The sequence below is a fragment of the Canis lupus genome, chromosome 1, assembly GCF_048164855.1.
Source record: "Canis lupus baileyi chromosome 1, mCanLup2.hap1, whole genome shotgun sequence".
NCBI classification, from domain to species: domain Eukaryota; kingdom Metazoa; phylum Chordata; class Mammalia; order Carnivora; family Canidae; genus Canis; species Canis lupus.
Window position 1 is genome coordinate 79,947,951 of NC_132838.1, and position 121,896 is coordinate 80,069,846.

Sequence of the window (121,896 nt, forward strand, 5' to 3'; positions counted from 1 at the left end):
GGCAACCATTCATCTTGTGAAATATTGTAAACCTGTCAAAACTTTCAGTTAGCCATTTATTCTGTGTGCATAATCTGCAATATTGATTCCTTTGTGTTACTTTAGCCTCAGCTTTTGAAAAATAATTGTGAAGAAAATGATTTTGTTTATTTCCAAATAAATAGTCAAGCATATGCATGTACTTCAAAAATAATGAACATATGTGTTTAAATTAAAACGGAATGTGGGGGGGGCGGTCCATGAAAATACATGCAGCCATTGTAAGGTCTATCTCATTACATTTGCCAAACTGTGAAGTCTGGGCGAGCTTCCCATTTCTGTGCCCGCTGGAAATCCTGCAAGAAGCTGATTCGAGAGACAATGCCAAGTCATCCAAAAATGGAGGGATGAGATTAGGTTCTGTGTAACACAAATAGCGTGATCCTATCAATATGATCTAGCTGCAATCCCTTTGTTTGTATGTCTAGCATATGATTAATACTGTATTTCAAATCTGAAGCAGGAGGGAGATAACAGTAATACACAAATAAAGAAGCCATTACAAAGGGGAGTCAGGAATCCAAGGTTTGTTAATTAATCATCTGGACAAACAGGACGTTGTCTCCTCACATTTGAGCCAGTGTTACCATCCAGATTTATATTTTCAAGCAATCATCTGCTGATGAGGCAGGGATAGACCCAGAAGATCCAGAAGTTATCCTCTCTGATGTTTTTAAAAGCATGGCTCCTGTCTTAATTTAGAAGAATGAGAAGGAAGAGACTGTCCTAAGTACACTACAGTTAGAAGAAATACAAATAAAAGCATTTACAGTCATCTCTACTTTTCACAAAGAGACTGCAAGTACTATGGAAGTACATTTGTCTGTGTTTCATTTCTGACTTGCTGATCTGCAATGGGCTCTGGTTAGCACCACACTGTTCTGCCTTCCTTTGTCACCAACAGTGGTCACGAATTTGTTGCTCCAGGAGTCTGCTGTAGCCCATGCAATCAGCCCGCCTTGGCAGAAAGCAACAACCATTTCATTCTGCTCATGGATTTTGTGGGTCAACAATGTGGATTGGGCACAGTCAGATAATTCCTCTACTCCGTGATGTCTGGGGTCTCATCTGGTAAGATGAGTGGCTTCGAGTGACTGGAACAGCTGGATCCGGAATCATCTAGAGGCATCTTCACTTGCACATCTGGTGCCTGACATGGAATGACGCAAAAGCTGGGCTCAGATGGGGCCGTCAACTAAACTGCCTACTTGTGCCTGTCTCAGAGGCATGGCCTTCTTCATAGTGTGGAAGCACCACAGTGGTCACTTTGTACCTGGTGGCCAGGGCACCAAGAGTGATGATTTCTGCAAATAAAGCCTTTCCTGATCTAGACTAGGAAATCATATGGCATCATTTCTTCTGTACTGTCTGGGCTGAAGCATCCCTGGCTTACCCAGGTTCAAAAAGAGGAGACCCAGACACCACCTCTTGATGCTGTCAAAGAATGTGCAGCCATGTTTAAAATTGCCACATCTTAAATGTAGATAAAGCAAGAGAAGAAACTAATATTGATTAATTGCCTATTATGTACTACACACTACTAGGAATTTTATTTACAACGGGTCTACGAAGAAACTATTATCATCTCCAGTTGATAAGTGTGGCATCAACAGCTCAGGAGTTAGCAGGCTTACCCAAAACACACAGCATTGTACAAAAACCCTGGTCCATTTGATGCCAAAGCCGGGTACTTTCTCACTACTCATCACGTCTGTGAGTACTTGTTATGTACTATAGACAAGGCTACGTCTACTTGTTTTTTTTAATAAAAATTCTTTTCCAAATGAAGGTGTCCTCTTTTGTTTTTTGTTTTTTGTTTTTACTAATGTGTTTGGAAAGTGTAGTGTTTTAGCCATCAAGCTTTCATTCATATGACAACCAAAAAACTCATCAAACATCAAAAACTAAATACTTTCAATGTATTTAAGGTATTTATAAATAAAAGATTATTCACTTCCTATTACTTCTGTAATGAATTACCACCAATTTAGCCACTTAAAACAACACAGATTTATCATCTTATGGTTTGGGAGGTCCGAGTCCATAATGGATCTCACAGGGCTAACATCAAGGTGTCAGCAGCCTGAATTCCCTCTAGAATCCCCAGGGAGTGGGGGTCATCTGTGTCCTGGCTTTTTCCAGGTCCTATGGGCCACACCCATTCCTTGGCTGGAGGCCTCTCCCTGCATCTTCAAAGCAGTGATCTCATCACTTCAACCCTGCTTCTGCCATCACACTTCCTTCTCTGACTCCCAAGCCACCTGCCTCCCTCTTTCACTTGCCAGTCCTCTTGTAAGTACACTGGGTCCAGGTGGATAATCCAGAATATTCTCCCCATCTCAAGACTCTTAATCACACGCGCAATGTCCCTTTTGCCATGTAAGGTAACATATTCACAGATTCTGGGGGTTAGACTATGGGCATCTTGGGGAAGGGGCATCATTGTGCCCACCACAAAGTCTATCAACAATGACAGCCTGAGTGCACGCGTCTATCTGTGCGCTCCAGTTAAACAGCCGCTATAGTCTGTCATCCACTCCCATGACTGTGTTATGTTTACCAATTATCGGGCCGTTAATTACAACATTTCCTCTCTTACATCCAAATTAACTATCTCATCAAGCTCACTAAAGACACGCATTCAGCGGTCCCAGAGGCTGCAGACAGGCTCGCCCAGCTGCACCCTTCGAGCCCCACCGAGGGGAAGGGTGCACGGTGCTCCCCCAAGGGCGGCTGGCATTCCCTCGCAAATCCCTTAACAGACAGGCACACCTGTGTGTCCCAACATACTCACCCATGCCTGGAGCTCACCCCACATATCCGCAGGGGTACCCTAACACCTCCCTCCGTGGTGTGCAACATGTCTGATCATGCCCAAGAGGGGGAGAGGAGATGTGAGATTTCAAGCGGAATGTCATGTCTCAACATGACAGGTGAGTGTGTACCCTTTTTCGACACCCCCCACCTCTTAGCCCCCTCCCCCAGCTCCAATAAGAAGAAAGCTGCTCAGTAGAAAGGCCTAAGGTTGAATCTTAAAGCCCCGATTTTCATGCAGACGTTCTCATTTGTTCAAGCTTCGCATTTAACCACAGGCCATGACTGGAATTTATTAACTTCGCTAAAACTGATGCTACGAGGTCTTCAGCCATTGTGTGGTGGCTGTTTGCTTAATTATCCATATCTAAAGAGTGGCTTTGGCTGATTTGTGATTCTTTCAGCTTTCTAGGTCTATGTAGCCCTCCGTTCAGCAACAGCACACAGGTCATTGAGTACCTACTGAAAAGTGTCCTCCAGAATAACCTGAAGGACTCACCAGTGGGAACCTGGTGCATCATCCTACACTCAAGGGGATGTGTGGCTGCTGGTGCGAAACCAAAAATCCTCTCTGGGTGGGCAGAGAAGGGCTCGGAAACACCAGCAAATGCCAGAGAGAAGCTGGGTAATTTTATTCCAATTATACTCTTCATGCCATGATGTCACAGCATAAATTTGTACTTTTGCATGCAGCTCATGCTGGTGTGATGACAGCTCTTAAAATATTGAGTGATTGTGGGCCCGTCAGCATAAAATTATTCTAACATGGTGCCTTTATTAGTGCTTCAATAAATGCCATTCTTCTTGTGTTCTGAGGTGGCATTTGCAAATGAGCTAATTTCTCTGCAGTAAAATAATTGTGTTGCATTTATTTTGCAGGGGTGAAAAAAAACAGTGCTATTACATAAAGGGGGCTTTTTTTCCCATCAAAACCACATACGCTGTGGTTAGTCAAGTTTAAAAAAGAATGCATTAACTAAATGACTAGGTAATTATTTAAATGAACATGCTGCTTTAAAAAGCTGTAGATGGGATAAACACCTGTAAAAAAAAATCCCTTGTTATTACAAAAAGATGTGGCAAATTAGTCACAGGAGTATCCATGCTCCCAATCCAGGGGGAGAAGGTGTTTGCTGATTGGTGACAAGCATTTGAGGGGTTCAGTATGGGTTTCTTATCTTCATGCCGCACTGGATTTACTCTGCAGAAACAGTTGGATGGGACCGGGAGAGAATAGGTAAGGTTCACATTTCACCTTTCACATTTCACTGTCAGCATCCTCCAGCCTGGAACCCTGGCCTCTTGATGTCTCAGTGCGAGGACCCTTCCGTGTGTCACTCAAGGGCGCTGCCCATGAGAACCACGCAGGCAGCTGCACATTCAGGGAGTCGGCTGTGAATCCTGCAGAAACTCCAGAACTGAGCAGACTGAGCCTCCAGATGAAGAAATTAACCCCTTGCCCAAATTTCTGATGCCACCTGCCTCTTGCAAAATACAAAGAAGGGAGGGAAGGACATAAAAATAAGAGAGGAGAGGAGGTAAATGAGTAAGTGCAAGGACACGAGAGAGGATTAGTAAGAAAAAAGAGAAAACTGGAGAAAAGAAGTACAGAAAAATCATCCTGAGAAAATTCTCTCAGAGAAACTGCCAGTTCTGAGAAATAAGAAGTAGTGTTCAAAGATTTTATTTATTTATTCATGAAAGACACAGAGAGAGAGGCAGAGACACAGGCAGAGGGAGAAGCAGGCTCCATGCAGGGAGCCCTATGTGGGACTCGATCCTGGGTCTCCAGGATCACAACCTGAGCCAAAGGCAAATGCTCAACCCGTGAGCCACCTAGGTGCCCCTAGGAAGTTATGTTTTAAGATAAGCTAAGCAAATCCCACTGTAATGATAAACCGTGAAGTTTATTCAGGCCACTACTTCAGAAGTGAAATAATGAGGTTCCTTACTTCCACACTGCCGTGAAGACCTGAATTCTTACCTCCCATGGACAGTGTTCCTCCTTCATGGCCTGTGAACTAGACAAAAGTAAAAGGGTGTTTAGCTTTAAGAAGAATTTAATTTGTTCAAAGGAAAGCAAGACATCATAAAAATGTTTTAAATGGGAAGTAACTAGGGTTTATCTGCCATGCAGCAGGCACCACTTTGGCGATCTGTATTTATCCATTTACGCACTCAATTCCACCCTCCACAGGAGCTCTAGGTACTGCTGCTGAGAGCTGTGGAGCCGTGGAGAACATTTCCTTACAACTTGAATGTGGAACATTCAAAGGAAGAGCACAGGTTCAGACCAAAATGTCAGCTTTCCAACTGGATTGAGAAGTAGGGCTCCCGCGGGAGTCTTCAGCAGGTTTCCTAAAACTTTACCCTGAGTCATACCTGGCCACCAGCAGAAAAACCACAGGGGCAGATGGCATAGAGGCAGATGTGGAGAGAAAAGGTCTTGAGCCTGACTCACCCAGTTCCATCACCCAATTTGTCAACAGGCTCTTTCATCCCTGGGAAGGCAGGAGGGAGGGCCAGGGAGAAGTCCAATGTGTTCATTCCATCATCCGACAATTTCTCCTGTCTGGGAAGTAGAGTGGAAATCATACCCCTTTTATAGAAGCATGACAAGTGAAGAAGATGTTGTCCTATAACAAAGTCCCCTGTTGCAAATGGGAAAACTGAGATCCACAAAAACTAATCGCACCCAAGCTTATGTAGGCAGTTAATAGAGTTGAAATGTAATCTCTGATCCGTTTTCAGCACTGACTATGCTATTATCCACTGCACTGTGTTATGTTTTTAAAAGCAGAATAATATTTATAGGGAAGTAGGAATGAGAAGTCATGCCTCTTAATGAATGAGAAAAAAAAATTTATTTACTTTTCAACATCTATGTTTCAGGCAGTCATAGGCTTACCAAAGTATAGACACAGAGTCTGAAGTCTGTTACAAGTGAGTTCTGTTCTTAAGAGACAAAAAGCTGCTTATATCATCACTTTTAGCAGAACTTAACTTTTGTGAGGACTAGTGCCTTCAAACTGGGGTTGATTTTGTGTACCCAGCCCCAGGGGACATTTAGCAATGTCTAGAGACAGACTCCCTCACAGCAGGGAATAATTATCTGGTCAAAACTATCAATAGTGCCATAGTGGGGAAACCCCGATAAAGAGAAAGTAGGTAGACAACTCCAAAGTAGTATTTAAAGGAAGGTCTTTAAGTCAATCTTTTCCAGTGAATGCCAAAAACCCAACTAGAGAATTTTGGGGTTGCACTCCTTTATCTTCAAATAGCTTTACTTAAAATAAGAGTCTCCCTGCAAATAAATGGAAGCAGATATTGCTTTAAAAAAATAAAGATTATTTATTTGAGAGAGAGAGAGCATGAGAGAGTGAGGGGCAGAGGCAGAGAGAAGCAGACTCCCCATTGAGCAGGAAGCCCGAAGCAGGCTGCATCCCAGGACCCTGCGATCATGACCTGAGCCAAAGGCAGACACCCAACCCACTGAGCCACCCAGACACCTCCCAGATATTACTTTGAATATGAGAGCTAGCTGAGAAAAAATGAGGTACTGAAGATGTAAAAAAAAAAAAAAAGAAAAAAAAGAGGAAGGAAAGGGCTGTTGCTGGCCTTTGGAAAAACAAAACAGACTCTGGTTTCCAGAGGACCTGGAAGAACAAGGGAAAGAGATGGGGGAAAGTTGCCTACTTTATTATTTTTGTCCAGGGCCGATCTTAGGTCCAACAACAAAAACAACCCCAACCCACCTCGAAAAAATCTGTCCAGAGATTTCCAAAGGACTAATCTGCATTTGTCCAAGAGTTACAAAGCTGTGTACAATGCTCTGAGATCTGGCTGATCTGACTTTGAAGCTTGGCAATGCCATTTTCTTTACTGTTTGGCCCTGGGAACGTCACAAACTCCCTGGGCTCTAGTTTTCTCATCTTCATAGTTTTGAACTGAAGCAGATTAGTGTATGGATTTAAGGAGATACACTGAGAGGGACGCCAGGGTGGCTCAGTGGTTGAGTGTCTTCCTTCAGTTCAGGGCATGATTCCCGGGGTCCTGGGATTATGTCCAACATCAGGCTCCCTGCGGGGAGCCTGCTTCTCCCTCTGCCTGTGTCTCTGCCTTTCTCTGTTTCTCGTGAATAAATAAATTAAATCTTAAAAAGAAAAAGAGGAGAGACACTGAGACCCCAGCCCAAGTAGAGGCTCAGCAACTGGGAGAGCTTCTATTGCTCTGACAAGACAAATTCTAGGCCAACTAAGATCCCTGCTACATTTAATTTTAAATGGCCTTAAATCCTCTATGACATCAGAGGTAGAAATCAGTAAATAGGTGAAATGGATCTTTCCATGGCAAGTGTCAGATGTCAAAACACAAAAACATCACGTGGCATCACATCAGTGGTGCTTTCCTCAAAGGTCCTTGGGACCAAGAGTAGCACTACAAATAGCCTCAATAAAAAAGATCATGTGACTTTCACAGCTGAAACTCTACTTAATGGTCTCTAAATTAAGTTGCTAAAATGGAGGGGAGAAGTTCTCAAAATAAAGGGCAATTTTAACAGGACCTAGAGACTGATGTGCCTGAATCTGTGTCTAGGGCACACGTTAGTGCTGAGAGCACGGACGTCCCTAATTGTCTGATCTACATGACACTTCTCAAGGGGGACTGTGATGCCAGGAGGGTTGAGATGAAGCTTACCTTACACTCCAAGTGTAGCACACTTTACTGAACAGGCTCAAATTAAGTCATTTTCCTTTTTCCTTGTGTTTCATCTTACTTTCTTATAAGAAGAAGAGAAAAAACCCCAGGAAGATGTTGTAAGGATTAAGGCTCCTTGTGAGTGACAGAAATGTTCGAGGTCTTCTTGGGTATGCTCTCTAACATATCTCACTCTAGGCACGAGGCCATAGGCAAGCTTCTGTACCTCCTAGCCCTCATTGTTTCCTTTTGTAAAATAAAGGCATTGACACAAAGAACTCCAAGGCCTTGTGATCCAGGAACCTGAAACATCCCTTGGGAGCTTGTTAGCAGTGACTCTCATCCCACCCAGACTGAAAGAATCAGGATCTTTACCAAGTTACCAGAACAAACCATATGCACTTTCAGGTTTGAGAAGCATTGTACGAAGGCCCATTCCAGCTTCATAATGGTATGAACCCATGAGTTGGTAAGGAAAACTAGCAAATGGGAGGCAAGACGTTGGCCCTTGTAGAAAAGTTAAAACATATTTCATTGCTCTCTTGGCTCTCACCCTAGGATTTCCTTCATGCCTTGTGTCTGATATGCACAACTATTGAGGATCCAATAGTTGCTGAGTCAGCTGGGGCAAGCAAGTAAAGAAACATATTTAAGTTTTTCCTTTTACTCTTCTGTGCTCAAAGCTGTGTACGTATGGTGGCAAAATATTCTGCTGTGACTTTAATTTGTACATACTGGGAAAGGCATCATAGTGTAACACTGACCAGCGCTGGCCAAGAAGCCCAACAGACCATCTGAATTCAGTTCTGCAACTAACAAGGTGTGATTTGGAGTCCTTACGATATCTCAGTCTCCTCATCTGAAAAAAAATAATGGGAATAAAAAGAACCCATTTAATTAAACAATTATATATGCCAATATTTGCAAAATCCTCTGAACAGAGCCCGGCCCATGGTAAGCACTACATAAACCCTTGGCTAAATAAAATCCACCAATATATAAATGTTTCCATTTATATGTTATAGTTATAACATAAATGTTATAAATAAATGTTTATTTATTGTTAATGCTTCCATTTCCCTATTTTGCTTTCAACCATAGGGAAACCAGGCTTAGCCAACGCTCTCTTGTAGTAGCATCTTTGATCAAGCACAAGGCTTTTATAATTAGCATCCAGGCAATACACTTATTGTAATTTTGCTGCTAATTTTTCTTTTCAGATATTACATATATTATAGACATGAATCTATGATCTATATAAATAATACAAAGAGTTTGCTCTAATATATGCTATATACACCCTATTTAATAAGCACAACAGCCTTCTGAGACAGCTGGGCTCAGCTTCTCCATGTTGCTGATCAGAAAACTAAAGTGTAAGTGACCTACCTAAGGTCAGGGAGCTGCATGGAATGTGAGGACTTGAAATCAGGCAGTCTAGCTTCAAAATCTGTGTTCTTAAATACTACACTGTGGCATCCTATACACTAACCACTGAAGGCCCTGATACACCACCTCTGTCACAGGGGCTTCATCATTTCTAGTTTTATTTAGTGTTTATATCAGTAGTTGTTGTCTTAAATTCATCTTAAACACAGCATCCCTTCAGAGACTGCTTCTCTACTTTTCTGTGTAAAGCCAACCGAAACAACTTGTGCAGTTAGTTAATCACTTCCTAAATGCTTAGTAATAACAATGACATAACATATTACCAAACCCCAATGACATCACAGAAAAGAAACCGACCAACCCTGAAAACATCTTTTCCCTCCGAAGTTCCCCTGGATGTGACTGTTGCATTTAGGCTACATTTTTTTTTTTTACAAGCTGTTTATACAAAATATTTGAAAATCCACTTGGATAAATTATCCCGAAAGCCAGTAAATGACCCTTTTATGCCTCTTTGCAAAGACCGGAGCCAGTAGCCAATCTTTACAATCCAAGGGAGAAAAGGAAAGGCAACAAAATGACGCTGCAGTGGCACACAGGGCCTCTAAAGTTATAATAGAGATGTTTCCGATCTTGTTATGCATACTCTGGCATAGGCAAACGGCTTAGAAACAGACAAGGGAGCCTTCAGGCTTCTTGCAAACACAGGTGGGGGGAGCCTCCACCCGCGAAGGCGGCCACCGGGAACCCGGGGAGAAGGGAGGCCGCGGGCGCTCAGGGCGCATGCGCGGCGGGGGCCAAGGTGCATCCCTAACGCGGCTGCAGCTGCGCCGAGAGCCTGCGGCCTAGGGGGCCCGCGCACCGCCCCGGCCTGCAGGCCCCTGGCCTCGGCCCTCTGAACGCGCACGGTATTTAGGGCCTGAACCCCCACTTGGCCTAACCTTCAGGGGGAGGCCGCAGAGCTCAGCTCAAATGCAGCCTGGAGACAAACTTCGCCTGTTGAGGTCCCAGCCCCGCCGCTGGCCATGTGCGTGACGCTGACGAGCTCCTTACCCCCCTTCCAGCCTCCGTTTCCCTATTGGTGGAAGAAGGAACATAGTAGTTTTCCAGATCCTGAGGTTACTGCGAGGATCATTCCAGCTAATGTGTGTAAAGTGCTAAGGGAAGTGCCTGGGGTGTGGTAAGCGCTGGGTAAATGTGAACTATTTCTGCCTAATTAGGTTGTACATTCCTCCCTTGTACTTCTCTCTATCCTACGCACAGTCAAAGCAGAGCAATTTGCATAAAGTAGGTGCTCGGAAAGTGTTAGAAAGGCACGTTGGCGCATTTTTTTTTTTTCAGGCCTTGCTCTCAGGCTCGAGATTTGCAAATCACCGTCGGAGATCCAAGGGCCAGCTGTGTTGCAATCAGCTGGGAAACTTTAAAAATATAGATTTCAACCTACTCCCCTGGAGATTCTAACACTGAATGTCTAAGAGGAGACCCAGGAATAGTCCGAAAATAAAACCAAAGAACAGTCAAGCAAACTCCCCATGTACCTACACTGTGCGCCCAGCTGCCCCTCTCAGCAGTCTTCTCCCTTCTGCTTTTATGTAAGGAGATGCTGACCGGAAGCCTAAGTCGGAGGAGTGAAGGCTCGGAGGGTGGAAAAGAAAAAGAAGGCTGGGTAGTAGATGGTAGGAAAATCAGAGAGGAAGACGAGGAGCAAGAAAGAGAAATCTACATCCCGTCAGTGAAGCCAAAAGGACCCTCCAACTGAAGCCCTTGCCATGCAGGGACCCTGCAGTGACACTCACCCTGGTTAAGACTGACCTTGACCCCGGTGACCACACTTGGTAAAGAGTAGGGTAAAGAGATACCATTAAATCTAACAGAGTGTGGTTTTGCCAGACAAGAGCAGGGGCTCTGCCCCAGAAAAAAAAAAAAATCCTGATTGCATGCCAAACACAAAATAGAAATTCTGGGCAAAGTTCCCAAGTATAACTGGCTCCAGCTCTGGCTCTGGCTTCTACTCTATCCCCATTCCCCCCAGGCTGAAGGATCTTTGAAGTGGCAAAATGAAACCAAATACTGTCCTTTACCCTTCATCTGGGCATAAAAATTTCAAACAATGCTTCGTGCCCATGTCTGGGAGAGCCCTTCTCATTTCCCAATCCCTGACAAGCCTAACTATTCCTTTGCGAAAGGAAACAACTAAGAAAAAAAGTACAAGACATAAAAAAGATATAAGAGTTTAAAAGAAAGGGATCACCATGAGAATTCAGAGCAAATGTCTTCGTATAAAATAATAAATTGACTACAAGGAACAAAGAAGGGCTTTAGAACATCTATATCATGTGTTTACAATAGAAGTCACCAGCATCTGTTTCTATCAAACCATATCAGACACGGAGGTAAAAAGCACAAATAAAAAACCTAATGAAATTAATAGAGGCTGCCTTACCAGTTAGTTATTTAAGGAATTCTAATTTGTAAGGTAGTAGACCAACTAGAAATTCCCCCCAACACAGGGAAAGCAGATAGTTTTAAATGGTTACAGAAAGCTGAGGACATGGAAGACAAACGTATGGGGATTTGATAAAGTTGTAAAGGGAATCTAAGAAGAGTAAAATAGACATCACCAAAGCAATAATTAAAGGAATAAGAGAAACTCTTTTTACCTGAAAATTTGATTTTGAAGATTGAAGTATTTTGCAAAAAAAAGAAGAAGAAGAAGAAGAAGAAGAAGAAAGAAAATATAATGAAAAGAAACTAACACCTAGACATATATCAACTTTTTCCTTTTAAAAGATCCCTCTGCTAACTAAACATATTGTGGTAATCATTTCACAATTTAAGTCAAGCCATTATGCCACACACCTTAAACAGTGATGTATGTCAATTACATCTCAATAAAACTAAGGGAAAAAAGAAAACTATAGAGTGCTTACCAGAATGTGAGATGTTAGGCATTAAAAGCTGCCTATGTATGATAAAAACAAAATTAAATAAAAATAAGTAAATAAAATCTCCCTCAAACATTCTGACAGGTGTGTGCACAGATACATAGGAACAGCTACAACACACAAACTCTCATACACAAAGAACAAAAATCAGACAGACATTTGCTTTCTTTGTAATACTAAGTGAAACAACTATCACAAAGACAACCATATTTTGAAAAATAGTGACTTCAAGTTTTTGATCAAATCTAAAGGAAACCAAAGGAAAGATCATAAATATCCAAGAAATCAGACCATGATACCACTATGTATCGTTAATGAAAGAATTACTTAAAAACATAGTCTAGCTGCCAATAGATGAATTAAAATAAGCCTATTTGACTCATAATTTCAGTACACTAAATCTAGTAATAGTTCCAGATATTTTGAGTTTTCCTGAGCACCAAATTCCCATGAACCCTGACCTCATTTCAATACCCTCAAATATCTATGTCCTAAGAATAATGACAAAAATATATTAATTAAAGTAAGTGCTTAGTGGGGCACCTGGGTGGCTTAATTGGTTAAGCATCTGACTCTTATTAAGATTTAGGCTTGAGTCATGATCTCTGGGTTGTGAGATCAAGCCCCACGCTGACTTAAGATTTTCTCTCTTCCTCTCGACCCCCCTCTAAAAAATAAAAAATAAGTGCTTACTATATGTAAGACGTCTTATATTCATTATCCCAAATCTTTTCAATTACCCTGCAATAGACTCTATTTTCTACTCTTCAGAGATTTAAAAAAAATAAATAAACCTTAGGGAGATTACATGACTTTTCAAATACATCATTAATAAGTGACAGGGTTAGTGTTCAATTACAAACACTTATTTCCAAAACTCAAGCACTTTCTATTGTCCTATTTTACCTCCCCAGGAACCACAAGTCTATCATTTGAGAGTGGGGATTCCTGGGTTTGGCTTTGGTTAGAGGAAAGAAATGCAAGTGACTGGGTGCCACTCCTCAGGACACATTCCCCTCCCGGTATTGATGCATGACAATATGCATGGAGCATTGCCAGACAAGGAAATGTGCCTGAGCACCAGTGATTAGATTTGAGGGGGGCGTTTTGTGATGCGGGCATGACTGTGTGGTTAAACTCTTTAAGTCATCTGAAACCCAGTCACCCAAAATCTCCACCCTAAGTCACATGGTTGGTCTTTCTGGTATGGCTAGTCCCACCTGAAAACTAGCAGGTGTAGTCCTCTCCATCTTAAGATCCAGTGTGGCCAGTTCTGGCCTAAGCAAAGATACTCTGTTAGGTATGGCATAGAGTACATCCTGGAAACAGTTACATGACCCGAAACATGTCCTTACTGAGTTTGGTTTTCTGATACAGCTGAAAGTATCCCAACTTCTCATTGTCTTGTATTTTACTTTGTGCAATTATTCTCTAATTATTCTAATAACATTAAAGACAAATTAACATGATTACAACAAGACACACTTTATTCTATTTGAAAATATTCTAGGGGCACCTGGGTGGCTCAGTCAGTTGAGCATCTGACTCTTGGTCTCAGTTCAGATCTTAATCTCAGGGTCATGAGTTCAAGTCTCGCATTGGACTCCATACTGGCTGTGAAGGCTACTTAAAAAAAAAATTCCATGCTTTACATTTTTTCTGCAGTATGGGGTATACTACTCAGAATCCCTCATGTACTTCCAAGGCACAGAAAGAATAGAGACCAAGAATAATTAGACTGTTAATACAAAGCAATACAGGAAGTGGCCTACTTTTTGTTCATTTGGGAAATAAGATTGAGGCTCAGAGCAGGAAGTACCCAAGGTCACATGGCTATTGATTCACAAAACTTGAACTAGAACTGAATTCTATTGATGTGACCTCTCAGTAATGTCCCACTCTGTGTATATAACTTTCCTGTCATAATTTAATGTGTGTATAACTTGTTTCAGACCTTTGATAACTGCGCTGATTAAGAATGTGGATTCTGCAAGGCTTCACCATGCATGAATCCTGGTTTCACTACTGAAACCAGTTATGCATACTGGAGATGGTCACTTAACCTATGTCAATGTCCACATTTGTAAAATAATAATATGTATCTCACAGGGATGCAAGAGAGTTAAGTGAGTTTATATAAACAGAGAACCTAAAACAGTGCTAGTCATGTGTGAATGGGCTATGTTGTCACTATTGTTAATCTTAATCCAAGGGCTATGTTCAATAAAAATAAATATATATAATTGCAAACACTGTAAGGAAACTTTGTTACCTATCTCCCTCAGGAGTTACTTCTCATCTCAGGAGAGAAATCTTGAAGTCTTCCACTTTCCAGAACCCCCAGGCATGTTGCAGGAGTCCTAAGAGCCATATTCTCCCTTCCACATACATCTTTGGTTTTTTTAAGATTTTATTTATTTATTCATGAGAGACACAGAAATAGGCAGAGACACAGGCAGAGAATGAAGCAGGCTACATGCAGGGAGCCCAATGTGGGGCTTGATCCCAGGACCCCAGGATCACGCCCTGAGCCGAAGGCAGACGTGCTTAAAGGCTAAGCCACCCAGGTGTCCCTTGCACACACATCTTTAAAAAGGGGGGGGAGGGGAGACCAAAATATAAAATGATAAGAATAGGGAATGTGTACAGGGAAGTGATCAATAGAGTACCTGGTTCATTGTGGATCCTCACTAAATTAGTATCCCCTCGACTCCATCAAGATTTTCCTGCATGATGTTTGTCATGTATTCCAGAAAACTTTCCCTCTATTCATTTACGTCTTTTTTTTAAAAATTGAAGTGATTGAGTTTTCAAAGAGCATGATATCAGTCTTTTTTTTTTTTTTTAAGATTTTATTTACTTATTCATGAGAGACACAGATGCAGAGACACAGACAGAGGAAGAAGCAGGCTCTCTGCAGGGAGCCAGATGTGGGACTCAATCCCAGGACCCTGGGATCATGGCCTGACCTAAAGGCAGATGCTCAACCACCGACCTACTCAGGCGTCACTCTATTCATTTACTTCTTATTAAGCCTGAAGCTAAGTAAGCCATAAGCCAACCTCAGTCATGTGAAAATTGGGAATACATATGTTCTGGTAACGACAAGCCAGGGCTGTTCTCCATCAAAGCATCCTTCATTTTGGTTAAGACAATAGGTCACAGGAAACGGGAATTTGCAGAAAACCCTGCCTGGCCAACAGATAAAGCCATTGTTGGCAGTAAACATTTTGCATGAATTAGTGTATTTTTCCTACACTAGTGCTTTATCTCTAACGCTTCTTCCTTAGTGTCCTTGGAGTGGGACGAAGAAGTTGCAAGAACACAAAGAGTCATAAATAGATTGAAAAACTCCAGTGTGTATACAAGCAGCTCCTGAGTAAGAGAGCGGGCAAGAGAGAAGGACTGAGGGGAGAGGACAGTGCATACAAAACTTAAACTGGCAAAGGAAACATCAGGCATTTTTATTATCTTAATAAAACTAGAACTTCCTCAGATCCTTGGGGAAGGGCTACTCTTGCTCTTCAGTCTCATTTAAGGCAGCATGAAATAATTTCTCAAATGGTCCCTGAGTCCTGTCTGGGCCACGCCGCTGCTCTCCAGATGCCCGACTCTAGCTCTCATCTTCCTTCTGGAGTCTTCTTGATTCACTTATTCTCTTCTTATTGCTCTTTGAGTCTTGTCCCCAGGGAACTCTGCTCCAGAACAGCAGGGCTTTCTTGCTCATCATCTCAGAACCTTGTTATGTATCAGCAGGCAGGCTTCACCTCTGGTGAGCTGACCTGATGGAGTGAGAAAATAAAAATGTGCTCCATGCACTTCACCCCTCTCTTCATGGGAGATCAGTAACATCTACTAAGTATGCTTCCTGCATTTAAAATGGTTTTCTAGGGATGCCTGGGTAACCCAGTGATTGAGCATCTGCCTTTGGCTCAGGGCATGATCCTGGGGTCCTGGGATCAAGTCCTGCATCGGGCTCCCCACAGAGAACCTGCCTTTCCCTCTGCCTATGTCTCTGCCTCTGTCTGTGTGTCTATCATGAATAAATAAATTTTTTTAAAAAATGAAAATAAAACAAAATGTTTTTCTAACTAGTCCTTCCAATCAGTTTTCCCATGGAGAAAGGGCACCAGTATTGGAGATAGAGTCCTAAGCTCTATTACAAATCCAACACCAGCCCTCTCCTTTTGGGAAAGCCACAGACACTCAGACTCTCCATTTGTAAAATGGTGATAATTACACCTATATCTCAGGATAACTGTGAGAATTAAATGAGATAATGTTTGTAGTGTAATTTTGGAAATGTGTTGGCATTATATATATATAAGCAATATATATGTATATAAAACAAAAACATTTTAGTCAACACAAAGGTCAGTTTTCCTGCCACTGGGAGCATCTTCTTAGACTGGCAACTCCTTCTGAGTAAACAACATCGTCCCCACCAACTGGTTGTAGCAGGGATGGTCTCTTGGCTCCAACTGGGCAAATCATATGGCAAATCATATTCCATCTCCCAGGAACTGAGAAACAGAGCACAGAAGCCAATTCATTTAGTTGTAGGAAGCTAAGCTGAAAGACCATAACAGTATGGGAACCGAGGTCACTATGGTGGATAGACAGATGAGTGAGCGGAAAAGGCAGCAGGTAGAAAGAGAGACCAAAACAAACAAAAAGAGAAACAGAAATGAGTGTTATATGTAAAGAGAGGAGGGAGAAATCATGGAGTCCATCTCTGTGACCTGAACTATAAAGAATATACATTAGGCTTCTTTAAGAGTTTCCAGTGTAATCAAACAAATCCCATAGAAAAATCCCACTGAAACAAAGTTTGAATCACACACACAGGGAGAAAGATTGAGCAGGAGATTCAACCACAGCCATATAAACATAGATGCAACCTCTAGCCCTCTAGCTTCCATCCTGGGGCAGACTGGTACCACGATAGATAAACAGATCAGTGTTGCCGGAGGAGCCCCGAGAGAAGAAATCAAATTGGGTGAAGGAAAGTGGGCTATTTTGGGACTGCACCCAAAAAAGCAAAAAAAAAAAGGAACCTCAGTAAAGACCCACAGGCATTGCAATCTAAATGCATCACACATATTCCTCTCCTTGCAATCATCACTCTCCAAAGAGATGCCTTGGGCTCAAAGCCTCAGCCTCTCATACAGAGGCAGACAAGTCTCAAAAGCTTTAGGGGGAAATACATCAATCAAGGCATTCTTTGGTAAATGTGAAGAACGTTAAGATGTTGGCGAGGCTGGTGGCCTGTTATTACCATCAGTAGTAATATATGCTTCTACAGAAGTGCTCAGATGAGGGGAATTTTATAAAAACAGCACCGTGTTATTATATATTATAATGAGGAAGGAAGTGTGTGGGGGGAGCAATTTTTAGAAAGTAGGATAACAAAGAGATTAAATATTTTCCAATGGGATGCCAGAAAGAACCAAATTGATCAGAAATTGGTGAAAGAGGGATGGCAATCAAATAAGGGTCCCATGGGTTCCTGGCTCTGCCATTTTCTAGCTGGTGACGGTGAGCAAACTACATTATTACTCTGTGCCTCGTTTTCCTCATGGGTAAAATAAGGATAATAATGATGAAATATTTACCTCCTAGGATTGTTTCAGCAATTAGATGATAATTGTGTAGCACCTGGCACCTAGCACACCCTCAGTACGTTCAGCTGTGATTGTTGGCTTTAGCTAGACTTTCACTGAAAATGGCAATGAGAGTAGCATTTGCATACAAGTGGTTTTTTTGGGAGGTGATCTTAGTAAGGACTGGTAGGGGGTTGCAGAAGTTTGATAGAAAAGGTAAGAAAGCCAAAACAGGGAGCCTTAATGAGCAGTTATCATGGTGGGCAACTGCGATTCAATTTTAACAACAGGCCAAGTGCCTCTCTGTCATGGTGCTTCAGGCAATGGGAAGGAGAGACATGTGAGGGCACTGGAGCCATCTTGTTCATCCCAGAACCGTCACTACAATGGGGCACAGACCAACCTGCCTTTGATAGACTCTAGCCAGCATTTTTGTTAAAAGAACTGAAATATCTAAAACCATAGCTTTGAGGTTTGAAATTATGAGGAATAAAAATTCCAAGCAACCTAGTTGTTTCCATGAAGCATGTACATCTAGTGGGAAGGAAATCACTGAATTCCCAGAGGGAAATGAATATCCTTTAACTTTCTAAACACATTCAAGCAAGGGCTTAGTGAATGAAACCTGAGGTTCCCCATGGCTTTTACCCAAGCTTGGAGGACCATGAGGCCACTCTAATATTTAATAACCCATATTTCACCGGACCTTCATCTTCCCTTTCAAAGCTTCATTCTATCTTTTCATCCTATTATTTCTGGATGAGAATTCTCACATTTGTTTCTGAATCTGTCAGTTGACAACTCAAACCTACTACAGAGCACCTCCCTTCTGACAAGGTGGCTCTTTCCAACTGTAAAAGCATTGATGTCTCTTCTAACGTAACTGTCTCCAGATGTTCCCAAATGTCTTTTCTCCAGTCTCCATACAGTACTGCATTCTCTGCACACTCTATGCTACAAAACCCTGTTGTGTGCTGGTAACTCTGCAGTGAACACCCTTCTCTCTGCTCTGTCACTATCCACTGCCTAATGCTAAAACAGAAAAGCCTGGGTCCTTAGGTGTCACAGAGTCTCCCTTTCTAAGCAGCTTCTTCAGCTTTCTACCACAGTTTATCCACAGGACTCAGGCACAAGCCAGCCAGGAACATAGACCCCTAAAGGGCCCACTGTAGGCTGTAGGACCCCACATGACTCATTTCCTCACTTACTCCCCAATAGCTCTCCTACTCTTCTCTCATTCATCTCCAGCCACATTGGCCTCCTGGATGTTTCTAGAAAACACAGGAAGCTCCTTCCAGCATTAGTAACTTTGTACTCGCTTTTCCCTCCACCTGTAATGTTCTTCCCTAACATTCTCCAAAGTTGACTCCTTTATGTCATCAGATTCCCTTAAATGTCATCCTTACCATTGGTGCTAAAATGTCTGCTGTCTGCTCTGGGTGGAATCACTATACTCACTGAAAGCTAAGCTTCTGCTTAGCTTCTGTAATGCTTCTGCTTTAGGTTTCCCCATGGAAAGGAATTTGAGTAAGATTTAGAAGATAGAGATCATCATTCTTGCAAGTCTGGGCAAGTCAGCCTCACTGCACAGCCCAAGAAGTCTAGCTTCAAGAGCGGTCTTGTGCTACTTCTTGAGCTTTGCTTTGATCTGTGGCTTTTCCAAATGGGCCAGTGACTGCTTCTGACTCCCAGTCTGAGGCTTTCCACACCTTCACTCTCCAGTTCCTCCCACATTCACTTGACTCCTTATTCCTGCAGCACTTAAATTGCCTCTGTTTTCCCACGAGGAAACCAAGCTGATCCACCACCACTCTGAAGTAGCCCTCAGTCCTTTGCTATGTCACCTCTGCCCTTAATTCTCTCCCCAGCACATCTCATTGATATTTTTGACTTGTTCATCTATTTGTTTGCTCTCTGGCTCCATTGCTGTTGGACCCCTATGCCAAAAAGCACAAATGGCACTATGGCTGTTTTATTCACCGCTGTATCTTCAGTACATGGCTTATAAGAAATTTGTTACTACAGCATAATCTAACCTGTCCTGACTGCAAAGAAAGTCCTACCTTTGAATAAGTTTTAATAGGTTCTTAGGATGCCCGGGTGGCTCAGCGGTTGAGTGTCTGCCTTTGGCTCAGGGCGTGATCTCAGATTCCCGGGTTCGAGTCCCACATCAGATTCCTACATGAAGCCTGCTTCTCCCTCGGCCTATGTCTCTGCCTCTCTCTCTCTCTCTCTCTCTCTCTCTCTCTCTCTGTCTCTCATGAATAAATAAATAAAATCTTTTTTAAAAAGTTTTAATAGCTTCATAATTATAAAACTGGTAAGACAGAAGTACAGGAATAAGAAGGATATCATTACCTGAGAATCCCAACAAATATATTCATACATAGAGTAGAAACCAGTATGATTTTCACTTCCTTTGCAAAGGGAGGACAAGTGGAACAATTGAGCACCCACTATAGCCACGCCAGGAACTGAGCTAGGCACTTTTACATAAATTATCTCTTTTACCTGCTTATCAAATAGTTTCTGCAGCACATGTACTGAGATTAAGGCAGGATTTGATAAGCTGCTCAGCAAACTCAGACTAGATGTGTCTCTGTCTTAAATGTCAAGATCTTAACTTGTCCCTGATCCTGTTCTCTCTAGCCAAAATACAATAGCAGGCTCCTGGAAGGATAAATGGACTATTTAAGACTTCCCAATGGAAGCAGAAGGTCATAGTTTGCTCAAAGAGCAGCTCAGAGTCTAACATTTAAGGTAAGAATTTGTACCTACGCTGATGGCTCACCTTAACACCATGAAAATTTTTGGTTGGACATCCACCAAAGTAGGAGTGAAATTAAAACACTACAGTGATCACGTACATGTGTTAAGTGATAACAGTCCACCTCATTTGTCAATGGTGTCCTTCTGATGAGCCCCACGCCATATTTCAATCACTGACTTCAAATGAACTATGGGTAAGACTGCAGGGTTCACCCCCTGTGGTTTTCTGCTCCTTCCCAGGCATATCGAAACTTTCCAGGCCTCATGAAGATAAATGCAGTCACATGATTAATAGCAAATGATTTGTGCCACTTTTGGTCAAGACACTGAAGAGGAGGTGTGAGTGCTCTATGCAATCTCTCTCTCCCTCTCACAAAGATGCTGGAAACCATGTTTGTGTGTGCGTGTGTGTGTGTGTGTGTGTGTTTAAGATTTTATTTATTTATTTAAGCATGAGCAGGGGGAGGAAAGAAAAATAGGGACAAGCAGACTTGCCACTGTGTGGGGAACCCAACTCCAAGCTCAATCCCAGGACCCTAAGATCATGACCCCAGCTAAAGTCAGACGCTTAACCAACTGAGCCACTCAGGTGCCCTGGAAACCATGTTTTTGAGGTGACAGCAACACAAGATGGTGGGCTTCTCGAGCCTGGATCTGAGTAACTGTTTGGAGCAAAGCCTTCTACTGTAGACCCATGTAGGAAACTCATGTGGAAAATTAAATCCCTTCTGTTAAGCTACTAAGATGTGGGGACTGATTTGTTACTACAGCATAACCTAACCTCTCCTGACTGCTAACAACTCCAAAATGCACTTCTCTTATAACAATTTCTACTGAGAAGTGAGTAACAGTGAGATTCCATGTAATGATTTGGAAGGACATTACACTTTTTTGTCAGGTATTCAAAAGTATTTTGTACAGATTGTCTCTTTTATGCATATAGCATTCTGTGATAAAAACTAGAATGATCATTTCCATGTGAAAACTAAGGCAAAAAGAAGTAAATTGATTATCCATGGATAACCACAATTCATTGGAAAGAGCTAAAAAGAAAAATCCATATGGACTTATTCCCAGCTTCAGGCCTTTTTCATTCACAAAACAATCTCTTGGGCTTTTCTGGGCTAGCATCCATTTCTTGCCTCTTATAAAGCCCCTTACCAGAATGCCACAGTGCTAAAAGAATGGGGAAAAAAAGTATAATAGCTTTTTGGATATAAAACCTGAAGTAATTGTATTGTATGGCATGTCTGTGGCCTTAATGTAAATTTTTTTCTTTTGATTCCTTCCCATTCTGCTAATAGCATGCCCTCCAGAGTAATCAAGTTACCCAGCCAACTAAGCTCTTGCATTACTAAAAAGTATTACCCGAGAACAGCATGCAACCACTAAAGCTTTTTCCCCCATCCTGTGAAAAATGTAACACTGGCTAAAAAGGAAAGCCATTCTTGGAACCAGTTTGGAGTTTTGTTGGGTTTTTTCCTTCCTCTCAGCTCATACTAACAATTTAAAGGCTGAATAAGAGTCAAGGATTATATTCAATTCATTGTCAACAGTAACTATTTGACTTATTACCTTTCAGAATGTACTTAACAGCATATTCAGATATAGGAATAGTATAGGTATAGATGGATTTAAAATTTTCAATAGGAAGGCCTTTTAAAAATCAAATCAAATGGAATTTTTTAAAGTTTGAATAAAAGTAAATAAAGAGTAATAGGTGGGTTAAAGGAAATAAACTTATTTTTAATAATTATCCTATTCCACCCATGAGTTTTTTTGATTCTTGTTATATGGAATCAATTTATCCAAATAATAATAAAGATGACTGGCATTTTAAGAAGTCATTACTACCTCCTCTTAGTATTTGTTCACAATCCAAATCAGGAAGCAACACAGGCAGGAGAACTCCCAGTGAAGAGAAGACTCTGTGAAATCTGAGATAGAATTGGTTTACCTGGTCTATGTTGTGTACATAGTCTATGTGGACCTCAGGAAAATAGCCCATTTGATGCCATTGCTTCATTTTCTGTAATTAATGTGGACTCTCTCACCTCACAGAGGATTTCTGTTCCCTTCTGTATGTCTCATTTCTGTATCTTCCCATCTTCTGACTTAGGCTTCATCTTCTATTCCTTGACTGATGCTTAGCTTTTGAACTTGATTGTGTCAGGCAGTTTTTATTTATTTGTTTTGTTTGCTTTCTTGTTTTGTTTGTTTACTCTCAGATACATTTCTTTTGTGTCCTCTGCTCTGCTGTATTTTCAAATTTCCTTGACAACTGGCTTTTACCTCTGTCCAGCAGGGTAGGCTCCAGTGGGAGATTAAAGGTGGGAGAAGCCAGGTAGTGTTTCTCTCTCTTCCCCTCACCTCTCCTTCCTTCTCTTCCCCTCCTCTCTCTTCTCTCTTTCCCTCTCCTCCCCTCCCTTCCCTTCTCATCATCTTCCCTCACCTCTCCTCCTATCATCCCCCGCCCCCCCCCAACCTCTTCTGTCTCTCTACCCTGCCACTCTGGACAGAATCTCTGGAAGGGTTGCATCTCTTTTGTGAGTTATAGATACCACTAAGAAGTTGTAGTCTCTACAATCTTTGTGTTATTTTCTAAAATTTTTATTGTTTCAACTTCCCTAGTTAGACTTAATCATTAATTCTAGGATTATTTTGCTTTTGCTTTTGTTTTTTTTGTCTACAATATGGTCTACAGTAGGAGTAATACTCTTTTTCTAAATATGTATATCTGAATGAGTCAGCACCATTTATTGAAAAGATTATTCTTTCTCCCACAGATCTCCAGTTTAATCTTTATTATAGATCAAGTGACCTTATAAGGGTGAGTCACTTTTGGACTCTATTGTTTCATTGATTAGGCTATCTTCATATCAATATCGTACTATCTTAATTATAACAACTTTATGATAAATCTTGGTATCTAGTATTGTAGCCCTGCAACTTTGTTCCTCTTCCTCAAAATCATCTTAGCTAATTTTACCCCTTTATATTTTCATATACATTTTAGAATCAACATGGCACTTTCCAGGAGAGATAAATAAGAGAGAGAGCAAGAGAGAGAGATGACTGTTAATAAATAAACCAACCAACTTGGAATAGTATTGTATCTATAAATCCATAGGGGAAGGGCTAATGTCTTTTTAATATTAAACCTCCAAACATGTGACCGTGGTTTTGGCCCATATTTTGGCTTCTTTCACAACTTTCAATAGATTGGAATAGGGTTATTTAATTTTCAGTGTAGAGGATCCTCACAATTCCTTTGTATTTATGATCAAGTATTTGATGTTATTTGATGCTACTGTAGATAACATGTTTTTAAAGTTTAATTTTCTAATTGTTTTGCTAATATAGAGAAAAATTGATATTTGTTTATTGACATTTATTAAGTGTTTCACTAAGTTCACTTTTTAACTCTTTGTAAATTGTTTTGGATTTTCTATATTTACATGTCACCATTTAATAATGAAATTTTATTTCATCATTTTCAACCCTTATATATTTTATTTATTTTTCTTGCCTATTTTCAGGAGCTAGGATGCTGTGTCATTCCTGATATAAGAGGGAAAGCCTTCAGCATCTCATCATAAGTATGAGGCTGGCTATAGGTATTTTGTAGAATACCCATCTTAGTGTATTTGTGCTGCTATACCAAAATACCAAAGACTGGGTATCTTATAAAGATTTCAAAATACGAACTTGGGGGAGGCATACAAACATTCAATATGTAGCAATACTCTTCATCAGGCTGATAATGTTTTTCTTTATTATCGGTTTGCTAGTTGCTATTAAGTATTTCTATCATGAACCATTTTTTTATTTTTTCACATGCTTTTCCCACTATATTGAGATAACTATATAATTTTCTTCTTTATTTGGTTAATTTTTTATTTCAATTATTTTCAAATATTAAATTCACCTTTTGTTTTCTAAACAATTTGGTTGTTATATATTAGCTTTTCCATACATCACTGGACTTGCTATTTAAATATTTTTGTTTAGGGATTTTGCACCTATGTTTAAGACATTGACTTATAATTTTTATGTTTTGTTGTCTTTGTCCAATTAGTTATCAGTATTACATGTTGGATACAAAAAGTATAGGGAGTTGTTTCCTCTTTTATAACTTCTGGAAAAGTTTGCCTAAATATTGTTTATTTGTTTCTTCCTTAAATATTTGGAAGAATTTAGAAATGATGCCATCTAGGCCTAGAGAATTATTTGTGAAAACTGTTTATCTGTGGATTCAGTTTCCTTCATTGATATAAAACTTTTCAAATATTCTATCTTTTCTTGAATTTGCTTTGGTAAACTGTAGTTTTCTACAAATATATCTATTTAAACTGAATTTTTACATATATTGGGATAGACTTGTTTATAATACGCTGATGTGAGTTTTAATGACTGTATGATCTGTAATAATGTCCTCTCTTTATTCCTCATATCAGTAATTTGTATTTCTCTCTTTTTTATTTATCAGTTTTGCCATAGGATTATGAATTTTTAAAAATCTTTTGAAGAGTCAAATGTTATTTTGTTGATATGTTCTATATACATATGTATTTTATTTCATTAATTTTCTCTCTTTTTAAAATTTTCTCCTTTTTACTATCTTTGGTCTTAATTTGCTGTTTGTATTCTAACACCTTTATATGCTCAGATCATTGACTTTCCAGCCTCTCTTCTTATCCAATGTACACAATGAAAACTCTAATTTCCCTTACAATCATGGCTTTAGCTGTATCCTTCATGTTTCAATATGTGAATGCTCTTATTAACAGTCAGGTTGTGTTTTTTTTTTTAAGATTTTATTTATTTATTCATGAGAGACACAGAGAGGAGAGACAGAGAGAGAGAGAGAGAGAGAGAGAGAGAAGCAGACTCTATGCAGGGAGCCTGACGTGGGACTCTATCCCAGGTTTCCAAGATCATGCCCTGGACTGAAGGCAGCACTAAACCGCTGAGCCACCTGGGCTGCCCAACAGTCACTTTTAAATATTTTCTAATTTCCATTATGATAACTTTTGGTTCATTTCAAAAGAAAACTGCTTCATTTCCAAATACTTGAGGACTTTCAAGATACCTTTTTATTAGAGAGAACACACTTCTAATTTCAGTCATTTGTTATTGAGACTTACTTTCTACCCCATATGGCTTTCTGTAGTCAATTTTGGGTAATGTTCCATTTGCACCTGAAAAGAGGTATATCCTGAAGTGTAGTGTTCTATGTTTGCTAATTGGGCCAAATTAGACAATTATGCTATTCATATTGTCTCTATTTTTATTGAATTTTTGTGTTCATATTGTGTTAGTTAAATTTTTTAAGATTTTATTTATTCATGAAAGACACAGAGAGAGAGAGGCAGAGACATAGGCAGAGGGAGAAGTAGGGTCCCTGCAAGAAACCCCATGCTGGACTCTGGACTCGATCCCAGAATCCCAGGATCACACCCTTAACCAAAGGCAGATGCTCAACCACTGAGTCACCCAGGTGTCTCTAAGTTAAAATCTTTTAACATGATAGTGGACTTGTTTTCACTCTAGTTTTGTCAATTTTGCTTCCTACATTTTCAGGTGTTGTTCTTTGATGCATACCAAATTGGAATTATTATAGCTTTCTGACGGACTTTTTTACCACTATATCTTCCTCTTTTTTTCCTAATGATACTTATTCTTTGAAGGACACTTTACCTGTTACTAAATGTGCTAGTACTAGTAGTACAGCCCACCAGGTCCTTTTGGTCAGTGTTTGCCCAGTGCGCTTCCTCTATATTTTCTCCTTTCTGTGTCATATATTACAATCATATAAAACATATTTTGATTTGTTTTTGACCCAATCTGACTGACAGTATTTTAACTGGTGTATTTGCTCCGTATCTGTTAAAGGTAATTATTGAACTATTTCTGCTTAAATTTCTCTTGCTTCTTATTTGTCCAAACTATTCTTCATTTTGTCTTCTCCTTGCTTTTTTTTTTTTTTTTTTGGATTTATCAAGTAGCTTTTATTATTCAATTTTTCCCCTTTGTTAGCTTTTAGTTATGCCTCCTTTTATTATTCTTTTAATGATTACCCTAATTTTCTCTCCTGCTTTATCTAATCTCCTGTTAAATCAATCTATTGAGTTCTTAATTTCAGTTCATAAATTTTGCAGTTATAGAATTCCCTCTGTGTTATTTTTTATAGGTTGTAATTCTCTGGTGAAATTCTCCTCCATTCACCTCTTTCTAAAGTTATTAATGTCAGTACCTGGATTACCTAAAGGTCTATATCTTTGATATTTTTCCTCTTGGTTTTTAGTAAGTAGTCCTCTTGGCATATCAGGTAATTTTTTTTTTTTTTGAATCTCAGATGTAATGTATTTTTTAAATGCAGAAGTTTTAAATGCTGTTTTCTTTCCATAGAGATAATTTACTATTTTTCAGACAAGCAGCTGGATGAGAGGCTGATCATCTTTACCCAATCAGAGATTGAGATGATTTGGGATTTGGTGTCAGTTTTTGGAAGATCTAGTCTATTTTCAGTTTATCTTTATTCCCAGGGCTTACCCCTCAGGAGACTCAATTTAAAGCCTGGAGCATTTTTCAGAGTTCCTCATTTTGAAGAGCAATGAATTCCAATTCTTGTCTTCTGAGTACCATGAAACTGTCAAAAGCTCTGTGCCTCTTCTTCCTGAGTTTATGGTTTATTCATCCCTCCAGATAGAATTCATGTTTGTTTGTTTTCTAGATGGACCTGGCAGTACTAACAACCTGGAATTTCTCTTACTGATGAGCTTTTCCAGTTAAAGTGGTGATTGTGCCTTTGTTTTTTTAACTTCTCTGAGAAGACTATATTTTTCTCACCAAAGACAAAACAGGCTAGTCTCCTTATGAAAGACATATACTTTTCCAAGGTACCAAATGAAGGTGTTGACTTCAGCCATATGTGGAAGGTGCTGACCTGCCATCCCATTCTCCTTGGGTTACAGGTGTTATCTCCTATTCCCCACATGTGGAACTTCAGAACATAGGGCCTAGCTTATAGAGTTCAGCAGATGTCATCAAGGCAAATACCAGCTTCAGTTCTCTCCTATTTCTTCTTTTCCTTCTCACTGACCTCGAACTTTGATTATTTCAGAATCTATAACCCTAGCTCAGCCATACATCTTTTAAAAAAGAAAGGAAAAGAAGAAAGAAAGAAGAAAGAAAGAAAGAAAGAAAGAAAGAAAGAAAGAAAGAAAGAGAAAGAAAGAAGAAAGAAAGAAAGAAAGAAAGAAAGAAAGAAAGAAAGAAAGAAAGAAAGAAAGAAGAAAGAGAAAAAGGTGGAGGCTGATTAAGCATCTGACTCTTGGTTTGGGCCCAGGTCGTGATCTCAGGGTTGTGAGATCAAGCCCTACATCAGGCTCGGCATTCAGTGCGGAGTCTGCTGGAGATTTTCTCTCCCTTTCCCTCTGTCCCTCCCATTTGTGCTTTTTCTCTCTCTGAAACCAATAAGTAAATCTTTAAAAAAGAAAATAAAAAAGATATTTTAAAGCATTGGATCTAGCATTTTTTGCATTGTTTATTGTGGAACAGACTAATACACATCAATTATGGATATACAGTTACAGGAAAGGAAAGAGAAGGAGAGGAGAGAGAAAGATTAATAAGCATTTATGTTGCTTTGTATCTTTATATATGTTTTATAAATTTGGGAGAGAAAGTTCATGAGACTTTTGCAAAGTAACTGTAATATAGAAAAAAAAGTCTTGAAAATATTTATATAATCCATTAACTTCTCTAGGTACTTGCATCCTTGAAGTAAGCTGAGCTACCAGAAAGTGATATATTTGGTACACATTAGCATATCCCTAAGAGAGTAATGTTTACCTTCAGCTTTTATCAAATGTCATCATATAATCAGGCCATATGAAATTTAGTGTTTTATAGGTTATAAAAATGTAGTTGAGGTCAGTGTTTATTACATCCATTCACTGCCCTCAAGGAGTTACACAATGGCTTAAAGCCAAATTCTCACACCAGCTTTGGCAACAAGGGTTGAGCCTTATACTGTGTATAATTATGCTCTTCTTTTTATCTGATCCTGATTTTTTATTTTGTTTTGGTTTGCTGTGTTACAAACTGCCTCAAATCTTCAAGGAAAAAAAATCAAATAGATTTTGTCAAATGCACATTGGACAGAAGAGAATTCCGGATTTCAAAGTTAAATTTTCTAAAATATGATCAAGCTGAGGAATGATTAAACCACCTGTCCTATGAGTCTCTAGGCTATGGAGAGGGACCAAAAAATTCAAGAAAAAGGTATTGATAATGTTTTTAATAATATCTAAAATTCTGTATAGTTGAGAATTCTGTATAGGTGAGGAAATGCTATGACTAAATCCATATTAATTAAATTTGGATTTAGAGACAAAATTATAATTGACATCCTCTTTTATAATAAAGTGAACATAGTCTCAGATACAAAAAGTAGATCACCTGCACCATTGCATTTGTCTGACCTGTCATTCAATTTTGTATTAAAATTTTTATTTATTAAATAAGAGATTAAAAAGAAATTATAAAAATAAAAATTTATATAGACCAGAATGAGCATTAATTGAATTCCTTGAAATTTTTCCTTTATTCTTAAAGAACTTTGAAATTCAACCTCAAGGAATGTCAAAATCATAAACATGTTGAGACATTATTGTCTCTTTTACCACAATTTTATATTTCATATAAACAATTGGGATGTAAAATCAAGGCATTAAGTATTGTGAATTCTGATTACAACTCCTGGGTTTGAGAGACAGCTCCACCACCCACTATATATAGGTAATTTGGTGCTGTTTACTGAACCTTTCCATGCTTCTGTTTCTTTAGCTATAAAATGGAGATGCTGACAGTATCAATACCCTAGGATTTCTGCAAGAGGTTAAAAAGTTAAGGAGCACCTGGGTGGCTCAGTTGGGTAAGTATTCAACTCTTGATTTTGGTTCAGGTCATGATCTCAGGGTCACAAGACTGAGCCCCTCTTCAGGCTCCAAGCTCAGTGAGGAGTCTACTGGTGATTCTCTCCCTTTGCCACTCCCCCATTCACCTGCATTCTCTCTCTCTCTCTCTAATAAAATTCAAAAAGTTAATATCTTTATAGCATTTAACACAGCTTCCGATACTTAGCAAGCCCAAAATAACTATTAGCTATGATAACTATTACATTTTTTTTCTATAAAAAGCATAGACCACTAAATATTGCATCAGCGCTCTTTGAAACCTTTTTCTTCCTCCTGTTAACTTATAACTTTTAGCCCAATGACAAAGTTTGACTGAAATACTTAGGAGTAAGGTATTTATTATTTAATATGAACTTCCTTATAAGTTGGTGCAAAAAGTCACTAGATACAGAAATAGTATAAAGAAGAAAAGTTATAGACACCTGCCAATTTGGAATTAGATGCAAACTTGGACAAATCACATTCATTACTTTGTGCCTGGATTTTTTTCATCTGAAAAATAGCAGTAATCAAAGACTGCTTTTTCTATCTCACAGGATCACAGTAAACAATACACACATAGACACACACACACACACACACACACACAATACCTTTTAAAAGATCACTCTGATTCCACTGTAAGGGGAAGAAATAGCACTTACTTTTAATTCTGCTAGATATTTCATCTACATTATTTTATTTAAACTGCTCTGCAACCCTATTAGGTAAATACTATTATCCTCCATTTGCAGACCAGAAAACAGAGTCAGAAGGCTTAGGCAGTTTGTCCATTCTTACATGGTCATTGATCAGCAGTGCAGGATTTCAAACCGCCTCCATTACAAATGAGTAACACAGACATCATACCTGGTGAAGTCCTTCTTAGAGGGAAGGTGCTCGGTAGATGTTTTGGGCTTTATTTATTGCTTAATACAGAAGCCAATCCATTAAGGTAATCAATTATTTTTGAGTTTCTACTCTGCAACAGCTTCTTGAAAACTCACATCCTTTAGAGGCTGTTTCTGAGACTAAAATTTTAATGAGTAAGGACTTTAACTAGTTAATATAATAGTTTCTGTTTGTTGCCATAAATGCAATGTAAGAGAAATAGAAACAAGTTTGTTGCTAATCAGGGCAGAGATTGGGTTATTTCTCTAACTGTCCCTCATGTAAACCTTCCTCATATAAGCCTTCCTAACCCTGAAATTTAGGAAGCCACATAAGGGTTTTAACATTGGACTACCACCATCATTTCCTATTTAGAAGCTGGCTTATGAGAATCATAGAGAATCTCTTGTCAACCAGTTCCAATTCTGAGAAGACCCCTTTCTTCCACTTGCTTTTCCAAAGAGCAGGTGTGACAGACAATTAAAATCTCTGGGTGGGGAACATAAAAGAGAGTTTAATCATTATTGAGTGGTAGAAACATCAGCCATGAGATAGACAACATCCATGGAGCCCTTTTGAAGCAAACCCATGATGAGAAAGGCCATTGGCACCAGCGGGAGGGTCCAAAGTTCCCATCTCAGTCCTCCATGGCATCTCTTTTCTATATCTTTCTAATAACATCAAGCCTGAGTGTTTATTGCTCCTAGACAAGACCCTGAAATCAATTCACTGTCAGGCAACAAACAGTTGTGGTATTTGTCCCTTATGTCCCCAGGAAAATGGTTAATCCTTAAAGATGTTCATAACTCCTCTTTTTAATGGGAAGGTTTGATCAGCACAATTTTATGCATGTGGAAGAGGGAGGATGGTGAATTCCGAGGTAGGCCAGCCCTGTCAGGAGCAACATCGCTTCTAACCCTGCCCAGGCAGACAACACGATTGTATATCTTCATTAATGCTATAATTGGTATCTGGAATCTGTTCAGAAATGCCGATTTACTTTGTAACAGAGGATTATGGCTGAATTTGGAGTTCTTTATGGTCTGCAGATGCTTGAGAAATTCAAATATAAAAACTGTCAGTTAAACATCTCATGAAAAGCTGTACCTTATACTAATCCAAAGGGACATGAACAAGTGCTTGAGGGGATAGAAATCCACTGTTTCGGTAGCTAACCACTTACAGAAACATTAACATTCTTGGACAGGGTTGCTCACTGAGTTTCTAAAGTAATGTAGAAGCTATCAGGATTCAGTTCTTAACAGACTTCAACACAGTAGGGGGAAAATTGTCAGTCACCAGCCTCCAGTATTTATGAATTATTAATGTTGTCTTTCTGGGTGTTTTTTTTTTTCAAGTTTTGCTTTTGTGTGCGTGTTCAGCTGAGTAATTCAATAGGCTGATGGAGACATGAATAGATATGTTAACTAGCACCAGGGTTAACCTTTAAAGTTCGTTAAAGCTGTCAGCTTTCAATGAAATATTTTCACATTCCTTTTTTTTTTTTCCTGTGAACTGGAATATAAACATTATTTGTACACTGGGATCAGAGGTGCTTGGGAGAAGAGGAGACTCCACCCTGCCATCATTTTTTTTAACCAAGACAATACTACTGGATTCATCAAGAAAGGCATCTTTTAAAAAATTTCTCATTTACAAGCCATGCCACCAGAATATATTCATGGCCGAGCTTTACTATAGTATTTTCAATTAAAAAAAAGTGATGGCATGTCCTTACTACTACAAAAACACATGGGGGAGAAAAGAAATTGGGTCTAAAAGAGCATAAGGACAGGACTTTGGAGATGGAAAATGGAGACCAGGGTAGATCCAAAAATAACAAAAACCACATCTCACATTCATGGTAAAGATGGAATTTAAAGCTGGTAACAACCTTTAGACAAAACAAGGATTCTTTGTGGAAGAAAAGAGAAATGAGGGGGCCCATAATTAAGCCAACTGTAAAGCTCTCAGAATCTTCAAGGATTTTGTAGCCAGCTGTGTGTGCTTGCTGTACAAGCCTAAATAATAAATCCCCTCAAATGAAAGTGATCCTGCTCTGAAATTTTTCCTGTTACTCTCTAACTGTAGATGTCCTTGTTTTCCTCGCTGAGGTTTGGCTACTGTTTGGAATCACGTGGCACCTAATGTCACATGCTGGGTCTCTCCTCCTGCCCTGTCTACATGTCCAATGACCATGTATTTCTAAGTCTTCCTTTTATCTCAGTCTCGCTCAAAACAAGAAGTGAGGCATGTGAAATGAAATAGGAAGACTCACTTCTTTTCAAAGTTTTTAAAACTGCCCACCAGTTTGCCAGGGTTCCTTTATTCAGGATACAGAATAAGAAAGCTGCCCATTCCTGATGTGTAACAATAAATGATGTAATAAATTTAATATCTTGACCTTTTTCTAAAGGGACCTTTATTCTTCACTTTTTTTTCCTCCACCACATTCATTTGAGGTCAGCAAGAAAGATGAGAGAATGATTTTATCAAACTTTGTAAAAGTGAAGAGAAGAAATTGAAGCAAAGAAAATGCGGATTACTTGCCAGCATCCTACTACTCCTGGAAATATTGACCTCACTCCTTAAATCCTTAGTCAGGTCATAGCATAATCCACATCTAATTTTCAAAGTAGTTAAATGTCTATCAATAGATGTACCAAATTAGAGCACCAATATATGGCACTGACACTAACTATTCTTTCTTGGTATCTATGCCTTTAGGACTGCTTCTTGCAACCAGGGCTGAAGAAATCAGTTTTGATGACTTCGAGTTTATTATTTACTTTCTTCCCCACTTTCAAAGCCATTTTCTTTTTTTTTTTTCTTTTTTTTTCTGGTATCTTTTATTATTATTTATAATAGAGCAGTACATATTAGAGACAATTTTTAAATTATAAATGTGCTTTATTTGTTTTGCATTTCCAAGTACGTGTCTCAGAGCACCCATCTGCTTGGGGAGATGTGTTAGGGAGAGAAAAATAAAAATAAATACTGATGTGATATTCAGCATCTGACATACAAAATAGGATTTAGCAGAAAGTCAATAAGCTTAAGAGCCGTGCATTTCTTAGAAAGAAGGGATTTCCCAAATGCTTTTATTTCATCCTTCAGTATATCAACAAGCAATGCAGGAGGACCCAGGCCCATTGACTTCTTCTTACTATTGAAAAAATTCCATTTCCACCCATGAATGCAATGACAGGAAATCTCTTGCTCCATTGTAGAAGGAGATCAAAATGTAGGTAAAGAAAAACAAAAGCTATTTCCAGCTTGGGGATTTATAGGGAGCAGAGGAGGAAGGAAGAAATGAGAGTCAAGTGTTCAGTCCTGTCTCGTGATGTCCCTCTCTCAGACTTTTACTCAGCAAGGGTGATTTGTCTTATTTAAGGAAAGAAACCTTAAAGAGAAGGGACTCTTGCCTCTTTTCTCCATCTGGGAGTCAAGGAGAAGGTGATGGTGCAGAGGACTCCACACCAACATACAACCATTCAGCCTAATTAAATAGAAAGTACACCACATGTTAGAGGGAGTGTGATCTGGGTTGACACCTCTGATTCTCCCTCAAGACCTGGCATGTGGGCATCTGAGTTGTGAGCCAGCCAGACTGATGTGGTAGCTGCTGTGCTGGGACAAAGTGGCACCACAGTAGAAGGTAGAACAGGGTGGGTTGGTCACGAGACTAGGTGGAAGGCATGGTAGAGAACCAAGGTCAAGGGTCTGAAACCAGTGGACACTCAAGAACCAGAAAAGCAAAGAGGCCCTTCCACCCACTCACTACCATAGACACTGAAGCCCCCGCATAAACCCATATGCCATCCTAGGAAGGAAAATAAGGGGAAACTGGACCAAAGCAATTTTATCTAAGAGGAGTTGAATATTACCTAAAGAAACAGTTTAAATTTTTTTGATCAGACTAAGCTTTATTCTAAATTGAATATTTTGTCACATTTCTTTATTCACTCAGTTTCAGAATTAGCTCCTCAGGTGATTCTTTTGCATATTAAGCTTAAGAATCATTATCCAACTTTCTAGCCATCCTTGAAAAAACTAAATACTAAGTTAATCTTTGGATTAATTGATTATGAGAAGAACTGATATTCTTGGTACTTAGGTTAGTCAGAATTTCTCCTTAGGGATCTTTTAGCAACAATCCCATGCAATGTTTTCAGTAGCAACCTTTCCGTAGACACACAAATACATTTCTCAAAACCCTTTCTAGAATTTTCTTTGCTCTATGCTGATGACACCTTAATAAAAAAGTAATTTATTAAACACAATCTAATGCTGAACCAACATTACACAGAAGAGGATAAAGTTTGCTCCAGAGGTAAGCTTTAGAATATCTGGTGGAATTCATGAAATAAATGGCCTTTGAGCAAACTTCCTTTCATAAATATTATTTCAGCTTGATTTTTGCTAAATGGTAGGTGGGTACCAAGTTCAAGAGTATGCTTATTGTGGGACTAGCTTATGTCACTTGTTAAATAGAGATGTATATCTAAGCGGACAACAGAGTTTGCTTTTATAGAAACTGAGTCATTTAATAAAAACTAACAATGCTATTTTAGTTTTTTGGGACTGTTATAATAAAGCGCCACAGACCGGGTGGCATAAAGAACAGAAATTTATTTTCTCACCATCCTGGAGCCTAAAAATTCAAGCTCAGGGTATCAGCTACATTAGTTTCTTCTGAGGACTCGCTCTTTAGCTTGCAGCTTAGCTGCTCCCTGTGTCTTCACATGGCCTTCCTTCTATGAGTGTCTGTATCCTTTTTTTTTTTTTTTAAGATTTTATTTATTTATTCATGAGAGACCCAGAGAGAAAGAGGCAGAAACATAGGCAGAGGGAGAAGCAGGGTCCCTATGAGGAGCCTGATGTGGGACTCGATCCCCAGACTGGGATCATGCCCTTAACCAAAAGCAGATGCTCAACTACTGAGCCACTCAGGCTTCCCTGTGTGTCTGTGTCCTAATCTCTTCTTCCTACAAGGGCACCAGTCATATTGGATTAGGATCCCATCTATATACCTCATTTTCCCTTGATTAGGTCCCTCATGAGCTTATTTCCAAATACAGTCACATTCTGAGATACTGCTGCTGGGGTAATCTGCAGGAAAACCTGTACTCTAACCGCAGAGCCACATGCATACCTGGCCCAACTTTTGAAGAAGTTGAAGGAGCTGATCTGGTGGGAGCTGGGAGCAGGATGAGCCTGGGTGCTGCCCACAGCAGCGAGGTGACCGGCCAGACCAGCAACAATGTATGTCAGTGGCCCCGTGTGTGGCATGCTAAACCAACCTGCCAAAAATAACTGGACTGCTATGACTTCATTTTGGTCTTCCAAATCTTGTAAGAATTTCCCTAATGGCCTACTTGAACCTGAAACCTACCAGGAAAGGGCATTCTGGGAAATGTAGTTCTGCTCAGCTACACTGACAATACAAGCCACAGGACTTCATAAATCTAAATGTGTTCCTTTGATTATAAAGCCGTGAGCACGTTTTCAACTGAACTATACATGAGTCCATATTAAGGCTTTTCTAAGGGGCATTAAGATGACTTAGTCAGTTAAGCATCCAACCCTTGATTTCGGCCATGATCATGAGGTCATGATCTCAGGGTCCTGGGATCCAGCCCAAGTCAGACTCAGCAGTGTCTGCTCGTCCCTCTTCCTCTGCTCCTCTGCAACCCACCCCCCTTAAATAAATGAATAAATAAAATCTTTTTAAAAAGGCTTTTCTAAGAAAGATACAGTCAAAATAAAACTATATAAACCTTAACTAATGATTAAATATAGGCTAATAGGATGGAAAGAATGATGAACAGATCTATGTTAAAAGATAGTCATTTCTTAGCCTTAGTCACATTTGTACACTTGATACAGTTTACACAATGACTTCACATGGATTATTACTTAAGCATCTAGTCCTCCTACAAGGTCTATAGGACCCACACCCTTCTGACCCACTGTGTGATACTCAGAGGGCTTCTGACTCTATCCATGTGGGCTTTCCACAGGCTTTGTGTTTACCAACAGCTTTAGGAAATTTAAAAGGTCAGATCTAATCTGTTTCCATGTTGATATGTTGGTGGAGTCTTCTAATGTATATTGTGAATATCCAATTACGGGGATTTGGTTAAATTCTGATTCATTCTTATGTAATGGAGAACTATTTTTGCATTTACAACTGATATTATAGAGAAACATTTAATTACTCAGTATTGTGTTAATTGAAAGAAAGCAAGTTACTTAGGAAGATAGTCTCATTTTTGTAATCCATAGCACTTATGTGTGATAGAACTGTCCACGCGCAGATGAGTTGACTCTAGGTGCTTGGCTGTGGTATTCGCTGCTGGCAGCTGGGGATTCATATGAAGCAGAGACACTAAGTGTATGATATGAACTAACTTAAGAACTTGGTTTGTCTTTTATCCCTCCACTCTAGTTGGCTTTAAGAACTTCAAAAGCTGCAAGACGCGTAAAGTTTATCTGGATTATCTCGTCATTTGGAGCATTCAAGTGTCTGCTTCAATATGCCTTAGAATCACGATTGCCAAATGAGAGCGATACTTTGTGCTTCTCACATAGCTTCTTCCCAAGCATCCCAAAGCACTGGAGAAGTGTTACTTTTGCCTCCCTTCACTTCTCTGAAGAAACTCAGGATAAAATCCTGGACAATTTGACTCACAAAAATTATCAGTTAATCCAAAGATAAACTGTCAAGGGCCTGCTTCCTCAAATAGACATGTTCTTCTTCCTCATTCATTCTTCCAGAAGACATGAATTCCACAGACTCCAAGAGGAATATGGAAATTAATAAAAACTCACTCTAAATAAAGAGCATATAGATGCAAAGAAGAACTTACTTGTATCTTAAAAAATTCCAGACTTCTTGGCCTCCTATGGAACATAGCATACTTTTTTTTCATATCTTTGTTGGCCTTTCAACTTTTAAAAGTAAACGATAGTCCCTTCCTATTTAAATTCATAACAGGAATGCAACCACAAATAAATGATTTCCTTAAATATATGTCTGTAGCTATGCTATGTGACACTAATTTATATCAGCTTTAGAGATTACTGGGTGGAAGCCATTCTTTTTAGCCCCCATCGTCTACTTACCAACATGAGGCATCCACATGGTATACATTCCACCCAAGATTATTTTGTAATCAGTGATAGCGACGAAGGGAAAGACTTTGGTCTCCTTACCCTCACCCTATACTGTTACATAACCCAGACTATTTTTTGTTCATTACTTTCATTCCCAAATTATGATTTGGTCACACAAGTTTCCTGTACATACATTTACTTTATGTAAAAATTTTGGATATTTTGAAAGACTGAATCATCTTCATTTATCGTCAATACCTTAAAGCCATTTTTTGTTTCTTGCTGCAATATATCTTTTTGTAGTCGATCTTCGCTTCTTTGAAAAAATTTCCTTAGATGTTTGCTTATTTATATGCATAATTTTAAAAGCCTGGAAGATCTAAAAAGCCAAGCATTACTAGCTGATATCTAGATATGTTTAAGAGACCTACTCACTCATTTAGCAAGATAAATTACAATGAATTTTTATATATATGAACGAATATATGTTATATCTTAAAAACATGGATTTTTTTTTCCTCCCTCAAATGTGGAACTTTTTGGTTTTATTTTTATCCCACACATTTAACTTTGAAATAAGTAGATTGCCACATACCATAGTAATTGTGGATGGACAGGGGTCACCAGGAAACAATAAAACTGTCAACACAAAGTAATGACAACTGAGCACAGGGTAGCAAATAGGACATGAGTGTTTTATGAGGAAAGGTCAGGAGGTTCAAGTCACAGGGAAGAAAGATGATTTCGCCATCCAAACTGAACACACTTTACAAGTTAATTAGGCTGCTAGAACTTGTTCCAGATGGTGGAGAAATCAAGTGTGAGACAGATAGATACCAGCAAGACAAGTCAGGGTGAAACACAAAGTAAAGTCTGATCTTGGGGAGATCCGGGAGCAAGCAGGACATTGGGGAGAGGAAGCAACAGAGACACAGGACATGGAGCCATGGGAGACAAGGCCAACATGAGGGCTGAGGTCTGGGCTGAGAGGCCGCACAGAGGACCAGGACACGGAAGGAGCACAGTGCTCTCAAGACAGCCTGCCGGCCACGGCCACCGCTCACACAATTAACTCTTCATCACTAGCTCTTTGTGGCTGGCCAGTACAGATGTAGACAAGGACTAACCTTCAGAACCGGATGTGATGCTATGCCTGGGGATTTCCCAGTTAAGTTAAGAGACATTGATTCAAAAAATGACATGCCTGGACACTCTATGTGTCTCAATCTGCTGACTCTGAATAACACCTACTTTACATTTTTAAGGATTCTATGAATTCAAATTAATGATATATATAATTATTATATATTATATTATATGATTATGATTATATAATTATATCCCCAATTATGTATATGAAAAGTACATATCACATAGTATACAAAATGTTTATTATAATAAATGAAATGATCGATATTATTATTAAATGAACTAAATAAATAATAATAAAGACATCTTATATAAACTCAACTGTAAAAACAATACACTGCAAACATTTCTTAACAAAGTGCTTATCACTATATCACAAGGCAGAGCAGGAACAAGAGTGAGAAAAGTGAGGCCTTGACTTTGGGCACAAAATTTAAGGGGGCACCGAAAATCTCAGCAATCAAGAGAAATCAAATTTTAATGCAATGTTTTTAAACTATCAAAATGAATTTATCTGTGATAAATAAAATATCAAGATGTCCATGATAAACAAAATATCAAAATTTTAAGTAAAGACAGGAAACCCACCTTGACCTTGCAAGGCTCACCTCACTCCCTCAAGGTCCTGTTGGATACTGATTGCAGAGGGTGTTTTTGGAATTTTCATCAGTTTTCCACCTGAGAGGTTAAGTGTCTCACTCATTCACCTCATCCTAATTCTGTTCCTAGTTGGAAGTCATCAGTAAAAGATAAGCCACCCTTGGTCCTCATAAGTCTGTTGCCCTGTGATGCCCTCTAGCAAAGCTGGTCCTTCTGCAAAGCTGGACCAGCTAAAGGGGCAGCCTTTATATATCCTCTGATACCAGAGTCCCTTCCGTACTCCAGTCCCTGGCTGATCTGGGCCCACAGAACTAGTGCCCTCGCTCCAGAGACAGAATGACCAATATTAGATTCTGCTGATTTAATATCACCTGAGTCCTGTGTTCTCCCAACAGCCCATAAATTCCAGGGGGACCGGACTCCTTTCTCTTTAGTCTAGTTATATCACCAGCATTTCCTACAGTTCCTGGTCTACAGCATGCACCAAATAACCACTTGTCAAATAAACAAGGAAACTCCTCCTTAGATTATATGCAGAGGTAAATAAAATCAGAGACAAAACAACCTCCAAAATGAAAGAAAAAGTTAACAGCAGTTGAATAACTGCTGATCTAGCAGTGTTGCCTAAATTGCAGTTTAAAGAATCTGGATTCAGAAAATCTAAATAGCTTAGAAAATAAATCAGTAAACATGCATTTGATATATCTGTCCAGAGCAAGAGTTCTTGGCCATGGGTCCAGTAGGCAAGTGGGCTTTGAAAGTAGAGAGCCCTCGAAATTGATTGCAAACTATATAGCAGGTTGGTATTGGAGAGTAGAAGGCTCATGCATTTTTAAGGTCTTCTTCAGAGCTGATTAATAATCATTATTCCAAAGATGGTTATAAATGGCAAAACCCATCATAGATTTGGCCCAATAAAACATTTCCTACTTAAAAAAAAAAAACACTAATTATGATGCATTCCACTTGAACCCAATGGGCTTTTCACCATCCTGGGTTTTGGTTTTGGTCTTTGTTTTTGTTTTAGGTAAAGCCAATGATATGGCTCCTTGAATTCTGCTATTACTATCAGGCCCAAGTATACCTCTGTCCATGAGAGTTCTAATGCCAGTTACTTTGCTTGTTTGACACCTTAGAGTCCTGCCAGAGATGGAGAGAAAAATTCCATCAAGTATCCCGACAGCAGTCCTTGTCTCTTTCCATCTGGCAGCTTCAGTGACCCCGAGAGGAAAAATACCTGCATGTGACCTCTGGTAGTCTTTTCTTTACCTTTCTTTACCTCTTGCCACATACACACTAGAGAAAGATCAGTGTTCTACATGATACTTAATTTGGGGAAAAAATATAGTTACCATTTCAAGAATGTACTCATTTCACAGAGGAGGAGACAAAGCATTTAGCCATTATATTACTAAGGACTCAGTAGCAATGATAGAAATGTATACTAAACTGCCTTAAAGTAGAAAGAAGATAGAGTGGGGGCATTTACTGGCTTATTAATTGACAGGATTCTGGAAATCACTGGCTTCAGGCAAGGCTGAATCAGAGGCCCACACAGAGTCCTCAGTTCCATATTTCTATCTGTGGCCTAGCTCTCTCCATGTTGACTTCATCCTCTGGCCCTTTACTGTGGCTGCCAGTGTGGAAGCCTTGGGCACACCCCTATACCTCAGCAGCTCCAACAAATATATAGAGTTTAATTGCTCAATACTTCAAAATTAAGTTCTAAAATGGAATCTCATTGTCCAAATCTCTGTCACATGTCCATCCATGAAGGCATAGAATATACTGATTGGCCAGACCTGAGTAACATGCCCCTATCTAAAGCTAAGGCATTAGATAAGCCTCACCCCAACTGTGGGGAGTGAGATCGAGGAGTTAGTATTTTCTCCACGGAAATTCAAAGTGCTCTCAGAAAAAGAAAAGGCTGTGATATAAGGCAGTTTAAAATACACAAACATATGAAAACTATAATTACAAATGGAAAAATTAAGCAATATGCCCAAGGTCAAATGTAGGTCGAGAGTCACAGACCAAAAGCCTAAATTTCATTACTTCCAATCTGGCTAGATATATTCAGACTAGGTGGCTGAAACAACAGAAATTTATTTCCCCATAGCTCTGGAGACTGGAAGTTCAAGACCTAGTTTGGTAAGGCTGGTGTCTTCTGAGGCCATACTCCTTGGCTCACAGATGGCCATCTTCCCCCTTATGTCCTCACATGGTCTCCTCTTTGTCCCCATCCTAATCTCTTCTTGCAAGGACACCACTCGGGCTAGGACCCACTGTAATGACTTCATTTTAATTGAGTTACCTATTTAAAGACCTCATTTTCAAATATAGTCACATTCTCAAGTACTGGGGGTTGAGATTTCAACATATAAATTTAGGGGAAGGAAGCACACTTCAGCCCATCATGGTGGGTATCATTATAGCAAAGCATGTGGGATGTACTTTATATAAACGAATGAAGGTAAAACATACAGAAAGTGATCACATGCACAGATATGGCAAGATCTGTGGGGGGCGGGGACATACAAGTGCCTTCTGGATACCTTAGTAAGTGTGTAGGTATCAAAGATGACCTAGTGGTCATCAACTTCGCTCCATCACAAGTTTCACCCATTAAAGATTCCATAAACCATAACTAGAGCAAGTCTAACATTTTTTCCCCAACTAAACCACTTTAAAATGTAGCAAGTTCTCATGAATTTTTTTTATCAAATAAGATAAATCTTTTACACCATTTATACAAATGTCAGTTTCAACATTATCTTTTTCACACTCCTTATGCATTAGGGCAATAAGGAATGGAAAGTACAGAGATTAATTTAGGTAACAATTACCATAATTTACAATTGCATTAGCACCTATTAAGGTTCATTGTTCTGTGGAAATTTTAATGATACATTCCTGAGTGAATAAAAGCAGAAGATGATTGGAAATAAAATTGTTTCTATGTATGCTGACGGGACTGCTGAGTGTAATTATACATTTCAGAGGCGACCTGTTTTGGAGTTTACTCCATAATTTTATGTAAATGTTAAATAACTTCATGTGTTCTTCCTCCCGGGTTAAATGCTAATTTGTGTTATTTCAACACGGGGAGTACTGCAGGGTTATTAACAGACTTGCTCTGCCAGCAAAGCCTACTTTGGAAAAATGGTTCCACATACTTTAAAACGACAGAGGTATCTTTAGTTTTTCTTCCTTTTACATCTCATAAGTGGGCTGCCAAACTTTTAGTTCTGAAAACAGCTATTCATTCTTAAAATTTGTAGCAAAAACCCAACAAGTGAGACATTTTCCCCCTAAAGGTAATTAAGTTCATTCATAACACCGGTTTGGATCAGCTTGTTTAAACCCAGAAGAAAATAGGTTAATAGCAACAAACCTTGAGATACTCCAAGGTACAATAATCTCAATATGTAGATACAAGGGAGTCTCTCTATGTCCAGATTTCTCCCAGTCCCTAGAGACTGAAATGGATCCAGCACATAGTAGGTGTTCTTCAGTAGGTGCTGACTGCAGGAAAATCCCCAGTCTTGACAAAGCCTCACAAAACAATCGAGACAAAAATCTGCTGAAGCACAGAGGGCCTGTTTTGCTTCTGCAGAAATGCTCACCCTCACTTGCCCACATATACATGCCCCCAAATCAGGAGAGAGCCAGGATAGGCACACGAAGAGAACAGAGGGGTTATAAGCCACACATCCATGTAAGAGGGTTGGAAAACAATAATGCTGTCCCCTACAATTTCATTACCAGATCCCAAAGTCAGACAATCAAAATGTTCCACTTTACTATTACAAGATACTTCGGAGATGAGGTCGGGAAAGAATCAAATTATTTGCTTTGGCCTCTGAGTGCCACACAGAGGAACTGTGGAATGTAAGCTTTTGAAGGAGCCTTTAAGGTCATCTGGGGAGAAAAGACACCCAGTGGTGTGAGAACCGCAGCCAGGTTAAAAAAGCCAAGGCAAAGCCATCACTGGACGCCTGGGCTGCCTGACTCCCACACCCATCTCCTCCTTCTCCCACGCACAGCCCAACCCAAGGGTGACCAAGCTAGAATATCCTTCCTGCTTCCTCTTTGCACCACGGAACAGTGTTGTGGGCTAAAAGGAATACCGGTCTTTGGTTCAGATGAATTATGATGGGTCTCAGCATTTCGGCCTATGCGCGGTGCAATGTGGGCCAATTACTGACTTGTCTGAACTCTATTAGCTCTTTAGTGAGGACATGTGAACGATCGATAGGATTTCCTATTATAAGATAGCAGCAAGGAATTGAAAATGTGGGGCTAGAAGTCTGCAAAAAAAAAAAAAAAAAAAAAATCCTATCTTTAGTTGCTGTGGATCTCCTGGGACTGGTTGATCTTTTGGTCACAAAGGAAACTGAGAATTGGAGATGGAGAATTATTAAAAGGCTTAACATTTATTTGCGTTCTTAAAACTAATGATTAACAAAGCATTATCGGAAATGCCCTGGCAGCTGTGCAACATTACACGTAAGCATAACTACATTGCTCACCATCATGACAATCTATACTAGGATTTTCTTTATTCATTTACACAAGTTTTAGCTTTACAAAACTCTGGAGATTAATATGCTATGCTTCACAATTACTCAGTCATATCAATTATTTCTCGCTTAGATATGTCAATACCTGAAGTGTCAGTCAGCGTGTTGATCTCTCTATCGGCATAAAACTTGGTCAAGTCCCATTTGGAGACATTCCTCACAGAAAATGTCATCATGAATATTGTCATCAAAATCACCATCAACAAACTGATTTCTTCTACTAAGGAAAAGCTTTCCTCCTGGGGGAGATGTTAATCTATTTGCTGGAGACCAAAAGCCATGATAAAAGTCTATAGTCTTCTGAACTCCCAAGGTTGTTGCCTGAATGGCATTTAAGCTCCTGCCTTGCATTTTACTTTCCCTCCTCCAATATCGCTTCGCTTCTCTGTTCTCTCTATTCCAAACGTGCTTATGCCTCCTGTTCTCCGAATGCAAAAACATGTTTCAGAGTTTCCTCCATCTCAAGTTTTGCCAACTTCATCCCAGTTTCACAAACACATATACAGAGATGTCACATGTAGTGATAACATGGCCTAGAGTAAGATAAAACATAAGCCAATAGTGGATAAATTTTAAAACAAGGCACTATTTTGGTGATTCAGACAGCAGATGTCAACTCAGAATATATAGTGACACATATCAGGAGGCAACTGCTGTTGAGAATTTAGGAACCACAAATAACTATTGAATCATTTCCCAAACAACTCACCATGCTAAGGAAAAAGTCAAAAATAGAAGTACATTCAGTACTTCGGTTTGTCTCCAAAGTTAGGGGCACTGGTTCTACTTACTTCTATTCTTAAATGCTCTCTTACCAACAGGAGCTAATGCCTGTTTGTTGCCCCCAGACCTGAATGTGTCCTCCCTGTCAGTATGTCTTCTTCCTGGTTTTATTTTCCAACCAAGTACTTAAATGTTTGAAAATTCAATAAAAATTTATTTGTAATGTAGCTATCTCTTTCAATAGAACCAAGGTGGACAGCAGGAACTGTCCCTGACTTGTTCATTGCCCTATTTCTGGATCTAGAAGAGTCTCTGGCAAGCAGTGGATGCTTGATAATATTTTTGAAAGAATAGGGGGCATGTGCTTACTCTGTGGTGGTGGGAGTTACTCAAATAATCACCTGCAGTTGTCTGGAATCAACTGCCTAAGGACAGGCAGGAGCTTGGGTGACCAAGTAGTTGATGCTATAGAATATGTTAGTGGAAATAAGGAATATAATGGATTGTCCAGTAGCTTTTAAGTAAACTAGAGAACTTAGGAGGTAAAAATGATGAACTCAGGGCTTTGATTTTCCAGTTCAAAGTCTGGATACAGGATCAGAATGTTTCTGTGACCTTCCTACAAGTAATCTGCTTTTTTTCCTATAGACACAGGACCAAAAGTTCTGAAAAACAAATTCAAGATCAAATCTTTCTGGTAGCTGAATTACAAGTCAAATAAAATTCACAACCCCAAAGGGTTTCTTATGCTAAAACTAGAACATTGATTAAGAAAAAGCAACATCCTAAAAATTGGACAAATCCAGTGAAGCTAGAGCCTCTGAACCCCTAAGTTCCCCTGAGGTTCCTTGGCAAGTAGAAGCCTTTCCTCTCTGATTGAGTTAGTATTCTTTTGCCTAAAGATGCTGTCACAGCTTTCTTTGAGGTGCTTGCTTTGCAAGGGATTGTTGGTACTTCTGAAGACCCACATTGTCCTAGCTTCTAGACTTGCAACCAGGCTTGAGTCCTGTCAGACTCCAGAGCATGAATTACAAAGTATGAATCATGGGAAGATGAGAGTCACACCAAAATATTACAGGATTTTGTCCATGTAAATAGACAGAAACCTGAGTGACATGTATGGAAATGGATGGTAAGGGTGTTGGAAGGAATATAATAATGTTGGACAAAATTGAAATCATGGATATGGGAGCTCTAAGCCAAGATCCTGAATTCGATGTGCCAGCTCGAGTTGCTCTAAGAATTGTCTTGGTTAATTCACCAAAACACAGTAGCCTACACTAAATGAAGACAAAATGTCTAAAGCCCCTTGGAATGTTGTAAAAGACAATATCTAAGTCCCAGGGAAATTGGAATGCTAGTGTAGATTTATCATCTGAGAATTGCTCATCCATCCCCGAAGTACACCCAAAGAAAGTCCAGAAGACCTTTCACCAAAGCAGAGAGAAATATCCTTGTGAAGAGAGTGATAACATTCTGGAAAAGCTCCCCAGTGGCTATTCTCTGTGAACCAGTACTGGCAGCGGGAACTGCTGCTACTGAACTGGGCTCCCTGAATTCAGTGCAGATGCTGGAATCCAGGGTGGCAAAGAAGAAGCTGGCCGTGGTCACTGTAATAGGCAGTGAGCTGAAGCAACCATCTGATGGTTTCAGGCCCAGAGATCTTTGTCTTGGCTAATTTATTGTATATCCTTAGAACAGATTTGATTAAGCAAAAAAGCTCATTATGTGGTGAATGGTCACAATAGACATTCAGAGCCCCTCAACCAATTTCCATCTTTCTTATTTGGCCTCTTTGAGTCCTGAGTCTGCTGTGGTTCTATGGGAAATTCTTAAAAATCATTTTATTTGAAAATAATTGCAAACAGAGTAAAACCACAGAAACAATAAAGAAGAGCCCTGCACCCTTTATTCAGATTTTTGTATTTTTAACATTTTGTCAGATTTGTGTACTCTGTGCGTATGTATATACACACATGTATATTTTTATATATATGTATACACACACATATATATACATATATATATAATTATTCTTTCTCCTTGACATTTGAGAATAAGCTGCATACAACATGGTCCTTTACTCCTAGTACTTCAGAGTATATTCCCAAGATAAAGCTTTCTTTACATAACCACTTCTTTATATACTAAAGTTATCAAGTTCAGTAAATGTAACATGAATATAGAAATTTCACTTTATCTGTTCTCTGTATTTCAGTTCTGTCGGTTTGCCCTGTAATGCTCTCCACACGCAGTATTGTGCCTAGAGTACAGGGTCTAGCACAAGATCACACACTGTATTTAAATATCATGTCTCTGTGGTGTCTTTTAATATTTAAAATTTCCCATCTCTGCATATGTTCCAATTTCCTCCTGCCCCCTTCTAAGGGCAGCACTAGACAGGGGTCACTTATTCTACTTTTGCTGAAGAAAACTCATGACAGGCAACCAGTGTGGCCTGCAGAGTCTAAGATGGCCCCCAGTTCCCGCCCCCTGGTGTTCATTCTCTCTGCAAGCCCTGGGAAGCTGACATGATGGATTTCACTGCTGTGAAGCCTGCTGGCAGGGGTCAGAGCCTCCTGAGGCAGGGTGAGAGGGAGTCACAGAGGGTGGAGCAGAGGCGACAATGGAAGATTAGTCACTTACAGGGAGATTGGCCAAATAAGCCGTTTATTGAGAATAATGGGAGTCAGTTTCTCACTGTTGGAAAATAGAGTTATAAAAAGGGAATATAGAGTGATCTCCATAGTGTTGAAATTGGAAACATCAATGTGAACTCATAGTTTTCTAGGTAGGTAGATAGGGGAATAAAGATGGACTTCATACGTGTGTGTGTATGTGCGTATGTATGTTCCATAGCTCTGCTCAGTAGGAGGTCCTAGGAGCCGTGACACCCCAATTAGCAATAAGTACACCCAGTACTTGGATCCTAGCTTCCGAGTAACATTCTCTGCCCACTCTGTTGGCATTGGGAGGCAGGAGGGCTTGAGCTAATCCGCGTTCCAATGGGTCTCCTCCTTCAGCTTCTCTAACGCTTAGGTCAGACACATATACAAGTCTTTGGTAAAGGTCACCAGCCTTTCTCCACAGGGCACCTGCATCATTGAAATTAGAGGTGGTGAGAGACAGATTCCAGCTCCTCTTTGGCATTCCAGGTCATGTTATAGTCCTCTGTTTCACCCCCAGCTTTTCTTCCTGCCTGCCAGCCACACTGACCCACATTGACTTCAGGATCACCACCAGAGGCTGGGCAGCAGCCTTCTACAGACTTCTTCCGCAGCTCCCATAATTGGCTTAATGGCTAATGAAGATAATAAATCTTTGATTCCTAAATAATATATATATTTAAAAAAATAAACCCTTGATTCCGTATCATTTATAATACTTCTTCTCTGATTTAGGTCATAAAATGCATCCTGAAAGGCAACTTAGATCCATATATTCACTGCTTCTAGACAGCGCCAGAACTTTAGAGCACATTTACTATCTTCCTATCTTCTGTGTTATTATTATAATCAGCATTTCAATTCCATATGTATTTCAAGTTCCAAGATGTCATTTTCATTATTTGCACACAATATTTATTTGGATTTATCCATAGATTTACCCTCTCCGCTGCTCTTCATTCCTTCCTATGTTTCTGTATTTCTATCTGGGATGGTTTTTCTTCCTGAAGAAAGCCCTTTCGGATTTCCTTTAGCACACATCAACTGAAGACAAATTTTCTGGTTTTGTTTATTTGAAAATTTCCTTATTTCACTTTTGCTTTATTCTCTTTTGAGGTATGATTCACATACAGAGAATGCTCAGGTCTTTAGAGCACCATTTGATCAGTTCTGATAAATGCATAGCATGACATAAAACTTTTCCATGACCCCTCAAAATTTCCTTTTGCCTCTTCCTAGTCAGTTCGTACCACCTTAGAAGCAACCACTGATATGATTTCTATCACCATAGATTTGATTTTCCCATTACTGTATAGTGTAAACATAACTTTCATATGCCCTAGGAAACCAAAAATGTTCATGATGCTCAATTTATTGTGATATTGGCTTTACTGTGGTGGTCTGGAACTGAAACCACAGTATCTCCAAGGTATGCCTGGAAATACAAGCTCAATCTAAGAAATATGGGGCTATCAAGGTTTTCTACTTATTTCTCAGTCAAGTTTAGTAATTTGAAGAATTTCAACTGAAGAAAAATTTGGTCCATTTTACTCACATTGTAGAATTTATTGGCAGAAAGTTGTTCATAGTCTCTTCAATTATCCTTAATATCTGTGTAATAAATCGTAATGACCCCTCTTCTGTCTGTCATGTTAGCAACATGTTTCATTTCATTTTTCTTATCAACTAAGGTTTTATCAATTTTATTCTTTTCAAAGAATTAACTTGTGTCTCACTGATTTTCTCCATTCTTTGTCTCTTTTCTATTTCATTGATTTCCATTCATTTCTATCCTATTCTTTCTTCTGCTTTAGGTTGTACTTGGATGTTTTTAATGTTTTTGCTTGCTTCTTAAGGTGGAAACAGTGCCATTGATTTATCCTGTTCTTCTTTTCTGATATATGAATTTAAAATTATAAATTACCTTTTAAAGATAGCATTAGCAGCATCCCATGTATTTTGATAAATTGCATTTTTGCTATTATTCAGTCTTAAATGTTTCCTACTTTCTTTGTTACTTCTTTCTCCCAGAAGTTGTAAGTTACTGCATTACTTCATTTACAAATATTTGACGATGTCTTAAGTATCTTGTTTTTATTGGTCCTAATTTAATACCATTGTAGTCAGAAAACATACTCTGTAGAATTTCAATGATTTGAAACATTCTGAATCTTGGTTTAGGACCCAGCTTTTGGTCTGTCTCATTGGATGTTTCATGTGCATCAGAGAAGAATGTATTTTTCTCCTTTTGTTAGATATGGTATTCTATACATTTACATTAAATCAAACTGGCTGAAAACATTTTTCAAATTGTTGTATCCTTACAGTTTTTTGTCTACAAGTTCAGTTACTGAATCTCCACCTGTGATTGTGGATTTCTTTATAACTTTCTTTGTTATATCAATTTTTGCCTTCTGTCTTTAGGGGCTTTGCTTTGAGTACACATAATGACTTTCTGGTTATGCTTCCATCAGTTCTTTTTTATTGACTGCTTTACAGATTATACTGTGATTTTTAATTTATCAACATTTACATTCCTGTACACTACTTTCTTTCTCCATTTGTGCTAGCCTGTTGTTTAAACAAGTCCTTGAGAAAATTTTTTGTTTTGACAAATACATTTTTCATTTCTAAAAATACTACATGGTTTCTTTTCACATCTGCTTACCTGTGTTTATAATCTCTTATTGTTTGTTTAAATTTGTGCTTATTTCTTTTATTTTTTAAATCAGATTTACTTTAATACCCTATATCTGAAATATTTTATATCAGAAGCCCTGGGCAGAGGAGGGGTCTGTTTCTACGGATTTTCAATTATGTGGCTTATGTTGGCATATATTGGATGACTATCAGTTTTGAGTTTATATTTGCTTGGTTGACACTGGTCTGTAGTTTTACCTGTGTTTCTACTAAGAACCAGAAGCCACCTCCTACCCTGGACCTCTTCACACTTTCACAGATTCTGGGTTTAGGCAACTAGGGGTTGCTTGGGTTAGCCTGAGGCTTAAGTCACCTGATCTGATGTTGATATTAGTATTTGCCCTTTGAAAGATCTACCTTTCATTTGTTTGCCCCTCAGCTTTTCCAGCACAGATTTTTGCCTCTGTTTATTTAGAGGTGCTTAAAGATGTCTTTTCTTTCTTGAAAGTCCAGCACTGAATCCAAGAGTGTATTTCATACAGAATCTGGTTGACTTCTAGCAGGAATGCCCTTGGAGGTACATGCTTCACTATACCTGATTTTAAAGTCCATTAATCTCATTACTAAATGTGACACTTGAGCCACATCTCTAGAGGCTCTGATGCCAAATCTCCTGGAGCTCCTCTTTGCAGTGTTTTAACACCCAAAAGTCCTCACCCTCTGTCTCATCATCTCCAGCATTTAGTTGTCTTTCATTTTCTGGTCAACTAGGATGTCCTACAGCAGAATGGTTAAGGCCCCTATTGAACCAGTCCAATTTGTTTAATCCAAAACCATCTGAAAAGAAAGCCAACCTCACTAGAGAGGTTTGGTCCTCCAGTGCCACAGTTCTTTAATTCCTATCTACCAAATCTTCTTTTCGGCAAAGTGTTTAGACAGTCTAGGAGGAAAGAGTACAGAGTACATTCAGTCACAGTCTGACGCTATACCTCACATCATTGCTCCCTTCTCATAATTAGTTCTTATTTCTGAATCAGCCCCAGTATACCTGTTTTACCCATTTTCTTCTGTACGGTTAGAGAATTTCTTCCACTATCATTCTCTGAAATCTAGCTTCCATCATATCTTTCTGATCCATGTGAATGAAGTGTTGGTGTCTTCACCAAAAGGTGGCACCTAAGGGTTCTGAGGAAATAAATGTATAGACCCTATGTACAGACTTGTGTATAAACAACTTTTGTATATACATATAGGATAGCTTTTTTGAACTTATGCAGCTGTACATAAAAGTAGCTGATACTAGTTAAGCCTGTGTCAACATTTTTTTTTCCACTTGTACATTTGGGACTTTTTCTTTTGGTTGATTAAAGTTGCATATGCTAAGTGTGTGAGTGAAAAAAAAATCAAAATCCCAATAATGATAGTGACCAGGTTCTTTTCTTTGAGTGTTCTAGACCCCAATAAAATCAGTGAGCATGGCTTTTTAACTGGAAGCAATGGTCATATTTGTCCAATCACATGGAAGAAATTTAGAGGAGGTTATGGTGATCCATTAAGAGGTAAATCTAAGCCTCAGTTATAAATTCAGCTAAAACTCCCTCATGCACATAATTTTTACACAGAGCCAAAAATTCCTTCCTGGTGGTGATTAAGTTCATAGAGACACAAAAGAATGTTTCAGAATTCTGGGATGCTAGCAATTTTGTGAATTGAGTCAAATATTTTAAAAGTATTTTATTGGGGCACCTGAGTGGCTCAGTTAGTTAAGTGTCCAACTCTTAATTTTAGCTCAAGTCATGATCTCAGGGACCTGGGATCAAGCACCATGTCAGGTTTCACACTCAGAGGGGAGTCTGCTTGAGAGTCTTGCTCTCCCTCTCCCTCTGTGCCTCCCACCCCATGCTCTTTCTCTCTTTCAAATAAATAAGTAAATAAATATTTTTAAAAATTATTATGTTTATTCCCCAGAATGACGTTGAAAGTGGGAAACACAAATGCCATATTATTTAAGTATTTATAAGCTACATCGATTATTGGAGGGTATAGCAACACAGGGGTAATGATGAGACAGTACAGATACAGATTCATTATCAGTAACATATTTACTTCTCCCTCTTAGGACACCTTTAAATATCACAGTAAAATAAATTTTATATGAAAATGAAATACTTCAAATTGAAGTAATTTTCTAAAATGAATAATTAACCCTTACAATTTCACTTACAAATGTTTCAGTATATTTTTGTAGTGAGCAAAAATCTAACATATTAATGTTCCCCTCTTCTCCTTAACAGTAAAATTGGATACACAAAAATTCAATTTATTATATTTTTAAAAATTCATAAGCATTATTTAAATCTTTACAAGTTTCTTGCATTTTGCAAAGCCAGCATTTTTGTTAAAAAGGCATTATATATTAACTTGAGACTTTTACTGTAGCCTCGTACTGGTTAAAAGCTTTTCAGAAGGGAATAGGACCTACAAATTTGCTAACTTTATAAGCAAGAATTAAAAAGGTTTCATTGTGATTATACTTCAATCCAAACATCTCTGTTGTCAGCAATGAAAACACAAAATGCAACTAAAAACTATAAAATCTATGATAAAAATGTTTTCCCTACACATTAAATTGACTTAGTAATATTCTCTTAGGAGGTTGTTTTCCTCCTTTTTGCTGTAATAAAACTCTTGATGTTAAATCAAAAAAATTCAAAAGAATTTTTAAGTGTTCTTACGTTCCTATCAGTTAATAGGTAGGTAGAGGAAACATATGACAATCCTAGAGTCCAGTATTTTTTTTTAGTCCAGTATTTTTTTAAAGAGCCCTAAACTCAAATAATTTTAATTTTTTAATAAAGAAAATTCATCAGGCATGATTTATGTTATATCTTTGTAAGACTTCTTACATAAATATATTCACCATGCAGATGATCCTTTGACAGACCATGTTCGGTGTTTTACAAATTATGACTACCTTCCAAACAGGGCCAATTAGAGACACTAGTTATCACTCAGCAAATAGTTATTCATCCCCAGATTTTCCATAAAATGCCTCCATTATATTCATATGGAGCTTGACTTCTTTTTCCACAAGTTTATTTCTTTTTTTAGTAATCTCTGCACCCAATGGGGGGGCTCACACTCAAGACCCTGAGATCAAGAATCCCATGCTCTCCTGACTGAGCCAGACAGGCCCTCCTAAAGTTTGACTTTTAACAAAGATTCAAGGACATTTCTAAATTGATTGGGAAATCTTAGTTTAAACCATATTTTTGGTCCTCCATTGAACTGCATGGAGTTCTGGTACATGGCCCCATAGGAGTTCCAATACGGTCTTCCATTGCCTTAGCTGTTTGCTTTGTATTGGTTTTAAACCTTGTTTCAAAACATCAGTTGCCATTTCCACCTTTCCGAATTTCAATATGAATCTTAAAGGTTAATACACTGCACATAGTGTTACATTTTGTTCACTTTATAGTCACTTATTTGAAAACATACTGATCTTGGGAGCAAATAGTCAAGAATTATGCAAATCACAGGGCAAATTTTCAAAAATATCTCTTTATAATATATGAAAACATTTATGCATATGTCTGCACACACAAACACACACCAAACCATGACCTTCCATAACATCAAGTAATTGTTTACTTTAATTACCTTTTCTTAAACTAATTCCATCAGACACATGCATGCTCATGTAGATAGGTAGCAAAAACTCAAAAAGACCATTCCTGGTTTCTTGCAGAAACTAACAATGGGACAGCCCATAACATCAATGTCCCCCCAAGTGTGCTCCACACAATTTGCTGTTAATAAGTGCTAAGTGGTCAAATGATGTGAGAAACACTGGATTATTAAAGTTAAACTATTTTCATTGCAGGATTTCTCAGAGCCTTTACTGGGCTAGTGAGCATTGTGAGTCTGTTGAAGTGCTTTGAAGATGCAATGTTTCCCTGTTGGTTTTACTTAAACCCATAGTATCTTGAGAATCTGAGCAAGGCCCACTTTGAGAATGGATGAATTGAATGGACTTTGTAGGGTTGCTATAAGAATTAAATGAAGGGCACCTGGGTGGCTCAGTTAGTTAAGCCACCTACTCTTGATTTTGGCTCAGGTCATGATCCCAGGGCTCTGGGATAGATCCCCGAGTTGGGCTCCACACTCAGAGGAGAGTCTGCTTGGGGATTCTTTCGCTCTCCCTCTGCCCTGCCCCCATCTCATGCTTTCTTTCTCTCTCAAATAAATATATAAAAATCTTTTAAATAAATAAGAATTAGATGAGATAAGGCATGTAAATGTTTGTCATTGAGTAATTGAGCCTGGCACAGAGTGAGCACTCAACAAATGGTTTTATGATCAGAACTTTAGATAGTATTATGAAAAGCTACACCATTTTGCATTCATACTAGTAATAGGTAAGGATTTCAATTTCCCCACATTCTCATCAACACTTTATTTTACTTTATTTTTGTAACAATCCCAGTGGATATGGAGTGGTATCTCATTGTGGCTTTGATTTACATTTCCCTAAGGACTAGTGATGATGAGTATCTTTTCATGTGCTTATTGACCAATTGTACATCTTCTTTAGAGAAATATCTATTCAAATCCTTTGCCCGTTGTAAAATTGAATTGTGTCTTTTTACTGTCAAGTTATAGGAATTCTTTAAATGTTTGACTGTCCCTTATCAGATATATGATCTGCAAATATTTTCTCCTATTTTATGAGTCATCTTTGCTACTTTCTTAATAGTGTCTTTTGATACACAAAGACTTCAATTTTATTGAAGTCCAATTGATCTATTTTTTTTCCTTTGGTTTCTTGTGCTTTTTAGAATCATCAGATTTTATAGTTCTTCCTCTCACACTATCCTGCTGTTTCTAAATGGGATCAGCTATGCAAAGTCCCTGCCACAGCATCTGACACATCATAGAATTTCAATAAATTTTGGTTCCTTCTCTTTGCACTCAAGAAGCCAGGGAGAAAAGGAGCTTGAATGGGACAAATGACTCAACTCACATAAATTGGGAGAAATGTCCAGAACATAAAGTGAGAACCAAGGGAATAAGATGGTAGAATCAGCCAAATGTGACAATGGATGAGATGCAGAGTGAAGGGACATTCAAAATTGTTGCCAAGTTTTCTTGACTAGACACTTCGCAAGATGGAGTGATTATTAAGTCAGGACTTGAAGTAGAGGTTGGGACATTCAGGTATAGATATATAGAGGTCAATTAGAAAGAGAAGGCTTCATACAAAGAAATAAAAGGATTTATTAATGAATTTGAATTAGAACTTACATTTCAAATTTATAAGCTAGAAAGTGGTTTTAAAATCATGAAAGAATGTCTCATCATCTCTTTGCTTCAAAACCATCACTGTTTTCCCACTGTACTGAGAAAACAACCAGGCATGTAGCCTTGGTTTTGCCAAACAGATATAATCAGGGAAAATTTGGAAGTGAGAAGGCATCAAATGAGATTATCCAGCACTCATGGGGCCAGGAGTAGGGACAGGTCTTCCTGGGGCAACTGTCAGAGGCTTCTGGCATCCAGGTTCTAACACCCGCAGTGCTCAGTGCAGACAGCCAGCAGTAGAGATGCTCTATTCCCAGACTGATATGGAGGTGCACTTGGGCATTTTTTTCTGGCTGCAATGTTTCTAGCTGTATTGCTCCTGGCATTCTCCCACAGATCCCATAAGTTATCTACTATCTTAAATAGTTTAAGAACATCTATTATCCCTTTCTGTTGAAATAGTGAAAACTGATTCTGTCATTTGGAATTTAACTATCTTGACCAATATTAAACATCTTATAATATACATCATGATGTAATTTTATTCTGTTTATGTATCTGTCAGCTTTTAGACTTGAGAGTACTGATCCTCAAGTGGGGGTAGTTTTGCTCCATGCTCAAGGGGCATATGATACTTTGGACTGTTATCACTGGGGTGGGAGAATTGCTACTGACATCCATAAGAGAGGGGTCAGGGACGGTGCTAAACATCCTGCAGTGTACAGGACAGCCCCTCAATCACAATGGATTATCTGAGCCAAGAAGTCAATAGTGCCAACCCTGATCCAGAGTACTTGAAGGGGGAAATCAGGGCTTATTCCTCATTGTATCTCCAGATACAATGTCTGCACAATGTCTCTGTCTTGTCTGCACAATGTCTCTGTCTGGCACCAGAGAGCATTTGATAAATCCTTGGTGAAAGAAGGGAAGAGGACCAAAGGCACTTCTTCAATGGCAGGAAGAGCACACACTTCCTCTTCATCTGATTTTTCTGTTGTTCACAAGTTTCTTCTTCTATCCAATCCACTAAATATTGGGGTTCCTGACGATTCTCTCCTTTGCCCCTTTCTCTTCTCCTGGTCTCTTTGAGGTTTTCTCCTGCTCATAGGTTTCCTAAATAATCTCTTCCTTGAGCATAACTCTCTACTGATTATATATTCAAAGATCACAGTATTTTCTTTTTCAGCTCAGACATCTCTACAGCCCTCCAGAATTGCCTGTTAACATGCAGGTGTTCACAGACACTGTCCCCATACCAAATTTATGAGACACACACCCCCTGGGAGCAGAGGGCACACAAATTCTGTCTCTTTCCCAATCTGCTATTTCAGCAAATGAATGACTGAAAACCCTGTGGCTCAGATAAGGCACGTGGACCTTCGCTCTGGCTCTTACCCATGTGTTACAAAATCTACTTCTTGAGTATTCTAAATATATGGTGAATTTACACCCTGATCTCCAAATTTACCCCTAGAAACACATTTCTCACCTGGATCTTTTCCACTATATCTTATCTGGCCTTCTTGGCTCCAGTTTTGCCTCTTCCAGTGCTTTTATATAATCACCTGGTTGAGCTTTCTATAACACATATCTTGACATATACTTCTCTATGTTAAAATCCCAAGACTTCCGGATGAAATTCAAATTTTCTTGCTCAGCAATGCAAGGGAACTTATGGTTTTGCCTCTGCCTATTTTCAGTCCACTTGGTAACCTTTTCCTTCTTCACTCTAAGTGTCTTCCAATTTCTCTTTGCATATACTGTTCCCACTGTCTGAAATGCTGCTCCCTTTACATTCACCTGGCTATTGAAGAAGGATCGACATTCCTCCTCACTGTTTGTAATGATCATTTTTATGTGTTCAATTGGTTAGACTGTAGTACCTAGTTATTCAAACACTACTCTAGGTATTGCTATGAAAATGTTTTGTAGATATGATTAACAAGATTAAAGTGAGTCAGTTAACTTTTAGTAAAAATTATACTAGATAATTGGGGTGAGTCTGATCCAAGGAGTTGGAAGGCCTTAAGAGCAGAACTGAAGTTTTCCTGAGGAAGAAAAATATTCACCCTGGAATTACAACATCATTCCTGCCCAGAGTTTCCAGCTGGTCCATTTCAGATTTGCCCGTCCAGTCCCTACAATCACACGAGCCAGCTCCTTGCAATAAATACCATGTTATATACACACACACACACACACACACACACACCCTCCCTACTCATTCTGGTTCTCTGTTAGAACTCTGACTGATACACTAGCCATGTGTCTTAATCTGGCATTCTGCACAAAGGAGGAAGTATTATAGGAAACAGTGCCCCTCCTTCCGTCTCTCCTCTCTCCTCTCTCTCTCTAGCTTTCTCTTCCCCACAGGAGAAGTAGTGTCCAATCCAAATAGAGCCTGGTTTGCAATGGCTCATGTTTTATCAGTGGTGGAATTACTCTATCTTATGATTTGAAAAAAGACCAACATCCTCTTTCAAATCCTGTACCCTGGCATGCACACCCCAGTGGCCCCCACAACCTGCCTTTTACAGAGAGCTTCTAGTCCTTTCCTATGGAGTAGTTTGGGTCAGAGGGTCAAATATTCATTTTGCCACATTTAATAGTAGCCAGAATTGCCATGTTTTATAGTCTGAGTGTTTCCCGAAATTGATATGTTGAAATTCCAACACTCCAGGTGATGGTATCAGGGGGTGGGGCCTTTGGGAGGTGATTAGGTCATGAGGGTGGAGCCCTCACAATTGCCATGATGGCCCTTATAAAAGAGACTCAAGGAAACTAGCTCATCACTGCAATGTGAGGGGGCAGTGAGAAGACAACCACCAGTGAGGGAGCAGGCTCTCCCCAGACACATCAAATCTACTGGCACCTTCATCTTGGACTTCCAGCCTCCAGAACTGTGAGAAATACATGTGTGTTGTTTACATGCTTGTCTACAGTAATTCACTGTAGCAGACCCCAACAAACTAAAACGGAGTTGGTTCCAAGAGTGAGATACTACTATAACAAATACCAAAAAAATGTGGAAGTGACTTTGGAGCTAAGTAATGGGTAGAGCCTGGAAGATTTTGAGGTGCATGCTACAGAAAGCCTACACTGCTGTAAAGGGTGATTCTGTGAACTATGAGAAATGAATGTTTATTATTTATAAGCCACTCAGCCTATCCTAAGTTGTTATAGCCCCAATGGACTAGGACGCCTTGCTTCTGAAGCAGAAAGTAGACCACCAACTTCCTTTTTCACTCCTTATAGACTCAAGAGATGCACTTTCTTGTTTCTTGTTCCATTCGTTATGGTGAATGGGATGTAAGCCATGCCTTTCTCCCTCGGTTCCAATCCCCCTATGTCCTTACAGGGTGGATGGCTAAGGCAGGTCTGGGATGGCAAGGCTTATAGAGTCTGGATTACAGGCCCTAGCAACTGAATATTATCTGCATCTGTGCCAGGTAGCCTCAGGTGGGCAATCATAGGAAGAGGTAGCAGGAAAAAAGACACTGTTGATTTGGAACTTCAAAATGAATGACTAGGGATCTGATCAAGAAGAGAGATGGAGATTTCTCATCTGGTATCAGTACAATCTTTTTACTCCTCTAGGAGTTCAGGGTCTCACAGAGCCATTGACAGACCCAACGCCCTAGAAAGAGTAGGGCTTTTCAGAGATCTAAGGAGGATGTCCTCAAAAACATTCGGGGATGTGTACAAAGGTTTGAATGCATGACAGTTCTGGAGGGCTGGACATATGAGACACAAAGGATATTTACTTCATTTTTCCCAGTTGGTCCGCAGCTGTGATTTTAACGTATCAGGAAATGGTTGGTTAATGAGGGATTTTGTGCCTCCTCTTAAGCAGTTAAATTTATTCAAGGCTTGGGGAATTAGGGGAATAAATGAGAAAAGGAAAAGATTTGGGGTTGTTATATCTCAGGGACCACGGTGGCACTGGTTTGGGGGATTCTGACAGCCACAGAGAGCTGAAAGAACCTACAGTGACTGCAAGTTTCGGGGCACAAGCATGCAGCAGACAGAGGTCTTTGCTTCTTCTTGGGATTCTGAGGAAGAAAGTTCCAACAGTAGCGGCTCAGACGAGAAGCTTTGGCCTTATGTAAGGCTCAGGGAGGAGCATATGGCAGTATGTTGAAGCTCATGATGGAACATTTTCCCAATTGAGTTTAAGTGAACATGTTGTATACTCCAGACAGCTGGCATAGAGTAACTGGCACCCTGGCAAATCTAAAGGCAAGATGAATTTTTTCCTTCATACTTTTTCTCCGTGTTACTTCCTCCACCAACTCTCAGCTTTGATCCATTGCTGGCTCAAGAAAGAGGAGAACATTGCCTCTCTTTGTGAAATGCTCTCACTGGGAATCAGCTATCTTTCATATGTGTATGGGCTCTGGTCAATCATCTCGTGAGTCGGGTTGACTTTTGACTCTCTGGGGCCATGGGATGTCTAAGACTTCTGAGGTTGGATGAATCTACTCTTAGGAGGGTGTAGGCACTGCCGCGCCCCCAGGAAGATGGCACAGCCTGCAACTACTGGCTGAGACTCTCTGACTCTGAGCAGAATGGGAAATGCAGGAAGAAGGTATTTTAGAATTAAGTGTTTTGGTTTAGAGGGGGGAAAAAAGGATTTGCATTCTTATTTCACTTTTAAACTCTAATTTCTCCTAGGACTTGAGCAGTGAAAGAAGTGATCCATTGTACATATTTGGGGAGTCAGTTTTGTGTTCACTTGAATCCATTCTATAATCCCCGGTGAGCTATTTTGGTTAATGTGCTCAGTACAGTTTGAGATAAGAATTGAGCCTAAAATTCAACTTGGCCTTTGAAATAACTTAATGTCCTTATATGACCGTCCTATATCCTCCTGGAGTAAAAGCTGAACTACCCAACTCTCTCGTGTCAAGAAACGATACTCTGAGGCTTGTTGGGTATTGGGAGTGGCACAAGAGGAGCAGGGCTGCTCTGACACTCTTCTGGCCCCTTCTCTCAGGGGACGGCCTCATCCACCCTTGGTCCAAAAGTTTAGGAAGGAACAGAACACTGAGGAGAATTTAGGAATACCTTGCCACCTCTCCCTATGTTTGCACCTCAGGCAAAGAGGAGGGACGTGCTCTGTCTCCTCATGGAGGAAAGTGCTGCCAAAGGAGATTCTATTGCCTTCTGCACTCCTGCCTTTACCCACTTAGCCTTCAGGGAGGGAGATGGAAGTTGCCAGTCTTACGGAGGAGAACTTGAGATCCTCAGTTTTACTGCACTGGTGGGTGCAGTTTCGAGGCTACTGTTCCCAGTGTTGGCTCCAGCAGTGTGGCACCACGGTGGGTGGCAAGAGAAGGTAGGAGACTCCCATGCTCCCATGAGGAATGTTGTTTCACTGACATTGTTTACAATTGTCAGCACATCATGATATAAAAAGCCAAGGGCTTTTGTTCGGGGTTATTATTATCTTGCAATTCTCTGCAGAGGATGCATCACTGATTGGATAGATCCCCAACATGGATCATGCCCAGGCCCCTGTCTTCAGATACCATTGGAGCAGGGTCCCCTAGGCTTCCCTCACTTACAGCAAACCATATCCCAAAGCTGCTCACTCCACTCTGCCTCCATCTCTACTCTCTAGCTGACACTGCCATCTGTCCTCCCTTCTGGATGCCTGGGAAAGCCTCCTCATGTCCTTCCTGCTTCCTCTCTGCCCATTCCTCAAGTGAGGAAGCAAAATTTTTAAGTATCACCTCTCCCATAACTTCCCATCACTCTTAGAAAGAAACCCAGCCTCTTAACCCCAGCCCTCAAAGCCCTGTCCTCCAGACCCATGTCTCAAACTCCATGTCCTCCCTATTGCCTCCTGGTCACTAAGCTCCAGCCACACTGGATGTCTTAGCACGCAGGCAGCTATCACAAAATGCCATAGACTTGGTGGTGTAGACAACAAGCATTCATTTTCTCACAGTCCTGAAGACTGGAAGCCCAAGATCACAGTGGTAGCAGATTTCTCCCAAGGCCTCTCTCTCTGGTTTGTAGAGGGCTTCCTTCTTGCTGTGTCCTCACTTCCCCACATGACCTTCCCTCTGCGCATGCACGTGCCTGGTGTCTCCTCCTCTTCTTATAAGGACACAAGTCATTTTGGATCAGGGCCCTGCCCTGATGACCTCACTAATACTAATTACCTCTTTAAAGACCCAATCTCCAAACACAGTCACATTACAGGTTAGGGCTTCAACTATAAACTTTGAGAGGACACAGTTCACTCCATAACACTGGTGTTCCTGCCTGCCCCAGGACCTTTGCCCATGCTGTGCTTCCTACATCAAGAACCCTTGCCAGTTCTTTGTGTAGCCATCTCTTTCTTGTCATTCACCATGCAGCTTAAATGTCTTCCCTTCGGAGAGACTCTCTGGCATCCTATCCAAATGGCCCTCCAGTCACATGCTATCACTTCACCTGTTTTCATTCTACCACAGAACTCATCACCTCCTGCTAAACATCATACATCTGATTGTGCGTTTGCTTGTTGCCACCTTTGCCCATTAGAGTAAAAATTCTGTGAGATTAGAGGTCTTGCCTGTCATGTCCACCACTGGTCACCACCGTGTCCCCCACAGTGTTCCCAGTGGCACATAGTAGATGCCTAATAAACATTTATTGAATGAAACAAAGTGCCTGCAGTGTTAAACCAGTAAATTAGTCCTTAATAAGGTAAGCCAGACAGCCTTCCAAACTGAAAAATAAACTATAATTAGTGCCTAAAGATCTTCCTCTAATCAAGTGAGCAGAGCAGAGCTCAAGGCCAAGTGGCAGGGTACTGAGAATTAAAACATTGGCAAAGCTATTGTTAAAGTTCCTTCCAAAACAAGCGCTCACACCATCATCAAAAGTGCATGTCCGTGCTGGGCTCCCCTGCTTACACCAATGACATGTGGGATCAAACTGACAAGAACTTATCAAGGGGATCCCTGGGTGGCTCAGCAGTTGAGCATCTGCCTTTGGCTCAGGTAGTGATCCTGGGGTCCCGGGATCAAGTCCCACATTGGGTTCCCTGAATGGAGCCTGCTTCTCCCTCTGCCTGTGTCTCTGCCTCTCTCTGTGTGTCTCTCATGAATAAATAAATAAGATCTTTTAAAAAAAAATAAGAAGAACTTACCAATTTTACAGGTAACATACTATCTTGTTCTAAGCTTCATTTCTTAATGAGTGAGATTGAGTTTCTTTTCATTTGCTTATTAGCCAACTGTATTTTTCTTCTGTCCTATAGGTTTTCTTTACTTAGTTTTAGAGTTTTTTTATTCATCTTTTACTTATTGATGCATAACAATACATGGAACCTAAAATAAAATGTCACTTATCAAGCTAAAAAATGCATGTATTCTCTGACCTAGGATTTACATTTCTAGGAATCCCACCCATAAAAAGACTTGCCTTAGTGCGCAAAAATAATGTTCAAGGATATTAGCTGCACTTTTATCGTAGTAGTCTCAAATAAAAGCCATTTAAATATTAATAGGGATAGGTTATATAAATTATTCCTTAACGAAAAATAGAACACTAAGCAGCTGAACAAAAGAGTACAGTAAATTTTCAGGGCCAAAATACATTGACTTTGTAGCAAAATTGTGAAATAATATTTATAGTTTGATTCCATTTGTATCTTTTAAAATGACATTTTCTTTTTAAGATTTTATTTATTTATTTGAGAGAGAGAGCCAGAGAGCACAGGCAGGAAGAGGGGCAGAGGGAGAGGGAGATGCAGGTTCCCCTCTGAGCAGGGGCCCTGATTCAGGGCTCGATCCCAGGACCTTGAAATCATGATCTGAGCTGAAGGCAGATGCTTGACTGAGCCACCCAGGCACCCCTGAAATGACATTTTCTAAAAATAGAAAATTTCTGGAAAAGAAAGTGTTAACAGCAGTTAGTAGTAGTAATTAAAAGGGAAGTGGGTAAGAAGGGGATGATATTCCACTCTAACAGTAAGTCCTCCTCACACAGCTTCAAGGATTTCCAGTTGTCTTTCCATGTTTGCTTTTGTTTTGTTTTCTTTCTTAGTACTGGCCTTAGAGAAGCAAATCTTTCTCCTGTCCCTGCAGCTCTCTGCAGATCCTCAAAGTTGCCTGTAGCTGTCCAGAGATGCTTCCATTCCTCGCTTCTTTGAAAAGACCTCATTCTTCTTTAAATTCTTCTAGAACCAATCTTGATTCAGCAAGAGAAATTATTCTTGCCTTGGTCCCCTCCCTCACTGTACATAAGCCTAGCTGGGAGGGGAGACTGCATTGGCTAATGGGGCTTGTCACTCTGCATGTCATATTATGCCACTTAAAGGCACATTACCAGAATTCTAAGTGAATTGGAGCATTTCTACACAAAGCAATGACTTACAGTGTGAAAACTGAGCGTCTACAGCCCAGAGACCCTGGAATTCTTGCCAGACTTGAAGAGGTTTCCCCTGGAGCTAGCTGTTCTGCAAGTATTTGGCATCCAAAACAACTGCTTTTTGGTAGTTTCCATGCCTGCCTTCCAGGTGTGCATCCCCAGAAAAGTGCACATTATTGCATCCTAGGCACTCTGCTCACACCCAGGACCTGTGCTCAAGCCACCAATCCATGCTGCTTCCTAAGGGCATCTCCACTGGTGAACAAAAAAATGCCTCCTCATATGTGAGCATGCCAGGAGGAATGAATGGGGCACCGACATGAAATGAAGTGGTCTCTGTTGCGGGAAATTATAGCAATGAATACCCTGGAGGTGCAACCTCCAGATCTCACAAAACTGAAGGGATAAAAATATAAAAATATAAAAATTCAGATGCTTTTCTGATCTTCTTTTTTTCTTGTTCACTTCCTAGGCTTAAAGAAGACAAGAATAGATGAGTAGAACTTTTACTGACCCATCACTTTTTTTTTAATTTTTTTTAATTTATTTATAATAGTCACAGAGAGAGAGAGAGAGGCAGAGACATAGGCAGAGGGAGAAGCAGGCTCCATGCACCGAGAGCCCGACGTGGGATTTGATCCCAGGTCTCCAGGATCGCACCCTGGGCCAAAGGCAGGCGCCAAACCGCTGCGCCACCCAGGGATCCCTGACCCATCACTTTTGAACTGGGCACAGTTTAGGGCATTGAAATTACAGTAGCCTTGACTCATCTACTCTTCACCATTTTCCAATAGCCACTTCCAAACGTTCTCCGATGGGAGAGCCATCCACACAGCCAGCCAGAGATCATGCTTCCCTAGATTTCCAGATACTGAGGGTGAGCCTTCTCATCTCTGACCTCACATCACCATTGGCAAGAGTAAAAAGAAGCCTCAGAATACTCCTGGCAAGACTACCCCAAAACATTCCCAACCTGGTCCTCACTGTCTTCTTTGAGGACATGTAGGCAAACCTCACTTGGCCCTGTTCTCTGAGGGGTGTCAGGCCCCAAGAGATGCTTAGAACTTTCAATCATCTCTCATCTCCCTGGACTTTTGTCCCCAACCATCTCTGTATTTTCCTATATTCTCTTTCACTCTATAACCCACCTCCAATCCCTGAAACCCTTTCACACTGCCTTCTGGAATTTGGGCTCAACCACCAACTTCTCTTCAGTTCTCAGAACTTTTGTTTCTCCTCTCAGGAAACTATCCGCTTTTCACTCAGCCCTCTGAAGTGGTGGCCATTGTGCCCTGAAAGATTCTTGCCTGGCCTGGAGGTGGGGGTAGGTATCCTTCCTGTTTCACATCGCCTCCCACCCCCCGCCCAACACAAGAACAACAGCAAATCATCATCTTTGAAGGTCATGTCATTAGACTTCAGCAATAGAGATTCCAATCCTTTACAATCACCAACAGAACCCCTCCTAATTCCTTGAAGAGTTTAGCTCTTGGCTCACTGCCACTTCTCCAACATAGATGGTGACTTCAATACCCATATATGTGACCTTTCCAACTAGACTCTGAGTTTCCTGATGCCCTCTCTACTCACACAACTTTCACACCCTCCCATCGGCCTCAACCCCTCACTCCAAAGTTCATACTCAGACTTACAGCCAACAAATATAACCCCACCATAACTGCAATTTCAATCATTTTCTCTTTCCAGCTCCTTCTAAAACCCCAACTCTAGGAAACTTTGGTCTCACTGGGAGCTATTAGCCATTGATCATACATTTTCATGGTCCCTTGGTTTTCCACTTACCTAGCTTGTGATGCTCTGTCATTATATTATACCTTTACAAATATTCTTAACAGTCTTGTTTCACTGTCTTCATCTGGAAAATTGTCAAGCCAGGTCAAATCTCAGCAGCTTGCTCTGTGCACCCATAGAGATGGGCAGGACTGGAGAGAACTACATGAGCTCACTGACTGATCTCATTTCCAATTCCTGAATGCCGTCTTCAAGGAGGTCCTTTGTTCTCCCCAGCTAATGTACATTTCCATAGTCCATCATTCTCCTGTTACCCTGAACCAGTGTTTCTCAAATTTGAGACTACCACAGAATTACCTAGAGGATACATGAAAACTCAGGTTGCTGGCCCCCTATTACCTAAATTTCTGAATCAGTCATTTTGGGGTGGGGCTTGAGGAACTGCATGTCTCAGGTGATGCTGATGCTGTGGTCCAGACCACACTTATGGAATGACTGCCTTAGATGGCTTTTTTTCATGATTTTTTCTTTCTCTTCAAACCTCCAATACATATTGCCTATCATCGTTCTCAGTCGATGACTTTACTTAACACACACACACACACACACACATACACACACACACACATACACACACACACATACATACACACACTCTGAAGAGAACTTCTGAGACTCCCAACATCAAATCTCCCATGTGATCTGGAGCAGTGTCCACACGCTCTCCTTCCTTCCTGCTACAGTGGGGGACCTGTTTAGGCTCCTCTCTCTAGCCAGCCCTCCACAAGTATAGTGGACTCCATTTCTGATCCCCTCACCCCCTGCTTACTCCATCCTAACCTATAGAACTATCTCTCTGCCAACCTTCTTCCTACATCATGAACTTCTCCCTTACCTCCCATGCCCGTCAGTGTCAAGCATACTGAGAATCCCCTCATGACCTCACATCTCCTTCTATCACCCTTTTACAGAAACATTCATGAAAATCTGATATCCTCAGTTTTCTTCAGATTCACCAGGCACATTACCTACCTACCGCACAGCCTATGACATGCTATTATCTCTACCTGGAAGTCTACGAGGCTAACTTGATCATCTCCTTCAAGGTCTTAAGCAAATGTCATCCTCTAATGATGTTCCCTCACCCCAAACCCCACCTCTCTGTCCCTCTCTGATTAGCTGTCCCTACCCTTCTCTCCTGTATTGCCTGGGATCTGAGATTTCATCTTGGTTGGATTCAGGTAATAATGGACATTAGACAAAACTAACGTCTCTCACACAGGGACACTGAGAGCTCCCTTTTACCACATCTAAATTGTCAAAGCCTTCCTAAGCAAAATATGTTTCTGCTATTTCTTCATCCTCTGCTTCTACTCTGTGTGATGAGTTTTAAGCACCAACTGTACAGTTTTGCCCTAAATATTTAAGTACCATTGGATTATGAGGACTGGTAGGCTTCTCCTGAGGTCATTTCAAATGTAGTTTAATTCTTACTATTCCGTGTGGGCTATGGTTAATCTAAAACCCAGATATATGAGACCCGCCTCATCTTCCTTTCTGTTCACTCATTCATCCCTCTATTAGATCCTACTTGGGTAAGCCAGACAAGAAGAAAAAGAAAAGACTGTGGCATGCCTTACCCTAAGGGAATCACCATGTCAGTGGTGTTAGAGGAATTCCCACATCATTCAAGAGGTACTCCAGCATTCTTAAGGAACCCAGAGCTGGCTACAAGCAAGCTCCCTGGCACGTCATGTCACCTGCAACATAGTGAATCAGATGGGAATGAATCTAGCTGAATCCAGCAGAAAGCATATGCCGTGTGGTCCCCAGGAAGGAAACTAATCAGTCAAACTGACATGACTGATGGATTAACTTTGGGATTGAAGGACATGCAATTTCTCCTCTGCACAGGGCCCAAATAAAGGAGAGGTCATACTCAAACCCCAGTAATTAAAGAACGAAAGAATCACAATTTAAATATTTGTGGAATTTCCCTATAACTAAAACTCGACCACTTTGGCTTGTGGGGATAGTTTCTCCAGTAACAAGAGAAATGAGTTCTCTGTGTAAAGGCTTAAAAAGGAGGTAGATCTTAAATACCCTGGCTTCTCTACTTAAGAGACATAAATAAATAAATAAATAAATAAATAAATAAATAAATAAATAAAGCCTCGCTGAGGCTTTAAGTGCTGTGTGTGCCCCGAGGCGGAAAGATCAGGCTTGGTTAAATCATTATATACTCCATCATTCATGTGTCATGTCATCGAAGGCATCATGGAAAGTAAAAGAAACGTGTCTCTTCCCTGGTGCTGGCCGAGGTGACATAAATCGGTGTTCAGAAGGGAAATGAACCCTTCAGGTTAGAAGCCTGCAGGTACTGAGCCTTTGCCCTTTTGATTCTCTTAGGTTAAAGGAGAAGAAATAAGACAAAAACATCCATTTTAAAGGAGAAGAAGAAAATGCGAAGGCAATTTGATAGGGAAGACAAAAATCGCACCCCTGGCCCTGCTTGGAACTATTCTGCTGGAGATGCTCTGCACCTGTCAGAGGGGCCTAGTCCCCCAGCCCCTTCTCTGAGGGGGGGCACGTGCCCCCCACAGACAGGAGAATGACCCGATTCTCCCAAGGTGGCAGATATTCACCTACAGTTCTGTGTCTATCACCTCTGGGAAATTTCCTGTTCCATTATTGTACCAAATGAGCGCTGGGCTAATCAGAGCCTCTTGGGAAAGAATGAAAAATAAAGAGCACCCATCCCCTCGAGTGAGGCTCTGAGCTGCTTTCAACTGCATTTATTGCCTTAATACAACCCAGGAGATTTCGCAACCCACGTGGGAAACCAAACCCTTCTTCTAATGGAATATTTGCTGAGTTTATCATGGAGAAGAGGAGGACCATTTTTGATAAGGATATTCTTTTATCTATGTGTTCATTAGAGGTGCCAGCAAGAGGTTTCAAAGTAATTTTTTTTATTGTTGCTAGGGATAAAACATATAATTTTCATCATAAGCAAGATGACCGTCAGTAGAACACAATTCCTGCCTGGTGCTGCCCAGGCATTTGGGGAAGAGGGAGAGAAACATGGGGCCCACACCTCCTCTTGCATCTTAGAAAAGCCTGCCTCAGTGGCTCAGCCAGTTAAGCATCTGCTTTCGGCTCAGGTCATGATCCCAGGGTCCTGGGATTGAGCTCTGAGTCAGGCTCCCTGCTCCTCTCTCTCTCAAATAAATAAATTAAATCTTAAAAAAAAAAAAAAAAAACCTGATGCACCTTCCCTTACCTCCAACACTTGGCAGGAGTCTTGCCCATTCTGCAGCTGAGGGAAGGATTTTGTTAGGCCAAAGTGAAATGACACAAGCAAAGAAACTGAGTTCCCAAAGCAAGTGACTAGCGAAACCTCAATGACCCTTGGAGCCCTGAGAATGTAGGGAAGCAGAAGCCACGCAGGGCATGGCCTCCAAAGACCAGAATCCTCCCTCCCCCAGGCCGTGGAAGGCGAATCTCAAACTCTACCCATTTCGTGGCCCCTCACTTTTACCTTTGTGTGTGCCTTCAACACGCACCTCACCCTGAGAAAAAGTAACAGACTCATCATTTTCTCACAGGCAGATATTCTTACTCCTTCTTTTGTTTTGGCGAGAAGCTTGCCGCTACTGCACTGAGAATTCTTCAGCCTCCAACTGCCGTCTCTCCTCCCAAGGGATAGGAAAGCTGTTATCACTTCCATGCTAATAATAGCAAATTTAGCACAACTGCCTTCTGATCTTTCAAACCACTTCAATATTTTGAAAAACAAAAAAACAAAACCCCCTTGGCTCCCAAGGAAAAAGAAAAGAAAGATTTCAGTTGATCAGATCTGTTAGCAATTGTCTAACATTTCTATGTAGCAGAGAATCATGCCTTTTCCCCCCACTTCTGTAATTAATAGAAAAAACTTTTGCCCTCTCACTAATTGTCCTCTCAATTATGGAGAAACTGAGGCATCAACTTTATGCCCCGTAAGTCTTCTTGCATTGCTGGCTGTCCCACCAGGCTGCTATGTAACATATTTCCTCCTTGGACGTCAACTCTCACCTAGGAAACACTGTTATAAATAAGAAGCTAGATTTACAGAAACGTCATGTAATGCCTCAGGAATGTGCTAAAAAAGAAGATGTAAATTTTAAGGGAGTCTACGGTTCACATTCCAAATAAGTGCAGCTCACTGGGTCATACGAGCTCTTTGTCCACCAGCATTAAAAATTTATATTGTATGAAGATATAATCATGACACCATTTGAAATCTAGATAATACTTTTCATCTTAAGAACTCAACATACCTGTAAATAGGTGACCTTATTTCAGCTTCGTTATATTAGAGGCTTGTAAGCTACAAGAGGTAGGATATGCTAATATGATCCCTGTTTTATGGAGGGAAAAGAGGAATCTAAAAACTCAAGCAGCCCGCGGATTTAGAATGGAATTGGAGCCCATCGTTAAAATGTTGCATGGGAAATTCATTGAACTAAAAAAACTCAATCATTTATTAAATTGGAGAGTCTGCAAAGACCCTCAAGTGGTGCTGGAAGCTTATACCTGCAAAATGTTCTCAACCCTCCAGAGGAGCACTTTTGCCACTGTGGTTTTCTGACCCAAAGAAGAGGCAACTGAACCAATTGTATGAGAGTCTCCGTGTTTAGATGAGCGGGCTGCAGGGCTGCTCCCATCAGCGCGTCCTGGGATGTCCCACTGTCTGTGGACCCTCCACCCCTCACCCACAGGGAAGATGAGGACAGGGAGAGGTAGACAGAACCATTAAACTGGGGTGCCTGGGGAGATCAGTGGTTGAGCATCTGCCTTCAGCTCAGGGCATGATCCCAAGGTCCTGGAATCCAGTCCCAAATAGGGCTCCCTGCAGGGAGCCTCCTTCTCCCTCTCCTATGTCTCTGCGTCCCTCTGTATGTCTCTCATGAATAAATAAATAAAATCTTTAAAAAAAAGAACCATTAAACTCTAAGGATAAAACTGAAGTGCTCTGAATATTCACTTTCCTTTCTTTCACTTCTCAAATGTTATTGTAAATGAAATTAAGTCAGAGCGCAGTGCTCATGAACCAAAATCCTTTTTTTTTTCCCTCTACAGTTCAGAGGAGCCAGATAGCTTTACCCAGGCTAGCTGTGGTTTTCCAACCCAGGTTTTAAGAAGCAATGGAGGTATGCAGTCATTTATGTTCAAGCTGCAAGTCCTTCTGGAAAAAAAAAAAAAAAAAAAAGGAGTCCTTTGCAAGAAGCATTTCTCTCCTGTCCTTATAAATCAAATAAATAAAAACAAAAATCTCTGCCAAGCCATATGCTTCTGTTCCTATCCTTCAACTGGCCTAAAATAAAAAAGATTACGCTCTCTGTTCTTTTTCCTATCCCTTTACTAAGGGGAGAAAAAAAAAGAGCTAGAGAAAGAGAGAGAAATCAAACAACTGTCTAAACAAATCAATCCAACATTTCCAAAGGCTTTTGACCTGTGGCAATGTCAATCCCATCTTTCCACCCCCCACCCTTCTTTCTTTGAATCAATATAACCTATGATTCTGATCACTCCAATATGTCAGTGCCTGCTGAGGGCACATTTTATTGTTCATAAAGCCCCCGACGATAATGAAAAATAAGCAGGAAAACGATAAATTCATCAAAGTTGCAAGAATATTCGAGGAAAAAAGGAATTTCCCGAGGTAACTGTCCTTGACCTGGCTCTTTAATCGAGTGAGATTTCATCACTTTATCTAATATCATGCTTCATGCTTCAGGCACCCAGCAATTCTATTTTAGTGTGGTCTAATGGGCAGCTGACACATCCACTCAGCCCCAGACTGCATAATATGTGCTGACATACTGTGTGGTGAGCAGCCTTGCCCGGGCTGTTGATTTGGACCTCACAAGGAAAAATGTCATTGAGAAAAGGTTCTTCCTAACAATTTCAGGCTTGCCTTTCTGGGTCTCAGTGGACTTCACAATTTAAGAGGTGTGGGGGCCCTTGCCGGAAGGTAGACTCTGATTTGGGCTGTGTGTATCTAACTCTGGGTGAGAGGTTGGAAAAGCCTGGTTATGGTTGTCTGAAGCCTGAATCTAGATAGGGTAATGAAGAGTGTCATTCTAACTGCTTTGCAGGCGGCTCTTCTCAGAACCCCTGATTCAATTTGATATTCTGAGGTTAACGTACTGTATTGGGCCCGAAAATAGGAATGCACATGAAAAGCTTTTATACTTACTCAGTTCAGTAAGCATGGCAAACTCATCAACAGCTATGTGTACACTCTAGGCATGGTGGGGCTTACTTTTATGTTCCGATTTATGCTTGCTCCCCGCCCCCCAGTAGTACTTTGGAGTAGAAACTTTTGACATAGTAGCCGAGGATATTTTCATAAGTGAAGCAATACACACACACACACACACACACACACACACACACACGCAGAGAAATGCCACAATCTTTGACTCTCTATTTCCAAAGCAGATGAACTTCAAACTTTTCTAAAAAATGTAAAGGAGACTAAAGAGACCTTGTAACTATATGAAATATGTAACCCTGGACTGAATTCAATCCTAGAGAATGAAAAATGCCACTGAGGATATTATTAGGACAACTGACAAAACATGCAGTGTAGATTAAAGTATTGTGTCAATGTTGAATTTTCTGAATTTAATAACTTGCTTTGGTTATGTAAGAGAATGTGTTTTCTTCCACAATTCACAGTGAATTAAAGGTATTAATGGGTATGATGGCATGATGCATGCAAATTATTCTCAAAGAGTTTTAGAAAAATTTAATTAGAGAAAGAGGGAATGATAAAGGATATGTGGCAAAATGTTTAAAATTAGCAAATCATCATGGTTAGGCAAAATAATTCTTGTCTAAAGGAATGTAAAGAAATTCTGTCAAGCGGAGGTTCAGTTGGCTCCCTCCCTCACTGCGTAAGAAGCTGGTTTTGCAACTATTTGCAAATCCACTTCCATATTTCTAATCTATAAATGAACCTTTGAACTGGCTATAATATTCGCCTGTTTCTTTCATTAATAAAAAGTCAAGATCTTTAACATGTATTCATTCAAAACAAAATGTGTGCATCTGGGTAAAAGCTATATAATTTTCTTTTTTTTAAAAAGACTTTTTCTTTTTAAGTAATGTCTGCACCTAACATGGGGCTCAAACTCACAACCCTGAGATCAAGAGTCACACACTCCACCGACTGAGCCAGCCAGGCACCATACAGTTATACAGTTTTCTTAACCAATCTTGCAACATTTCTGTAAGTTTGAAATTCTTACAAAATAGGGACTCCTGCGGGGCTCAGTGGTTGAGGGTCTGCCTTTGGCTCAGGGCATGATCTTGGGGTACCGAGATTGAGTCCCACATAGGGCTCCACACAGGAAGCCTGTTTCTCCCTCAGCCTATGTCTCTGCCTCTCCCTGTGTGTCTCTCATGAATAAATAAATAAAATCTTTTTTTTAATCTTGCAAAATAAAGTTTCTTACATTGTCATAAACTGCAAATGACAGTAGGTGGGGGCTATAATAATGAACACTGTCTGTAAATGCATATTAAACAGAAATGTTCTTTGCAGGAGACAGTGTGCTCAATCCAGAATCATGGCAACTATGAGGGGAGGCAAGCCATCATCAGTCTAATACCATCATGACTAATCATAGCAAAGCTCCATGATTTGTGGTTTCCTTACAGCCCTGAGATGTCTACTTAGATCTCCCTGTATGCTGTGCCTTGTTTCATATCACATCTTTTACATTTCAGAAACTGGAAAATAACAGCTTTACACTTTCCCAAAAAGATTGAATGTAGCCTCAAATAGAGTAAAATATTTCTATATTGTGGAAGATGAAAAGTCATGCTGGGACTAACTTTGTGGTCCTCATGGTCCATCTAGAGAAGAAGGGTCTTTTGTCCAAAGTACTGGTAGTTGCAGTTAGAGAGGGGATGTGAGAATAAATTGGTGGAGCCATAAGTCCACCAAGGATTGAAAGCAGGACATCTTACCAAAGATGAAATTAGGACATTGTTCTTCTGTCTTTTAAATGTCCTGCTTTCTATTCTAAGCAGGAGTACTTATAATACAACTGCTCAAAGATTCCCTTCCCAGTGATTTCTAGTTTTGCTTCCTATCTAAAGCAATAGGTACCTATAGAAGCACAATAATAGCTATTGTCATAATAACCCTTATGCTGAGCCTTAAACAATGTTGCATATATTCCATACACAATATCACATTATCCCCTTTAATCTTCCCAATTCTCTGAGCCAGATATTATTAACCCCATTTTACAAATGAGAAAACTGAAATTCAGGAGCCAAGGACACCCAGAACTAATGAGTTAGATTTCGTATCAGGTGAAGTCTGGTTCCAAGTCCATAATGCTTAACCTCTATACTAAACAACCTCTAGAACACATATTTGGTGAAAACAAGCTGAGAAATTGCTTTATTAAAAGCTCATTGAAGGAAAGAATACAAATAAAGTATTCATAATATGGTATTGTCCACGTCATGGCCAAGAGTGGTCAACTATCTTGCATAGCATCATGCTCATGAAATAACTAGTTTAAATAAAGCACTTAAGAGTATTTAGACTGAAAAAAAATGCAAAGCAGGGTCATTTTCTTAGATTTATTTAAAGTTACTAAGGAAAGAAATGAGGAACTACTCTTTAATTTTCCATTTTGAGGACTTTAAAACTCTAGTTGCCAAGGCCTCATACTTTCTAAGAGTATAAAACAAAACTGCCAAATGGTGAGAAATTAAAAATGCAGGTTTTAAGTGTCATTGTTTTAGTGATGGCAATAAATTCTACCATTTTTCTTTACTAAAAGCAAGCATTTCCTAAGTTAAAAAAAAAGTTTAATTCAAATGGTTTTGCTAGCCAAATCATAGCATTCTGGGAATGCTAATCTTCCTTAATCACTGGAAAATATCAAGTCTTACTAAGGAGGCTTTGAAAAAGTAAAAAACAAGGGCACTTGGGTAACCCATTTGGTTAAGCATCCAACTCTTGGTTTCAGCTCAGATCATGATCTCAGGGTCATGAGATGGAGAACTTCATGGCCTCTGTGCTCAGTGTAGAGTTTGCTTGAGATCCTCTCTCCCTCCCCTTCTGTTCTACCCATCCCTCTTGTGCTCTCTCTTTCTCAAATAAATAAATCTTTTTTAAAAAAAGAAAAAGATCAAAAAGATCCTTAGCCCATTAAAATGATAACATGGGGTGCTATTTTGTCATCTGCCTGTAAGTCCTTCACTCAAATAACTTTTATTGAATTCCACTAACATTTATTAAATGTATGTAGACACATGCCCTCAGGAAGCTTAGAATCAAAAGAGTAAAATACACAGCAATGGTGAGCTATAATGGAGAGCAAAACAACAGAGCCCAATAGAATAAAAATCACCTTCCTCCCTCTTGGAGACCATTCCTTCCTCACTCTAGAGTATTCTAGTGTGCCTATCCATCATGTGTCCCACCTCCTTCACCACAGGAACCAGCATATGACCTATGCTGGCCAACCAGAGAAATCTAACTTCCCAGAAATAGTGATAGAGCCCAGGGGTCCACCTGATCCAAATAGAGACAGTTGATGTCCTATGGTGACTGAGGGGTAGGGTGGGGTGCTGGCTGTTGATATAAGTATTGTGGAAGAGGATCTCTCCTTTTTAGATGAAGAGCTAAAACCAGCATGTAAATCTGAGGCTTGTGAGAACTTCCCTATCATGCATGAGTAAAGGGTCTGCTTTACTGAAATCAACACGAAGGAAATCTGAGCCAAGAAATACAATAAAGGACAGATCCCTGAAAACATTACCTGAGCACCACATTTGGCCAGCTCAACTGCTAGATTTTCAGTGATGTGAACCAATGAATACATCTTTTCTTTACTCCAATTTGTTTGATATGTCTTTTATTGAAAACTAAACTTTCTCTCTAACACCAAGATGATTCCTGAATGGAGTTTGATTGAACTGCAAAACTTTTTCCATCTCAATATATTAATTTACTCCGGGTACTATAGGAGGAGAGAGGAAAGAACAGTTACCTTCAGCTGGAGAAGGTACTCAAGGCTTCATGGAGGGGTGATATTTCAGTTGAGCTCTGGTTTCCATAACTATAAAAGCAGAGTGAGGACATTTGGGATGAGGAATTAGAGTGAACAAAGACAAGGAAATGTGAGAGCATCTGGTGCATTTGTAGAATTCACTGCTTCAAAGTCTAATAGATGTAGAGGGATGAAGGAGAAGTTCCTGCTGGGAGCTAGATGATAAAAGATCTTGAAGCAGTTCAGACTATATTATGTAAAGCAAATAAAAGCCACTGGAGGCTTTGGAAGAAAAAAAAAAAAAAAAAACCCTTTACAATCTATCCTGTTCATTGGTAAATAATCCTGATAACAGCCTGAAGAAATAATTAAATTAGGAAAGATTGGAACAGAAGTCAACCCGAGACTCAGGGGCAGGCCCGGTAGAGAGGCATTCATGACAAACGACAGTGCCAGGGGTGTGGATAAAAAGGGATACATTCAAGAGACATTTCAGAAATAAAATTAATAGAGCAAGGTGACTAACGCTAAACCACTTGAATAGTGCTGTCTGCTAATAGGGAGTTTTAAAGGAGAAATTGCGATCTGATAAAGTTTTGATGAAACAGTTTTCGATGGTTCAAACACCATCTTTCAGGCAAAGTGGAACTAACCTTTGAGAAATGCTTCGAAATGATCCAAAACAGGCAGATGTACTACGCTCACTCTAGTATCAGGAAGTGAAAGAATTTTACTTCTAAGTTTGACTTTATAACACATTTTAAACTGCAGACAAATGAGCTGGCATAATGATAGAGTAAAAAAATGAATTGCAAGTTGAATGTTAAATGATGCTTGCTTCCTTTGGGTTTTTGTGTGGTCGGGCCTAATCTCAGGACAGCAACCAAATGTAAATGCAGATAGTCTTCATTTCCTTCTGTCCTTCACTTTTCTTCCTCTTTCTCTTCTTTTTTCTCTTTCTCTTTTTTTTTCAGTCTTCCCTTTTTTCTTACTCCCTCAATTTTTACTGAGACTTACAAGGAAAATTTTCTTTTTATAGTGGAAATAAATCAGCGTGCTATTTAGAAATGGCAAAAGAATCATTAGCGACACTTTCTATGGTTTTAGGAGGGGGCCAACTTTTAAATTTTAGGCAACCCATATTTATTGACCATTTGCCATATAGTGAGCACAGTGCCAAGTGTACTTTTCAACCCAAAATAAGACCTCTTTTCCAAAGATGAGCTGCTCTGAATCTTTGCTTGGAGAGATATGACTCTTCTAAACTAATAATTAGAAATTTTCTCCTTCAACAAGGTTGCACTTGTATTCATAATATAAAATTTTAGGGTGGTTTCCTTTTCTGGGTTCATTATATTATCGTTTGAATTCAAATAGGGAGTATGGAGATATTCTAGAACTGTCCATAATAATTTTTCCTAAGGGGATACAAATGCTGATTTCAAGTTGTAAACTCCACAACTGGGGAGATGGGGAGTCCTCAGTGCATGTTTTAACTTTCAAATAGATAGTAATCATTCATATTTAGTGAGATGTTAAACTAATAACCGACTACAACATTCAATAATGAGTGTGAAATAGCGTGTGCTTGTGCCTGGGAAGGAGAAGCAGAGAGCGACTACAGCATGGTGGTCTTTGACAATGAAAGGAAGACAAAAGGAGGGAAAAAAAGAAAGAAAATTGAGTTGTCAATGCCAGAAATCAGTTGCCAACAATAGCACGAAGCACACCATCCATAGAAGAGCCTCACAGACATTTTTCAAAACCCAAATCAGTACCATTAAAAAAGGAATCAGCATTATTTTTTTCTTAATTTAAAACACTTTTTCAGGTAAATAGTGCATGCTGTTATTATTACCCTAAATAATAATCTAGGAGTTTAAACTGTGCACAGATAATTTCTTTTTCATCTTCAAAATGCAAAGAGAGGGGAAAATGAATTCTTGTGACATCTCCAAATCCCCTCACACAAAGCAAGTAAGAAGTTAAGATATAGGACAGGACAAGAGAAAAATCTTATTCTATAAATTAAAGGTCAAAAATAAAGGCCAAGTGTAAATAAGGATGCCTAAGGAGACCTCAGTCTTAAAATAAGTTCTGAGAAACTTGAACATGGTTTTCTTATATATAATGTTGAGCTCATTAAGCCATCTGGGCTTAGCAAACAAGTTAAAACTATTAAAAACAATTTCTGGGGCACCGTGGTAGCTCAGTCAGGTTGAGTGTCCAACTCTTAGGAAATGATTTCAGCTCAGATCGTGATCTCAGGGTTCTGAGATTGAACCCTGGATTGGGCTCCCACTTGAGCATACAGTCTAAGATTCTCTTTCTCTGTCCTTCTACCCCTTCCCCCTCACTCCTATGCTCACCCTCTCAAAAAAAAATTATAATTAAAAAAAATACAAAAAAAACCTATTTCCTATCAATATAACACAACTTCTAAATTTTAATATCACATTAGATAAATGCATTAATTAAAAAAATAAAAGATACATTTCACCAAATCAAGGCTAGCTGCTAAAGAATATGTTCTCATAATTTCCTTTTTAAATATAATTAACTAACATTTTAGCAAAAGGAAGAGGGAAAGAGAAATTTGTGACTTATATTAAGCTTTCACTTTTGTTAGCAAAAAAGAAAAAAAAAAACCCACACACAAAACGAATGTGCTTTTACCACATCTGCTTAACCTTGGAGCCTCACTGTGATGTTCCCTCCTGCTCTGGAAGTTCTAAATGGAAAAAACATTCCTGGTCTCATTTGCAGTCTGAATGAGTAATTCCATGATAACAGTGACATTTGAAATATTTGCGGTTTTGTGCAACATTTCCTCAGAATTATAAATAAGTCAAAAACATTGAATAATGCAAAGAGGATCCTCCTTAAGAGCCATAGAGGAAGACAAGATTCAGTGAAAAAGTCATTTGTTTCACAGCGTAGCCCCATTTCTAGCAGAACTTACATGGCTAACACTTGTCCTTTGGCCAATTAATTCATTAATAACAAATTTAATTAAATATCAATGAATTGGCACCTACGTTTCCACTTCTGAGCTAATAACAACATTTGTTCAGTAATGGTAAAATTGAGGGTTGTTGGGTTTTTTCTTTAGATTAGACTTATGTAAGTTCTACAGTATGGTTGTGGAATACAAAATGATTATCAAATAGATACTTATTTATATATTTTTTACTGCTCTGTTAACCAAAATTTAAGCATAAGAGTTGGAATAGTATGTAAAAAACATAAGATATGGAAGATTTATGTTCTAGTACAAAGGATATTTTAGTAAACTGAGTCTAAATCTACTCATGCTATATGTAGGCATATTTTTAAGGTGGGCACATGGTATTAGATGATTTCTCAAACTATATATTTTTAGATAGTGAGGATTTATAGTAACTATAAATGTTTTATGAATGAGCCAGACCATCGGACACAATGTCAAAACACTTTAAAATAAACTTCACAAAAATGAGTTGTCTCCTCTACTTCTGGCTAAAGGAAATAAAGAAAAAGGCGACGTCCTCCAAGCCAACACACAGGCAGAAAGCAAAAGGCTTCAGAAATCCAAGAGGAATGACACACATTTTAAAAATAATCCTGGATTTTAAATTAAAGTCTTAACTAAAGTGGTTCTAAAAATCAATGCGCTCTGCTTCAGGGCAAGAGAAAAGAATTCCAACACAGTTCTAAGTACACAGTAGGCACTCAATAAATCACTGCTGATTGATAGAAAATCAATGACAAAAATCTCATGTTTCTCTAGAAATAGAGAATGAATCAAGGTTTTCTCTTTGTCTGGAAGTCCACTTTTATCCTGCGTGATGAGGGTGATCCAGAGAGTGTGTCATTAGAAAGGCCAGTAAGTAAGCCGGAGACATTTGTGAAAGAGACTTCAAATTGGCAAAAAGACATGAACACCAGCTTCTCACTTCCATACTGCATCAAAAAAGAAAAATTTTTTTTTCTAAACTAAAGGTATATTTTGCCTTTTCCCCATGACATGGAGAATAATAAATCTGGGAATGGCCTACAAGCACTGTGACCTTATTGTTCTAGGAAGCAGGTGTGGAAGAAAGAGATGGCTTCCAGTTTGGGGTAATTATCAATCCCTTCACCTCTCTGATCCTCCTTAATATCCAAAAAGTAAACGAAACGAGGTGACAGTGGGACCATCTGGGAAATTCTCCACTGTTCTTTAATCTTCACTCAAATGACACCTTACAGTGCCCAGATAAATATTATTGCCCCAAGTGTGTGCTTTGGCTCTATGTATAGGAGGTGTAACCCTGAGGAAACTAAAATACAGAGCAGCAAACGATTACTGTTCTAGACAACACAGAAGATTACAGGTAGTGCTTCCACGGAAATTAAGGATTTTTTTTTTTTCCAAGCAGGTGGACGTTACCCACACATCCATTGGATCCTGTGAAAAATCACCAGCGCTTGCCTATCTGAGAGCATTACCATTAAAAGGGAATTATCCTACTTAGGAGAGAGGGCTGTGTGTACTTAACTTGAAAACAAGATTTGACAAGGTGACCATCTGTTTTCCCCTCCCCACTTAATTACAAAAGGAACAGTACTTGAAGCCAACCAAAATACCCAGAGAGGAATTGAGATTGTGACGTATTCATCTTTTCTGCAAAGTGTAAATCTAACACTTGCTCCGGCCACTTTGAAGACCAGCAGAACTAGTGCCCCAGCATTGGCTCTTCCATCACAGCCACTTGGCTTGGCTGGAAGCCAGTCAACCTGAAATCAGTGACATTACTTAAACCATAGTTAAAGGCTTCTCTTAGGAGAGATAAATGCTCCATTGGGTGGCACCTTGTTCCATCAGCTTGCATGAAATCATCTCCACCCAAGGCCATAGTTTCTACCGGCAGAGTTTGTTTGGTGTGTATTCGATTTTGAATAAAATATGCTTCAATGAGAAAGTAGAAACATAATTCTTTATAAAGGAAAGCACAACTGACCAGAAATCCAAAGATCTATAACTCAAACTATGAATGAATTCACAGTACAACTATAATTCTTACATGAGGAATACCGGCCCCAGGGAAGTCACACCAGACCTGTGTGACCCTAGGTGAGTCACACAACCTCTCTGAGTCTCAATATCCTTATCTGTAAAATGGAACCAGTAATACCAATTCTCAATACCTAGAATGTTTGGGAAAGTTTCATAACTGGAAACTGATAGGTAAAATGTAAAGCAGTTTACAAAGGTAAAGTATTAATAACAACATCAACGAAAACATGTCATAATGAGCCTAAAAAGAATCCCATAAGGGACCTTTCTGCTTCATGAGTAAATCCCCATCATTGGTTAAGAAAGTTTTCCAGTTGCCCTTTTTTGTGTAAGCAGGAATTTGCTGAGCAGCTTTCAAATGACCGTGAGAATAGTCAGATTGTCTCAGAGAAGTAATTACTTCAGAACACTTGCACTTCTATAGACATGACTTTTGCAAGAGCAAAAGTGAACTCTGTGTCCCTTCACTCTTTGGTATTTTCCTGCCAATATAGTGACCTTCATTCTAGTGGTGATTTCTCCAGCCACCAGCCGCGTGTGCCTATTTAAATTGAAATTAATTAAAATTAAACATTAAATCTTTAATTGCTCAGTCATACTAACTGCATTTTAAATACTCAGTAGCCCCAGGTGGCTAGTGGCTATGATATTAGTCAGCACAGATAGAGAACATTTGCATCACAGAAAGTTCTATTGGACAGTCCCATTAGAGCATTAAAAATATAAGGCTCTACTTGAAGGGAAGTAGAGAAGTAAAGGTAGCATGTGTTTTCAAGTTCAAGCTTTGACTCAATTCTGCCTTTTCTTGGGCAAATGACTTAAACTCTCCAAGACTCAGTTTTCTTTATGTGTAAAATGGGGACAATAATACTATGGTTTGATAGAGTAACTATAAAAATTAAGTGAAATAATATAGGTAAAGTATCTAGCATATTACACACACTCTACAAATGTTATTTATTACAGTATTTCATCAAGTCTAAGATGCAGAACTTTTCACATTTTAACATATCTCAAATTCGTATGTAATTTATAGTTGGTGCCAAAAGAAATTTGGCAGAGGCGTGAGTTGTGACATAGATGTCAATGCCTGCACATGTGCAAATTAGCATGTGTACAGGAGGTTATAGATTCATCTGAGTCTCACCTAAGCTGAGATATGAGCCTTGTTAGCATGTCACGTAGTTGAACCTCATCTTAAACTTGGATCACTAATTGTCATTTAAAACATCTTTTAAAAGAATAGATTAAAATTTAATAGAGAAACAAATAATAATTATCTTTGCAGAATATTGTCATGCTCTACACAATACAATTAAAGGCAATAAAAGTTGCCAAATCTCTCAGAATAGGCATGGCTTTCTCAAAACTATAAGAATTTGATGATGTCTATTCTTGAATCCCAAGCAGCTCCCACTGTGGTACCAGTACCCATCTATCAGGAATCCCCCGTCAATTCTCAAGAACTGCTTAACGTCCAATATACAATTTGGTGAAGGGGGAAAATATAATGATGACTTTAACCACACAGTAACAGTTCATCAAGCGTGGAATACTGTGATATGCCTTGAAATTAGTCTTTTGTTCTGAAATGTGCTGGAGAGAGACATATTATAAAAGACAGGTCAGGGATCCCTGGGTGGCGCAGCGGTTTGGCGCCTGCCTTTGGCCCAGGGCGCGATCCTGGAGACCCGGGATCGAATCCCACATCGGGCTCCCAGTGCATGGAGCCTGCTTCTCCCTCTGCCTATGTCTCTGCCTCTCTGTCTCTCTCTGTGTGACTATCATAAATAAATAAAAATTTAAAAAATAAAAAAATAAAAGACAGGTCATGAGGTGCAGTAGAGGAGGTCTCCATGACACAATGGGTGGTGTCCAAACTAGACTCAGGAGACTATTTGGATTTTGAACGTGAAAAAGCATAGGTTCGAATCGAACTTTCAAATTGAAGAATGTATGTTTATCAGAAAAAAAAAAAAGCTGTGTAAATTTATAGATGCTTCTTTTCCCTGAAAAGCTGTTATAAAATTCATAGTGCATCTAACAACCTATGGTGTCTGGTATCAAGGAAACGTGGGATTACATGTTTCCCCCATCATCCAAAAATAAAGCATTTCTGTGAAACCTTTGGTAAACTGAAATGGCATAAAGCAAGAGCATCCCTCCCCTTTCCACATTTTACCACTTTGCTTATCCAAAAGACTTGCATTGGTACAGTAATGGCTTTTCTCCTTAAAGCAAAGTCCTTTTCAAAAATTTTTCACTTAGTGAAAAATAGGTACTAATTAGGTCTTTCATGAAAATGAAGTGGTATATTGCAAACTTTCAAAAATGGGGGCATACCTGGATCAACAAGAAGAGCCATGCAAAGAGAGAAGAAAGAAAAGAAAATCCCTATATCTCTTGAATTAGCTCTAGAGGACAGTTTTTGGGTGTTTTTTTTTCCTAGTTTCATTGTTAGTAATATATTTCACTAAACCTGATCATTTCATTGAGAGACATAATTATTTTAAAAGCCCCTAAGGGAAAAAAAAAACTTGCCAATAAAACTGATAAAAGTCCCTTCTTATTATTTAGGATTTTAGGTGTAATGTTGGTACCATAGTGACATTTTTCTTTAAAGAGCCCTTATCTTTTAGGGATAGATGTTGAAATATTTACAGAAAAGATAATATGAAATCTGAGATTTGCTTCCAAATAATGTAGGAGCATAGAGGTGAAGGGTGGTGTGTATGTGTAATAGGCAGACTTCGAAAATAGTTCCCAATGATACTCACCTTGGTAGTTAGGCCTTTATGTAATTCCCTTCCCTAGAGTGTGGGCTGGACCTAGTGACTTATTCCTAAAGAATAAAATTTGGCAAGGATGGTGGGATGCCTCTTTTATGATTAGGTTACAGAACACTGTGACTTCCCTTCTTGCTCACAAGCTGCCATGTTGTGAGATGCTCTATAGGGATGGCCACGTGGGAAGGAACAGAGAGAGAGAGGCCTCCCCCCAACAGTTCATGAGTCGATGACTCCTGTCAACAACCACTTGAGTAAGCTAGGAAGTGGATCCTTCCCAGGTGGGATCTGAGGTGACTGTAGCCTTGTGAGATTAGCCAGAGGATCCAAACAAGCCCTATCTGGGGACCTAATCCATAGAAACTATGAGATAATAAATACACCATATTTTGGGCCGCTAAATTTGGGGTCATTCATTTTAACCCAATGGATAATTAGCATAGTGTGCTACAAGACTGGCCACAGTTGGATGACTTTTGAGGTGAATGAGAAGCGTAAAGGGGTACATTTACCATTCTTTCTACTCTTGTATATGTTTGAAATCTCCATGAAGATGAGTACTTCAAAAGTAATCAGTGAAATATAGTAATGACAATTCACCACCTTTCCTGTCTTCTACCATGGCATTACAGATATTTTCCATATGGCTGGGATTTGTCCATATCTTCTGTTTTGATATGTTTCCTACTCTGATTTGTCTACTGGGCTCCATTAGACAGAAAATATTTAGTGTCTGCTAAGCACTAATGAAGAAATGACCTAATGCACCAATTTAAAAAACCAAATAAAAACTAAAAGACTCTTCTTACATTTGTGATCAATTTGGAAAATAGCAACAGCATAAATGAAGGTAAGTCAAGATTAAAAGAATATATAAATAAAGAAGGGAGGAACGGAGCTCTGGCATCAGACTAAGAAGATGTAGATGAAGGCAAAAATGTTAGTTCATTTTGAACCAGGCTGTTCATTAATTGGTGCCTCTGCTTCGGTTTTGTTTTGTTTACTCTGCCTGACTTCTGACTGTTACATTCGTTCTTAAACCTCTACCAGCAGGGCAAAAGGAAAAAAAAATTCACTATTCGGATATTTCCCCTTGTCAACACATGTAGAAAATGTTAGAGGTGATGGAAACAAATAACAAAACTTAAACATTAAATTAATTAATGCAAATTAAATATGGAGCAGGGATATGAATTCCTACTGAGCATGCATCTTGCCAATGCATTGGTCTTAAGTTTATAAGGTCACATCTCGATAAAATTTAACAAGTGTTTTAGAAGAGATATAAAATGTTTTTTATCAAACCCACGCGTAATTTTCTTATCTTCTTTTGACAGGGATAATTTTAAATTAGCTATTTGCCACTTTGTTCTCATAAAATGATTATAGGATGTGACTCACTGAGGCCTAAATTATGTGAATGTACTGGAAAGAAATCTGCTGAGCATCAGCGGTTGGGGACGAGTGACAGTTTAGCCCTTGGGAGCAGATTCCCTTCTATTGTGATCCAGTCCACACAGGGAGAAACTGTATATAAGTAGTTCAACACACAAATTCTTGGTGGGACCACCTGGATTTGAGTACAAGCTCTGTTACTTACAGAGGGTATAAGGGTGGGCAAATTCTTTAAACTTTTACTCATCCGATAAGTGTGCTTATCTGATAAGAGACTATGATGATGTAGTTAATTTCTATTTGTTATAAGGATCAAATGAAATAGCACATATAAGTGACTTAGCACACGGTGGGGCACCATAATTGTCCCTTGATAAATAAGAGCTATTATTGCTATTATTACCAAAACCAACCAAAGACAATCTTAGACCCTTGGCTACCCAAACCTATACTTTTGGAAGGCAAGGCTTGCTCAGTGGCCCACGTCTGCTGTCAGCCCCACTGCTCAGGGGGCTGCAACATCCAGTGGACACCTGTGTCATCCTGGGAACCTGGAGGTGGCCAGGGATACAGGGGACACCCAGATGCAGCCCCTGCCATCCAGCCATGGCCAGTGAAAAGCCAGAGGGGAGATGTGCCTAGAGACCCACCTGGAACCGAGTGTGGGCTGGGGGAGGGAGAGTATGTATGAATGTGAATTATGGTACAGAGCTCAATAAACCTCCCGGTCCTTTTCAGTTGATATTTTGATGTTAAAACCAGGTGGCACAGGTAGGGGGAGGTAGGAGGATGGGTTTATGCACATAATTTGTTTCCTTATGTTATTACAATATAATATACTTCTAGGATCATAGTATACCCCTAATTCAGTGGCTTTCAGCTGGGGGCAATTGTGCTCCTTAGTGGATCCCATGGGACAACTGGCTAGTTGAGATCTCTGGAGGCCCTTTGTTATTGTCATCACTGGCAAGGTGCTATTGACACATCCAGTGAGTAGAGACCAGGGATGCGGCTAAACATTCTACAATGCAAAGGACATCTCCCCATCCACCACCGCCACGAAGAATATCCAATCCAAAATGTCAATAGTGACAAGTTTGAGAAGCTCTACCCTAGCTAAAGCCAAGAACAGAATTGTCCTTTTAGTTGGCCTTTACAGGTTTGGAGCAAGTATTTAACAATAGCCAATATGGCCTTTTAGCTCTCTTACTTTCAACGAGTGGAGATACTCATGATTCTTTAATCACACTGACCAAGATCTCAGAAAGCCTCCCTGATGCTGCTAGCTAAGACAGACTTTATTTTTTTAGATAAAGAAGAACAGGTAGGCCATGAATAAGCAAAAATCTTATATTGTTCCTTGTTATTGTGACTCACAAAAACTGATACATATTATATTATATATGTTATAATTCTATGACACATAAATAATTAGGATGCACCATCTTCTACTTCCCCATACCAAGAGTTTGTGGCCTAACTGACCCAGCGCCACTGTATGCTAAGAGTGGGTGGGAGAAGGCATATATTGAGCACCTGTACGATTTCTTCAGGAGCTCTCATCTTCCAATGAACCCTCCTCCCCACTCCAATCAACATACTTTAACAGTCTCTGTAGATATTTCTCCACCAACAAACCACAACAGACCCCCACCACAACAACTACCATGGCATTTCACACAACCTATTATTACTTGAAGAGCTTGAAACCAGAAGCCCTATTTTTCCACACTGAAAATATTTGAATGGGCTGTCAAAAAGACAGAAATACGCCCCATCCAACAGCAACAAACCCTGTGCAAACAAATCAAGTGGTGCAGAAATCCTTTGCACAAGATGATAGGGAAGGCCTCCATGCTGACACTGTAGGCAAGCCAAGTTTTCATGTACTTGGATGGCTGACCTCCAACTTCTGACATATTCATTATATTCCAGCATGTCGGCTGCAGATTGCATTGAAGTGATGACAGCTACAAGACAGCCAACGAGGAATATGGCCATTCTGGCAACAGGTGGCCTTTCACTTGTACTGGGAAAGTTAATCTAGTTTATCATCAAAGAATATTATGTTCAAGGAGTGTCATGTTTTGAGAGCTCTAGTGACAGATCAAATAGAGAAAGCATTCTTCCGTGGAACGTGACATTTTGGGGAGACCAACCCTTTCAAACCACTTCATTGTTTATGCTTGATTCAGGTCTGTTAAGTTACTCCATTGTCTCAAGGTTTACATTACAGTTTCCAGCTTATGGTTTGTGTGTGTTGTCAAAGGCTAATGGAGGTGTCCACAATCTCACTTTAAATAATCAAATGCCTGTACTGTGAGGAATTTTTAATGGCCCTAATTTGTCAGTAGGAAAAAATATATTGAGGAAAAGGCCAGCAGCAAAGGGATATTCATATCCAGGCAAACTGGCCATCAGATTTCCTGATGAATTTTCAAGTTATAGATATGCTCAAAAGTGGCTCTGTATACCCCCCTTCAGAATACAATTTTTAAAAATAATCATTGAAATAAAATCATATCCAAGGTTCATTGTGGGGAAACAATGGCCCCTGGAGGGTGCTAACTTCTCTTTGGGTTTAACCTTGGATTTTGGCAGGAAATTCCTCTCCAACCTCTCTCCCATTCCCACTAGAGCCTGAGATAAATGATGCTAGATGGTAATATTTATTCAGTCATCCCATTCCATGGCTGCCTTCCAAGTTGGATGATTATGTTTTGCTGCACTTTGGACCTCATTTGAAAAACTCTTCGTACTTCTAAAACATAGGGAGGCAATCAAAATTCTCATTTGCCTTGTGGGAAACAATTTTGATTTGCTTGAAAGTCTTCTAGCCTTTTGGGCCATTCTTTATGAAGAGTCTTATGGAAGGAGGAACAGAATAATACTGTCTATATTTTTTTTTTCATTCTACATGAACTCCTGCTTTGCCCAGGGATAGTTAAGATATTTAATCTCGGGATCCCTGGGTGGCGCAGCGGTTTGGCGCCTGCCTTTGGCCCAGGGCGCGATCCTGGAGACCCGGGATCGAATCCCACGTCGGGCTCCCGGTGCATGAAGCCTGCTTCTCCCTCTGCCTGTGTCTCTGCCTCTCTCTCTCTCTCTCTCTCTCTCTCTCTCTGTGACTATCATAAATAAATAAAAATTTAAAAAAAAAGATATTTAATCTCTAAAAGAAAAGCAAATTAGTCTCCCCAGTCCACAACTACTTTTCTGCATTTGAAATGACAGCAGTGGCCCCATAAACATAAATAGAGGAGGCTCTCTATTCATAATACTTCTCTCGTGTTCTTGGACCCTCCTGGAGAATCGGAAAATAGGCATCAATGGACTCATCTCAGATGTTGGTGATTCTGAAGCATCAACCTGCCATCCTAGCAATCTTTGGGAATTAGTCAAATTGAGCACACCTTGGACCAAGAATCTCAGAACATGTAATTCTTCTGGATACTGAACACTTCAGAAGAAAAAAATACTGAGGAAACAAAAGTAACATGATTTAGTTTTCTTTTATAACCATTCCATCCACCTATTACTTAAAATATGGATTAAATGTTTTATTTAATTCAGATAATCACTTATATAGCACTTACTATGTGCTAGACATTGTTCTCAGTACTTTCATATATGTTAAAGTATTTCATCCTCATAAAAATCCCATCAGGTAGGCACTATTATTACATCCTTACAGATGAGAAAAGTGAGATACAAGAATGTAAGTGTGTTCTCAAGGCTACAGAACTAGTGACAGTTCAGGGTTGAACCTAGTCAGCCTTACTCCAGAGCCCGCAATATTAACCACCATGTTATGCTATCTCCACCAGCAACATAATAACAGTGGGAATAACACCTAAAATTTAATGAGGCAGACTAGACACTGTATATGTTATATTTAATCCTTACCACAATCCAATGAGAAATTATTGTCCCCATTTTACACATAAGAAAACTGACGATTAGGGAGGTTCAATCATTTTCCAAAAACTCATAGCCAGACAGTGGTGGAGCTTCGGTTGGATATTGTGGATGTCGAGATGAAACAGAAAATAGTTCTGTTTCTCCAGTTTCCAATAGTTTATAAAAGGAAATTACTCATTGGTTTGGAAGCATAGGGACATTTTTAGAAGTATAATCTTTGCTTTTCCTAGAAATGGGTTCCATGAACCCAAAATTCTGGTTTGCCAGCCTTCCTCAGACATTACACGTTGTATCCCTAAAGAATTTGCAGATTTAGTTGTTACTTCATTAGTTTAATAAAGTCCTAAATCTTTAAAAATACCCAAAGTTGTTTCACTTATAATAAGGAAATTACAAAAATTGAATCCTTTCACAGAGGTAGAATTATAACACCTTTGAGAATCTTAGCATTTGTAATTCTTCTCTTAAAAAAATAATAATTAAAAACATAAGATGTTGACTTTAGAAAATGTAATGATATCAAGAAATAAACCATTCTAGCAAATGTCTTTGTCATCAGGAAAAATACAAGGTTTTAGGGGATAAAGTAACACAAATTAAAAACAGAATAAAATATTAAGTTTAAAGACCACACATATGCTAACGTATTATGCAATCATTTAAAATTGTGTTTATAAAGATTTTTATGGTCCTAGAATAATGTTTATTTATATCAAGGAATAAAGTAGCATAAAGTCTGAGTGTATAGGGTAATCCAATTCTTTTTTTTACATTTATTCGTTTAGTCATTTATATGCATATAAATTTCAGGTAATCAATGCACCAAAATATGAACAAAGGATACTCCTAAATGGTAGAATTATGAGTGGTATCTTTTGTCTTTTTTATACTCTTTCTATTTTTTAAACTTTCTACAATCCAATATGTGTCATGTTCATAGTCAGGAAAAAATAACAATAATTAGAAAACTATGGGATAACTAAGTGTCTCATCTGCACAGATCCACATCTCCAGCATCCATTATGAACATTGTATTTCCAAGGCCCAGGTCGCAGCAGGACTGGGGACAGGTTCTCGAACTGGATTGAAATATAGCAATCTGCTAAGTACCTCTTTGGGGATTAGTCAAATTGAGCACACTTTGAACCAAGAATCTCAGAACATAGATTGAGGCCTGTATAACTGAGGAAACACACCATCTAAAGCAACAATGGAAATAATTGCCAAAAGAGCCAGAAAAACAAATGCAGTCAATTGATGGCTGTGACAAGATCATATGTGGGAACACAATGGTATTCACCCCATGGGATGTGTGGAGCGAAGCCTGTAGCTCAAAAGAGCAGAAGCAGAGAGGAGACCTCAAGCAGAGTGAAAATAAGTTCAGAAAGAGGATAAGCATTGCAGATACCTACAGGGCTTCCCTTTAGTAACTTGGGGCTTAGTCCTGAACTGGTCCAGGTAGCCTGAGGAAGGCAGTCGAGGTTGGACTGGCTCAATTCTGGTTCCCTAACACAGCCACGTGAGCCGGCCACACAGTAGGGAAGTACAAGTCATGGACTCCTAGAGCAGGATACCCGAGGAACTCCTTGTTTCCTGCCATAACATTAAATTCAGTGCAGTTCTAGCTTCCCAAGGACACCCCTACCCCAATTTAAGTATGACCAGAACAAACTTCGTGAACCCAACAGTCACAGCTCCTTTCAGGATGCTAAAATGACACAGATTTTAGGACAACTGAAAAAAGAAAAGAATATTTGGAGATATAGACATTCCAAAGAAAGAGCCTTTAACAAATTTCCTGGGTTACAGGGAGTCCTGGGAAGTTGCTGCAGAGGCCCAAAATTAGCCTAGCTCAAGGAAACTTCTGACTAAGAATCAGGCAAGGTGTAAAGACTGTCCCACATGTGTAACCAAAGGCACTGGTTTGTCTGTATGTAGAAGTTCCAGCTTCTCAGAAATACTTACTTGGTGTTTCATTTTTTTCAAAATTCTTCCCTTTCCGGCCTGCTACCTTTCTTTTAGTTATCCTTCAGCCATCCTCAGGCCTGGACAGATTCCTTGATTGTGCTATGCTTAAAGCATGTGGAGTATAAGTGACCAATTCTTAAAAATTTTTTGAGATTTGTTTTACAGTCCAGTAAATGACAGTTTTTATGAAGGTTGCACAACATGCAGGAATCTATTTCCACAAAACAGAATTTTTTAACTGCATTGTAATCTTTTCTACACCATTTTTTCTCTATTCAATCAACCCATTGATTGACTAGGGGAAGCACACTACTACCCCCACACAATAACTATTAAATTTCTCCTGCTCCTTGAAATTATTTCATTTCTTCTCTATTAGGTATTCACATCCAACTTCAATTTCTCATACCTTCTGCTATGGTCTTCCCTGTCTCAGCAACAGATAACACATATTTTTCCACTTTGTAAACTGGAATACATGGGGTCATTCTTGATTCCTCTTTGTCTCCTGCCTCAAATCCCACAGACTCTGTTATTGAAATTACACCAGGATCTGACTCATTCTCATCCTCTCTAGTAGTCCAAACCACAATCACCTCTCATGTGGATTATTGCAACAGCCTACAAACCAGCCTTCCTGTTTGTTTCCTTGTCCTCCTACAGTCTAAACTCTGCACCACAGCCTCAGGGATCCTTTGAAAACAAAAGTACATCATGCCACACCTCTGCTCAAAGGTATTCCATCTCACTCTGAAAAAAAAATCCAAAATCACTGCAATGGCCACCAAGGTCTGCATGATCTGACTCATTACTACCTTTCTGACATCATTTCCTGCCACTTTCTCCATTGCTCACTGCACCTTTATCACAACGGCCTCCTTGCTGTTCCATGGACTCATTAAGCATAGTCTTGCTCAATGTTTTTATTTATTTATTTATTTATTTATTTATTTATTTACTAATTCCTTTGCTTTGAAAGCTCTTTGCCTACATACCCATATTGATTATTCCTTCACTTCCTTTGGGTCTCACCTCCAATGTTGCTTTATTTAACACCCTCTATCAAAAATAGTACCCTTGTATTATTTCTCTTTATCCCCTACACTATTTTCCATAGTAATATTACCTCCCCAAATTTGTTTCTTTGCTTTGTGCTTCATTATCTATCCTCCGGTCCCAAAGATGAGATTACATTGTAAATTTCATGAGTGCAGAAATTTTTGCCTGTTATGTTCACCAGTGTGTTGCCAGCAACCTAGAACGAGCCTAGCACAGAATGGCTTTCAACTAACAGTAAATAAATGGATGAGTGAAATTTTGGGAAGTTTATTAGAAGAGAATACAGTATAGAATTACAGAATTTCTGGTGAGTTAAAATGGAAGTGATTATGTAGTTATCCCTTTATGCCTAAAGATCCTTTTGGCTTTAAATTTATTTTGTCTGAATTTATCAGCTATGCTGATGTTTGTTTGGTTAATAATTCCATGACATAACTTCTCCCATTGCTTCCATTCACCTTATAGGGGCTTTTTAAGCTTTTATTTGAACTTCAGCATAATATTAGTTTCAAGTGATTCAACACTTCCTTACACCACCTGCCACTCATCATGACAGGTGTATGCCTTAATCTCCATCACCTCTTTCATCCATTCCCCCACCCACCTCCCTTCCTGTCCATCCACCTTATGTTTCAAAGATCATTTGCAAGCAACTCATACCTAATTTGATATTTTTAGTGCTATCAGAAAAGTTGTTGGCTTAATCACATTCAGACCACTTAATTTATTGTCATATTTGTATTTACTATTTTGTGCTATTTGCAACGTTTGTCCTGTATGTCTTCTACTGGTACTTTCAAGTTTACTATCCTCGTGTCATTACTTTTTAAGTAATGTGTCTTTTCTTCCAGGCTGCTTTTAAGACTTTTCCTTTAAAGTGAATGTTTTCTGTGTTTTACAATGTTTCACTACGAAGCATCCCCATTGTGGATTAGATTTTAGTCATTCTAAAGTTACTTATTTTTTTTTAAGATTTTATTTATTATATTCATGAGAAACACACAGATAGAGAAGCAGAGACACAGGTAGAAGGAGAAGCAGGCTCTCTGCAGGGAGCCCGGCATGGAACTCGATCCCAGGACCCCGAGATCATAATCCGAGCCAAAGGCAGATACTCAACCACCAAGCCACCCAGGTGTCCCTAAGGTTACTTATTTTAAAGTCTCCCTCTGCTGATTCTATTCCCTCAGATTCTTCAGGATTTAATTCAGCTGTTTGTTGAATCGGCTGATTCTTGTTTTCAGGATGTTTTTTTCCTTTCATATTTCACAATTTTGGACCATAAATGCATGTTCACTCAGACACAGGTAGAACAGCTGAGGAGATTGGTTGACTATATCCCTCTAGAAAAAAATCTGTGTTGCTACTGTCAGGCCACCCAGAGAAATTACCAGAAACAAACCAAATTTTGGAGGAGATGCAACCTTATCATAAATCTTTGGCTTACAGATTGCCAAATCATACAAGTAGTGTAACCTCTGTGTGCATAGAATTAGAATTATGGTATTACCGGGGAGACTTTTTCTACTACCCAGAACCCAAGTCAAAAAAAGACCTATAAACCTCCCTCCAATCTCTGTGGTAGTAAGTGGTTTCATAGTACAGGTCCATTTGCTTGTATCCCACACCCCCAATACTGCTCCAATTTAGGGTAATTTCTTTTTTTTCTTTTTAGGGTAATTTCTTTTAGGATCCTACAAATGGGGAAGGGGGAGTAAAGCCATTTTCTTTTCTAAATCCTCTCATTACGAAGACCAGAGATTCCATTCTTATTATCTGCCTGATGACCATTGACATGTATGCCCATGGCCTTCAGAACCAGCATCCACCTCCATCACAAGACAGACTCAAGTTAACTCCCACATTCAGCTCAGCTTCTTGGTTTCCTCTCCATCTTTGGTCCCTAGGATCTCTTTAATTATCCTAAATGTTCAGCTTTGTTATATTTTACCAAGCCAATTCAGCTGTTTTGTTTTAGCCAAGATTTTGCTGTCCTATGTCAACTAGTCTGCCATATATTGCCAGAAATTGGAATCCCAGTCATCTCTCTTTAAAATATAATATTCCCCAGAGTGCCTGGGTGGTTCAGTCAATTAAGCATCCAACTCTGATTTCGGCTCAGGTCATGAACTCAGAGTCATGGAATTGAACCCATGTTGGGGAGTCTGCTTGAGATTCTCTCTCTCCCTCTGCTCCTTCCCCACTCACGCTATCTATAAATAAATAAATAAATAAATAAATAAATAAATAAATAAATAAATAAATAAATAAATAAATAAATATTAAAAATAACATATTTCCCCTTCCTTTTATAATCTTTTGGTACTAAAAATCCAAGCACCCTTTCATGTATAATTTACTATCAATCTTACTGTGGCTGGAGTCCCCACCTGAGCCTTGCATTGATTCTGGGCCTACCTGAGATTTTCTCAGAAGTTCACTGCAGTCCGGGGCCCTTCCAAACCAATCTTTCTTCCCTCCATTTCTCTTTTCATAAGTGTAAAACCTTTATTATGTTCTGAAGGCTCTCTCCACCTAATCTGCTCCCTATTTGCAGACATTTCCCCCAACAGATTTCCAGGATGTCCAATTCTGCCTTGAGTCTGCTTCTCAGAGGATTCAAACCATCACACTCAGCGAAGATGAAGTCTGCCTTTTACTGATTACATTGCATATCTTTGTATCATAAATTTCATGGTACTTTTGCCGAAATTTCTGCAAGCTCTTTGAGATTTCTGTATTTCTGTGAAGGTGACCTACCACTATTATTACCCACTGACTAGGACTCCTATGCTTCAAACTCTGATTTGAAGAAAACATTGATCTTTAAATACTTATGACTGGTGTGATATTTGTGGGATAATCTTCCTGAATACTTGTCAACCTCATTTCAGAATTGCCAGACTATAGCAACATTCTAGAACCATCTATGGCCTGGTAAAGTGAAAAGTGATTTGGGCAGAACACCTTTCACGTTCTGTCCATATAGAAGAGCTTTGTTCTGTACATTCCTCCCAGAAATTCTCCACATAGCCACTGGTTGGGGAAATTTTGAAAGGATACAAATCTCTTTCCTTTCAGAATTTTCTCTGCCACACTCCTTAGCCTACTCTCAAAGCAGTGAGGGTGTTTTTTTTTTTTCACAAATAATCCCTGGAATAATTTCTCTGCAAGTATGATTTCTTTATCAAATTACATCCCATCACAGAAATTTGATTACAAATTTGGAATTTATGTAATATTACTCATGACACTCACATGGTCCAACTTTGCAGTTAAATTGGGGTTTAGATAAAAGCATCAACTTTTTGTGTTAATGCCTTGCTTTTCTTCATATAAATTGCTCTTTGAAAGCAGTGAAATTACTTTGTATCCCATACAACACAGATGGATCATTTCATATTACATGAGATGTCAAATTAAAACCTAAGAAGGATTTACTTTCTCAGTGAATTCGCACACCCTAGACTTATTCACAAGATTTCTCAAAAATTTAGCTAATTTTTAGAAAAGAAATATATGAGGATTAAAGCATTTTACTTAAAATATTCATAGATATCAAAAAATTCTTAAGTACTACTAATAATTATTTTTGTTATATAGATGATTCAAAATAGAATCTTTCTTTTTAGTTTTATGTAAATTAGTTTATATTTGAAATTACTCATAGACCTGATGATCTTTTCCAAAAAATGTAATCCAATATCTATTAGTTTGTTAAGCAGTTCAGAAATTATATTCAATAAATTGATCATGTAATTCAGTTTATTTCTTCAGGTTAAGGCATTTTGATATTATAGTGCCATGTTACCTAACTGACCAATTGTCAATTAAAAGAATGCATTTTTCATTGAATAAACAATAAATTCAGTTTTGCTAACATGCTCTATTAAATAGTAACACAATATACACACAGGAAAACAAGGTGAAAGGAGTAAGTATGCATTAACCTTTGGTGTTAGAATGCACCAAATATTAGTTGGATTATTTTTAATAGCATAACCCCAAAAAGGATTTATGTAGATTTTTTTTTAATCAATGAAAAGGAAATGATAAAAGGACTATGTGTTGATAGAGGCTCTTTTTGTAGAAAACTCTTCTCCTGGGATACTACCTTAATCTAAAATTCAGAAAAACTATGTACCAAGATGTTCCTAGCAGTCTTACTTATAATAATTTAATTGCCTACAAACTAAATATTAGCTATGGCTTGAAATGTTTAGTAATTTATGTAGTGTGAATGGAATGTAATTTAATCAGAAAAATATGTTAATTATATTCTAACCTATAAAATACAATCAGTGCTACGTATGTAGGATGATCTTCCTAAAAACTCCCAAAACTTCTTTTCAGAATTACCAGGCTACAGCAGCAGTCTAGAACCTTCTATGACTTGGTAAAAGGGGAAATACATTTAGACCAGGCATCCTTCATGGTCTGTCCATGTAGGAAAGCTTTATTCTATAAACTCTCAGGGCAGAGAGAATGCAAATGCTCTCTTATAATAAGATCAAGGTCAGGATTATTAGTTCACATTGAGTAAAGTAAAAATATTGAAAAAGAGGAAAGAAAATTTGTCAAGTAGACCCTAGGGAAGTTTTGAGAATTAAATAAATTCTAACCATCGTCCAAAAGTCAAAAGCTCTTCTTCCTTCTCATCACTGTACTCCTTGAGCCCACCACAGAGCTAGCAGAAAACAAGCAAAGGTGGGGAATTTTTGACATTCATCAGGCAGGTGGAGGTTGTAAAATTGGCAAAGCACAGGAGAGTTCTCTGAACATCACTCTCAAGGGATAGCCTGTTCTGGGAAACACAGGAGATGGGGAGAGAGGAGAATTGAGGACACCATAAAGGGACCAGCTATGGGTTCTGTGAAACAAAGGAGAGGATGCACAAACTCCGAAAAGAAAGGTATGGGGAACTGTAGTATGTTTATTAGTTGCAGCCTTGAGTTGACATTTGCCTTTGGCAAGTGTCAATCTGGGTCATCTAGTCTTGCTGGTGACCCAGATTGAATAGAGACCAACTGTTTGTTGATTCTTGGGTAACAAATGTAAGTCGGGAGATCCTTTTGGATCTGAGCATAACAAAAGATCAATTTTTTGTGCAATTCACTCCTGGAATTTTCAGACTCTCCCTGCTGTCTGGGCTCCTCACCTAGTTCTTAGTATTAACTGAAGTTCTGGTGGTTTTATAGGATAACTAGATTAGGGTATACTACTTGGTCTACCACCCACCTTCATCCTGCCCCACTCTGTCTCTACAGGACTTCCATAATCACTACCTACATCACTGTTTTCAGGGAAATGCTGGTGAAGAAATATCTGGCCCATGGAGAAGAATGGTCCCCTTTCTCCATGGAAATGGGTAGATTGTTAACCACACCCTTGGAGGGAGTTAAGGTGTTCATTACTGAAGACCCATGGTCCCCAGGCTGTTGAGAAGTCTCTATCCATGGTCAAAAGACAAACCCACAGCAAATGCGGTAAATTGAACATTTCTGAACTCCTTACCATGTCTTCATAGCTCAAGAGCTAGAAATAACCCTCAGGGACAAAAGGGGCAGGGGAATAAATGAGTTACAAATAAGAACAAAACAAAATTCCTACCATTCAAAGATATCACGTTCAATCAAATAGCATAATATAGTTTACTTATAAGCATAGAATGTCTTCTCACATAACAGAAGTATTTTCAGGCACACCCTTCTGTGCCAGTCCACAGTTCAGTCTCTCTTTTTTTGGGTAATGTCAGGCTACTCAGCTTCATGGTCAGGGCTACTGAGGAGATTCAGGGGGAGAAGCCAGAACAGGGAAGCCTTCAGATAATTTGTATATGTCTCTGTGGGCCTATATAACTAAATGGGTAGTTGTGCCATCACCCCTTAATTTCTTCTGGGTCTAAAGGTTGGTGAATAAAGGTATAGCAGCAGAATTGAATGTGGTTTTCCAGTGGGTGAACTGCCACCTTCTCTCCTTTCTTTACCACTTGAGACAGATCAGGAGCATAAGATAAATACAGCAGAATCACAGGGAGCTCCTTGTAATTTTACTTTATTATTATTTTCTTATTTTTTTACTTTTTAAACAAATGACTCTGTTTAAGTGTGATTAAGAAATGAGCAAGAAGGTGCCTGGGTAGCTCAGTTGGTTAAGCGTTTGCCTTAGGCTCAGGTGATGATCTCAGGGTCCTGGGGTCGAGCCCAAGTTGGGCTCCCTGTTCAATGGGGAGTCTGCTTCTCCCTCTCCCTCTGTACCTCCACCTGTTCATGTTCAGGGCACACCCAAAGCTTTCCTTTTTCTACTCTAAAGCATTCCCAAGGATCTCTCTCTCAAATAAAGAAATAAAATCTTAGGGGGAAAAAATGAGAAAGAAGACAAAAAACAAATCTTGGAAAAACAGTGCAGCTATCTATACATGTAATTTTAAAATTCTTTAGGGGGAAAAAACAGGAAGGAAATACACCCAGATAACATTGGTTTTCTTTGGGATTGTCTTTGTGTTTTAGGACTCTGAGTGACCTTTATGTCTTCTTTTCATTGTTCTGTTTCTTCTAAATTTCTTCTGATGTGCAAGTATTACTTAAAGCATTTACTATATTTAGTAAAATGTAACAAACACTTGTTTAAAAACTAGCCTATGTGGTGATTTCCATAGTATTTTTAAAAATGTTTTTCTTTTTTATAAGCAATATAATTTTCATCACAATTTCATACATTTAGAAGAATTCTGCCTCTTGGAATGAACATCTTTGCAGATTAAACTGGGCACTTCTGAGTGGAATATACTGAATTTTTTTTAGCACACTTGTCCTATGACATACATATGTGCACAATATAGCAAAAGAGGAGTTGCTAGAATTACATGGGAAGGGTATTTTCTGAGAATCAAAGTGGAAATGAGATTTTAATGGCCTTGAAGACAAATAGTGGTGGTGATCCTACCCATGAGATGCCACAGCTTTACCATAGAGTGTTCTTAAGAATGAGACCACCAGGAGGTCCTGGTGGAGGACCAACCTATGTTGCTCAGGTATCACTGTTCAAGGGGACAAGTGAGCTGTTACCTCCAGAATGCTTTTTCACAGTTTGTTGTAGGCAGCATATTAAATACCCAAATCTCTAGAATTCAAATTTAATACTGTATTTGGCCCCAAGATTTTACATTGGCTTTAAGTCTCTTTTTGTACTTCCTGATGTAGCTTTAATTCTTGGAGGTGTTAAGAGGATTCAATAAAGCAAACGATATTTTTTAAAAACAGAAAGATTTTTTAGAAAGATCCCAGAGATCCTTTGGAGCACAGCCTCTATCTTTTTAGAGGTTGTAGATCCACTTTCTTAAGGCTGGAAAAAGCATACACCCAGAAGTATCCAGAGCAGTGATTTTAGCACTATTGTTTTTATTTTGCAACATTCAGGAGGCAGAATAGAAGGATTCTCTAATTATTTTAAGTCATTTTGTAGAATTTTCAGTAAGTTGTCAAAATAGCAAGTATTAGTGCAATATCCCAGAGTGGACTTTTTTTTTTTAAGATTTTATTTATGGATTTGAGAGGAAACACAAGCAGGAGGAGGGGCAGAGGGAGAGGGAAAAGCAGACTCCCCACTGAGCAGGGAGTCTGACAACACCCTGAGATCATGACCTGAGTGGAAGTCAGAAGCTTAACCAATTGAGCCCCCCAGGCACCCCCACCCCATAGTGTGTTTTTAAGAGGAGTGGTAAAAGGAACATTCTAAATGGCTGTTATAAGACTACCCCAAGCACTTATCTCCCAAACACAGCCCAGGAACCTGGCCTGCTACGAGACTTGCAGGAAGTCAGATTGCTACTTCTAGTAACAATCCAGGATGCTAAGCAATATCTTCCATAACAATCATCCAAAACAGCCAGGAGTCAATTAACAACTGACAGTTTCCCTAATTGCTGTCCCTGCTTCCAATTAGGACCAACTAGAGAAAGCTATATATGCACCCCTAACCAGTCCCAGAGGATGCCCACCTTCTGATTCTCCTTCCTCCAGCTCTCTCCTGCCAACAGCCTCCAAGCAGGGCACACCCATAGCTTTCCTTTTTCTACTCTAAAGCATTCCCATTCCTCTGCCTGCCTTTGAGTCTCTGCCAAACACAAGTGATGGTGGTTGACTCCCTTCCTAAAACAGGCCCTAAATAAATAACCTCTGTTTTTCTCATTTGATTGGTCTTCATTTATTTCCACACCATAAAAAAAAAAAAACAGGGAAAATGCTATGACTGACTTGAAGAAGAATTCATAAAATAGCAAAGTAACTTAGTTACTGCAAAGTATGTGTCATGGAATTTATACCTAAATATGACAGGCGAGGTAATTACCACAGCGAGCGTTAGAAAGCACGGCCTTTGAGAATCTCTGCGGCATCTTTTTCTAATATACCTGCTCATTCACAGAAATCTCCAAGCATTCTTAATTCTATACACCATTAATACATTTTACCAAGCAGTCCCAAAATATAGATACCTACTTATACATTTCATACATGTAGAAAATTAAACAATTTGAAACATGAGATAAAGTGAAATAAACTACCTTTTTTTTTTTTTTTTCTTATGATAGGCACACAGTGAGAGAGAGAGAGAGGCAGAGACACAGGCAGAGGGAGAAGCAGGCTCCATGAACCGGGAGCCCAACGTGGGATTCGATCCTGAATCTCCAGGATCGCGCCCTGGGCCAAAGGCAGGCACTAAACCGCTGCGCCACCCAGGGATCCCAAACTACTTTTAAACATTCTGTGAATCAAGATGCCTCCACACTGTATGTAGCTAATCCCTATGCTGTGAGTGAAACTTACATGTGAAAAAGCTTTCTGGATCATTTTCAAGCCTTAGGTCCACTAATTAGATGATTTACTTGCTATTATTTTTACTTCTTACATGGCTAATCACATACATTAGAAGTGGGTGAAATGTCAGCTCTGCCATGTTCTTGATATTTGCCTCTGCTTGATCATTGATATTATTTTATCTGTAGTGTCTTTCCAGGAATCTTTATTAATTCACTTCCCATCAAAAGATTGAGATTCAAGCAAGATACTACCTTCCATAAAACCACATCAACTGACCCATAGGAGCTATAAAAAGTTTCTAGGAAGCTGAAAATAAGTGATCATCTACCAACATCCCATCTTTTTGGGAGTGGAACACTCCAAAATAAGAATTCCAGTGTCAGTCAATAAATTAAATATTCATAAAGTTAAGTTATTTCTCACTTTAGATAATGTTTATAGAATTAGAGGATTAATAAATAAACAGAAGTTACAATAATTTCCTGCCACATCTCAATAGATACTTCTGTAGAAACATGCTTTGTACATTAGACATTCTACTACATCGTTTCCCTGCATTTCATCAATGAATGAGCAATTATTTTTTTCTTTTCTGGGATTCTTTTTTTTTTTTTTTTTTTTGGCAAATAGAGGTGAGGAGGGAATGAGATGGCACATGTGCCTACATTTTGTTTGCTTAACGTCACATTATGTGAGGAATTGCGCACAGCTTTCCCTGACTATTGGCCTTCTGAGCTAAGAGAGAGAGAGACGGTCAACATGAAGAATAAAATCATAGAAATCTCAAATTCTTGTCATTCCAGTCTCCATTCTTTCCTCCTTTGAAAAGTGGCAACTCTAGAGTTCAATGCATTTAGAGATTTAGTTCACATTAAATCAGCACAATTAGTTTATAAAAATTATGCATCAGAAGTGGTTTGGTAAGCACATTAGCTAATTCTCACATTACTCTAGAGAAGGCATGTCAACCAGATCTGCTGATATATCCACGTTCAAATTTTCCAAGTGCAAACAGTCACTTATCTGCATTTTTAGTAGCCATGTTTGCAATTTTCTTTATTATTCATTAGTGATCTAAACTAGCCTTCTTTGTCTCTCTTGGTTATGACAGAATTTAAACACCAATATCTCAACCATTATAGAGTCATTCACAGCCTATCTCTACTGATGACTGAACTTTTTAAAAACTTTTATCTGCTTCTTCCCTGATATATTTGTGAAAGTACTATTATCATTATCCCCTCTGCCAACAAACTCCATTTGCTTTTTGGCTATTATCTTTTCCTTGTCAGTCATAACTAATGGGGCAGGATCTTGCTTAATTTTTTTCTCATCTATTCTATTCCTGTCATGCTTTTATTTCCCCTACATATAGATCTTAAAATAAGTCAAAGGAACCAGTTCATTAAAAAATTATTTGAATGCTTCTCACAGCACACAGCTCTCATTTGGGTGTCAGTTTAAATTCTTCATCTCATTCTTATTCTCCCAACTGGATCTTTCTCTCAGCACAGAATACAAGGAAACTCTTTAAAATAATCGTTCTTAAAGTCTGATACCCAATGTTATGATCTGTAAAACCAATTTGAATGATGGTCAGCCTTCAGTTAGCCATGGTAACAGGGGAAATATTGGCCTGTTTTAATTAACTGAAAGCCCTTGAAAGGAGTCAGAATTCACTGAGGCACAGCTATTTACCCTCCACCAAACCTGCTCCAAATGCTCTCTGCATTTGAGAGGAGGTATCTTAAACTTTTCCATCTATTTTCAGTAGGCATGCTAATTAATGCACATTATATTAATGGAAGGGAAAAGATTGGAAACAATAGCCAAAAAAAGCAGAAGAGAGTATTGACACCAGTTCTTACCAAGAAGTGATTATTTCTTGGAAGACATGCAGGTTGAGGGGGAGAGAAAAAAAGGGACAGTCAATGTCTACTGTACCCCCTCTGTACCAACTTAATACTTTATAGCAAAGCATGTATTTTCTATAGATTAAAATGGTACATAAAAAAGGAATCATATGAAAAGTGATTACCCGTTTAAGTTAACTACCTATATAAACAACTGTACAAATTAATCAATTGCCTATATGATTAGTTATTGTCAGGAAAGAAAGAAAGAAAGAAAAAAGAAAGAAAGAAAGAAAGAAAGAAAGAAAGAAAGAAAGAAAGAAAGACAGACATATACATATATATATTCTAAAGTTATGGTCAAAGCACTATTTGTTTCTCTGAATTAAATACAGCTATAATATATTTAAAATATATTAAATTTACATTTAAAACATATAAAGTACACTTAATATGTTAAAATGTATGGTTTTAAGTCAAATATATCTCTTACACATATTGCATATTATGTTTTAGGACCTTTAATGGTTGAAGTCTGAATAGGCAGTCATCAGATTTCCAGATGCTAGTTCTACCTCAGATGTCCAGTTCCCATCAGCTCCATTTGAGAAAGAATGAACAGGTTTATCTAGAACATGTAAACCAGAGGCTCTGGTCCCAGGCTGATCACTGGGATCATGCAGGAAACTGACAAGAGGGAGCTGACAGTGAAAACGTACACACGAAACAGTGATCTTCTTGTCCCTTTTCTGGTCCTTTCAGAACACTGGCAGGCAGACTCCTAACCTGCCCCATTTTAGCAAAAAAATTGGAGAAATGTAAATGACTCAGCCAGAGTCACAGAGCCCATTGGCAAGGGCTACTCGTTGACAAAATCCCATCACACCCACAGAGCTTCCATTGATCTTGAGTGCCTTATTCTCAAATATGACCAGGTTAGCCAGAGATCACCAGCATTCACCAAGGACAAGCGGGAAAGTCCAATATCAAACAAACAAATAAGAAAAAAATTTTCTGACAAAAAATAAGGAACACTTAAATAATGATAATACATTTTCAGGACATTATAGAAATTCATATCCATGGAACAAGAACAGAAAACTATTTTTTAAAAAGAAATGGAGGAATTTTTTAATCTTACAAATTAAAAACATGACACAGAGAAAAAAAATGAATGATCTAAAAAACTTAACCTCCTGTACTCATTTGCTCAGAAATCAACTGGATGATGTATTCCACCAAAATAAAGAAATAAACTAAAAATGAATAATATCAGATCATTCATTTTTGCCCTGATTATGTCTATTTATCTACCTATCATCTATCTATCTATCATCTATCTATTTATCTATCTATCTAGTATTTTAGTGCTCACTTCGGCAGCACATACACTAAAATATCTAGTATTTTATATACTACCTTGCAGGAATGATATCATACTTTCCATACTGTTTTAAAACTTATTTCTTGGGTTACTTGAGTGGCACAGTTGGTTAAATATCCAACTCTTGATTTCAGCTCAGGTCATGATCTCAGAGTCCTAGAATTGCACCCTGCACTGGCTGGCCTTCAGGCTCAGCAAGGAGTCTATTTGAGGATTTGCTCTCTCTGCCCCTCCCCCATTCACATTCTCTTTCTCTCTCTCTCTCTTTCAAATAAATAAATCTTTAAAATAATAATAATAATAAAAAATAATAATAATAATAAAATAAATAAGTAAAACTCTCAGGGTATCAAGGTGGCTCAGTTGGTTAAGTGACCCCTCCCCCATTCACATTCTCTTTCTCTCTCTCTCTTTCAAATAAATAAATCTTTAAAATAATAATAATAATAAACAATAATAATAATAAAATAAATAAGTAAAACTCTCAGGATATCAAGGTGGCTCAGTTGGTTAAGTGACCAACTCTTAATTTCAGCTCCAATCATGATCTCAGGGTCCTAAGATCAAGCCCCACTTCAGGACCCACATTTGGCATGGAGCCTGCTTAAGACCCTCTCTCCCTCTCCCTCTGCCCCTCCCCCCACCTTACCCTCCCGACTCCTGCACATTTCCTCTCTCAGAAACAAAACGAAACAAAACTCATTTCTGTCACAAAATAACATACAAGCATGTCCTCCTGGCAACAAATACAGATTTACAGGCTTTCATCATTGTGTTAAATAAACCCTGTCCAGTAAGGCCTATAAGCATCATTGCACTTTATTAATCCCAATTTCATGTACATACATGGAAAAATTATAGCAATATACATCATGAAGATGTTTTTAATTGGGCCTCCTGATGGATTTGAATGTTTGGGGACACGGGGATCACAGCAATACCTCTGCTCTATGACTTCTATGGCCAAACATTGCAAACCACAATCTTGCAGAGAAAAACAAGCCCATTAGCAATGGGGCAGGGATAAAAGTACGTTAGTCACATATGTCATTTACTTATTTATTAGATTCATTGAGGACCTACCACATGTCCGAGCACAGAGCAACTGAAGGTAGTAGGGTCCGCAGGACAGGAGTGTACCATGAGCAACTTAGGACAGATTGAAGGGAAGGAGAAAGGGAAAAGGAGATAAAAGAATAACTAAAATGTACCTTCTCAAAATTCTGTGACTTAGGCATTTTATTAAGTGCTTGAGACTTGCCACATAGCTGCCGAAATAGACATGAGACTTCCTAGACTTCCTCTCTTCCTCAGAGGCAACAGGCAGATGTTTGGACCAAACCTGGTGGGAGACGTGCTACTGCTTATCGGAACAAGATCCTGCACGTACATGGACTCAAGGCAGGCAGGACATCTACAGTTCTTCTGTGAATGTTTCAAGGCAGCACGTATAATCACCAATATCCTAAAAGGATTTTTTAAAAGATTTTATTTATTTATTCTTGAGAGACACAGAGAGAGGCAGAGACATAGGCAGAGGGAGAAGCAGGCTCCCTGTAGAGAGCCCAATGTGGGACTCAATCCCAGGACCCTGGGATCATATCCTGAGCCTAAGGGAGACACTCAACCACTGAGCCACCCAGGTTCCCCAAAAGGAATTTTTTTTAATGCTTCCCCAGATGTCACTCTTCCCTTCTTTGGAAAAATTTTACAAAGTAAATTCAAGTAGGGGAGACCATGGGGGTGGTGATAAGAAAAATCTTTTTGATGGTCGAGCTTTGGGGAAATGATCAGTCATATCTGATGACAGTCCCAGGACAAAATGCTTTGCACACATACTTCTCAGCAAGACAAAATAACATGGACAAAGCCTAAATCAGAAGCTGCGTGGAGGGCAGCCTCGGTGGCGCAGCCGTTTAGCACCGCCTGCAGCCCGGGGCCTGATCCTGGAGACCCGGATCGAGTTCCACGTCGGGCTCTCTGCGTGGAGCCTGCTTCTCCCTCTGCCTGTGTCTCTGCCTCTCTCTCTCTCTGCATCTCTATGAATAAATAAATAAAATCTTTAAAAAAAAAAAAAAGAAGCTACATGGAGCAAAGAGGGAAGCACTCCTGCTTCACTCGAAAGAAAGGAAAGAAAGAAAGAAAATTATCCTGAAAATAACAATCTTATTTTGATGAGTGACAAATAACATCTTACAACTTAGAGCAGAAACTTATGTATATGTTCCCAGGATTACATTGCTCAGGATAGAGCATTAGAGAATTAAGAAACTTGCATCTCAGCCCGAGGCTCCTTATGAATTAGGTTGCTAGGCTTGATGGCCAGTGTGTCTTAATGTTGTTCACTAGTGAAGGGGAAATTACACTGAGGGGCATCAGGAAAAGTGTTGGGCTACTCTGATGGATATAAGATAGAAATTAGAAAAATGCCATCCAAGCAGTAATCAAAAAAACAAAAACAAACAAACAAAAGCCCTATCTTTCCATTTGGTTATCTGAGAAAAAGATGCTCTGATGATTAGAGTGGTATTTAAAGACTGATTTTCTGGCAGGCTTTAGGAGCAGACAATGTTTGATGATAATCCTTTGAACTGAGATCATTCAAGGAGTGAAAATATCTGGCCAACAGAATCTGAGTTCCATGCCTGCATGTCTCTTTTGGCTGATCAATCAGCTAGTCAACATACCCCACACTAAGCATTTCGTTTAATCTTTACAAACAAACCTATAAATCAGGTTTAGTGTCCCTACTTTAAAAATTAGGAAAATAAAACCAGAGAAGTTAAATAAGTAATTTATTGAATGGGACAACGCAAGAAAGAGCCCTAAAATACTATCAACTTTTCCTTCCCTGGCCCTTGACCATACCTAAGGTAGATTCCATAGCTTTCCAGGCATTTGTAGTCATTAAAAGGATTTCTGTGTTAAGAAGTCTAGGGTGCCAGTCCAGGACATGTGGGTGACTCAGTCGGTTAAGTGCCCAACTCTTGGTCTCAGCTCAGGTCATGCATGATCTTGGAGTCATGGGTTTGAGAGCCCCATGTGGAGTCCCACACTTACGGGGGTCTGGTTGAGATTCTCTCTCTCCCTCTGCTCCTCCTCTCTCTCTCTCTCAAAATAATTAAAATCTTTAAAAAAAAAGTCCAGTGCAAATCAAAATGTCAGTATCTTAACTTCAAAATCCCAACTTTCAACCCCTCAGAAATTGTTTTTTCCCCCACAGAGATCATTGCAATGGGTGTTTTACTTTAATGCATTTTAAGTGAAAATTCTAAAATTGTGAAGAAACCTGGCCGTGATAGGGTGTTAGGAAAGGACCAAACTGCTTGGCAAACTCTTGGTGTGAATACGGAAATGACATGGGGAGATGTTGGAGACATTTAAGGACTTCTCACCTCCTGTACCACTAATCCTAACCCACAGTTTTACGGACATGAGTGAAGAGGGAAGATGGCTTGCTCTCTCCTCTTTTCCTCTGTTTTATCCAGCTCCTCACCTACTCCAGGTCACCTTACCTCCTCCGCTGTCAAGAGAAGCAAATGGAGTGGGGTAAGGAATAAAACTTTTTTGTTGTTAGCTGATGCTTTTTATGGTTATCTTTTATATCTAATGACTTTCGCAAAGCAGTCCTCAAATTCTGGCTCTTCTATGAGGTTTACTGTAAATTTTTCCAAATCCTCCCAGTGACCTCCCATTGGACCAATCTTCAGGGCAGGGGATACAATTTCAGGCTGACCTCCTTAACTCCAGCTTAATTCCCACGCTAGGTCTGGACCCTACATCATGCAATCTCTTTCCATCAGGGCCGCCTCATCCCAGTGAACACTCCTTCAGGACAGGGTCCTTCCAACAGATTTCACTCCCAGCTGTCCTGCTCATGGTCTACTTGGTCTTTAGGAAACTGGGAATGCTTGTCCAGCGAACTGTGAAACTGTAGGTCTCTCCCTGTCTTAACCTACATTCTCAAAAAGTAGGGCCAGACCCAGAGGCTTGCATGTAGGGAGTATATGTACAAGTATGATCCCAGGGAACCAGAGAGCAGGAGAAGAAGAAAGAAACAGAAGGAGGCAAAGCCAATACAGGTGTGTTTTATCAGCTTGCTCCCCATGAAGGACAAAGATGAACACCCTGTGAGGACAGACTATGAGCCTTTAAGAAATGCATCTCAGAGCTGGGCGTGGGGGGAACTGAGCAGAGTAGAAAGCATTTAACCAATGTCTCTCATCCCCCATTGGCCAAGTATGACCCCACTGGTATTAATTCCCCAGTATTCCAAGCTAAGCACAATGAGATCAGCGCTGGGAGATCAGAGAAAGCCCCAAGGCAGGAAGGGGAGGTATGAGGCCAGGACTTATCTCACTGCACCTACAGAAAACAGCAGATGCTGGAGCAAGAGGTTAAGTGGCCAAGAGAACTCAGAAGTGATGCCTAAAAGGGGCTCCACACACTTCCTCTAATGCTCTCTCTCCCTTCCTGGATATTAAAGGACAAAATCACGGCTCATAAACAGGAAACAAATATTTGAAAAAATGGTCCTTTAAAAAAAATGGTCCTTAACTCATTAGCTAATTAAGGAACAGTTATGATGTTCGAACTAGTTCCACGGAGAATCCAAAGTGCAGGTAAATATTTAGGCCATCAGGAATCTGGAATGAAAGGAATTTGCACAATTGATATAAAACTGGGGTTTGGGAGGAGAAGAGGGGAGAATGAATTGAATACCCATCAGGCAAAATTCATTTGCATCCCTAGGCAAAGAAATAATTTGTATTACCATCAATCAATTTTCTAGAATTTACAGAAACTATAGGATTAAATTATAATATAAGTATATAATATAAATTAAATTATAAAGAGAGGTTACCTCTTTATAACTCAAAGAGAATGAAAGCTGCAGATCCTAGAGAATCACATAACCAAGGAGAGTATTGTAGATGATGCCTGGCTTTCATGTAAAAAGACCCAACTTATGTTTTTTTGCCCATTTCTAGTCTTTCACAACTTTTCTTGACAAGGCTGTTATGGGACATTCTGGTCTCTATTAACCTCATAATGCCCATCAGACACTCTTTGGAAATTCACTTGTGATCCAACCCAGAGGACTAATGGGTAGATCTCTAAGTCAGGGTCCAGATATTAGGACCCGCAGGCCAAATCTGACCAGTAGATTTTTAGAGGTAAGTTTTCATTGGAATACAGCCACATTTCCCTATTGTCTAGAAAGCCTGTCTCTCTATTAATGGCAGAGTTGAATGGCTACAAATAGGACCATGTGGCCCCTAATACTAAAATCGTTATTTGGTTCTTTGTAGAAAAACTTCACGCCTCTCTGTTCTAGGTCATCAAGCCAACAGCAGGATCACGACGTGTCAATTCTCTTTTCTCTCAGACAGCCCCTGCCTTTAACAATGATTTTCCAGGATTTGAGGTCAGGAAGGAAGCACAGGAGAAAAACCTAGCATTTTTTAATCCTGGTCGGATCTTTCAAAGAATTCTCTTGTGCCCTTACCCACATCATCACATCTTCTCTTACATAGACTGGGAATGGGCTATGGGGACAGGGTTCCAAGATTAGTTTTACTACTTCCTAATAACGTCTACAAAGACACGTCTAGACCTTCCTTACAAAGCATGGGCACTTACTACCCGTTGTCTTCAACTGGTGAGCCTTATTTCAAATTCCAAGATCACAGGAAAGGTGGTGTTGTAGATCAAGTCCTGTCCCACAAGTATTGAAAGACAATACTGCTTATAAATCATCATAGCTGAGATTCAAATCGAGGTCTGACCTAGTCCCAAGCTTGTCCTGCTCTTGGGATAGGGGTGACCCACAAGCTTAGAGTCCCTGGTGACTCACCTTCCACCAACGCCATCTACATCCAGAGCCATTTTACTGCTATTTTAAAAGATACTGGATGTGGCAAGAGCATTGGAATGAGAAAAATGTTTTAGGAAGAGTGTTTGATATCTCCTTGCTGCTTCCCCCGCCATTCAGAAGGGGAAGGAAACATGGGTCGGCTTCCACACCAGCCTGGCAGAGGAAATAGACATTTGTCTCAGGACGGGATTTCTTATTCTCAGTAGCAGCCAGGAGTGCTTTCTGATCCAAAAGAAAAAATGTGCCTCAGCTAAGAAATATGAGATTAAAATTCAAGCATATTGAAACTAAACTTTGAATTAAGTTTCTTCCTTTAAAAAGAAAAAAAAAAAAAAAACCTGCCTAACAACAACAGAAAGAATCTTCATGTTGCTAAAGCACCAGGTAGGATGTTTCTAATTAGGTCTTGGAGGAAAAGCATTCAGAAGCCAATTAGTGGAAGGTGAGGGGCGAACCGCACCACCGGGATGCTGCAGCTTCACAAAACCCTTCACCTTATCCTTTCTTCTGCTCTGGCAGAAAAACCAGCATCACGCTTCTTGGTTTCTTTGGTTCTAACAGGAGAAGAAGAGACTCAAGCTTACAGCTGGCCCTTTGATGCCACAGATAAGGGTTGTCAATCTGAGTGTCAAGACTGTTTCCTGGGCCGCCGTTTGGAGACTGTAAATGGTCTCCCTAAGTCTAGGTGAGGTTCATCCCTCCCGTTGTCTTCACTTAGCAAGGTCAGATGTCACATTTCAAGCAACCGGGAGGACATCGTGGCCCACTCATTCTTGATGCATCATGAAATAAAATAGTGGATGGATAGCTTCTATCATGCAGGATTCATGGGCCGGAAAAAATCAAAGCTTCTGGATTCAAATTTGGGTTCTAAGAACGGGCCCTGCCATTTATGAGCTGTGTGATCTGGTGCAAACTGCCTCACATCTTTGAACTTTCCCTTTCTCATCTGTGACTTGGGGATCATAATCCCACCCTAAGTTTTGGTGAGATTTAAATCAGAGAGGTTAGGAAAATCTTTGCACGGAGCCTGGCACGCACTAGGTATCTCGATGCGCTCCCTCCTTCCCACTCCACTCTGTCGTGCAGTTATCATGCCTCATGGAAATTTTATGAGTTTTGATTTGATTTTGATATTGCTCCGACCCAAACATGCACTCCACTATGTTATTAATTTCTCCTGTCTGTTTCCTATCCCATCCTCATCACAGATGCATTTGTGCTTCTCCTCAGTGTAACTGGCCTCTTCTTGACCCGGCAAAACAAAAGGACACTCCAAGTAGCTGCTTTCAACAAAACCCAACACTGGTTGGGTGTGACTTCATAATTGGTCTACAGGTCTGCGGTACTAAAATACCAGAGAGCACCTCTGGAGACACAGCTGAAGATGACTGGTACTGACTGGCACAAGGGAACAGAAGAACGTGGACATAAGAAGGGGGTGCTAGGCTTTGTAGAAGTTAAGCACTCTTTTTGTGTTTACCAGACCACCAGCTGCTTTGGTGGAAAACAGTTTCAAAACAAAGCCTTTTGGCGTCTTAGATTCAAAAGGAAGAGGAGTCCTAAACAGCAGGGCAATAAAAAAACAAAAAAATACCCAGAAAGTCTAGAAGCAAAGAGTCTAGGAAAAGAGGCTCCTTTTACTTAGATGAACTTTTTTTTGCTTTTACTTAGATGAACTTTTTTTTTTTTTAAGATGAACTGGGTTTTTTTTTTTTTGTTTTTAATAGCACTGGTGGGGTGTGGCTTCACGTAGATCTATAAGCTCCGCAATGGATTGAAAGTAAAAACTACATGACAATTTAAAATTTGCTTTTCTACATCTTTCCAAACCAAATAATTTTGCAAATTACATTAGGGTTAGAATTCTGGAAGCCAAGAATGTCTTTATACATAACCCAAAATAAGGCACAGGCTCTGCCCAATATAAATATCACCAAAGATGTCTGTTTTCAACTGCATGAATGGTTTTATGCTATTTTTCCTAGCTATTCCTCTGGAAAGTCCTTGTTAACATTACCAAAAAACTTCAGTCCAAGAAAGAAGTCAATCAAGATAATCTAAAGTCCAGAAACCTGGCTCACAGTGATCCAGTACAATCCACAATGTGTGAAAGCCAAGTAGACCAGAGTAAGATGACACTTCCTAGTTCTTTCCCTTCTGGCATCTGCCTCAAACAGGTTTCCTGCCATTAATAGCTGTCATCACAGGGGACTTCCCAACTGCATCCTACCCAGTGCAATATGTGTCAAAAAGGGAAAATTATTTTTTCATAAATCATGCTACCTTAATACCAAGGATAAACATACTCTTTCCAAGAGAAGAGGTAGGAAAAGTCTGCTGGCTCAAGCTGCTAACCAGTTTCTCTTTTTTTCTAAACATTCATCGTCTTCAGAAAACATATTTGATGTTAATGTAAATTTATACAATAATATTTGAATTTCTGTGATGATCACTGCCAGTTGAAAATAAAATTCACAAGCATAAAACCACTAAAAATGTTAAGCTGTAACCATATCCCCGGTTCTTAGAAGAATGCCTGGCACACAGAAGGCACTCAATAAATGCATGCAGAGTTAATGAAAGTCCACAACAAATAGTAAGTAAGCCAGAAAAGAGGATAAGATCACCCTTGGAGAGTGTGGAGAGGGAGATAGGAAGGGAAAATATGGGAAGAAAAAAGAAGAAAGAGGAAAGGAGAGAGGGCCTATGGAATAACCATGGAGACCAGCAATAAGTAAGGGATGGACAATGCAAAAAGTAGCAACCAAAAAACTGAGCAGGAAAAACCAGAGAGATAGAGAAAAACCTCAAAACACAAAGACATGGTGGAAAAGTGAACATTAGCCTGGTTTAGGATAGAGTACAACATTTCTCTTGTTCACCAGTCTTTTTCTAGAAGTACAGTCTTCTTAATAAACAAATGGATCCATTTTCAACTTCAACTTTTATTTCTGAGACTGTGCACAAATTTTACATATCCATAATCCAACCCCAAAAGTAAAAAACTGAAGAGCAGCATAGAACTAATTGTAGTAGAAATATTTTCTCTCATAGTAAGAGATATATAATGGGGAGGGGGGTGAGAGAGAAAAGACATTGAAATGGTTCATCTTTGAGATAACCAATTTTATTTTTATAGAAAGTAGCCTGAATAAAGCAAAAGTGTCCCAGCAAGCAATGCTGCTTCCCCTTTTGCAACCAGTCCTGGCAATCACACAGCATCCACTCTGTGTACTGTACTGGTCACATGGTCACCCAAATCCAAAGGAAGAAGAATTAGACTCAGCCTTTTGAGAGGGGAACAGAAGGTTACACTATACAGGAGTATGGGGAACACAAGACATTGCAGTGGCCCTCTCTGGAAAATACCAGCTGCCACAATGCCTGTCCACTGCTCCAGGTGGGGGCAAAGATCTGGAGTCACCATCTCCCCGACAGGCTCTACCCCTGATGCCAGTCACTGGGAGCGCTCCTGACACCCAGACTAAGAATTCTTCAGCTGCCACAGACTTTTTTGCTCAGCTGGTGTTGCTGTCTTCAATACCATCAATTCAGTTCCTTGATCAGCCAGTTTCCTGACCACAGGGGAAACAAAAACAAAAACAAAAGCACTTCCTCTTTTACGGTCAGGTCTTGTGGAAGAGAAATACTGTCAAGGACTGAGACTCCTTCTTGTAACCACAAGAGCTTAACCTCCTTCCCACTCCCTGCCCCAGAATTGGGCCCTCCTTCCCTTACACCCTCAGCCTCTCCTTGCCCTTCCCAAACTGGGCTGTGAAGCACACTTTGACCTGCCTGTCTCTCAGTGAACCTCCCAGTAAGCTCTCGAAAATAGGAATGGCATCTTGTTCCACCCTTGTATGTCCAGGCCTGACCCTAACTAACCACTTCTGTCTTAAAAGCCATAATACTGTAACATAAAAAGTCAGGACTCGGAGACAGAAAACCTGGATTCCCATCCTGGTTCTTCAACATACCAGGATGACACTGGCCAATTTAGTCAACCTCTCTGAGCCTCGGTTTTCTTATCATTAACATGGCAATATGTCTACCCGACTGCCTATGTCACACAACAGTTAATTTGAGAATCAACTGAGATGATATGCTATAAAATTACAAGGCATTATTTTCCAATATTAGTTTCTAATGAATATAGATCTTTACCCTTTATGGCTAAAGCTTATAAAATTTCAGTACTCTGTACTAAATATTCTCTCTATTCCACCAACCATACCAGACTTGACATGTTGTTGACTTTAAGTGTTTAGAGCCATAAATCTAAGCTACACAAAAACTCTCAAAAATGAATGTTAATGAACCAAGCAAGAGTTGAAAACAGATATATAAAGTGGTTGCTTTGCAGAGTATTTCCATTCAAAGCAGGAAAAAGGAATTCCTAAATAAAAAAAGGATTTCTAAGGAGCACAGAAGAAATGGAAAAGATACAGGAGATCACTGTGAACTCACTAAAGAAATATACAGCTTCTCCCAAGATTTTGCCTGGCATTTTGTATTTAGAAATAGTCTTCCTAAAAGTACTTGTCAAGAACACATCATCAGCCGTCACTCGTTGTATACTACACTTTTTCAGAGAAATCAAATAATTTGTCCTCAAGTCAATGAATATTTACTACTTCAGAAGCAATAAAATTAAATCATGCTAATAGCTGCTTCCTCATCTTCCAGCCTTCAGATCATATTATTTTAACAAAATAAGTACTTAAATATCAGAAAAATTGTGAGGTTCCTGCATTTAACAAAAACAGAAACCAAATTCTGAATATTCCGCACTAGCACAGAACTGGTATGGTTTTTCTCTCAAAGAATGTGCTAGTCAAAAATGAAAGCAAAGAGACCAAGAGTCAAATACAATTTTTGTATTCGTTATCTCCAATGCATAGAGATAGTGGTCGTAAAATTAAGATATAACTGAGAAAAATAGAGATTAACTAAGATTTATGTGCAATTAGTTTCCTCACAAGAAGGTTCCCAGCCAATCTTGATTCCCATTCACAGTGACATGCATTTACTCCTGTAAGGAAACAAGTCAAGGAACTAGGTTTTCATCTCTAAGGGTGATATGGACCAGGAGTCTCCAGTCTTCACAGGGAACTAAGAAATGTAGGAAATCTCCAGGTGATTCGGGTAGCTAAGCAGGCTCGGAAAAAAACGACCTGAGTGACTTGCATTCCCCTGGCCAGCTCCTTCCAGCCACTCCTTGGCTCTGTCTTCCAAAGTCTCTAGACCCCATTTGGCTCTATGCTCCTTTCTCCCTCATTTGTCATTCTTTCTCATAGGTGATTGTTGCCCCATAATACCCTGATATTCTCGGAGTTCACATATACGGTTATGACTCTTTGGGACCATAAAGGGCCAGAAGGTAATGAAATTCATCAAGATGCCAAAGCAGGAATCTGAATCCTCTGTTTGCAAAGCTTTGTGAGGGCAGGAGTCACTTTAGCAAAGGAGAATGGCCACATCTCAGTTTCTCCTCAAAGAGCAAACTAAAGTCCTGAAAATAGAGCCAATGCCTCCTGCTAGCAATATAGGTGAAGAGACCCTGAGGGGGACCACTATAAATATGATAGCCCTTAACCAGAAAAATAGTTTTTTTTTGTTTTTTTTTTGTTTTTTGTTTTTTTTTTAGTTTATTTTTAAAAAGCCCATGGGGTAGGTTGATTGCATTGCTCTAACCATCCCCAGGTCCTCGTCCTTTGCCAGATAACTCGGCAAGGCTTTCCACTGTGGTCAGCGTGATCTGCCCTGCCTCTCCATTCTGGGCTGGTCACAGGATTTCTTCAGGCCAGTAAAATGAGGTATACGGTTGCCAGACTTAGCAAATAAAAAAATGCAGGATGTCCAAGTTGAAAATAAGTGTGCCAGTTCCAAGCCTCAGGCTCAAGAGTTCTTGGATATTTCTACTCACTTTTGTGCCTTTATCTGCCTGAGCTAGCCTGTCAGAGGAGATGTATGGGGACAGAGCCAGATCTCCCCTGTCACTCCAGCCGAGGTCATCCCACAGCAGGCAGCACTCACTCAACTTCCATTCAAGATGAGTGAGCCCAGCCAGGTCAGCAGAACCGTCAGGTCATCCCCAAGGGCCCCCTTGAAGCATAAACAGCAGACATTGCTTCTTATAGGCCACTGAGCTTGTGGTCGTTTGTAGTGTAGCATGATTATGGTCACAGATAGCCTCAGTAGCCCCAAAAGTAGCTGTATGATGCTACAGCAGGATTTGTAACCTTGCTGGTTGGGTTATGATTTGTTACTAGAGTTGACTAGAGAGTTCCCTCTAAATGCCAAGGAATATGCATGTCCCCTCTCCCACCTCAGCCTATACACTGAAACACTAGAGGAAAAAAAATTAATTTCTATTCCTCCCCTCACAGAAATGAGCTGAAACCAGTGGAAACACTGGCATTGTCTACAGCAATATAAATATACATAAGGACTGGTCCCAACAGGCTTATTCTTCTGTGGCTTTTGCCCAGATCGGGTACCTGATGTCCCCGGGCGGGGGCAGGTAAGAGGCACATATCTAGCTGACCAGAGCTTCTTCGGATAATCTGCACAGCAGCATGTTAGAATTGAATTCCTGCAGCCTCTGCTTTAGCAGGGCTGATAGAACGGATGCTGCATGTCGAGGGGCCTTGGGAGCAAAGCAAGACCTTCAGCTTCATATACCAGCATCCAGAAGGCCTCAAAAACTTGTCCCGTGAATAGCAAAGTGTTTTTTCCTTCTTCTCATTTTCTCTCTCTTTTTTTTTTTTTTTTTTTTTTTTTACAAGAAATGCTATGGTCTTTTGAATGCCCATCCTCCTTTACCTGGGAGAATGATGGAGCACCACCTTCCACCCTCAAGGGTATGGAGTAATAGGCTGGAAGAGTTTCAGAAACTTTGGAGTGCAATTGATATACCCCAAGGACCAGTTTCCAACTCATGTCTAAGAATCCCAGGATGAAGTGTCATCTAAGGTCTGCCTTCTGCAGGACCAATGTGTCCAAGGAGCAAAGAGCTGCCTCACTCTTTTGGTGCCCCAGTCAGGACAGTACTCTGTGGCAGGGTCAGCCCATATCCTCAGGGCTGCTGGGCAAGGGATCCTAGGAGCTGAGGTGAGCCCTCCGGAGAGAGACCCAACCCATCTTGTCTACCTAGGGTGAGAACATCTCAGCAGAAGGAGCCCACTGGAGATCTACCATCTAAGGGAGGAGTTCCAGCGGCCAGCTGAAGTAGAGGTGAATCCATACGGGTAATGGGAGCAGCGAGAGGAAGAGCTCAGCAGAGTACTTCAAAGAGCCCAAAAAAGCAGACGTGGAGAAAAGTTCAGCAACCGAACTACAGATGGGCTTCAGGCCCATCTCCCCCCCTCTCCCCCCCTTTCACACTGACAAGGATCCAGCAGGCAAGGAAAAGTATACAGGGAGATAGAGGGGAGTCAGGAGGAGGTGAGCAGGGAGGAGGTGAAGAGGAAGGGAGATGAAGAGGGAAGAGGGGGAGTGGGGAGAGGACAGGGAGACCAGGAATGCGCGGGAGTGAGCCAGGGGAGTGAGGAAAGAGTGGTGAGGAGGGAAATGAGTGAAGAGAGAGGGGAAGGAGGAGGGGGGATGAGGAGGGAAGGGCTGAAGGAGGGGGGTGAGAAGGAACAGGAGTGAGCAGGAAGGGGAGTGGGCAGGAGGGTGAGGGGGGGTGGAGGGGGTGGGGGGTGGGGTGGAGTGGTGAGGAGAGAGGGGTGCATAGGGACAGGCAGAGGAGAGAGTGGAGGGAGGAGGGAGGGGAGAGAGAAGGAGGGGAGAGAAGGGAGGAGAAAAAGGAGAGAGGGGAGGGTGCATGGAGGGGGAGGAGGGAGGGCAGAGACTAGAGGACCAGGCCTGAAGTAGGTCAGAGCTGAAGGAAGTCAGACAGTCGGAGGCTGTCACGTTCAAAGTTTTGATTAACATCTGCACCATGACATTCTAATTACTGAACGGAGACTGTGTCTGCACCCTGAGGTGACCTTGGAGCAGCTTTTATGTAAGATGGGAGGCAAAAGCGGTGGGACCCGCCACAGTCGACATCCCGACATCCCGGGGCAGGAGCCGATTAATCCCACTGAATCCAGCTCAGGGGCTGTTGGGGGAGGACTGAATGCTGTGCTGTTCCCGTCACAAGTGCTGCTTGTTAAACATCACAGCTCCGCATTGTCTGCCGGCTACACACGCTCTCCCGGTGTCCTGCCTGCACTTGGGGGTAGAGGGAATTCTTTTGCCTTCAATCACTGGGTCTGGGTTGTGATCAGAAAGGGCCTGTAGAAGATGGGAACTGCCGGAGTCCAGAAGGTCCACGGCGGACAGGAAGGCCTAGGGGCTGCTCACGCCTCTGTCCGGGTTTCTGCTGACACGTGGACTCTATGAGCTGCGTCCGTGCTGGCCACCTACTTCCAAAGACCTCTCTTCATGTCTTCCACAGCCCACATGGCCCAGCGGGGCTGCCAGGAGCTGAGGAGAAATGCTTGGGCCAGGCCCTCAATTTCATCTCCGTGTATTTTTTCAAGACTGACCTACTACAAGAATTCTGTTGAGTAGCCAAAAGCCAAGCTATCTTCTGAAAGTAGAGATGAAGATTAGTAGACTATCATTTAGCTAGGAGCCTTGCAGATAGAGAACATCCCCTAGGTTTTAAAACAAATGGCTAATATTAATAATATTAAGATAGAAAGAGAAGAATCACCATGTTCACTTATTTTTGAAGTATTGAGCCCTATCCTTTGACACACACAAAATGATCATAGGTTAGTATTTTAAAACAGCAATGGCAAGCTGTGCCTCGGGGCTGGTGAGGCTAATCCTTAATCAGTTGATATTGAAGGTCAACTATTGCTGGACATTCTCATCCCATCACCTCCCGGGGCTGCACAATTCCAAACCTGTGGACAGATCAGAGCCAGCCTGGTGCGGAGTTAGGTCCCCTCCACACTTAGACTAAGGCTAACAAGAGAGGAGAGGGTGAGCGACCCTGCTGGAACCCGGAGAGGTGCTCTCCTCTGCTACAAACTGAGCTCTCTGAAAAGCCAAAGAGATGCTAGTGAGGCCTTCAAAGCATGCCAGAAAAAAGAGGAGGAAGAGGAAGAAGAAGAAGAAGGAAGAAGAAGAAGAAGAAGAAGAAGAAGAAGAAGAAGAAGAAGAAGAAGACGACGACGACGAAGGAGGAGGAGGAGGAGGAGGAGGAGGAGGAGGAGGAGGAGGAGGAGGAGAAATGTAATTAATCTCTGAAAAGCAAGAAGGACAGAGACCCTCCAGGAGAAAACATGAGACTGGCTGATGGCTTAGAGAGGAAACAGCTCTGGACTTGCTCAGTGGAGAAACGTTCAGTCCTGCGAGCATCTCTTTCTCTTGGAGGCTCATCTCCTGCCGCCCGGATCCATTGTGAGAAACTGGTGATGTCCTCAGCACAGCCCTGAGGGGTGGGGGCGGGGATTTTAATCTACTCCGATTCCACAGGAAGTCATTAGGCATGTACTAGGTACAAGGTACTGTGTGCAAGGTGCTATGGAGGCAGCGATGACAAAGAAAGCATGAGTTCTACCCTCAGGGAACTTTCGATCAAGGTTAAGATGTGAACACAAACCATAAAGATAAAGACAAGATAGTTTTTCGTGCACGCTACAATACAGAATGCACCAAGGAGAGCAATATTCAACCCAGCTCCACACAACACTGGTGAGGGGGGAGAAGCTGGTGGAAAAAGCAGCCTCCGAGATGTGCATTGAGGGTGTGGAGGATTTCAGGAGGTGGGGAGAGAAGCAAGCAGGAAGAGAGAGCCTGTCGGGTTGCCCAAGGACCACTAAAATGCCCAGCATTTCCAACCTGCATTGGACTAACCCATCCTAAGAGGCCGAAAGGACAGAACGCCTGACGATCATGGTGTTGGGGGTGGGGGATTGGAAACACGCAGTGTGTTGTCACTAGAGTCACCAGATAAGAACCAAGCAGAGACTCCGGCCCTACTCCTCCTGCACCCTTATAAATGCTAAGCACTTTTTCAGCACATGATGAGCTAATCCCACACCATCCAGCCTTAGTTTCCCAGTGGCGCCTTACCTACCACGACAGCAGGTCCTAGCTTCTAGAAAAAACCCACTGTGGCAGCTCATGGGGTTAATGGCCTACGTTTGCAACCATCTGCCTCATCAATTTCTCCTGCCCTCCGCATTTTTTCTTCCATCCCTCCAGTTTTCCAGTAGCGCCTGCCAGCAATCTCCCCATGACCCCAGCTCACCATTCCACTGCCCTTTGCAGCGCTGCCGTTGTAGGTCGACCAGGGCCTGGCTCTGGGCCTCCCATGTACAGTCACATTTCACACGAGATTCTTGGAGGTCAAAGGGCAGGAGTGGGGCCTAAAGGCAGAGGGAGAGCTGCCCCAAGGCCCCCTGCCCCAAGACCCCAAGGTCCCCTCAGTGCCAACAGGGTAGCCAAGGACATCCATCATCAGTCTGTCTCTGTGGTTTAAAGTGACCATCGTAGATGATACAATGCACAGCTTGGAGTTTGCTCCCCAGAGGTATTCACACTGGATGGGCTACCAAAACTCCTGTAAACAGTCACCTCAGGAGGGGTGCATGTTGATGTCTTTGGTTTGGTAGGAAACGTGGGATGTTTTGGAAGACCACTGGCCTAAGGTCAGAGACCTACAGAATATCTGAAAACTACCAGTGTCCCCTGTAAGCATGATCACCTCGGCCACCTGCCCCATGGCACGGAAGGGTCTAACATCAGTGATACCGCCCCAAAATATACTCTCCCTCGTTCTGTCTGGGTTGTCTGTCACCATCGGAAACAAACACGTAAATTGCTTACTGAATGAGTAGTTCTGGCCAGATCGTTCAAGAAAAATCCTCTGAAAATTGCCACCTTCAAGTCAGTAACAATAAACCGAAAACAATTCCTAGTAAAGAGGGCATGAAGAAAGCTTCACCTCAGTTCCCAGTGGGGAGGCAGCGATGCCTCAGTTTCTTCCTTTGTGCAACAGGGATAAAAGTGGTGCCCAACTATAGAGGTGCTGTGAGAAATAAACACGGTAAGACCAGTAGAGTGCTAAGAAAATGTGTGGCACGTAATAAGCACTCAGTAAACAGCACACAGGATGAATGAGTAACAGGCAAGCCAGGCATCTGTCTGTGGCAGCCTTCGATTCCAAATTAGTACCCAGCTCGCTGCAGAATGCCCTGCCTGGGGACACCTGGGTGGCCCAGTGGTTGAGCATCTGCTTTCAGCTCAGGGCATGATCCCAGGGTCCTGGGATCGAGTCCTACATCGGGCTCCCTGCTTCTCCTTCTGCCTATGTCTCTGCCTCTCTGTGTGTCTCCCATGAGTAAAATAAACAAAATCTTAAAATCATATATATATATATGAAGGCTGAGTCTGAGGGAAAACCTCTGGGGAAAGAGTTTCAGGCTCTTGCTGACTCAGCAGACGCATGTGGATGTCCACTTTACAGATGAAGAAATTGAGTCTCCATGAGGTTAAAGGAAGCTAGAGATCACACAGACACTAAGGTCTCCGGCCACAAGGATTAAAACTGCCATCTGACCTCAAATCAAGTTCAAAGCTCTGTCCATTCCACTCCACTCTCCTCCACTCCCAAAAAGGGTTCTATGGTTCAGGCAGGAAGTAAACAGAAGGCAGAACAGAAAGTGGTTTACCAGAACTCGGGTGCAGGGGTCCGTGGGGCAGAAGGGTGCAGGCCGGAAGCACCTGGCCTGTGGTTGGGCGGAGTTAGCTGGTCATTTCTGAAGCAGAGAGAGGAATTGTTTGAATTTTTCTCAGGTCAGCTTCGTCCAGTGTAAGGAGACAGGAGATGGGCCCGCAACTCAAGGGCAGAAAAGCAAAGCATCTGAGTGGGGGTTCTCCGCGGCCTTCCTCCAAGGGGAGCGCGCTGCAGTTCAGCAACCAACATGGTGCACCCAGGATCCCCACTATGGACCCCAAGCAACACCCCAACTACAGACCTCCAACCTCCACTGGAGTCTTGGAGAAGTCTCCAGGGGGCTCTGGCCAGGGTAGACCTGAAAGTGTAAGTCCCCAGATGAGGCAGCCGTGGATGGGGAGCCCTCGAAGGGGAGCCTCCTGCCTCCCAGAGGCAGAGTGAGGGGAACAGGCCCCAGGGCAGGTAGTCTGGGCAGCAAACAGCTTACAGGTGTAAGAGTCGTTTGCATATTCATTCCTCGTCCGCAGCTACACGTGGTTTTCTCTCTGCTAATTGAATTTCCTTCTATAAACTTGCATCTAGAATGCTGATAGGCCTTCCCTTCTCGGCCTATCTGGAGAAGATACTCCCTGGGAATGGAAGAGAGGATAATAAACCGGAGAGAGGTTCCGAACGGTTCACTTGCGCTGGCACAGTCCAGTGGAGATGGTACTCAACACTCTGCAAACTTTGATTCCCTTGCTTGGTGTGTGGCCTTGGACACCTGCCAGGGCCCTTCCTCCCCACCAAGTGGCAGCTGGAGCCGCAAATGGAACCGTGGCTACGAAGCTGATGAGCTCTATAATTGACTGCTCACAAAGAGCGGACTCCTCCATGGACTCGCGGGGGAACAAAGATGCCGCATTCCAACCCAGAAAGTGTCCCTCCCCAAAAGCGACACAATAGATCTCAAAAGCAGGGGTTTTTTTATGTTTGTTTATTTGTTTTCTAAGGATTCATAACGAAAGACAGCCCAGATGAAAAGTGAC

General features: G+C 40.1%; 2 long non-coding RNA genes across 2 annotated transcripts; one reads left to right on the forward strand and one right to left on the reverse strand.

Moving 5' to 3' along the window:
- Positions 1-3,674: 3,674 nt before the first annotated feature.
- On the reverse strand, positions 3,675-121,595 carry LOC140620574 (uncharacterized). The gene is made up of 5 exons (XR_012020355.1): positions 121,170-121,595; positions 120,864-120,950; positions 5,315-5,425; positions 4,838-4,874; positions 3,675-4,337 (listed from the first exon to the last, which is right to left on the reverse strand). It is a non-coding gene; the product is annotated as an uncharacterized lncRNA (long non-coding RNA).
- Positions 27,560-38,471, forward strand: LOC140620495 (uncharacterized). Its single transcript, XR_012020290.1, has 3 exons — positions 27,560-28,546; positions 29,111-29,198; positions 36,563-38,471. It is a non-coding gene; the product is annotated as an uncharacterized lncRNA (long non-coding RNA).
- Positions 121,596-121,896: the final 301 nt, after the last annotated feature.